The sequence below is a fragment of the Pararge aegeria genome, chromosome 16 (assembly GCF_905163445.1).
Source record: "Pararge aegeria chromosome 16, ilParAegt1.1, whole genome shotgun sequence".
Classification (NCBI taxonomy): Eukaryota; Metazoa; Arthropoda; class Insecta; order Lepidoptera; family Nymphalidae; genus Pararge; species Pararge aegeria.
In genome coordinates, this window is record NC_053195.1 from 5,963,361 (window position 1) to 6,107,539 (window position 144,179).

At 34.4% G+C, this 144,179-nt stretch overlaps 1 protein-coding gene across 1 annotated transcript; it reads left to right on the forward strand.

The window, feature by feature from the left end:
• Positions 1–38,298: 38,298 nt before the first annotated feature.
• LOC120630619 (collagen alpha-1(XXVIII) chain-like) lies at positions 38,299–78,162 on the forward strand. The gene is made up of 22 exons (XM_039899884.1): positions 38,299–38,499; positions 47,546–47,594; positions 47,720–47,748; positions 48,932–49,069; positions 49,753–49,947; positions 52,586–52,741; positions 55,850–55,967; positions 57,914–57,997; positions 59,837–59,889; positions 61,379–61,585; positions 64,071–64,214; positions 65,814–65,903; positions 66,003–66,237; positions 67,660–67,728; positions 68,725–68,822; positions 69,693–69,785; positions 71,340–71,465; positions 72,184–72,314; positions 73,884–74,063; positions 75,178–75,315; positions 76,892–76,984; positions 77,994–78,162. Exons 1-22 carry the CDS (start codon positions 38,311–38,313, stop codon positions 78,160–78,162), a joined length of 2,784 nt encoding a protein of 927 aa, XP_039755818.1. The 5' UTR covers positions 38,299–38,310.
• Positions 78,163–144,179: the final 66,017 nt, after the last annotated feature.

The window sequence follows — 144,179 nt, forward strand, 5'->3', positions numbered from 1 at the left end:
TTACTTTATATTACTACTAATTGTTTGAATAATACCATTTAAGAATCTATTGAACTAAGTGTGTGTGACCTTGTCTTTTGAGGACTTGTATTCAATATTCATAATTAATTTATTTCATGTAGTGCTACTATACTTTAAACTTTGGAAATGTTGAGTCTGTTTTTTCGTTCTGACTGGATTTCATGTTTAGAAGGCAAAATATACGTAGAAGAAACTTTCCAAGTAACTAAGACTAACTTATGGAAGTCACTGACTCTTTGACTCACTTTTTTACCGCACGGCTAGATTTAGTCGATTAGCTCTCAAGAGATATAAGTCTACTACTAATATAGCAGGCCCCCGAAACTAAATCATTACGTTCAACTACTTATTAAACTTGTGCCTTAAATAATATAACAAGTATTTTATTTACAGACATGTATATGACAAAAGATGTACTTTAAAATGAAGTATAAGCCTAAGAAGTTAAGCTGAATTGATTGACATGCGCTATCTTAGTACCTGCGAATCCAGTGCGAGAAGTCATGTTGCTCGAGTCATAATAAGATTAAAGATTCTTCCGAAAAGACTATAGTCTCTTCCACCACTACGTGAAAAACACCTCATTTTGAAAGTCGGAAGCATTGTGAAAGGCAGGTGCGAAGTTGGATTTCTTGAGCGAATTCGAATTTCAAATTTAGTATTAAAATTCACCGCGTCTTAGCTGTAGTGTACGATAGTATTTCGAAACTTGGGTCCAGAAATGGAACGCTAAAGCGTAATATGCTGTATTAAAATCTTTTCACTTTTTATAGTCGTAAAAAGTAAAACTTAAAAGATGTATACGTATATATAATATGTTTACGTATTGTACATTAAAAAAAAAAACCGAATAGAGAACCTCCTACTTTTTTGTAAGTAGTTGAATAGCCAGATTATAATAGAGAAATTATTGCAAAATAATGTTAATGTTTAAACAAATTTAAAATATAACATTATTTCGTTATTATAAAATCAGGAGTCCAAAGTCATTAATAAAGTATTTCCCTGGACGTTACAATTAGCTGTATCGGTTTTCAAAATCAAATCTAAAAAAAATAACAAGTGTTGACAGAGATAATGTTATGGTCGATTGGGTGTGCAGGTTATTAGTAAATCGTTTTTTTTGTAAAAAAAACTTTTTTTTTTCCTCATAAATTAATGTATACTTTGTAATAGCGGATATACGAAATTTCAACCGCCTTAAATAAAAGTATCTTTGTTACTTATAAGTATATTTTAATGATTGGTGAAGATTTGTTGGAGGGATTTCGGATATATAGAGGGAACTCTTCAAATATTATAAGCACACCTATAGATAGCAATTTAATTATTTTTAAAGGAACTCGTGCATTTTCTTTTGAAATGCACCATATGGTCAGGTGGAACTAATGGCGAAGACATTACATCCATTCTCATCATCATCACCACCGGAACTATACAATAATTAGTATGTGGGATTGCTTTTAGATTTTAGTATATGGCTGGTAAGGAGTTTATGCTCGTCACAATAAAAAAACTGATGGTGAAGTGCTGGGCATCCTCGGGAAAAGCAATATCTTTGGGTGCAGTTGACATTTGGGTTAAAAATTAAAAAAAAAATGGACAAAAAAAACAGACTGTTAAACAACTAAAAAGCAAGAAATAAATATTTTCAACACAAGTAAAATGTAGAACATTACACGGTAATTGTTTGTTACTATAAAAAAGGAGACCGTTTACAAAGTTTTAACTATATTTAGTAATTTTAAATTTTACCTGGCACCGACTTAAAAATGTTGTAGGAAATATCCATTACTTGCTTATTTTGCAGTTGCAGTTGTTCTAACAAAGTCGGTTTTTTTTTGGCAAAAACTTTTTTGCTCTCTCAACTTACACAGTTATATAGCGTAACTAATTAAATAACCTACTAATTCACTACTGACTAGATGGATATCGTTTACCGGTATTTTTCTCGGAGTAACGATTAAGTCGACCTAACAATGTAGGCTTTTCGTTTGCAATAAGGGTCGAAATGGAAAAACAGGGAGATTATCTCAACAAATCCGGTGCTGCAATCCATTTATCTGTAATACCTACTCTTGTAATACATACTTTGAGGCTTGTATAAGATCAACTGCTATTGCATTTAATTGTAGTTACTCTTGAAAACGCAGTGAGCGTTGTGGACTTATAGACCGGAGATCTCGCGTTCTATCCCCGACACGAAGCTACGCTTTGTCCACGTTTATTATGTTTTTTTAAAAGTAAAAGTCAGTTTTCCTGCCATAAAAATCAGCCTATCTCTCTCTGTCCTTTCAATTAACTCTATACCAAAAATCAAGTTGATTGGTTGCTTCGTTAAGGCGTTAAGGAAGGACAAACAAACACACTTTCGATAAAAATAATAATTCTTTATATGGTAACTATAACACTATTATATAACAGAATAATTAAAAACAGTAGTAATCAAAAAACTGACATTAGATATTAATATTAAATAAACAAAATAATTTCAAATTTGAATTTGAATTTATAATATTAGTAAGAAATATATTAATTCTACTCAATATTTTGCAATACAAGTTTCCACTTGTACACAGACTTCGGCCGTCTGGAATTTCTGTTTTCCCGCATTTTAATTGGACTGTAATTCTATAATGAAATGACACAATAACGTAAAAGCTCCGTAATATATCGTGTTTTCACTTTAGTCATGCAAACCGTTAATGTAAATAATGCACGTATATTGCTTACTTATTAAATTAACATTTTTTTTTGAAGCGATAACTTCCTTAGGCGAATAGAGAACTTTATGGGTGAACAGAAATCATAGTCAACATAGTTATATGTATACTATGTATACATGTACATAGATTTAGTTTTCACTTCTATCGGCAGTCTCCAAACACTGTTTCACATGAAAACACAAATAACACAAATGCTTTCAAATCCTTTTATTATAAATTATCATTTATTTTATTTCATGCCCCGGAAAATGTAGGTGCATAAAAGTAGGTATCCAGTCCGTGAAATTTTGGAGTACCTTTCATGTTACTTTCAAATACGTCTATAAATATCTTCAAACGCCATAAATATAAAGTGGCGTAATATCGTTTAACGCGAACGGTTATATCGACAGGAAATACGTTCATACTTCTCATACGTTCAATTTCCTTTGACAAATTAGACGAAGACTTGTGCGGTTTGACCTAGAATCAGTTTTTTATAGTAATTTTTAAAGTCAAGCAAATGGCTCCATCGCCTATTCACAGAGCAACACTTACAGGGCATGCAGAGCACGTCCTGCAACAGGCTGCCTCAGGCGTAGATGTTAATTCTTATGTGCCTGTAACTACACCGGCTATCACGCCTTTCAGACCAGAACACAGCATTGCAACAATGCTGCTTAGCGGCAGAAATAAGGATGGCGATAGTACTTCCCCGGACGAGCACAGGACGGTCACAAAAATCTCTACTACTATTAAAATACATAAATAAATAAATTACGACAATACACACATCGCCATCTAGCCCCAAAATAAGCGTAGGTAAGTGACTCAGGTTAACTTATCGGCATGAAATGTTTATGCACAAATTGACGTTGAAACCGAACTGCCAAACGTAGTGCCAAGCTTACTTGTACCTCAATCCTTACTATTATTATAAATGTGAATGTGTTTGTCCATCTTTTACTCTCTTACTAAACATCGAATCAACTTAGTTTATGGCATAGAGCTAGATGAAATGATGTAGAGAAACACAGGCTACTCTATAGCCCGGGAAAACAAATATATATTTTGATATCAAAGAATAATTCACACAATAAGTAGATTCTGAAAATATGTAATTTAATTTTTTTAGTTCTACCAACACTCATCTATGATATTTTGTATGTAGCCTTTAAAAATACTCATAATTACTAGCGAGAAATTATGATGTACTGATAGACCAACTTGGTTTTTATAACACTGTAATAGAAATACTAGCGACTTCGTTCACGTGGGTTGAGGTGTTTATTCCCGCGGGAACTCTCTTGTTCCCCGGGATAAAAGGTAGCCTGTATTATTTTCCATGTCCAAGGCTACATGCATGCCAAATGTCATCCAAATTCGTTCAGACGTTTCAACATCCACACTTTCACATTTGTAATACTAGAAGGATAATAGGATTATCATGTTAACTTAAAATGTATATTTTTCTTTAGATAAAATAATAATATATAAAGTATGTTTTTAATAATATTGCTTATTTTAAATATAAAAAAAACTTTTTAACCGTTAATTTGTTCATATTTGCCTCAGTTTTATAACACTGTAATAGAAATATTATCATGTAAATTGAAAAAATATATTTTTCTTTAAATAAAATACTGATATACAAAAATATATATAATATATTTATTTTATATATTTTCTTTTTTGAATATAAAATTTATTATTTTATATAACCTCAGAACCTACAAACACTAATTGTACTTTTCAGCACGAATTCTATGATTTGTTAAAACTACAGTTACAGCTACAATACACTATAATTCCAGTGCTTCAAATTATTAAACACCCTTCCAGTCTCATTTTACATTTTTATTTCATCTACGAAGCACTTAATGTACCTAATCATTTCTAATATGCCTTGCTGAGATCTGGAACGGTCTGAAATCCGGCTTTTATATTCCCCACTCCCTATTATTTGTTCCTTTAAATCCAAAGTGATTAGATGTCTTCATTACAGATTAGGTAAGATTGTAATATTTTCCTAGATATATCTTCAAAGCTACCAATACGATTATTGCCATAGCGGAAAATGTGTAATCTAAACAAAATTAAAATATTTTGATTTTCATCTAATTAAAGCGACTTGAGAAATATGGTCACGTCGAACCAATATTTTATTTCATACAAGTATCAGGTTTGATTTTCACTAGGTAATAACTCCATAAGTGTTATAGTTTAACACCGACCCATTAACTATACTATTATAATGTTTTTTTTTTTTTTTTTTTATTAACGATAGGCCAGCGTTTGACGACAATCATGCCCGTTAGGAAGCAATGATGAGGTCTAGGTTGGAGCACGCTTGCCTAGAAAAAGCCTATTCACTCTAGCCTTGAAGGTACTTAAATTATACGTGGCAGGAAACACAGTTACCGGGAGGGCGTTCCACATCTTAGCGGCACGTATCAGAAACGTGGATAAAAAACGTTTCGTGCGTGTTGATGGGATATCAACCACATATATCAATAACATATATCCTGAGCACACTCACCGAAGTATATCCGGTAAAAAACCGATAAACAGGCAACATTGCGTCGGTGCTGGAGACTATGTAGTTTCGCCTGCGTTAACGAATTGTCGCCTATAATTCTCCTGGCGCGACGATCCACCGAATCCAAAGCTTCAAGTTGGTACTTGGCAGAGCCACCCCACAGGTGACTACAGTACTCCATGTCAATATTATCCACTGCTATGTTTCTGCGTGGAAGACGGATTAACTAACAAATCATCGTCATCATCATCATGTCAACCGATAGTCATCCACTGCTGGACATAGGACTTTTAGGGAGTTCCAAATTCCACCGTTTTATGCCGCTTGGATCCAGCGGCTTCCTGCGACGCGCTTAATGCCATCTTCTGTCCACCTCGTTTGGGGTCGACCAACGCTGCGCTTACCATTGCGGGACCCTAACGTCCATCGTTTCTCCGAACTATGTACCCCGCCCATTGCCACTTCAGCTTCGCGACACGTTGAGCCATGTCGGTAACCCTGGCTACGAATCTCCAAATTTCTAATTTGATGACGTAGAGATACTCCGGGCAATAGCTCTATCCATCGCTCGCTGAGTGACCCTGAGCCTTCTTATGAGGCCGATATACCATAATAACAAATACACGTATGCATTTCTAATGATCGCATTTATTCGTTAGAGTAGACACCAAAAATTGTAGTAGTAGAGCTGTTTGTGACAGAGCTCATTACCACTATGTTTATTTCTGCCGCTAAGCAGCATTGTTGCAATGCTGTATTCTGGTATGAAGGGCGTGAATTTTTATATATAATTTGTATCCTACGACAACGCACACATCGCCATCTAGCCCCAAAGTAAGCGTACTTTTGTTTTGGATACTGAGATGACTGATGAATACTCATAATATACATATAAACGCCCAGACACTGAAAAACATTCATGCTCATCACACAAACATTTTCCAGTTGTAGGAATCGAACCCACGGCCTTGGACTCAGAAAGCAGGGTCGCTGCAAACCGCGCCAATCGGCCGTCGTGAATTTCAGGTACATGAGGCTTCAAACCTTTAGGATAATAGTTGCAGAATGAATGCCCTGCGAAGTGTTGTTTGTTTATAGGACATGGTTTTCCACTTACCATAATTTGGGCCATCTACTTGATCCGTCAAATATTACATATAGATATATATATATGTCAAATATTACATATAGATATATATATATATATATATATATATATATATATATATATAAATATATATATATATATATATATATATTTGACGGCCAATTAGCGCAGTTTGCAGAGATCCTGCTTTCCGAGTCCAAGGCCGTGGGTTCGATTCCAACAACTGGAAAATGTTCGTGTGATGACTATGTATGTTTTTCAGTGTTTGGGTGTTTATATGTATAGTCTAAGTATTTATGTATATTATTCATAAAAATATTCATCAGTCATCTTAGTACCCATAACACAAGCTACGCTTACTTTGGGGCTAGATGGCGATGTGTGTACTGTCGTAATATATTTATTATTTATTATTATTATGATTATATATATATTAAAAAATATAGATATAGATATATTTATATACATAAGAATATGTAACGGGTAACTTCTCGTGTTTTAGCTAGGTTCAGTATTAAATACCTAGATTTACTAGCTCGTTAATTACATCAGACCCGTCGCATGTTACTTGCTTGCTACATGGCTGTCACGCAATGGATTATAAACTGTTTCAGCCCGCATCTTCCTAATTAACCTTCATTGAGTTTAGTGAGGGAAAATGTATTTTTTATTTTTTTATTCCGCTACGCTTGTAAGTGATGATACAGTCGAAGATGGTAACGGGCTAACCAGCAGGGCTAGCACAGTCGGGGGATAAAAAGTATATCTTATATTATTACTTATATTATTTTTACTAGCTTGCCAGTGCTCTCGGAGTTAATAAAGCTGTAAGAGTAGATAGATTTTTATCCTTTCCCCGAGGAGAAAATTGTCTCCTGTCCATGCTAGTCGTTCTGTTAGTTATAGGCAGCTATATTTAGCCTATACAACTAACGGAAAGCTAAATTGCTTAGCGGCACGTCTTTGTCGGTAACTAGCCACGGCAGAAGCCTCCCGCCAGACCAGACCCGATATCGTTAATAAGTTAAAATGACGTCATCGTCACCATTTGCCCATGACTTACTATAAAGCGAGGATTTAGGGATTAGACCTTTCAAGGTGCTCCAATGCTACAAATTCAGCTCTGAAAATTGACAATGTCTAGTACACATTTAATAGGTAGGTTACACCGTACACCTTATATTATTATAACATTACTTAATACTCGGGTATTAGGTGGGTCCAAGTAGTACGTATAATTCTTGACTTAATACTTTATCATCTTAATACTTAATCATTTTCGAGTGGACCTAAGAATCGAACTAACTATTATGATACTATTTGTTAGTCGATCGAAAATCATCTTTGGACGTCAGTATGGTCCTCAGAAGAGAGCCAGTGTACAGCCTTAGCCCGCACTCGCATTGAAGCAGGCGCTAACACTCTCGTCTCTAAAATGATTGCCGGCCGATTGGCGCAGTGGGCAGCGACCTTGCTTTCACGTCCAAGGCCGTGGGTTTGATTCCCACAACTGAACAAATTATCATCGTACCCATAACACAAGCTACGCTTACTTGGGACTAGATGGCGATGTGTGTACTGTCGTATATTTTTTTATTTATTTATTATCATTCTCTCCTACAAGACAAGAGGTGCAAAAGTGGGATAGATATTGAACTGATGCTGGTAGCAATCTACTGATTCGTTAAAAGGACAGTACCTACCTACTTCTGAATATATTTTTTTTTATCGGCAAATGTCCGAAACAATTATTGTTTACTACACTATAAAACTAATTGACCACAGTTATTTGGTCTGAATTCAGGTAATTGGTAATTAAGTACCTCATGCTTTAACCGTGTAATTCTAGATAATGTTCTCATCAGCGTGTGAAGTTTACTGTAGCGGTCGCCACATTACAGAACTAGATGGCGCCACAAAAATCCTGTATCGCGCTAGCCGAAGTGTTCACGAAGAATGCCTATATATACAACTTCCAAAAATGAATTTTCGGACCTCGGTCCCCGAGCACAATCACCCGCTCGGAGGAAGATCTTCCTATTGTTACGGTCGAGCGTATCACCATAGCTCCCTTACATTACCAACCGCACTTGGCCAACTTGGTAGTTTACGGTCTTAGCCCCTTCTCTCTTTGAGACCTGTGACCTGTTTTGGACTGGTAATCAAATAGCCACTACCACGTAACGAGCCAAAATAATTAATCACAAAGTAGCTTTTCTCTGCGGTTAACAAGACTCCTGCAGGAAAGAAGCGGCCCAGGACCGTGGATTTTGGAACTCCCTACAAAAGATAGATAGATAAAGTCTTTATTGCACAAATTAAAAGCGAAAACAAGAAATAACAAAACAATAAAAAATATACATATAAAATGCGCAATGGTGGTCTTATCGCTTTAAGCGATCTCCTCCAGACAACCCTTTATGGTAGAGTATTAGGTTAGGGAAAACAGGATAATGCAACCAGTGGTACAATTAAGTTAAATGCATATAATTATAATATATAAATACATAGAAATATATATAAACATATATATATTTCTATGTATTTATATATTATAATATATAAATATATAAACATACAAAAGAATATACATACACTACAAGAAAGACTTATTTCCAGCAGTGGACTTCAATCGGTTGAATGTCATGATGACTAATTAAAACATTGAGCTTTATGTACCGAGGCACAAATTCCTAGGCCCAGGTTAGTTATCTACACATTGCCAGCCCACTAAAGGGTCAGATTTTATTTTGCCGGTAAAGCAAGCTGTAAGTCATTGCTTAAAACGTACATAACTTCTATAGTTGAAACTGGGGATCAAACATGGTTCCGAAAGTAAGGTCAATATCCTAACCACTAGGCTATTACAATGAGACCAACATAGTTTACCTGCCTCCATTATCTAATAGTCTCTTGTGATTTTATATCAAAATTCTTCCATATTCTAAGTTCTCAGTAACACAAATACTGTAGCCGGTAGCTTCACAATTTACATAAACTAACGTGTTGTACATTTTATGAAGCCGTGTTTAACAAAAAGCCTTGTCAAAGTTGCATTGTCAACAGCTCCATTCGACGTACAACGTCGCTTGCTTACCTTGCCCGTTCCAGGGCATGTTATTATGCACTATGCAGATGAAATTTCAGGATGGAAAACGCTATGGATTAGCGAGAATGAATGCACGTGGCAACAATAAAAGTTTAACGAAAATTTCCATCTCGTTTCATGGTTTTAGCATGCGAGAATTGAGAAAAAAATAATAAAGAACACGTTACCAGTTAGGCTAGACCTCATCAGTCTAGTGGCCATATTTGACTACTGATCATGACAATTGTTATGCGGTAATAGCCTAGTGACGAGGGCTTTGGCTTTACTACCAAGAGGCCAAGTTCGAATCCCAGCACACACCTCTAAATTTCTCAATTAAAATATCACTTGCTTCAACGGTGAAGGAAAACATCGTGAGGAAATCTGCATGCCTGAAAGTTCTCGATGTTATCCAAGTCATGTGGAATCCACCAATCCACACTGGGCCAGCGTGGTGGACTACGGCCTAAACCCTTTTTGCCTAAGGTAATCCGTGTAATGTAGTGGGCCGGTAATGGGTTGACATGATGGATTATTTTGTAAAAAGCCTTTAAGTGTTATTATTTGTGCAATAGGCGATGTTTAATAGTATTTATTTACTTTTATCTAAGTATTTATTATATAGTATATTATTATTTTTCGTGCTTTTGTGTATACTAATTTATGTATTAGGTTATATTGTGTATATTATTCATTTTATATTTTGTACCACCTGCAGTTTGTTCTCCTCTTTTTTTCATAATTCTAGAGTTGCCTGGCAGAGATCGCTACTAAGCGATAGCCACCGAGGCCGACGGTGGCGAGGCGAGGCCACCTTTTGTATTCTGCTTGTATTTTTATGTTTCTTTTTTTCTTGTATAATTCTTCATGTGGTATACAAATCAAGAGTAATAATAATAATAACTATAATAATAATTATCACTGACAGGTATATTACAGCTAATAGACCTGATATAGTGCTAGTCGATCGATCAGTGCGCCGTGCAATAATTGTTGACATAACTATTCCACATGACGATAATCTGGTGAAAGCTGAAAAGGAAAAAAGTATCTAAATACTTGGACCTTGCTCACGAGATTACCGCCATGTGGAATGTTGAGTCGACCGTTGTTGTTCCGATCGTCGTTTCAGTCAATGGTCTTCTCGCGAAAAGCTTCGACCAACATCTCAAGAAGCTTTGGCTTGGTTGTTGGATCAAGGGCCGGATACAGAAGGCAGTAGTCCTTAAAACGGCGCGTATTGTGAGGAGGTTTCTCACTCTAGAGCCCTGACCACCGGTTGTTTGGGCATTCAAAAGCCCCGCAAGCGGAGGGTGGAAGTTTTTTTTTTTTTATAAATTTTGATTAGTGTTTTTTAATTTATTCTTAAGCATTGTTAATAATTTAAAAAAAAAAGAAAAATAATAAATGATAGAAAAAAAATAATAATGAAGTCAGTACCACCCAGATTTTTAGAAATATGCGCTATCAACCTACGAGTATATGTGTTCCGGATAGCACGTTCTTAGCCCTGATTGTTAATAATACCACTAATAATAATTGTTCCAAATCTTATAATTTTACGATATTATAACCGCAGCACACGTTTAATTTTACTTACCTATTTCGCTATTTATATCTGCTTGTATTTCCTAATATAATAATACCCATGCTTAACCTTAAAATCTAAACTATTTCACTTATGTTAGATTTCGCAGCGGGAAACGGGAAAAAAAAATTCTTTACGAAAAAAAGGCGCGGGTAATTTACTGTGTTTAAAAATATACCTTATCTTCCAACCCTACATAATTAAGGTCTGCAATTCAGTGAATAAACACGTCTACTGTAATATCTAATGTCTAAACTAATTTCTGCCTGCGGACGTCCACTGCTGAACATAGGTCTTTCCCAAGAAACGGTCACACTCGATCCTCAGTCTACCTCATCTAACCACATCCGTCAGCATTTTTATGTCTTCCGTCCATAACGCTGGAGTGGGTCCCACTCTACGCGTGCTTGCTTGCGGTCTCCACCCTAAAACGTATTTAGATAGGTTACTCATATAAGATTCATGTCAAAGCTTAAAGTATTTGTACCTACTTTAATACACTGTACTTTTACATTCTGAGTATACATTGAACAATTAAAATTCACGCCTAAGATAATACGATACAAAATTAATTATACCAAATCCGACCCTTGTTAGAACAGTGTGTATTCTTATCAGCATTTTATGAAAAAGGTTCACACATTTTCCACAAACCAACCATCTATCATCATATATATATATGTGTGTGTGTTTTGTTTAAGTATGTTTTTATATAATATATGAAATTTGCTTATATAATGTTGTGATATTTGTATTATATATAAATAAATACTTAAATATTTAGTGTTTAATGAAAAAAAACTAGTTTACACGATGTAAGCAATTAGACGACCTATTATATTAATTATTAATATTTATTATATATTTTATGAATGCAACTTTAGTTCTCCATACACTTAGTAGTTGTCCCGTAAGAGAGTAAGAGTAGGAGATCACTATCAGTGATAAGACCGTAATTACACGCTAAGGTAGTGATAAAAAAAATTACAATTATTAATAGCGGATGATCACGAACGACATCGACAGCGCAGAATGTCTTGTGAGATTAGAAGTCCTGAGTTTATGTTAATACCAGTATTTATTTTGATAACAGTTAACTTATTAATAAAAATTTACAATGTTAATATCGTACGCAATTTAAATATATTTATGGTTTACTATTCTGCTTATATTGTATTCCACATAAAAGGTAGATATAAGCTGTTTAGACAAGCCATCTCACTTTATCTTTTTTTAACTCAGCACACTGTATATTTTGGTCAATTTATACAATCCTTATCCTTATCCTTATCCTTACATACTTAATACTTAATGTTATAAATGTCAATGTAAGTTTGTTTGTTACGCTTTCACGCAAAAACTACTTTACCGATCCTCATGAAACTTTGTACACATATTCTTAGAAGTGTTAGAAGTAATATTACATACTTTTTATCCCGACATTAAGCTCGGTTCCTTTGGGAGATGGGGAGAGGGGATGAGTGTTTGACGATTTTACACCATAACTCCGACTAATTATAACCGATTTAAATTATTATTTTGGTACTATAGAAATTATAATATGTGTTTAATTTTGCCCAAGCTGTGGTTGGAGATAGAGGAAACAACTCCTAAGTGGACAGCAGCAAACCCCTCATTTAAGGCTTAGCGATACTGAATACTTAAATTTTTTTTAGTTTGACAACTAAATTTAATGCCACATCAAAAAACAAAATCAAACCCAGACGAAGTCGCGGGCAACATCTAGTATATTTATAAATTATAGCCTATGTAGAAGCTATACTATTAATTAATTTTATCAAAACCTATTCAGTAATTTCTGCGTGAAAGGTAACAAACGTCCATACATCATCATCATCATATCAACCTATTACCGGCACGGATCTTCTCCCACCATGAGAAGGGTTTAGGCCGTAGTCCAAGGTCCACGGCGGCCCAGTGCCAATTGATGGATTTCACGCCTATGAGAACATTATGGAGAACTCTCAGGCATTCAGGCATGCATGTTTCCCCACGATGTATTTCCTCACCGTGAAGCAAGTGGTATTTTAATTGCCTAAAAAACACAGAACTTAGAAAATATACAAGAAAGTGAAGACGAATTCCTAACCAATGGGCTACCATATACATCCAAACATAATCAGAATTTTTTGCATTTTAATAAAATGAGTATTAAAAATACGTATAGTATTTTTAATACTCATTTTATTAAAGGATAAAGGATAATTTTCGCGTAAATAAAAGTGTATGTAGAGCTGGAATGTGTAAGCTTAATATAAACTGAATAGACAGAATTGGTTTTAACGAATGCCCAAATTCACATGCGAATTGAGATCAACCCTCAAAGCATAATAGGGAGTATTCAGCGAATAAAATCTTTTATATTCCTTCCACGGAACTGAATCATGATTCACTTTATAAACTAGTTTGCCCTTTGTTGAATATTTGTATGAAACTTTAATTTATGAGCTTTTATTTAAATTTAGAGCATTTTAAATTTTGGAATCGGTATGCTAGTTAGCTTATTCAATGTCACAACACGGGTAGGTGTGCGCCTCATATATGCACTGCCTAAAATATTTTTTATTCAACTCCTGTATGACTCCTATACGAGTTACATCAAAATTTCAACCCTGGAGATAAGAGTTTTTAACAACATAAAGGCAACTGCATAAAGGTAGAGCTTTATAAAACCAATAGTCTATAAACAGATTCAAGGATCTGGGTTTTCAGTGGATCGGAATTTTGAACAAAGTGGACAGGCCCGGAGACCGGCCTTTCCGGTCGTCTATACACTCTTTTGTCCGGTCTATGTGTCTTAGACAAATGATGTAAATGCATTTCGTTAAATCCCTAGAGTACCTATTTGGTACATTCTAACAGAATACTTTAAATAATTTCGAGAGAGTGTGTACGTATATTTTTTATTTATTTCCGAGTGTTCCCCATATTTGGCTAAACCCAATACACCAAGCTTGGTTATATTTCTCACAGACTTAGGTCGCACCTTGGAGGACAAACAATACGCACGGACAAAGGATTTTCAGGATTTTCATCCCGGTAAATACCGGTGTGCACGATATTTTAAATAAGCCAAATAAACGTGACTACACCCGCGTTTCTTTTGGCCTTTCACAGGCATTAGCTACTTCATAATGAAATACAAAACTTTCCAACAAAAAATGGGCTAAATTTTAGCTAAAAATAAAGCTTCCATTTTTCATATAACCACTTAATTCGTGTTAAATGGTCGTAAGTTGTTCTTAACCACTCTTTCAGACAGTGTCGCGTGCGTGTTAAACGCTTATTAAGTTAGTTCCCTAAGCCGTTAAATATTAGAAAATTGTACTCAGTATTTAACATTTTTATTTATTACAGTCAATGATAACGCTTTCTTGAAAACATTCATTACTCAAGTTTAAAAAATGTCATAATATCGTAATTTTATGTTCAAAACACTGCCATGACATATAATTGATCTACAAAGTTTATTTTTTAATTTCATGTTCGTAGAAAACAAGGGTTTATTATTATGTTCTTAGATTTAGACACGATTAGCTTTTCTGTTTGTTTCCAGTTGGTATATAATTTTTTGTAAGTATATTTGACTATATCTACATATGTACCATTGGGCAAACAATGTAACCCACCCTCCCCCCATAATCCCATTTTTACTATATTTTCTTATAGTGTAATTTATATTGAAATAGAATAAAAATCAAGTGTGATATAATAAATAAAAACAAACAAAATAAAAACATGTTAAATTACACTAAGAAGTAACAAATATATTGTTTGCATTATAAGACAGGTATTCTTACGAAATGGTATATTATACGTTATTGTTTACAAAGATACTGAAAAAAACGATTAAATCTCTACTTTTAGTATTTATGTTGTGTGGTTTTTATTAGTAATTAGCAATCACACCCAATGAAATATAAATTTCCATTTACGTCCAATGCGGCATTTTCGATAAATTAACATTTTAAAAATAAAACAATTTTACTGCAGTTGATGTGTTTTTCGTAGAGCTGAAAACATATCAACTGCACTTTTAAGAATGGTTATTGAATAAGTACTGATTGGATGATAAATCATTCTTTCATTGAGGCAGTGTATGCTTCGTATAACTTTTTAATACCTGAGTACGATTTGGAGTTGTATCGTGGATGTATAAAATTAAACAATAATTGAGTATTTCATTTGTTTTTGCAAATGAAGGTTTATAACTTCATTTGCAAAAACAGGTCGAAGTTTACTGCGTCGATTCACACAGATAAATAAATTTCAGTGAGGATTGTTTTGGTCACCAGTAGGCATCCAGCTGGCAATAAATTTACTCCACTATCGGATCCGCTGTATATCAGCTACCCTACGCGAAACGTCACACAACGTGGATTTTCGATAAGCCAATATAAATGACATCAATGGTTAATGTGAATATTGATCATTTAAAACTATTAAAAGTTGCACACCTGCGTTGAAACGTCGTGGATGATAAAAGTCCTTAAACATATCTTATGACAAAGAGGGATTTTGCGAAGCCCTTAGACAAAAGATGATGCAGTAAACGTAAAAGTTACACTTACGTTAAAAAAAACTATAAGCCTAATTTTCGATACACATTATATAAATGAGCATTACCGTAGTACTTTCCTAATTTCTACTTTCTTACCAAAGTTATAAATGTGAAAATTGCTTTGTGAAAGGTCATTATAACTAAACCATTTTCGTATTTAAAATATCTTCTCCCTTCCCTTGCTTTTTTTCCATTAATTGGGATAGTAACTATCGTGTGTTTTATTCGTAGCCTTTTAGTTTCTTACAAAACTTAACGAAAACACATTCTGTAATTTCACACAAAAAACTACGTGGCGTTGCAGCCTCTCGTGGATGGCAAGTCCGTCATTCTTACGGCAAGACACTGGAGTGCTTCCAGTTGCATATCACAAATGTTTTTATGTAAAACGACGCAACGACACCGCTTTATTGTCGCATTGCTTTGGCAATAAGCGAAAATTGCGTCAACTTCAGTGATTTTTTTGGTGATATAACTTAAAACTAATGTGACACATCTTACATGCTCAATGCTTTGCTTAAATTTAAGCATCCACAATATTTCATGTATTATAAATAACAATCCACAGACAATATGGAAACCGCATCAAATTTTCCGTCAAATCAAAAACCAACTGATTGAGGCGTGCCTCACCCCGTGTGCGTTCAGTCACGAAAGCCACTTCAATGGGCTGGGAGTGTTTGACATTACCACACCGTGCCACGCCTTGTTGCACTCGCTTTGAATTTGGTTTAAATAGGAGACTGCGTTACAGGGAAACCACACGAGGCCTAGTTGGTGCGTTGCGCTGCCTAAGCAGTAGGTAACGCTATTCGTTCTAAGCGCGATGTCTCGTTAGTGCGTTGTGTTGCGTTGTTGCAACGGATCATTGTATGCAACACCAACTTCTTGCAGCGTTGCGTTTAGAAACCAAACCTCACTATAAAACCTAGTACGAACAATGCTAACAATTATTGAGTCTAATGTACTCGACTAAAACGACAGTTTCGGAGTTATTTTTAGTGTAAAATGTATTGAGTTCAATCTGGCTGCGAGCCAATTAATTCGTGTTTCAATTTATGTATTTTTGACAATTTACTTTTGTATATTCTATTAAACGTATCACTATAATGTCGTGGTAAATAGTGGCATAAGTTACATAGATTTAAGTTAGTTTTATATAGTAACAATGGTTGGGATTGTGTATACATTCTATCACATACTTATGTGAAATACATAAGCTAACCACCCCACATTTGTTTTATGGGTGGCACCGTGAAATACCACATTTGACTGCATCGTTACTCACAACTAATAGTTATATAAAAAAAATACTCGTTGGGCAGCCAAAACAATTAAGTATATGTATTTTATGTTTGGCGTGTTACCGTTGATGACTTATTGCTATGAAACGTGGTCGCTAATTATGGGTCTCATTAGAAGGCTCATCTCATGAGACCTTAATATTATTAACCGTTATACTCCATCGGTATATTAACTTCCTTTCGAAGTAGTCTTGTACAGACGTAAATTCCCTTTATTCTGCAGAGAAACTAAACATTTTTTTTATGTTTCTAATCGGTGCTCATGAATTGGTTCCTTCATATTCTTCTTGCTATTATTAATTCGTATTCATTAGTTCTCACAGAGCGCCACTGTCGCGATGTGTAGATATATTTTGTAAAATAAACACACCAATACGTTGGAACCGAGGTATAAATTTGTTGTTATACCATAATTTACTTCTTCATTTTGTTCATATTTCAATTTAACATGTCTCATAAATGTTGGCGGAAAATATTATTTCTTCACTTTTATTCTATTTTGATGATGATGTGTGAGTGAGAGTCATTAATATGAAACTTTGCTTTCAAATAAATTTGGAACTAAATGACTTACAAACTTGAAATTTTTGATTTTAAGTATGTGATTATAGCTTACTTACTATATGACGAAAATTTGTGCGTTCAGGTCTTCGCGGGTTCTAGCAAAGGATGGTACGGCAGTGTTTCTTTCTTTACTTGAAAGAACAGTGTGTTGATTTCTTTACTTTCGTACTTCATGATTATTCGAATTCAAACATATTTACACGATGCGAGCACGAAAAAATCTATTACTTGTCAGAAGTTCTTGAGTACTTGGGAGGAGCAAGTGAGCTTTTGCTCTAATGTATTTAATACGGTTATTTATCCAATTGCACTACTAGTGTGACTGCAGTCATGTGCTGGTAAATGTATAAAGAACAGGAGCTCTCACCATGTAACAAAGCCTTTAGGTTGATATTATTATAATATGTAAGTAATTCAGAAGTGCTTAATATTTTTATTCAAAGGATATTCAATTAGAGTCACGTTATGACAGTATTTTGAACAAGGTTAATTTGATTAATTTCTCAAAAAATCCGAAGCTGACGTCTTCTTTAATCTTTTATTAAACTTATTTTGCGGTGGTGGAACTTTTTCAAGTGGATCATATTTTGCTAGCGTATTATTCAGATTTATTCTGTACTCATTTTCTCTGTATATCTTACTGCCCTTTATTTACTGCGGAGTTTGTTTGTTTGGAATAACTTGTAGTATAATCGACTTTTATAGCAAGGTAAAGGTTTTATAGAAAGGTAGAAGACCTTAATATTTTGAAAATCTGCAGAAGTGGGATCGACGAAATATCTTTTTTCCTTTTGTTATTCCATCCTTTTAAAACCATGTACAAAAAAATAGTATCTCGGCCCTGATCACGAATAATTGTTTGAAGGTTAATAGATTTTTATTTTTTAGTAGTTTAGAGTAGCCTTCGTCAAAAATTTCATATGAATCTAATTAAAAAGAAAATGTCAATAAAACTTCAGTTAGTGCAATCCATCGTTCTATACTAATATTCATATTATTGAATGCGAAAAACCCTCGAAACCATTATTGCGGGATTAAAAGAGCTTTAGTTACATTTCAACAGGTTAATCGATCCTGACGAAATTTGAAATAGTGATAATTTAAAATAAGGGACATATTGCAGGCTGGTATAAATTTATAGACCATGAAAACAAACGGTTTACAGAGATATGCCTATAGTTAAGTGCAACAGATCTCTTCTTCGTCGTTTACTTCATTACTGAAGGTCATGTCCGGATTAAAGTTCCTTCGTAGCGATTTTTACTACAGCCTTCCATCCTGTTCTATCCTCGGCCTTTTTGATAGCTTCTGTGATAGGGAGGCCTTTGAGCTACTTTACCTGGTCAGACCAGCGACGAGGTGATCGGGCACGTGGTCTTTTACCCTCCACCTTACCTACAAGTTTTAACTTATTCATATTACTTGTAGAACAATGTGGAGAGCCTGGTGTTAACACGTAGCTGCTCGAGGATTCTCTTAGCGGTCCATGGTATACGTAGCATCCTTCTCCAACAGCACATTTCCAAGGCATCTTTTGTCTTCCTTTCGGCCGCTCGAACTGTCCATGCCTCAGAACCTCAGAGTGCAACAGATAGTTGTGTAATAAAAAGCCATCACAGTCAGCTTAGCACTTTTTTAAATCCTACTATAAAATTTAATAAGATTTAAAAAATTCGACACGTGTTCAAGGATTTTGTCAGAATCAGATGACTAATTGGTCATCCGACAACGATGACGGGCTGTTTCATCAACGCAAATAAACCAAAGCTCAATTTTGATCGAAATGTGTTTGAAATTTTCAGCTTAAAAATTTTTTAGCGACCCTCGTCGCAACGGGTTTATCCTGTCCATTCGACGGTTAGGAATTACTATCTCTAACGATGTCTGTCTACTAATCCGGGATCCAAACAGATATACACTGAAATGAAAATAAAAAAAACGACGCAACAATCACCATCCAACAGCTTTTAGCACGAAGTGATATAAATAAATATATGGTCTAATAAACGTTTGGTCTGGTGGTTTGTTTGGAATTAGTATCTTTAACGGTTTCCGCTCACTTTGAAGTCAAACCTACCTTTATTTACAATATAAATATTCATATTATAAGGATTGATAATGTGAAATAGATTATTTGATAGATGCATGCGTTACTTCGCGGAATTCCACGATATGCAATGATAAACTTGATTTGCTATAATCAGCGATAACCAGAAAATCTTTACGAAGCAATTTATAGCTTTTAGAATTTTTTTTTGTTTTTGAAGTTTTATTGGATTTATTTGAGTAATAATACATATAGATGGAAATAATAATTACAAACTAAAATTAATATTTATAATAAATATAAGCCGTCTAACTGTTCACTTATGGGCATGTTACCCAAAATGCTGGCGCTATTGCCCCTTTGTATAGCTAGACTTAGCCGTTGGGCTAAATAAGCGCCAGCTCTTGGGTCACCAGACGTAAGGACCAATTTTTGTGACACTATGTTAATAAAATTTTTCGTGTCCGAAGACCATGGCCCTAGAGTCTCAAACGCAAGCGCCGCAAAAACGTAGTCATTACAAATAACGGAGTATTTACGGCGCTTAAGCATTTGAGCAGATTCGGCAGCTGCTGTCGCTTTTTGGAACGTACTCGGCAAATGAGAAGCCAACGTGTCAACGCAGGTCGCATCCCACACCAGCGCACCCCATCGACCACGGTACTATAGTCATACCGTCTGGTCTCTTGCCATCATCCCTGAACAAACCGGGAGGTTCCAATTGTGTAGGAATAGACGCAGAGGCCAGAGCGCGACGGACTATATCATTGATTGATAGCGCCGTTACGATACAAACCGCCAGCACTTGGATTACAACTGAGCCCATGGTAACCCAATTGATCCACACGAATGCCACAAGGGCAGTAATGAGGCTCGCATACCTTAATTCCCAAGCGTAAACATACGGCCACACGAAGCGATGTCCAGTCGAGTATCGTCCCAAACTTCAATTCTTCATGTGAATTATATCATCCAAAATGTATTCTCTACCCACATTTCATTTCAACAATGGAGCATACTCAGCAATTATTATTAATTGTTAAGTCAACGTCTCCTGACTATGCTCAGATTTAGGAGCGCAACGTTATGATATAAAATCGGTAGAGCTAATATTATATATAACCATATAAAAAACAATGGGCGTCCAGTGACTGCCGGATACAGTTCTATTCTGGCTAGCTCAAAATTCGACGGTCTGATGCCGCTTGCGTCCAGCGCGACTCCCCGACTCGTTAGCTCACCTGTCAACGTCACCTGGTTGCGAGAAAACCAAGGCTACGTTGATAGGTGCGAGGTCCCCATTTCAGAACCTTTAGATCCTTAAGTATGACGTCTATCACCAGGATTATATTATGATTATATTGTGGTATAATAAAAAACAAGAAAACGTTTGCGTCTCGCGACGTCCGAAGGAAGTGATAACGTAGTAAACTGATCTAAGTTGAACGTTTTAAAATAAAAATGGTTTAACTTGAGAAAAACTGAGGTTTTATGTATATTAATATGATAATGAAAGGAAAGGTAATAAAAAAAACTTTTATTAACATATTTTCGCTACCCTATACCGAAATGGATGACAGGTAAACTGGCGCCGTAACGCGATACGTAAAGAAGCGGTTTACGGTTAAAAGTTATCGCTTCAAAAAAGCGACGTTACAGTATGATTTTATTCAATGGCTATTCACGCTTTTTCATGCTGTTATAATGGATATTTTGTTGCATTGTAGTTTTTTCAATAATCGGCTTGGAAATTTTCATCCTAAAATAGTTCTAGGAACCCTTATCGTAGGGCTTACCATGTCACGCGTTCGTGGACTAGGAATTAGGGTATCTAGCGGAGTGTCTTCATTTATCTGGGATCCGAATAGATATAAACTGGGATAAAAATAAGAAAATGTACCTTATTTAATAATAATAATAATAACGTTTCATTCAGATAGAAATCCATAGCTACAACAATAACAATTATCTTACTTACTATATTATAAATTAAAATTAGCCAAACCTTTAAATTAAAAATAATTTGGTATCTCCTAAGGTAAGTACCCTCTTGTGCAATTGGTGTGGGAGTGTGTACCAACCATAAAGCGATTAAATGCGTGCCATTTTCAAATGATATAAATTAAAAAGCCGCGTGCTGGGGGATATTCAACTCGGTCCCCCGAAAAGGAGGCCGAAATCCTAACCACTGGGCTATAACCGTTTATAAATTTATGCAAAGTTATGTAAAAAAAACAGTTATGTCTCAATTCAAGTTTATTAAAAAGCTAAAAGTCTGAAATTTAATATCTTGCAACTATGTTTCCAATAACGAATTAAAAAAATCCGAGAGCTCTTCAAAACGTTTTAAGCAACTTTAGCGCTCTGATTGTTAATGTCGATCTGTTTTTTTCTTAAAACAACGAGTTAAGCACTGCATTGTTTTAGTGAGTATAAAAATCTTGCCGGCGAACGCTGCAATTAAGTGTTGATTCAGAAGGAAGATATATTTTTAATTCCCGACTATCCAGCAAAAGTTCAATTTCATCAAACAAATATAAATTTTGTTTATTGTTCCAATTTTGAAAGCGGTCGTAATATATAGAACTAACACCAAAGACCGCGGTCTGTTTTAACCTCCTCTTTCAATTTATTCTTGGCTATGAATGATTCCAAATATTTTATTTGTGTGAAATCCCACTTCTTTCTTTCCAGCCTGTACTGGCCCTAGTCATTTAATTTGCATTAAGCAACAAGGCTTTTATAAAACACAAATAAACTAAAAAAAGATTAGGTGCTCACATTTGAAAAATCCTATAGAAATTCCCCAACGATACATTTGTGTTTACTTTCAGGCATGCAGGTTTCCTCACGATGTTTTCTTTCACAGTTAAAGCATGTGATATTTAATTTCTAAAATTAAAAACGCACATAACTCAGAAATGATCGGACTAGGTCCCCTATAAGGCGTTCCGAAGCCTTACACATTCGGTGCTTACATTTCAGCATACTTCCTATATATATTACTAAAAAACAAAAACGATCGGAAAAATAAGTAAACCTAAGCAGCAATTATTTGTCTTTTCCCCATAGTGGCGGTACACGAAGCGTTCAGACCTAGAGAGTCTGTTGTAAAGGCTAATGCGATTTGCGCAGCGATACATTCCCATGATAGACCTCTTTGAACTGTTTGTTCACGCTTCGGTAGTTACAAAATCCGTACATCATATATAGTCATGCATATTTCATAAGTTATTTTTTTAAGTAATTAAAATATAATTTGCTTCAACGGTGAAGGAAACCTGTATGCTTGAGAGTTCTCTATAATGTCCTATTCCGGGTTGATGTAGAGTTGTCGCCGAGTAAATGCAATAGAGTAAGATAAATATGTTCGCGCGCCTAGTTCAAATGGACCGCTAGAGGGACGTTGCGGGGCGCGGGGACCGAAAACTGGTGTGCGCCGGCGCCCCTACTACGGGGTTCTCAGATAGACTCGAGCGAGCGACCCAACGCAACGACACGGCCAACGCCATATTTAATACTTATTTTTGTAAAGGCAAAAATAAACGACTTTCGTTGACTGTTTGGTTGCGTATTATTCAAATTCTATGTTTGGTAACAAACAAAATACATGGTACAACTTGGTGACCTGATCGCTACATAGGTTAGATCTCTTCCAGGTTTGAAATGGTGGGAAAAGGCTGTTGGTTTGTCTTTTTTTTATGCAGTAACAGAAAAACGGATCGATGTAGATAAAGACCCTTTAACCCTAAAAAAGCATGGTTCCTTTGGGATAGATCAAGTAGGTAGCCCAAATTTTTCGTCTCTTTATTGCTCTGACCATAACCTGATTTTAAAAAACGTACGGCCAAGAAAACGAATCTGGGTGTCCAAAAACTAAAAGTTATACGTTATTGGATAAAAAATATTAATTTATTATACTAATATGTGTGTTGTGTAAATTTAACACTTTTCAAACATAATATTAGTGTCTTCCGTATAAATATCAAGTTTTTATGGTTTTAAAATTGAAATACAGATGTAATAAATAAGAACTGAGGAAAGAAGCTTCAAAGGTTATTTAAAAAAAACAACGAATTCAAATCTTTGATCATTTATTTATACCATAATCCTCCAACTGGGTGGTATGGAACCGCGAAAGCTACGAGTATTTTATGTTCCGGGGAAAAGTGGGTAAATTGGCGTAAAAACAAGGAAACTCGCTGACGAGCCTTCTGGCAATATTTCGGTACCACTCTAGAATCATAAAACCTGTGTTTCCCTTCGTATTCCGCCTATACACATACAAATCACTTTGAAAATAAGACATATCCAACAAAGTGAAAACTGAACTTAATTAGAATGTTAAGATACAAATAAAGAAGACCATTTATTGGCTTTAACCAATCCAGTGATGTCCCAATTCTGAAAGTTCATACCAACTGTAGAGTGAAGGTACCTATAGGTATAAAGTCCTGGCGCGTACAATACACAAGTTAATGGGATTCGTCCAGTAGCGTCTAGCTATCAAGCTCACAATAGACTCATGCGATAAAGAGTACTAAAACTCTATAGTCCATATTCCTTTATCAGTGTATCCATGTTTATTTCATGCATTGCACTGCTGCAAAGCAATGATGTTTCAAAACAATAGCAATTAAATAAGACATATTACACAGTAGTAATAAAACTTAACTTAAATTCAAAATTAAAGATTTATAAAATATAATTTTGTCATTTGCTGCCTTTCACCAATCCAATTTCATCTCAATTACGATAGCTATTATAGCTCACAGAATCTTACAGGATTTGATTTTGTTCGTACGGACAATACTCAATGGGATTTAATAGAATTTGTTCAGCAGCGTCCAGATATCAGCTCCCAATAACTTTATCCAATACCCACTATTAAATCGCTTATATTCCGCTTTCATTATTATCGTATAGAACTTTACTTTTTAAATGCATTAATGAAGATACAAACGACAAGTAATAAGGTAATAATACTATTTAATAAGAAAACAAGAGATAACTTACGAAATTAAAGATAAGCTTTAAATATAATGTTTACTATTATTTTAACGAGACCAAAATACAGATGAACCTATGCCATTTATCGACTCTCACCGATCCAATTTTGTCCCAATTACGAAATTTCGTACTACTCGTATCTGTATAGATAGCGCTCTGAGTCTAGCACGGACAATATACAAGTTAATGGGATTTGTACAGCCACGTCCAGATATCAGCTCCCAATAGACTCATTCGATCCCGACTACCAAAACGCTATATCAATATTCCACTATCAGTATTTTCGTTTGTACATTTCCAAGACTTGTACAGTTTAAATGCATCAGGTAGGTAATATCATTCAAAAATTACTAGCATACGTCTTGACGCATGCTCGTATGCTAAACTATGATATATTTAATAGTTCTAAAAATGAAAGGTCAAAATACTAAGTCGCCTCAACGGTGGTTTGTTGTTCGGCTGCGTATCACGAAGTCTTGGATTCAATTTCCAGATCGCACTCAGAATTTTTACTGGGTTAAGGATTTTCGCAGCCGCAGGTAATCGGCGGTGTCCAACCCTGTGCCTAAGAGTTAATACGTCTCGTCTGGGTTGTGATCACTTGAATAATATAGTTAAAGTCCGCCAGCCAGCACTGAAAAAGTCTGGTGGGTCTATGCTTTGGAACCCTCTCTTCTATGAGAGATGAGGTATGTGCTCTGCAGTGAGACTTTAACAGGATGCATGAGAAGGATTCCTCCTCTATCCAGCTAGCACGCTAATACAATCTATCGCTTAAGGATTCCTCGCCCACTAACTTCCTAGAATTGTAAACCACGTTTCAGAAATTGCTTTCAGATTATTATCATGTCTATATCTCTGGATATACAGAAACATTTCTTTTTCAAATCTGGACGATTGCAAAGTGACAGATAGATAATTGGAAACGAAGACAGCTTTTGTCAGCTTTTGCAATCGACAATCATCCGTGTATATTTTGGTATTTAATATGTATTGATTACATTTCAGCCAAGATAGCCTGGTGTTTAAGGCTTCAGCTTTCCTTTTGGGCACAGAAACTTTTGAAATCTCTATTTTTTTCTTGGAAAATAATGCCTAAACCGTATCCGTAGGTAAATATCAAATAATTAAACTGATTTCTACATATAGATAGATAAACTGTAATTAGCTCGATTGCACTTGAAATTTCAAGCGAAATCGATTCCGATTTTTGTTAACTGCAGCTGATTCCCCTTTATTCCACCTAAACTACTTTTCGTTAAATTCAGTTTTGCCCTTATCGACAGCGAGCGAAAACTTAATACTTTTCGTATGTGGTAAGAATACCTACTATAAATTTTGTTTTTAATGCATAGCAATATCAAACTTTAAATTCACTTTTAATTTTTTTTTTTGCCGCTACTTGTAGTAATGATACACTGGCTTTCTTTCTGACCGATTTCGACCAATCAATCGGTGGTCAATCTCCAAATAGATTGTCCGATTACGCGCCCAACTATTGTGTGCGCAAAAACAGGTGCACTTTCTTTTACAGTCACTCTACAAAATAGCCAATGTAAATACTCAGTTGTATCTAAAATTTAAACAAGTACTGAAAATTTTCTTTAACTAACTACTAGTTAATTATCAGGTAACTTTGTATTTTTTTTTATCGAGAAAGTTTTTGTGTATCGTTAAGTCTGGAATATGGTTGAAAATTTATTTTTTACATACCTAGATTATTAAAAATTTAATCTGTGGTATGGCAGCTCAATTTTTTTTTGTGTAGTAATAGTAGTAGAGCTTTTTGTGACGGAGCTCTTCGTAAGTAGCATCGTTGCAATGCTGTGTTTTGGTATGAAGGGCGTGGTTGTTAGTGTAATTTTAGGCACATGAGGCTTAAAAACTACGCCTCGAATTTATGGACAGCATGTTGCAAGACGTGCACCTTGCATGCCCTATGAAGTGTAATAATGTATTAATGTAACCTGGATAGCAGCTTCATTTTTGTGCCTTTTGGAGTAGAGACTTTGGGACCGTGGGGTCTGGAGGCAAGGCCCTTTTCAAAGAATTATCGAAAAGGGTTATCGAGTCTACCGGTGATCCTAGAGCGGGCAGTTACCTTGGCGAACGAATTAGTTTGGCCATACAAAAGGGCAATGCTGCCAGCATCTTAGGAACTGTGCCTCGCTGCGGTGGTTTCGAGGACGTTTTAGATTTTATTTAGTTTTAAATAGTTTATTTTAGGTTATATTTATAAAACAATTATTTTTAAAAGTTATCAATAAATTTAAAGTATCATAAAGTATCAAGTATATTAGTGTAAAGCATGTTCATATATAAAATACAATAGAAATTCTCTATTTATTTTATTAGTTTTTTATTAATTAAAAAAAAAATCTCTTTCTTTTTTCAAAACTCAGTTAATATTAAAAGTTATAAATTATGTTAACATTAACAGTTTAAGACCCGTAAGAAAAAAAAGGAGCATACACGGCCAAAGCATACTAATTAAACAGCTTCAGAAAAGACGTCAGAATTACATCAACGTTGTACCTACTTATTCAAGAACATTCATTCAGTACACAGCCTTTAATAAAGACAATACAAGATAATAGGATTTACCCAAACGTAACTTAGTTAGAGCTCCCAAGAGCCTCTTTTCATTAATTTGTTCAAGTCCTAATAAATACGAAAACGCTACATCACTACCTCCACTAATAAAGTTGCCTACTTAAAAAGCGCCTTATCACTGAACTCGCATTTAATAATGTTGCCAGCTTCAAGAATTTAGATAATTTTGCGCTATGCCCAGTATGGTTTAATTAATAAATGAATATACTACGATAATAAACACATCGCCAAACAAATAAATAAAATTAAATGTGTAAATAGGTACTTAACAAGAACATCTTTGTAGAAAAAAAATCTTACAGTTCTACGCTTTTTTGAAGGTTTAATCTTTGAGAAAAAGCAAACAAATCACCCTGAGCAAAGTACAGATTGTACTTCAAAGACGATGGTCGAATGGTGTAGTTGATTCAAAGTAAAATAAATACAGTTTTGACGATAAATAGCGCTGGCAGACTGGTACAATGAAAACCAAGATATATTACAACTCGATTTTTGTTCAAAGACGACGATTTCACAATGCGCCATTTTGTACACAGAGCTGCAAAATTAAATGACAAATTGCAATATTTTGTTCCTTTTGAATCAATATAGAAGAGCTGGCAACTCTTAAAAAATCTTAATAAATACCACTGTACTAATTATTCGTAAAATAGCCGTAAGATACGTGTCAAGGTCATCTGCAATTTGGCTATATTCTCATTTTCATTGAAACACGCTAGCCGAGAAGAGCCCGCTCGCATTGGAACAGCGCAGTGGCTCAATGCTTTAAGTCCCCCTCTTTTTTGACAAAGTCAGCCTGTGTCCAACTGTAGGACTTTATGGCGATAATGATGACGATAAACCTGGAAGACGCATGGCAATATTTTAAGGTACCAAAAATCAGATTTCGCGTGGTATCACGTGGCACTTATTTGTCATTCCTTCCCGCCCTAACTAAGCATCTAATCAACTTGATTATTGGTGTAGAGCTAGAAAGAAAAAGGCTACTGTTAGTCCTGGAAAAAACATCAAACTCTCATACTCCTGTATTGCATTCGTATTTTACATCAAATATAGTCCTTTCTTCAAGTCCTACCAAACCACCAAACAACCTATTCACCACGGGTAACACCGCAGGGCACAGCTAGAAAATGATAAATATAATAAAACAATGAAAAAATTAAAAATCCTTTCATTCTAAAATCTCTTCAAATAGTTATAAATGTTATTTGTAAGTTAATACACAATTATATCCTAAAATATATTTGATGTTTGTTTGGTTAGTGAGTTAGTCATGATATTTTTATTATCCCAAGAAATATGATCCCCTCATCGGGTTAAGGCCTCCCTTTAACCTCATCAGGCCACGCCTTGCTTGGTTGCCGACATACCTTTTAAAATCTGGTCTTTTACATCGTGTGGTTTGTATTGTCCACCTCTTTATGTACCTATATATAATAAATGAGATTATATTCCCAAAATTAGCAATCCAACCGTACTTCCAAATAACGACAAATAGCACTTACTGCTAAGCCAGGAAGGTTCTCTATTATGTACTTATCACGAGGTCGGTGTACTTTTATACTTTTAATACGTTAGCCCCTGTTGTTACTCTTTTCAAAAAAAGCTGCGTCAGCATTCTACTAATAATGTTGTGCGGTTTAAAAAGTGTCTGTTCATCTTCAGCAGTTAGTGGTTTGTGGGCAAACATTGTGTGGATAACAACGTCCACGGTTAAACTTTTATTACTAAGTACCGGGAAAAAACCGTTTCTAAACCAACAACTTTTGTGAGAAAGGGACCAAAAACGACCCCACTATTTTCCCACAATATTCTACCTGTAGTCGCTATAGGGAAGCGAGTCAAAAAATCTTTCTTAGACATATACGTATTTTTTGTTTAGTATTTATGTATGACTAGATGTGCCCTGCGGCTTCGCCCGCAAAGTCTACACCTACCTCAATAAATCAGATACCAAACATTATTTACATGATTAAAGATTTCAAATACTGGACGATTGTTCCAAGAAAAACAAGAACAGATATATTATTCGCCTACAACTCAGTCGTTTGTTAAAATAACATGTTGAAATACCTATAGTAGTATTTACCAATAGGGTACATACTACTATAGGTTTGTATATTACGCACTGCCAGTACTATTGAAAAAATTTTACGTTTGCTATTTGATGTAAATGTAGACCACGTAGGCACATCTAATAGATAGATTAATTAAGAATGTTCAGTAGTTTTATTTATTTATTTATTAGCTTTTCAAGGGAAACAAAACGTACTATTACACATAAAAGTAATGCCTTATTTTTGTATCACATAAACCAATGAAGTTTCCACAACTTGGTTATACATATAATACGATAACATTAACCACAATTGCTTAGGAATAAGTACCTAGCAAGCAATTATAATACAAAAAAAGAGAAAAAAAAATTAAATTAAAACAAAAACTTTAACGCTTACAATACTTTTTTTGCCATACTAAATTTCCTAAAAGTGCCAATTTTAGAATAACTTGTGACAGAGCTCGTTCTGGCCAATACTACCGTACTTATTTCTGTGTTTCGGTCTGAAGGACGTGGTTGCAATTGTAATTACAGACACATGAAGCTTTACACCTACGTTTCCACTTGATGATCACAGGGCGGTACTTCGGGCTAATAAGACGTGTTACTGGCAAGCCCTGCAAAATCACCCTATTATACACAATACTATACTCATATATATTTTGGCAAAATTCACGCACAAGTTGCGAATAGGTAATCACAATAAACCTTTGCGTTTGGCCTCGACCCAGCCAAATTACAAGTATAATAACGGGGCTAGCGTTTTTAATACTTTTTAAAGTTTGTTATTCATCGCTAGTTAGTGAGCGAGTGATTCCGAACACTCCAAACAAAAAAGTATGTAAGTATAATTTCTTAGACAACCGATTGGCGCAGTGGGCAGCGACCCAGCTCTCTGTTTCCAAGGCTGCGACTCCCACAACTGGGAAATTTTTATGTGACGAATATGATTCATTTTCAGTGTCTGGGTGTGTATCTGTATAGTAGTATGTATATCTATTTATACATAAAATATTCACAAGTCATCTTAGTAACCATAACACAAGCTACGCTTTCTTTGGGGCTATATGGCGATGTGTGTAAGGTTGTAGTTTATTTATTTACTTATTTAGTTTACTTAGGTAGCCAAATAAATTGACAGCTCTAACTTATTTTAATGACTTGAAATCGCATTTACTTGTGCTGAGTGGCTTATGAACATATATGTTACTATCCTAAAAAGATAATTCACTCACACGTGAGTGAATAATATTTTTACAATATCTTTAATCGATACTTTGACCATAATCTTTTTGCCATTACCAAAGTGATTCGTGACCCCATTTGATCTTATATGTTTTATTTACTTGATAAGAATTTGTATATGAGAGATATTATGATTCTTTCTTCATTCTGTAGGTGACCGTTTTGGTATATATAACAGAGTAGCTTCTAAGTGACTCTGCAACTATTAAATACTTTTTCATTTAATAGCTTCAGTTAATTCTCTAAAAGTACTAATCTCAAGAAAATCCGGTACCGTTTCCAAGAAACCACCAGCATTTGTTCGAAATTTGATCAAAATTTATTTAAAAAGCGAACATAGGTAATAAACAAACATTCAGTACTTTCACATTTATGTTTACGCAATGCATCTAATTGGCGGGACACATAGTTCGGAGAAACGATGGACGTTGAGGTTCCAAGGTGTTGCAGTGGCAACTCCTCACCGGTGAACGCAGCGTTGGTTGACCCCCGACCAGGTGGACAGATGACATCAAGTGAGTCGCGGGGAGCCGCTGGATTAAAGCGACCCAGAATCATGGAGTTTGCAATGCCCTACAAAAGACCTATGTGGTAAATGATTGACGTAATCGGTTGATTTGATGGTGATGATGATGAATGCATGTAAGTTTAATGTTAGTAGCGTCCCTCTACGTTCTATAAAATTATATTCTGTACGTAGTTTTCTTCGGTAAATTATCATTCGTTTAGCTTTTCATAGTAGTATCTGGGTTATTGAGTGCCCGCATTGAATACATGTCGTGTGCTGTCCCCTACTCCTCCCCTTCCGACCCATACTTATTTGTGGCGTAGAAACACGTATTATGCTGTTTGTGAACCTGCTAAGCCTTCATAAAGTACTAAGTATATGAGAATTTAATACTTTAAGCACTAGTGGGTTAGAAAAGGTTGAAATCCTAGGATATACGACTTTGGCTTCCCTTTCGGTAGTACAGAGAAGAAGAAGAAGAAACACTTTATTGGACGTATAACATAAGGAGTATACAGTACAAAATGTTGACATGCAAAGGCGGCCTTATTGCTGCAAGCAATATCTTAAAGGCAACCTTTGTAGATAGGACTTATAGCAAGGGGGATTGATTCCCGGTATGCAACTTTTAAGCAATTAAATATTATTGATTTAACGGTGAAGGAAAACATCGTGAGGACACCTGCATGCTTGAGAATCGCAATAATGTTCTCAAAAAACGTGTGAAGTTCACCGATCCGCACTTGGCCAGTACGGTGGACTACGGCCTAATTAAGTAATCGCCCTGCCGGTCTCCTTCTGCAATGAGAAGGGGTCTCATTACAAAAGGAGACCGGCAGGGTGATTACGTATCTCGCGACAGGCTTACAACAGGCATAAATCTTGCAATCACTGCTGTCAAACGTCACTTTTGTATATTTATATTGTATGGAAAAGTGACAGCAGTGATTGCAAGATTTACGCCTGTCGCAAACCTGTCGCGACCGGCCGTGCCCTGAAGTGGCCTACTAATGTGTCAATGTTATGATGATGGCATTGCGGATTTGCGTTTTAAGCAATAATTCTGCATGCCTGAGAGTTCTACGTAGTGTCTATATACTCTTTACTTTTCCAGCGAAGTGGCTTACATCCTTCTCGTTCAGAGAGGAGACGGGAACCTTGTGCAGGCTGGTAATGGGTTGATAATGTAAATATATACTAGCTGACCCGTGCAACTTCGTCTGCAGAAAATCGGTTATTACCGGAAAACACAAATAAAATGACAAATTTCTAAAAATGAATCCTAGCTAGATCGATTAATCGCCCCCGAAACCCCCTGTATACTAAATTTCATGAAAATCGTTGGAGCCGATTCCGAGATTCCGATTATATATATATAAGAATTGCTCGTTTGAAGATATAAGATAACAAAATTTCTCAGCTTATACTACGAGAATAATATTTTCCTCATTTAATTTGATAGCTAACCGTGTCCTTTGTCCTCGCAGACCTTTTAAAACTGCCAAAGTTTTCATGTAAGCAAATAAAATATTAAAAGTATAATCTCAAACCAATTAATAATTTAGAAAAACGCATGGAACTTCTAGACCTGCAGTTTGTTTATAAGATTTTAAACGCTAAAATTGACTGTCCACAATTACTATCCAGTTTTAGATTTAGGGTACCTGTTAATTATCCCCGTAAACCTATAACTCCACTCTGTCCCCCGTTGCGTAGAACTGTTCTTGGTGCCAATTCACCTGTTCCAAGATTATGTAAGACCCTAAACCACATTAGCACTGAAGTTGATATTTACTCTGACTCGTTGTATAAGTTCAGAGATAAGATATTTTTATCATGGACCAATTGACCCTTATTTGCTGTTATCTTGATTTATTTTTTAGTGTGTGAGATATGTTGTTATTACGAGTATATTCTCATTCACGATACCTTTTGTTTTCATGTTATGGTGTTATTGTATATTTTCATATGCTGTTTTAACTTTTAAGAAAACATTACACTTAAATAGAATAGTTAAAATTTTAAAAACGGTTGTATTAGTATAAGTGTTTGTAAGTAAACCTAATAAATCAAATAATAAACAAATACCTTTGCACAAAATAGTAACTCATCATATACAATACCTACTGGTAAATAAAGTTTTCAAGATTAATTTATTAGGTCTGTTAATCGCAGAACAAATTAATGAAAATTTATCTATTTTTATTAACCAATATACTGCTAAAATCGGCATGTTTGAAGATGCTAATCTCAAGAACTACAGAAACCATTTTAGTTAACATTTTGAATATCATGAGGGTTCATGATACACAGAAAGAATAAAACTTCATAATATTAAATTGTAAAATTTGCTCTACCACAGAACACTTATACAACAGAGCGTGATGTAGTTTTCCACTTAGCTGCTGAGTCGAAAGCTAAAAGTACCCTGTGCAGTACTTACAAGCACTTATTCGTATTCAGACTGCATATAATTCACAGTGGACGTGTGGTACTAAGTTCCATACTTAGTGAATAGGTCATACTCAGCTTAACTATATTGCAAGTATAACAAAAATAATAAAATATAAGGGTTTGCATTTTATTGCGTTTAAGATCGGTCTGTTTTTCTGAATTCTTAAGTCTTATGGAACTATTTATCTACACTAATAAAAAAACTAATAAAAACAAACAACCAAATGCAGTTTTAAAAGTTTGTTTAAAACTGTTTTTGGTTGTTTGTTTGGAAAATCCTTATTACATTTGATAGACTGAGTACATAGGAGTCGAGCAACGAGTGGGTGATGCACGCGGTAGATCGTGGAATTAAATTTGTATGGCACAATTTTAGAATACTACTTCTTACTTAGTTTGTAATTAAAGGTTATATTTTAAATTGCTATTATTGTAATAGTTGAGAATATAACTGTTTTACATATTACGTGAAAGATTTTTTAAATCATAATTTTTATTTAGATGAGTATGATGATTATATTACAGGATGCAATGAAGATAATAATTAATGTTCACGATGAAGGACGAGGATTGAATTTGAAATCCGGGCATCCAAGTTTACATGTAATCTTTCAATCTCAAACAAGTCGAATATTTTTTAGGCATTACATGAAAAATGTAATTTTAAATAACATAATTTGATTTTAATCAGAATCGAATAAAACTTAGTATGTATTTTCTGAAGTCGTCTGTAAAAACTGGCAGCCGTGACGTTTTTTATTGGGAGCTTCAGAAAAAGTTGAGCATTCCATTTGATAGACAGTTTGCACGATCGAATCTTACTCAGCTGATCGGTCGACTCGATAGGAAACTAAATTATTGGCGCAGTGTTGACCGGAAAGACCCTCTTCCGAAATTCTCGTAATATATTCTCACCCGCATGGTATGAGTTGGCTATAGGGGTTATGGCAATTTTCTTATTCGTTAGCTTTTTGAATAAACTGTTGGCTGGAAAAAAAATATTTCAATTGTTCTACAGAATTAATATTATTATATTAAAACCTCGGGCGCATTTATCCTCAGTTATATAGAAATATCTATAACACACATATTTCAACTTTCCAAAACGAGCCCTAGTCAAAAAATTAATTTACAAACAGCTTAGGCAGTTAATATGTTTGTTGTCACCATATCTATTCTTTTTATTATCATACTAGCTGTTGCCCGCGACTTCGTCTGCGTTTGATTTTGTTTGGGCAAAAATAAACACATATTATAACCTCATAGGTTGACATTTATAATATTAGTAGGGATTACATAGATCAGAGCTAAATTAGAATTCGGAATTTGTTACCATTTAAGATTAATCTACTCGTTACAAGTTTATGTTTGCAACGTTTTTGCATAGATTAACTTGCTAAATGCTACGCATGCTGTATTTAGCCCATATTCAATTCGCAATTGAAAAAGGGTATCGATTGTACTGTTTTTTACGAGTACACTTTGAACTTTTCACGAAATTTTCAGGCTTTCAGGCTACATGTAGTTTTAAACCCGATATTCTATTGAATGTTTGACACCACTAAGCTCGCCTCTCTAACATGCGAAAAGTGTTTGCGAAAATAGTGAACTATTTTAACAGAAAATTCTGGAAATGTAAACGTTGGTGTCCCGGATGAAAGACAGCTTTCTGATCCGAGACTTTCAATTTATAAAAACTATTTTTGTGAAACTTTCCATAGTATGCTACTTTTCGCAAAGCTCGAAATATACCTCAATAGATCGATAAACTTTTTTCACACAATATGTATTTATAAATATGAGCGGTCACAAAAGTATTTGCTCATATAAAGGTTACCTTGCCTGTAAGAGATTGCTTGCAGCAATAAGGCCGCCTTTGAATGTCTACATTGTGTACTGTATACTCCTTACTGTTTCTTTTCCTGTATGTTATACGTGCAATAAAGTGTTTCTTCTTCTTCTTCTTCTTCTTTTTGTGCCTTAGTTCTCATAGAAAAGCCGATTTGTATGCCAGTATGCTTGATTCCATTGGCGTGAATCACGCCTATGGAATTAAGCGAGTAGAAATAATCTACATTACGAGTAATAAAAACTTAAGGTTAGGCTATTTATATCTCGTACAATACCTACCCTAAATGGTTTATTAAATTTGTGCTCCACATTTTCTCCATTTTATATTATCTGCATTCCCTGTGCATACACTGTATGCACGCCACTGGGCGTTATCATTATGCCTTAAATATTTAATTTTAACCTGCAATTTAGAATGGGAAAGTTTTCCCAAGTTTTCCCTCAATAATAAAAATGGAAATTTAACCTTGCTAAGTTTGTTGTTTGCTCTTAGACCAGGGTGCGTTTGGAACCCTCGTAGCTTTAGTTTTAAGTGTATCCAATAAAGTTTTAAAATATCTGTAATATACAGAATTGAACCCGTTCAGTTCATACTTATACTACAGTTGTAGTATAAGTATGAATAGTGAATATTTTAAATAAATAAACAAATAATTATACATATACTAACTAATACAAACTCAAGATTGCCATTCAGCCTCGGAATAAGCGTAGCTGGTGTTTTGGGTACTACGATGACTGATGATTATTTTTTAGAATAATATACATAAAAACTTATTAAATACAGAAAAACCCTCAGACATCGAAAAATATTTATGTTCATCACACTAACATTTGTGCAGGTGTGGGAATCGAACCCACAGCCTTGGACTCAGTCATTAGTCTCTGCCCGCACCACGCAATCGAGGAGTCGTTTCTGAGTATCGAAATATTTTAAATCGGAGCGAAAGGGATCTTATTCTTTTATTATAATGCTTTGATTTTCCAACAATTCAGCTTGCCTTCAGCTTGGACTTTTATCAAAAAGCTTGTATGATAGAAATCAAAATAATGATTTGAAACTCTAAAAAGATTTATATAAGACCCAATTTCCTTTGAAAGTATATAATTAAATAAGCGAATATTGCGAGCGAGAAAATCTTGTACTAAGGCTATAGACTGTCTCAGTCGCGACGGAAGTAATATAAATGTCTACACGTTACGTTGTCACGCCTAATTATGAACTTTAAGCTCGTAGTAATAGGGTTCTTTGGAACGGTAATTAAAGTATTTGTACTGTAAGTATCATATTTTGATCTTCAACCCTCTTCTTAAGAACGGTGTAAGACTCGAAACAGTGATTTTGAATACAGGTAATAAATACCCCAGTTCATACCAGCCACCTATATACCAGGCAATCCATGTTTTACTAGAACCTTAAGATATTACACCCGAAATATGCCCCATGGCGAAGCGTCGAAATAATCTAAAAATGTCTTAGCGTTATAGTTTACCTTTTTTGTTTCTCTAGACGCTACATTCGTTTACTTTAGGTATTATATACAAGTAGGTAAAACGGCGTATAGTATTATTCGACGGCTATTTGGTAGATAATTCGTTGCCCAATAGTGTTTAGCTATATATTTACCTAGCCTAATTTTAGTTTTATACTAAAATCCCTAACTTAGATACCTACGTAAGGAATAAAAATTACTAACATGTACTATCAAATAAACACTTGTGCACGGACACCTGTCTGAATTAAATTAATATTTATTTATTTTATTTATTACTAGCTCTTGCTCGCGACTTCGTCTGCGTTTGATTTTGTTTTTTAGCTTAAAAGTTTAAGTAAGCTTAGCCTTAAATGAGGGGCTTGCTGCTGTCCGCTGAGGAGATCTGTCCTCTATCTCCAACCACAATTTGGGCAAAGTTAAACACATATTATAACCTCTATAGTACAAAAATAATTATTTAAATCGGTTATAATTTGTCGGATATGGTGTAAAATTGTCAAACACTCATCCCCTCTCCCAAAGGAACCGAGCTTAATGTCGGGATAAAAAGTATACTTTATTACTTCCAACACTTCCAAGAATATGTGTACAAAGTTTCATGAAGATCGGATAAGTAGTTTTTGCGTGAAAGCGTAACAAACAAACTTACATTCACAATTATAATATTAGTAGGGATTAAAAGCAGATGTATAAGACCGGGTGGATCGGATTTTTTAGGACGAAATTTCATAGGTTCAAATTTTGAAGCAGAATCTAAGAAAATAATATCGCTTTGATATTTAATGAAAGATTACCTACTAGCTTTGCAAATTATATGATAATGATATATAGGTGTACATAAGACAGGCCTAGACCAGAAAAATAGGCTTAGATAAATATGCGATAGGACAGACAAGGATTAATAAAATCAGAAGCGATACTGTTGATCTTGTGGGGAAGATCCCTACAAAATGATGAGGGTTCAGGTTTCTATTTACTTGTAAATTTTAGCCAAGTAAAACTTTATTTACAATTAAAATAAAATTTACAAAAAAAATAACTACCAATTTCACTATTCTACACTTAAATAACGTAAATAATATATTTGCAGGTCAACTGACGCCATGAACTTAAGAAATCCATATTTTCATCCGGACTTTAAAGGTCTTTATATCGATAGTAAAATGAAAAAAAGTGAAACATAAAATGTAGAAGACAATATTTAAACGAATTGAGTAAGTTTGATTTGTAAAATTTATGAACTAGGTTTCGTAAGAAAAGGACAAATTAAAAAAAAAAATTACAGTGTTATGTGTTAACATGTGTTGTAACCTACGGGTCAAAGAAAGAACGGCTACACGTAGTAGTGTTCAGTGTTAAACGTCGCATTAGAATGAGTGCCACATGTTTGATGCTATTAGACAAAACAGTCTGCCGCGAACTGCCGTTTGCTGGTACTGGCCCTTAAACCACTTAGGTCTTTATTCGCAACCCTACGGATAGAATGGTGTCAGTGATAATGTGCAAAAAGAGATAAGTGCTTGACAAAATGGCTATGGTGATATCTTCGACGACAAAAGCGGCGATTGGCGGGCTCCTCGCCCTGATGATACTTGGAGCAGTTCTGGTGGTCGGAGCGGCCTTCGGCTGGTTTGACCCTAAGAGGGAGGATGAAGATACTCCGGCAAAAATCAGCGCTAGGCTTCAAGGGAGGACCTCATTCGTGACTCATAGAGCTGTAAGTAGATTTATTTTTACTTACCCATTATATTATTCGTTAATTATAGTTAGTTCAAAAAGGCAATGAATAAGGAAATGCGAATGGGGAATGGAAAAGGGGTACTAAAGTGAAATAAAAGATATATAAATAAAAATTTCGCAGTGACAACCATAATATAGCTGTGTTTGGATTGAAGGTCAAGTAATAATAAATAATAAATAAATATACTACGACAATACACACATCGCCATCTAGCTCCAAAGTATGCGTAGCTTGTGTTATGGGTATTGAGATGACTGATGAATTATTTTTATGAATAATATACATAATACTTATAAAATACAGATAAACACCCAGACACTGGAAAACATTCAGGTTCATCACACAAACATTTTCCAGTTGTGGGAATCGAAACCACGGCCCTGGGCTCAGAAAGCAGGGTCGCTGCCCACTGCGCCAATCGGCCTTCTGAAATAAGGTTTCGGATTAATAAAGAGGCAGGAAAAAGGTAATATTGCCGTATGTAAATTGTATGATATTTATATTAACGGACGCTATTTTTACCAAAAGAAATGATTTATTTTACGTCCACGGAAATAAAAACTTTTACGCTGAAATTAAGTATTAGCTGGTATAATTAAACAGCTCACCGTTATAGCGTTGTTATTTTAATGAAACCAGTGTTGTTAAATTTAAAAATAAACACAACACACTTTATTACGCATAAAATATGAACCCCTGTTCTAATTACTTTAGTAGTTTTACAACCGCCTTGGTAGCATTTTATATTTCTCTTTCTGAAACAATGTGATATAAGATATATCTTTTTAAATTTATAAATAACTCTAACTAAATGAATGAATAAACTTAAACCCCTTTATTGTATAAAACAGATAACAACTAATTACATGCAAAAACATAAGTTCAAATATATTTGAATGTTGCCTTATCGCTGAATATAAATCTGGTGAAAGCAGATCTGAATATAGTTCTTAACCTTTACTCCCCTGTCTTCCCACGCGTCGAATCGACTATGGAAATATTACGCAAAACGGATAGCAGCGTCCCCTGTGCTACTGCCATCTACTGCGATCCGCAACCCGTCGGCCAAACTGGTTGGTTACTGGCACAACCGTGAAAAAAGCAGATAGCTGCAAGCTATATATTATTTTTATAGCAATAAAACAAAAAAAACAAAATGTTAAATCACAATACAACATCCGTTTCAATACAACAAGTATAGCTCCTTGTATATATATCTTATAAGGTTGATTGCAAACACGTGCCGGCTGCAGTGCAGGCAATAATCCATCTACAATCAATTTCTGCAACGACTCCCAATAAGAAAGGCCTTTGCCATGCTATTTGACGCGTTCTTTTATTTATTTCTTTACCATTAGCTCCCCCATTACTTGACTTCCTTCTCAATGTTTAATAACATTTAATATCCAGTAAGATCTAAGCATTCGATACTTCATTGGTGTCTTGGAAGATGCAGCCTAATTAGACAGCGTTTGTGCTAGGGCTAGCATGAGTTAATTTAGTTTAAAATATTTTTTGTTTAAACAAAGAATTAATAAATATCACTCATATACATGGTCCCACCACCTATGCTATTTTAACTTACTTGTTTATAACTTGAATAAGTCCCATTACAATTCTTGAAGTCGATTTTAATTATCATCAATAATATTAAAAACTAGTGATAACAACATCGTCCGAGTACAAATTCGTAATATTCGTATAAATATTTCTTTTTGTTGTTTGTTGTTTAGAAAAAGCTAATTATATGACAATCCGGTGTTTTTGAATAAAATAGGTGCCTCCATACAATTGCTAATTCTTGTTTCACCCCTTATCCCCCAAAGATTTAGATAGATAGATAGATAAAATCTTTATTGCACACAATTTATAATAAAATAGATAATAGATTATAGATTATAGATTTAATAGAAATTTCCTTTTGTAGATCCCAAAATTTCGAAGATTTTTAAAGAAACCTACTTTTCAAATTTAACTTTCTCGACCCCTTTCAAGAGTAAAAAGAGCCGAAGGTTTTGGTGTAGAGTATTGAAGAAATTATAAATTACACCGTACAGATTTTTCTGCTTTTCGCGGAGTAAGTATAGCAAATTAAGCTTAATGTTCATAATATATTATGGGATTCCGCAAAGTAACGCCTGCGTCTATACAATACTTAAAATTTTATTTATTTGTAAACATTATGACTCTTTTGCACTACAATAAGATTTGTAGGTGTGATGGCAGACGTTAGAAACTATTAAAATTTGATAAATAGTGTTTAACTTCAGTAATATTTTTTTTTTACATAGGACTTGGTATAGTAAATTTCTAAGGAATGTGTTTTATGAGGCAAATAAAATAACATTATTTAAAAATATGATATATAACAACTACCTAAAATATAAAAATGTAACACAGCGCTAAAATTTTAATATAGAATGAAAATTGTAATATGACGCGTAGTGGTATACCGCGACTTCAAAGTGCGCTTACCATAAATCAACAATTTTAATTTTTTACCTTAGGGCAGTTTACTTCGAAAAGTGCAGTAAAAATATTGTGCCAGTTTTAACTTTTTGAATTTATTTTCCATAACCTTTGTACATTCATTTTAATGAAACTTTTTAATGTCTTCTACTCCTACATTATTATGTGCATCGTTTATCCTATGTTTTTTTTAAAGGAACGTCGAAATGCCTTATATTATGCCTTGTCAATCAATAAAAAATACTTTATTGCACACAAGAAATAAATAAAAGAGAACAAAGGTACGAGTCATTTAAATTTGTCTAACAAAGGCGGCCTTATCACTTATAGTGCATTCTTCCAGGCAACCATTATGAGGAATTGGCTCACATATGAATATAAAATAAACTAATACATAAACTGTACGGTAAAATACTAAAAGTATATGTTATAAGTAATAATAATTAAAAACTAAAACTCTTTTTTGGTTTTAATGCTTAATATATTTATATCATGAAATGAAAAATGTAGGCTTAATTTATTAGAATTCTATGACGATATTATTATTATTTATTGGTACCAAAGCAAGCCACCATATAAAACATACCAACCATCACTCGGCCTTATTGATTAGCATGTTGGAGGACTTGGACTTCGATTCTCAAGCCAGTCCAAAAAATCTAGGTTTTTCAGTTAAGGACTTTTCAGTCATTTTTACAAATTCACTAAAGAGCTTACCTACACTTGAAGGAAATATAAAATTGAAGTCAAGTTGAAATACCAAATATATCAAAAGTGCATCGAAAATTTTCGGAACTGGCATAACTTGTACCCGCATGATTTAATTATAGCTTATTTAGTTTTATAGTTTACAGTATTAAAATCATTTTAATGCATTTATGACACTAATCAGATTAGGGCTGTTGCAAATAGCTTTGTTAGAAAATGAATTGATGTGGTCTTGCCCGGAGTTCACTCGGCTCTCTCTCTTATTTCTATATAAAGCAGTATGCATCGGTCTTCTGTCCCCCAGACGTTGTCCGTTCCCAAGCAAAATAGGAGCTTTACGTGTTAATAACGTCTGGAATGACACCCGTACGACGTGTCATAATCGCATACTTATTTGTTTTAAAATTCATAATCTTAAGAGCAAAACCACCCATTACAATCTTTATGGTCCACGAGAATAGTCTGGAATATATTACTTTAGTATTAAACCGCCATTGTATAACAATGTTTAAAAAAAATCTTACCTTGTAACTAAAATTGTGTGAAATAAAGTATGTCTTTTTATATAATATATCGAGTTGACTGCGCGTAAAAATGTTCAAACATAAACTTAATGTCGCATGTAATAAAGTTTACATTTGAATATTTTAATTAGAATCGAGTCAGTGTTAAGTCGATGTATTGTTACACCAGAAATGTGTTGCCACATTAAAAAACATATATAAGTGTAGCCAGCTATTACCGATTGTTTGTACTACAAAATCACAGGTATGAATATTTCATCACTAAGTGTCGGTTTGACAAATGGATCCGAAAAAACTTTCGTGACCGAAATCGTTAGGCTATAATCGTGTAACAACAAAAAATGTCAAGTTTGGGCGATTTTTTTTAAAAACACATTAAAATTCTAGAGCGTTACCAACCGATGATTATATATTATTGTTTAGTTCTTTGACATTATCCGTCTTAAAGATATTACATATTGTAATAGTAAATTTTCACTTTAATAATATACAGAATCTAAATCAATGGAAATTTAAGTAATTAGTAAAAATTATGAAAATTAAGCTTAAAACCACTATGTAAAAATTAACTAGAAACTACTATGTTTTGATATGATTTTAACATTTCTACCTCGTTGGTTTAGTTAGTAGTTTCTAATTATACACACAATATTTGTTTATGACATAATGCAACTTACATTGATCCTCAAATAAAAAAAAAGTGATACAAAACAAAATGATGTGTAAAATGTGACTGTAAATTTACAACAATGGTAGTGGAGAAAAACTGTATGGACATCTCTCACTGGAATGGTTTACAGTCAGCTTGTTTGTTCCAGTTTTATTTAGGCAACAATGCCCTTCTAATATTGGGCTTCTGCATATTGGCCTGACAGAGAGCAGAGACAACTTGTAATTTAAATAAGTGCTGCTAGTAAACTGTAGGAAATACTTCAATTTACATCAGCTGACAATTATTATAATATTCAATTAATGTTCCTCTCCATTGTACAGGAGTATGTTTACCTATAAAATACTGCAGTATGGCCAGTTTAATAACCACTGAATCTTTCAAAATCTAAGTCTATGTAGAGTTATAACAGTGCATGATGCCAGTGATGACTTTTAGCTTGGAATTTGCCGCTAATTATGGGCCTGTTAGAAAAGCACATTCGCAAAGTGTGCGAAGGAGAGAGTTATTTTAGAAGTATCTTAATAAAATCTAAGGAAACAAGGCAATAAGTAGAAGAATAGCATAAATTTATTGGCGATACAAAAAGCATAATATTATAACCAACATGTATTTACTTCTCTAGCCTGCATTGGCTCATTATGATAACGAATATTATGATCAATTTCCTCGATTTCAATATTATACCAAAATTCGAACCAATATATTTTAGAAAATACGAACGAGCGTAATATAAATTCAATATTACAACAGATGTCCCGAGGTTGGCGCTGGAGCAAATATTAGTTGTTTTGAAGGAACACATGTTTTGTAAACATAAACACAGCTTGCCCTTACAAAATACGATCTGAATATCTAATGAAACGCGCTGAAAAATGATCCAACCGTCTTTGCTGATTTACATAAAAATGTAAATGGGCATAAATATTTCATTCACAAACAATCTTGGCGCTGCGTTCACTATTTCACTTACATATATGGGTTGTGAGAAAAGCATCGTGACATAAGGGGTTGTATTATAAAAGCCACAATATCCTGCTTAATTGACAGATAGTCAAGGTTTCACGGCGATATTAAAATTTAACGCGGCGATAACCCTGAATATAAATCTCCTTTGACATTATAATCCCGAATGCAAATGTTATATTATGTTTGATAAATAATAATACTTTTTTTACAAATCTATACCTCATCATCATCATCATCATCATCTCAACCAATTGACGTCCACTGCTGGACATAGGTCTTTTGTAGGGAGTTCCACAATGCACGGTCCTGGGCCGCTTGCCTCCAACGGCACCCAGCTACTCGCCTGATGTCATCTGTCCACCTCGTTTGGGGCCGACCTACGCTGCGTTTACCGGTGCGGGGTCGCCATTCCAGCACCTTAAGACCCCAACGTCCATCGGTTCTCCGAGAATCTATACCTAATGTATTTTAATCTATGTTATTTGTAACTCGATATTTTTTTTAACCTTTAAAGCCGTTTGATAACTCTCAACGACTCTTTTGGGCCGGTTTGGTCATCGGTCCTTTAACGTATTCAACAACTAATGGTCTATGCTCTAAATGCCTGTATGAGATATGAGGCTTTTATGCATAAGTGTGACGTTGATAGGCTAATGATGAACTTGATGATGTAAATGACTGAACTATACCAAATCTTTAGATCTATAGATATTAGATAAAGTCGGTTTTGTAAAATAACACGGGAAAATTCATTAAATAGCTACTTTTATAACTGCGCAAATATAAATAATAGTCCATTTGACTTGTGGCGTCATGCGATAATCTTTTGCGGATGAACCTGAGGTTTGATAAATTTATAACTTTATAAAAACAAAAACAAAAGAGAGCGGTAATAGCGCACTGGGTAGGACCTCGACTTCACTTTCGGGGAGAGAGCGAGTTCGCTACAACGGTGAGTAAAACTGCTTGCCTGAGAGTTCTACATAATATTCTCAAAGGTGTGCGGAGTCCACCAATCCGCACCGGGCCAGCGTTGTCCCCTCCTCATTGTGGGAGGAGACCCGTGCTCTGTAGTGGGCCAGTAAAGGGTTGATGTGAGGAAACACAAGAGAACGAAAAAACTTCCAGATAAACATTTGTGTCTATATTATTGCACAAGGAAGTACCTTCATTTTCATATTAAAAACGTGATTCTGGTGCTAGCGTTATTTGAATGTTTTTATGGACTACGCAAATGATGCCGTTTGGTCATCTTTGGTAACCCATATTGAACGATAGATTTGTGGCCCTCACAATTAAGGCCTTCACTCATTAATCGACTGGTTCAACTTCAACTATCAATTCATTGTCGACTCGTGAAGGTGACTGCACTGACTGACGACAAAGTTAAGTCAACCAGTCTATAATTCGACTATCACTCCTACCACATCAGCCCTTGGTCAACCGGCTTGACCAAGGGCTGATGTGGTCTGAAGGGCTGTGTGTCGACAATTTGACAACGCGTTGGCAAGGAGTGGTAAGCGAGCAAGGTTAGAAGCTCAGGTTTGAAGTACTCAACGAGTGGGCAAATAGTCATCTACTCGTCACCAATTTATGTTAACCGCTTTTATAACAAATTTATTGATGCCAAGAGGCATAAAGCTAACTTTTGCATGCTCTAATTTGAATGGAGGTGGTGACGACTCGGCGTCGAGTCCGCTGGCGAAGGGCTTATATCAACACTACACCGATCTTTTATAGCATTGAAATATAAGCTTCATATAACGGAACATAAAGTGTTAGTTGAAGTTTATTACGCAAGGCCGAATAATCAATCACGTTAAAAGTTGTAACGACGTCAACCGGGAGATGGGGCGAGCGCAAAAGATTGCCATGAAAAGAGTCCCAAGGGTCGACGACATCAGGTGTGCCTCCAGCCAGAATTATATCGAAAATGCCCTAGTATTTATATCAAAATAACCACTAAATAATTTCATGAACATTGGGTGTGTATCAAATATAATTTTAATTATTTATTGGAAAGTATTAATTACTTAGATAAGCAATTTAAGCACATACGTTTAATGTTAACCAATACAGTAAAATATCTGGCACATATCAAGTTATTAACTTCTTGGTTAAATTTCCTTTTGTTTCTGTTATTACACAATCTCTTTTGTGTAAAATAATTGGAAAGTTTTCATTCCGTAAAGTAAATTAATAATGTAAAACAAATCTAGACCTACTTATCTATGTCCGTGAAACGAATTGTACATTTTATATTCACTATGGTTTAGCACGACAACACATCATTAGGTCAGTGTCCACGGTAATTCGATGATGGCCGAGACACGATTACTATTTATTATTTAATACCGTACTGCTAATGTTCTATTGATGATCTAGGCCTTTATAAAGTTTATAGGAAGTTTAGATTAAACACTTGTCTATTCGGTGTGTTGTATATAAAGTACATACTGAAAGTATGTAATTTGTCTATACATAAAGAAACAATTAAAAATCCAAATTATTATTGCCAAGGAATATCATGTTCTCTATGAATATTGAATAGTACCCAGTTAGACTGATAAGTAATAACGCCTACCCGAACAAAATAGCATCCTGTAATGAACTACTATGAGCGACCACTATTATTGAAGTGGCTAAGTACCTTTGGCCTCTTCAAAAATAGGAGGTTCAGTAGTTTTATTGTCTAGATAATTATCATCTATACTAATTTATTTAAATATTGTTACCAAATATGACAGAAATCACGGTGCTCGAATTATAGCCAACAAAAATACAACAAAATCGCTGTGCAGTTTACTAGGCTACACAAAATTGCAAATTTATTCAATGGCAGTTGTATATCATTTTATAACAAATTACCAAATGAAATCTTTGAGTCTCTCAATAAGTTCAAAGTTTATATAAAACGTACGCTTACAGAAACATCCTATTATAATATTAAGGATTACTTAAACGATAAAAAGCTTGGGTGTGACTTGCTCTAGCTTCATAGCTTAATATAAATTTACTGGAAGATGGTGATAACAAAAAAAATATTACCCGGCTAAGTTTGTTGTGGGCTCTTCTTAGACCAGGGCGCGTTTGGAACCCTCGTAGCTTTAGATTTAAGTTGGCGAACGAAGTTATCACCATCCCCTTACAATTATGTAAACAAATATGTATGAACGCTTCATAAGTGCCTGTGATAGGCCTATATGAATAAAGAAATTTTGAATTTGAATTTTGAATTTGACAAATGTGATAGCCTAGTAGTTAGAACTTTCGCTTCACTTCCGGGAGGCCGAGTTTGAATACGCACCTCTTATTTAAAGTTAGTGTGGAAAGATAGTGAGGAAGCCTGCGTGCCTGAGAGTTCTCCATAATGTTCTCAAAGGCGTAGCAAGTCAACCAATCCACACTGGGTCAGCATAGTGGACCCTTTTAATTGCCTTAACCCTTTTAATTGTATGAGGAGACCCGTGACCTGTAGTGGTTGGAAATTTTTTCTGGATTTCATTTCTTGCTGGAATCTTTCAGTCAAGACCTCGATATCAGATTTCGCTGCAGTTGAGAATTTTCCCTCGGACCAAAATTGTTGCGGTAATTTATTGAACAAAAATTGCCAGGGAGAGTTGTCGTCCGAAAAGGGGTGCTATTGTTCATTTATCGTTAAACTTGTTTTCCTCTTTTGCAGGTAAATCCGGATGAAAGCAGGCTTCCAGTTGTATCTCATTCTTCGCCATGTAAGTACATTTAAACGCCAAGATAGTCTTAAATTTTTACAAACGTGTAGACCATTTAATAATATTATCTTTAGATATTTTGCACACTGTCTACAGTATACAATCCGAATTCAATTATTTTACAGATACACTCAAAGGAGAAAAGGATGATGCAGTAAGTAATATGATTTTTACATTGTTTGATTAAAAAGTCACACAATAACGCAAATAAATAGATATTTTTATTTCATATAACTATAAACTCATTTGACGTTAATAACCACAACACAGTAAAGCTAGATAAATAATTAAATTACGAGATACAAAGCGCATAATATCCGGTACGTTATAATGAATAATATCATTAATTCATTCCCTTTAGTCGGTTCGATGACGAAACAACGAGACGAGATGAAAAAACTTGGAGATATATTTTCAAAACACTCAATTATAAAAAATAACCTCTTAAACTAAAACAACCTCTTAAACTTCTCTTACAATGGGATGGATTAAAAATGTGCAGATACTTTCACTCTTATTGGAATAGATATTAAGTGGAATATCTTCAAATCCCAAATAATTTATTGCATCCAAATCAATGCGAAATATTCAATTAAACGCTTGTATTTTTAAAAATTTACAAGATCTTGATACTTTAAATGAAATTATGGTTTATGAAGCATAAGGGAAAGTTAAGTTGCAATTCGGGCAAAGATCGGTATTATTTGAAAAGTAAAACACTTTAACAAGCTATGTATACTTAGGCTCATCAAGGGGATCATACTACTCATATAATTATACATACGTACTTATATATTATGTATAAGTCTCATACGAATTTATACTAATTAGATAGAAAAATAATTAGTTCTATTCTATTAATTATTTCGATCGATCGCTGGAAAATCAGTTATTTGTATTTGTAGATGTTTATTACTGTTAATAAACAACTGAAATATTGCAGATTTTTACGTTAATACAAAGAACAGGTTTAATAACAGCAAATTATTAAAAAAATACTATTGCTGAATAGGGTTAATAGAAGCAAGATAATTATTGTTGTGTTTGATAGCGACACTCACAATCTTTACTAAAATAGGCTTTCGGTAGAGATTTTCTCACCAGCAAAGTAATATCTCCAGCAAATTCACCTTTTTCGCCTGACTATGATGCGACATAAACCAACAGTGGTATGCGTTTAATACCATAGTCAGGTTTCCCCACGTCCCTCACGGGCAACAAAGTGAAGAGCAAACTTTCAGAAAATAAAAAAATCGAAGCACTAGTCTACCAGTGCAGTATTGCTGTCTTGAAGGATCAAAGCCCCTCATTAATGCATTTTCATTTGTTTTGGATAGGCAGCGCTGTCCAGTAAATGTCAGTGCAGTGCGAATGATTTCTTACAAATGCTGGAAGTTATGCCGGAACTCACAGGGCCTCCTGGACCCGAAGGCCCAACTGGTGCTGATGGAACTACTGGTGCACCCGGAAAAACGGTGAGTCAAAAACGATGTTTATTGAAAAGCATTTTTAGTCTACACCTCACGTATTTCTACTTTAATTAAAAACATAAGAGGTAATTATTAAACTAAAAATGTTCAAAGGAACATGGCAGATGCCGATCAAAAATCCGAAATAGAACTTTCGGCTGCCTTATATTATAGGCTCGTATAATAATATTATTTCATATCAAAAGAGTTCTCTGTAGAATTTGAATGTATGTAATGTTTTATTAATTTCTAGAGTCAGAGCTTTAAGATCTCTACCATTCCCCTATTTTACTAGTATGTTTTATTATTAGTGAGTGTTATCACACTCCCTTATTTCATTAAATTCGAAAAAGTTAATGTGAACTCCGAAAGTTTATTTATTATAGTTATTCTTGACTCTATTTTCTAAAATTATTTTTTTAGAATATTTTGGTTTATTCTTTAGTTATTAAGAAAATTACGAAAATGTTTTTTCTGTTGTCGCATAAATCTTAAGGATCATGTATTCGTGTTTGTATTGCAAATAAATTATGTCTTCTACATTGTTCCCCATACACTCTTGTATAGCAGGCATTTTGGTCTCCAACACAGAATACGAATGCGTTTCCGTCTGCTGTCTAAAGGATTCTTGAGCGAGGAAATTGACAAATCCTTTGTCTACTGGATCATTAATACCTTTTTTATAACAGGGACAAATAGGAGATCCAGGTGCAACAGGCCCTCAAGGCCATAAAGGTGATCAAGGGGAGAGAGGTGAAACTGGCAGTCCAGGAGCTGAAGGTCAACCGGGCCCTAAAGGAGAACCAGGTGTTGATGGTATTCCTGGTCTGCAGGGACATCCTGGACCTATGGGACCACCTGGACCAGCTTCGACAGCTTTAATAGTATGAAATTCAACTTTAATAACAAAAATAAAAATATATACTAGGTACATCAAACTACGACTAAGTTAAGAAAAGTCACTGGAACTTTGTGGTAGAGCAGTTGCTAAACGGAACTAGACAAGTCTAGAACTACTGTGCATTTTGTGAATGTTTAGGTTCTGTGAAATGGCTGCTTCGTGCTAGTTGGATAGATATTTAAGCAAATAGCTTGTGAGCTAGGTCAAGTAAAGCAAGCACTCGACAGTATACACATGGTTTATTTACACGCACCATTTCAAGCACGTTTACTAACCGTAATACATTTCTACCCCGTAAATATAGACACTGGAATTAATATGATGTAATGGTTACCCGTAAACATAGCCTGACCCCCTTAGCAACCCCGTCTCCTTTACAGCCGAATGTAAGTAAATATAAAAAAGCAATAAACGAAAGAGCCTTGGCTCGCTTTGCGACATTTAAGTGTATTAAAAGTAATTTATTCTCTTTTATATTAGCGTTAACTTTATACCGAACTTGTTATAGTGTTATTTGATTAACGACGTTTCTTTTGTGCTTTATAATTCTATGTAATAGGTGGTCTTAAATTCACAACCGTTAAAATAGTACTGAAAATACCTGAAGTACCTGATTAATAAAAAAAAAATATATTGATTTTTTTATAATAAATAAATACTAGGACTATAGGAGGAGTATCATTTATACGAAATTTTAGATATCATGGGTCATGCAGCCAAGTCCCTTGGGCAGTTAGTCAAATAAGTTAAAAGTTTTGTCGTATGCGGACCAAGTATGTTATAAGTTTAATATTTCTTTTGAAAAAATATGTTGCCCTCTATATTTTTGGAATGTCAAAAAAACCAAAAAAATAACGTTCTAAGGTTAGTTAAGGAGCAAATAGTATGAATACTTTGAATACTTACTTATAAAAAATATAACAGTAAAATAGTTATTTATTTTCCAGGATATTTATTGTTTCCTATTAAATTAATATGTGATCGTTAATACACTACAGATAAAATTACAGAAAATAATGAGAGTGTGAGATAAAACTCAATTAGGAATAATAAAATATAACAGACACGTATGAATAAGATTTTAATAAAATCCCTAGAGTTATTATTTGCCATTGGGATATATTTGGGATTATTTAACAAACACTCACAGTCTGTGACAGAAAATAATCATGGATGCTTTTAGTTTGCCGCGGCACGCCTATTACCACACGCTACCTAAAAGCTCTTTACATTGCTATTTCAATTTGGGTAACATTTTGAATTCACTGTCGCAATATGGTTGATGTGAATCCGATCGTGGCAATTGACTAGTGAAAATCAATACTTCTACATCTATACTAATACATTTATTATTTATCGAGTAAAATTTTAGTTTAAATAGATTTTTTTTGTTATGTAGCAGGACGTGAGGAAGGTAAAAATATACTCAAAACATTTAGGAGCCTTTAGTTAGCGAGTAATATTTTTTTAATTTGAAACGTATTCTTAGGAACAAAAAGAAATTCTGGAAAGTTTTAGGCTATATTTTTAAAAATTGAGCGAGAATTCGTCACATAGTGACAAATGAAAAATCCAGTGGATTTCATTGAAATGTTTAATAGAATTATTTTTTAGTTTTACTCGTACTTTACTAAGGGCTAAAGTATATTTAATTAATTCGGAGGAATAAAAAACGAATTTCCGCTCCATATTAACGATTCTCTTAGACTTTACGAGATTAAATTGAATTCATTCCATTCGCCCAATTGACATCATCTGTATTGGAATAAATGGAGGGTGCTTTAATTTTTTTCCGTAAGGAAATACGGCTTCGAGCTGAGGGCGGCTACACATCTTTTTAAATAATCACACTCCACTGTAGACATTTGTATTGCTAAATAATATATTCTTGTTGTGTAACAAAATGGCCCACTAATATAAACACGCTGTTTCTTATATTTTTCGCTATAAAGCATGAAAGTAAACTGTTTTTTTGCTGACAAAAAATAATATAAGTTAACTAAAGCAGGCTAACTTATACATTCAAAATTCATGTAGGCTTATCACAGACTTTAATAGGGAAGGTGAAGTTTATTTATTTCTACTTTACTTATTTAAGTAAGCCTACAAAATAGGCACTTTTGATAAGTCACATTTTATAACATTGGAGTGAATTGATAAATAAAACGGAAAACGTACAGCTAAAGGGTACAAAACTCACCCTGGCCTAAAAAACGGTCACAACAACCCTTTTTTAATTATATAAAAACAATAATAATAAGCTTTATTTAAATCCATTCAAAGTGATTACAGATCATTAAAACTAACAATAATGAGAATCTATAAAAATTATTATGATTAGAGATAAAATTGTTTCATGTATTATAATTGTAAATTGTTATTCTTGTACGGACCCCCTTCGGGTAAAAGCCTCATCCAAGGCATCCCACTGGTCTCTATTCGTGGCTAGCCATCTCCAACCCGCTATCGCTACTATTTCATCTACTCATCTCCCACATGGCCGGACTCTCGCTCTATTACCTCTTGGTCCGGACCAAGTGACTGATCTTATTGTCTATCTATCATCGTTACTTTTTTTAATGATATCGTCACTAAAAATCTAATCAAAAATTCTGTCATAGGAATCGGCGGGATTATACGGGACGGAAAGTGTGATTCAGGGGCCTCCAGGCGAAAGGGGCCCTATGGGCCTCCCAGGGCCCCACGGAGAGAGAGGCCACCAAGGGAATAAAGGTGAAAGAGGCTTACATGGGGGCAAAGGAGATAAAGGTGACCGGGTAAGTTACAAATTTATTCATTTCCATAATACTTTCTTCATTTTGACCTTTCCCTGGCACTTTTTAAGCGTACATATTTGTTAACATTATTCGTAGGTTATGGTGATATATACGATAACTTAAAACTTAAGATAGAAGCGTTATAAACGCACCCTACCTTAAGATGTTTCTTTAAAAAAAATGTCGATTAATATAATCGGACTTTAACTTATGAGGCCAGTTATCGAAAGAAATGCTGACTTCTCTGAGCTAACTAAGCTTTTTTTTTTTTTACTACAATACACACATCGGCATCTAGACCCAAATTAAGCATAGCTTGTGTTATGGGTACTACGATAACTGATGAATAATATACTTATAATATATAGATAAACACCCAGACACTGAAAAACATCCATGTTCATCACACAAACATTGTCCAGTTGTGGGAATCGAACCCACAGCCTTGGCTCAGAAAGCAGGGTCGCTGCCCACTGCGCCAATCGGCCGTCAAAATAGGCACTTTTGATAAGCTTACATTAAGGTATCGTTTTATTATAGTAATAATTTACGAGCCTAGCAGATGGCCCACCTGATGATCAGAGGAACATGGCCTAAAACGTGCCTCATGTGCCTTTAATTACACCGGCCACCTTTCTTCATTGCAATGCAGTGTTCCAAATACGGCATACAGAACGAAACACCACATTGCAAGAATGCTGCAGTACAAGAGTTTTGTCTCAAACTCTACTCTACCATAGCACCTCTGTATGTTTTGAAAAAAAAAAAAATGTAGATTCCATCCAAAAATCTCTCACGATACTCTAATAGTAATATAAATCATAAGTAAGAATAACTTTTTGTAAGTAAACATTCGGGACCTGTTTCGTATAATTAGTCTTGGTATATCTAAATTATAAGATAGAGAAAAGTTCCTTGTTATTAAAATATCTTCAAAGCCTCGGAGGTTGCTCGTTGTAAGTATTTAAATATTTAAACAATAATAATAAACGCTTAGTATTCTTCTTTATTTAAAACTGTCTTTGAATGCTAATTACTATTGTCGAGTTAACATGATGAATGTTAAACCAGTCACTGGCTATTTATTTATTACTAGCTGTTGCCCGCGACTTCGTCTGCGTTTTAATTTGTTATTTTATGTGGCATTAAATTTAGTTGTAGCATTAAATAGTAAAAAAAATTAAGGTATTCAGTATCGCTAAGCCTTCAATGAGGGGATTACTGCTGTCCGCTGAGGAGTTCTGTCCTCTATCTCCAACCACAGTTGGGCCTATTAAAAACATATTATAACCTCTATAGTACAAAAATAATTATTTAAATCGGTTATAATTATGTCGGAGTTATGGTGTAAAATCGTCAAATACTTTCATTCCCTCTCCCAAAGGAACCTAGCTTAATGTCGGGGTATAAAGTATCCTATATTACTTCTAACACTTTCAAAAATACGTGTACAAAGTTTCATGAGGATTGGTTAAGCAGTTTGCGCGTGAAAGCGTAACAAACAAACTTACATTGACATTTATAATATTATAGTATAGTGGGGATAGGGATAGGGATAGGGTTAGGGATTATTTACTCACTACAACAACGAGGTTGTTAATACAAAAATTATCATCGTCATCATTATCTACCCACTTCAGTGTATGGGTCTCTTCTCAAAATGAGAAGGGTGTAGACCGTAGTCCACCACGCTGGCCAAGGGCAGGTTGATAGAGTTTTCTCGCGTTTGAAAACATTATGAACAACTTTCAGGCATGGAGATTTCTTTAAAGCAAGTGATATATCATTGTTTAAAATGCACGTAACTCCGAAAAGCTAGAGATTAGAACTCAAATTCCTTTTATGAGAGCCTAAAGTATTGACACTAGGCAACAAGCAAACATGAAACGCAAAATAAAAGTTTAAGAAATGACATAAGTTAAATATTTTTAAATCAATGAAAACTTTGCATTTCAAAAACAAATTTTCAACTTTTCAACGGAAATAACTAAGTGCTTGAGGTAACGTATCAGTATTATCTATAATGAATTAATCTACTCTCAGGCGTGGAGGTTTTCTAACGATGTTTTCAGTCACCTTTACAGCAAATGATGTATCATTGTTTAAAATGCACGTAACTCCGAAAAGCTACAAATTTGAACTCAGTTTCTCCTTATGAGAGGCTGAAGTATTGATACTAGGCTACAAGTAAATATGGAACGCAAAATAAAAGTTACAGAAATGATAGTAATAAAATATTTTAAAATCAATGAAAATTTGCAGTTCAAAGACTAATTTTCAACTTTTCAATAGAAGTAGCTACGTACTTGAAGTAACGTATAAGTATCATCACATTTTTGTTTCAATGCTAGGTCATTATAAAAATCCAGTACCAGCTTTTACCGAGCCACTTATAAAGGCCTCTCTCATTAGGAAAAGGGCACCGAGCCTCCAAACTATGCCGTCCCACTTCTGTTATAGGTTTTGTTACAATGTTTCTTTTAGCTGCAGAGCGTATTATGACTTAGATACATATTCTGAAAGGCTGTTATTTAAACCTAGCATAGGTCGTGACTGCATGAGCATAGTTTTCATAGTTTTTCAGTTTTTTTATACAGATATATCGGCTATAAGACGGCATCTTTTTTTCTTTGTAATCGATAAACTCTGAACTACTGAACCGTTTATTCCTCAACCAGACCAGAGTTCTTAGTCTGGAATACGCCAGAAAATTGGCGTATTCCACCATAACGTGCTCTCTGAGGTAAGGGGTATCGGAGAGCACGTTATTTTGTTGAAGTTCTGCACAGAAATATAATAATAATCGTTAATGTCCACTAACCCACATTAAAGAAGCGTGGTGGTTCTATGCTGTGGAACCGTGCGTCCTATTAGAGAGGAGGTAATATGTAAATATTTATGTATCAAGTACAAAACAAACCATTCATGAACGCAGCTATTGCTCACTTTCATTTTCAATTTACATTCACGTGAGTGTGAAATGAAAAAGTGACACTCAGTCCGCAATGGATTTTTTAGGTAGTCACAATGTTTGGCGGTACAGAAGTTAAAATAATATCGAAGCCTCAAAATTTGATTTTCCGTTCTTAACTATAATTATCTTATTAGGGGTACATCGGAATGCGAGGACCGCATGGTGCGAAGGGGGATCGTGGGCAACCCGGAAAAGATGGATTCCCTGGCCTACCCGGTGCGCATGGACGTCCCGCTGAAAAAGGCGAAAAAGGTACTTTTTTATATAAGGGGCAAAAAGAGATCACTACTAAATGTACTTGTACTTCGGATTTTGAGTTTCTATTTTTCTATTTCTCTAACTTGTAGTTGTGTGCAAATAAATAATTTATGTATACAAATAATTTATATACTACGACAACGCACACATCGCGTTCTAGCCCCAAAGTAAGCTTAGCTTGTGTTATGGGTACTGAGATGACTGATGAATATTTTTATGAATAATATACATAAATATTTATAAAATAAATATCACCCAGACACTGAAAAACATTCATGCTCATCACACAAACATTTTCCAGTTGTGGGAATCGAACCCACGGCCTTGGACTCAGAATGCAGTATTGCTGCAAACTGCGCAAATCAGCCGTCCAAATAAGTAAATAACTGAGCAAGTGGATTACTAGTTAAGTTACCACTGCGGTCAATGGATATCTGCAGAACCAGTGGAGCCAGCAATTCGTTGCTGCCAATAAATTATATCAAGAAACCCTTGAAGTTACGCCATGTCCATCGGTTGGTCACTCTGTCCGTTTGCAGCTTAGCTCAGATCTTTTAGTTCTCTCCCAATTTTTAACTATATAACTGTAGCATTAGTATGTTTACTATATGCAATGTATATATTGATCAAATTTGCCTATTGCACTATCCCACTTCGTGTAACATGTTTCTTCACCCAAAGGTTGTCTGGAGGAGATCGCTTCAAGCGATAAGGCGACAAGGCATTTGCGCATTTATTTTGTATTATCATTTGTTTTGTTAACCTAGCTTTCTATTTGTATGTGACATAAAGACTTTCTATTATATTATATTCTTAATAGTAACAAGTTTGCAGTGACAAAGCGTTACAATATTACAAAGTAAATTGGAGATCTCATGTCGAGCATCGATCAATCCAAGACCTTCTAAGGTTCTGAGTATTCTAAAATGAAGTTCAAATAACATCTAAAATTTTGAAGTAGCTCAACGAAAAATATTCGTTACATTTTATAGTCGATCTCTCTGGCGCAACGGTGAGAGCTATGATTGACGTAGGAAGTCCGGGGTTCGATTCCCGGCAGGGGCAAATTCGGAATTTATAATTTCTGAATTACCTCTGGTCTGGTCTTGGTCGTGGCTAGTTACCACCCTACCGACAAAAACGTGCCGCTAAGCGATTAACCAATTAGGGGTATGACTACCATACTCCATAACTGGTAAGCCCGCTACCATCTTAGACTGCATCATCACTTACAGGTGAGATTGTAGTCAAGGGGTAACTTGTAATAGAAAAAAAAACTGTATTGTGTGTCCTTCAGTAAATCTTAGTTTGAAACGAAATCGAAACTGTTCCTGCTATGATCGCTACAGCCTACACCCTGTTTTGCTACGCTGCTATGTGACTATTATAGTATCATTTTTTTTCTCTATCATTTAGTCTTTTTCATTTTTTTTTAATTTTTAACAATGCTTAAAAATAAAATAAAAAACACTATTAAAAATTTATAAAAAAAATAATATCATTATCATTATTGTACCTATTATTAACATCATCATCATCATCATCATCATCATAATATTTGTTATCACAACGCTAAGTTTAGTACTCTCAAATCCCATTGATCTTTAGGACCAATGCAAAGGAGACCTCTTTGCTTTGTCCTTTATACATGGGACATTTTAACATTGGTAACAAGCTAAGTCTAGAAATCTACCTTAAAATTTTATTCATCGCTGTGCACCTTTATTTATTTGCCGAGAGCCGGGGCTTTATAGGGACGTTACAGAAAATTCGTTTATCCGGTGCCTTTTACCGAATTCCGAAACGAATTTTCTTTGGCGTTTTAAATTTCATTGCATTTGAAATTTATTGCTCACTTCCTTGAACTTTTTAATAGGTGCCTATTAAATGAATGTAATTGACTGTTAAGAATACTAATAATATTGTTGATTTGTCTACAGGTGCAAGAGGGCTTCCTGGTCTCCCTGCACCATCAGAGGGGGCAATCACAAATAACTCAGTATTAAGTTATATCACACAATCAGGTAGTAAACCTTAATAATAACTTATAATTCCGTTTACTAAACCCAAAAAAAAAACAGATAATCATTTTCAAATAATCCATATGCAGCGTTCATATTTATAGCTTTTCATTTAAATATTTTTAAATGCATACATTTATAAACTTGCATAAATTTTTATTTATTAAACTTTTTGTCATTGTGAGGTATTTTTTTTTACATTACCGTTCATTCATTCGTTCTATAACAAAAACGTATTTACATTTAACATTTTAAATACTGCATCATGGTAGTTCACATCTTCATATTTAAATTTTTTTAATTCTCTTATTAAAGTACCTATGATTTTATTAAATCTTTGTGTGTTTTGAATTTTAGGGTTAGGGTTTAATTATTGGGAATTAATTGGGGATAATCTATGGGTTTAAGTCTGGAGCCGGGCTTTCCAAGTATCCGTCATTTTTTTTTTAAAACACACTTGCCCTTACATTAAATCAATTTAATAACTGAAATCTATACAAATTAAAACATAATATGAGACAAAATCTTTCAAAGCATCAGGTTTCCGTTATATAATCTTTATGTTTTATGTGGTGTCTTTTGTAGGTTACATACTATAAAATAATACTGCAAAAAATTTAAACTTAAATTAAATCTACTGAAATATTGTTATTAAACAACTATTTATCAAAATCTAGATTAACCACTTTGTAAGACAAACTAAATTAATAGAGTTTTAAAGGGGTTTTCACCAGCACTAAAAAAAAAATTTAAATCTTATATTTTGAAAACCTGGTATCGTTTTCTAATCGATTTTAAATTGCCTACCTAAATAGATCTATCATCTAATAAACAAATTTCTGTTCGCAAAGCAGCCTAAAGTAGTAGTCGTTGGGATAACCAAAATGGCAAGACATACATGAGCGACTGTAGAACTTAAATTCATTAATATATTCCGTACACTGACTGATCATAACCCATTTATAGCAAACTTCAACATTCCCGAGCAATTATTCATTTAATATATATTCATATGCATCAAACTTTAACCGCAGCCTCTTACGTACCACAAGAACTCATAACTTACCCAGTACACATATTGCCATTTTGCCCCATTCACTCTAATATTACATTGTTTTATGACTTCCATCAAAACAGAATTGTATGAATTTTGGTCGTTGTCAAGGTCGAATTTAGGCCTTTATTGCGAATCAAATTCAAACACAATATATTAAAAAAAAGTTCTATTCTATTTTACAATTCTTCAATCTCACGAAGATCGTTTAGCCTCGGTTGTAATAGAGCAATACAAATACCAATATAAATTATTACATGTTACTGTAAAACATTAGATTTTGAGTTTACTCACTCTAACAATAAGAGCATGCGTATGATATAGATAATTATGCGAGTAAACGAAATTTGCTAAAAGATTTTCGTGAAATCGATCTCCATTGCAAGATGTTTTGAACCTGCCGAAATTATGAATGGGACAAATTGTGATACCCAATTACTTAAAATGCTATTGCCTTATAATCGTTTTAATATGCGGCAAAAACATTTGTCCGAAAATTAAACAACATTTTGTTTTAGAACATGATAATAAAGAAAGAAAAAGGTGTTGAGATTTAAATCAAACGCCTAAATTTAAATTTTTTTGAAGAAGTAGAAGTAGGTAATAAATATTTTTGGCAAGAATGTTGTAGGAGAATGTTTTATTTCGGAGCATTAATCAAATGAGTTCTATAACTTCTTTACCATTAAAATGCATACGATAAAATAAGACTTGGTTTATTTAATTCCGTAGTGCTAAGATAATTATTTTTTAATTTTCTAAGTTTGTACCATGAATAATATTTTCAGAGCTACGTGAAGTCGCAAAGCTAAAAGGGGATAGAGGAGAAAGAGGTGAAAAGGTAATTGCCTAACTGAGACGTAAATAAGAAAGCCGATGTCAGGGATATACAAAACTTAAGATGCAAAGAAAAATAAAGATAGCAAATTTTTTTTGTTCTTAAATAGTATTTTATGAATATTCATGTCGATTTTGATTTTCAAAATCTTATTGAGCATAAAACCGGTCTTAATCTATACATTGGCTTATTGTAAATAAATATGTAATTTCTTGTTTTGCTTTTAGTCCATAAAAATTTGATTTCTTTTTATTTATTTTGTAAAAACACTTTAATTCGAAATGGAAAAAAAACAAAGAGTCTTGTTTCTTAAGGGATTAAAGATATAGCACTATGTCCATAGGAATGTTCATCCGTACGAACAAATTTTCAGAATTCCCTGATTGTGCAAAATAAAATAAATTATTTTAGTTATATAAACATTAGCCTTTTTGATATTTTACTGCTGGTCACTGGCCTCCTCTTTCATAGGACAAGGAGTATAAGAGTACCACCACATTGCTCTAAAGGAGGTTGGTGGGCTTAGGTACTCTATTATAGATTACTAACCATCCCAAGAACCCACCTGTTCATTGAGACAAAAAGAAAAAATAAAGTTCAAAAGTTATAGACCCAACCACTGACCTCTATTATATAGTAATAGAGGTCAGAGGTAAGTGCACCCAACCAATTAGCCAAGTTGACATAATTTTATTAACGTACTTAAAAACTTGAAACTTGTCTCTTTGGTTTTCTTTTTATATCAGTGGTCACTGCGGCCACATTTTCCCCCCACAAGTTTCTTTTCCGCTTAATTCCCGGGCGGTTTAGATGAGATGGAAACAAAACAGTAATTTTCATACATAATAATGAGCTTAACTCAGGCGAGCGACTTATTATCTTAATTTCAATTTCAGTGTTATAATATTATTAGGTAACTAGGTTTATTTTGTTAAAAGATGAATTTAATATCGTTTTTTTTCTAAATTATCATCTCACTGAATTACCTTAAATTAAATGATAACTTTCCATTTTTTTAAACTAACAACCACCAATATTTTGAATTATTTCTAACACTTATTTACCCATTGGAAATTCTTTTCTTTTCATTGTAAAAATATGTGAAGGAAAAGTAAACGTACTACGCTTGTGAGTATATTTTTCTTACCAACGCAGTTTTTAGTTTAAACGTTTTTGGTAATAATTATTATTAGTTTACAATCATTGGTGGTGATTTTAGTTATTATAGGTACAGATGTTTGATAGAGACTTTTCTTTTGGTGTATTAACCATGTTGCGTATAAGTAATATTTGATGAAACAACTCCCACACGCGCTAGATTATAACATGTACATATCGATGGTCCTTTACAAAAACTAATATCGGTCTGTCCAACGTTGTTGCGAGTTTTTGGGCCAACCTTTCTCAAGTTCAAGGTCAAGTATTTTACAACTGTCGCTAAAGATATAGCTATAACAGTAATATTTATTAAAAGAAAACCTCTTTCAACCAGGGTGAAAAAGGCAGTAGAGGTATGGAAGGTCCACAAGGTTTTCCCGGTAATGATGGCAAGCCTGGTGAAAGGGGTGTCATAGGACCAACAGGGTTACCTGGAACGCAAGGAGTATCTGGAATAATTGGTTCTAAGGGTGACAAAGGCGATGCCGGACCGCCAGGACCGGTAGCGATATCTCGGGACGAAGCATTAATACTGACGAAGGTACATTTTATACTGATTTTTAGCGTTTTTTTAAGTGATTTTGTTTAAATAAGATGTATTTTACAGTGATTTGCCTTCCCTAAGGTAACGTGACATTAATAACTGGAATAAATAACTTAAGCTATCTCGTGCTTAACCAAAGAACATGTGTAGAATTATAAAATAAATAAAAGCTAAATATCTTTGAAATAAAGAAAAAGGTTTTTTTTTGTATAAAATACAACCTCTTCTGTGACAAACGAACTGAAAAGCAAAGACGTTGATTTTTTGCAGAGCTTATGAAATTAAATTAAAATGTAGGTAAGCTGGCTCGTATAAGATTTTATTCCGAATCAATGGATACGGAAAACGTGTAAGAAAAATCAAGAAGCAATTTGTGATGATATTGATTTTTAAAGCTTAAAAGTCTAATAGATAAAGCGATTCAGTATTCTTTAATTTTTCTTACAGTTGCCAACCAGTGGGTAACCTTTACACAAATTTTGGTGACGAGTACCACCAGAGCTATGAGTTTAAAATGTAGATGACTAAAAGATTTTTGATTTTACCTAAAACGCTTCAATGGTCGTATTCCGTTTTTAGTTTTAAGTAAATTATGACTACTATTTTTTGTTAAAGTTCAATAGTTCAAACTATCTTAAAAAAATTATAATTAACGTTATTCTAACAATTGATGTTTAGGTCGATACACCGTAAGAGTGGAATTCCTGCTGGAGGGCGATGGTCAGTGAAATTAGCCTAACTTTAGCAGTCAATACTTTTAATTGGTATTCTTTTAAGAGATTACTCCCGCCGCAGCTCAAATGGTTCCATTTTCGTGTCTTGTCTTGTGGCATGCTTTTTAGAGATCTCCAGAACTCCGAAAATATGGTAATGTTAACCATGACCATCAGCTCTGTTATGACCTAATATAGCCTGCTCTCTCATAAAGGGGAGGGAACAGGGGATATGAGGGATCTCTTATATCTGGGTTAAGAGCATACACTCTTCACGCTGCTGTAATGTGGGTTGATGAATTTTTACGATTATAATCATATGTTAGACATAATGCTTACTAGGACTGAATGCTTTACTTGCTCTCCAAAAAACGGGGGTGAGCACAGTGGCGTGCATACAGGGTATGCAGATGACATAAAATGGGGAGAATCTCCTGTAAGAGACATAATAACTTAAGGGTAGGCTTTTTATAACTCTTGCTATGCTTACCGTTATGTTTATTGTAACTCGTATTAGAGATGATTTTTATTTTATATCATCTACCCGCTTAGGGCATACCCTGTTATTATATATTTTCGGTAAGGTTCTGGGTATTTTTACAGGTAAAGTAAAGAAATCCAATAGGTACCTTACACTTAAAAATCGAACTTAGGACCTCCTGAACACTAATTTAAAGGCTTAAGTTACTTCATAAAATAAAAATTAAGCACGAACTTAGTACAATTTTTTTTATTTCCAAAGAAAGCCGCTGAACCGATAATTATGATATAGGACGCCTAAATCGAATGTTTTTTTTAGTATAAATTCATCTCAGGATTTTCTTTATGTGCCACCGAAAGAGAAATTCTAAGATATTCCTACTCAAACAATCCCGAACTAGGTAATAGAATCAATTTATTCTCCCGTTGTTTTTTTCGTATTGACGTAAGTGCGTCTGTCACCATGATGCAGAACTATGAACAATGATAATATTCATTGTTCTTACATTTAGGGTTCCTAGTGACACACGCAGGCTCAGTCATAGTGATAGTCAAGCAGGAGCTAGTTGTAAGTATTACTCGTAGCCAAATGTATAAGATAACTTAAGCTTAACTTCTTATGTTTGCTCTTTTGGTAAACTACAGCAAGCTGCTTCAACGGCAATGAAAACCCCAAGCGATTTAACGGTAGAAACGATATTGCGAAGCATATTAACCAATTAGAGTTAGCCGAGTTCATTACATCATACGATTATTGGCAGTTATCATACGATCACTCCAAAATATATTATTGACGTTTTGATCGCAGGATTTTTAAATAATAATCCACACAATCTCTCAACCCGCTGCCGGTCCACTAAAGAGCACGGGTCCTCTTCCACAACAAGATAGGTTTAGAGGAAAGGAAGGACATTTGTAATCTTCTGAAACTGAGATAACCCCTTAATCATATTCTTACATCAAAGCGCAAACGTCTGCCGTTCATTAAGAACGTTCAGATGCTTGAGTGAGTGAGATAATGAACGTGTTAAAGTTGTCGGATATAACAGGTATTTGTGAATTTTGGGCATGCAATAAGTGTTTGGGTCCACCTGAAGTTTCTACGCCTTTTGGAACTGTCTAGTACCGGATAAAGGCGCCTTTTGAGTAGGTTAGTTTTTTACACAAACTAAAAACATACCAAAATTTTACAAATAAAATTAAAATTCTTATTTTCCATAGAGTGTTTTCAGGCCATTGCGCTAAATATAATTATTAATACTATTGACACCGACTGTTTTTTTATAAAGGGAGACCAAGGTGATACTGGACCAAAGGGTAAACGTGGACATCCTGGAGCGCCGGGTCCCAGAGGACCACCAGGTCTGCCAGGCCCGCCAGGAGCTCCAGGCATAAATGGACCGTCTGGGGATATTGGGTTACCAGGTTGGACGGTAAGTAACATTTAATTTTTAAAACGACGGCGTCTTATAATCTCGACTCGTCAGTGTGTGTGTGTGCCTGTCTGTGGTATCGGAGCGGCCGAATGGATTTGGTCGGGAGGGTTTTAGCTATGTTTGACGAAAATCGGTCCAAGATGGCCACCGCCACAAAGTGGCGAATTACATTTTATTTTCCACAAATCCCTCAATTTTGGTATCAAATGAAAGGGCGTGACTAGTTAAATTACGTGATATTTAAAGTCGGGGATTTCTATATTTAAAATTTGTATATTATGTAAGTGAGACCTCCCTATACTATGAGCGGTCGAGTAGGTACCACTGTTTGTTTATTACTGTGCGGAACTCACCGCAGTTTCCATACAGTAATGCGTTAGTTATAGTTAGTTGGTTAGTAACAGTTGGTTAAATAAAACGTACGTTAGTTAGGAGTGAGTTTGTTACACAAACCTATTATACAAACGCTAGCCGCAACAGTGCAAAGCGTGGTGCAGCACTAGATATAGAGATAGATGACTATTTGTTTGTTTTTTTCAGACGGCCGACTGGCGCAGTGGGCAGCGAATCTGCTTTCTGAGCCGTGGCCGTGGGTTCGATTCCCACAACTGGAAAATGTTTGTGTGATGAACATGAATGTTTTTCAGTGTCTGGGTGTTTATCTGTATATTATAAGTAATTATGTGTATTATATTTATAGAAATATTCATCAGTCATCTTAGTACCCATAACACAAGCTACGCTTACTTTGGGGCTATGTGGCGATGTGTGTAATGTCGTAGTATATTTTTTTTTTTTTTTTTTTATAGTAACAATTGACGGAACAAGCAGATGGCCAACCTGATATACAATAATATGATAATTCGTGAAATCAACATTATCATCATATGATCAAACCATTGCCAACCCACTTCAGGCCACGCTGGCCCAATGCGGATTAGTGGACCTCACACGCCTTTGAGAACAATACGGAAAACTCTCAGGCATGCAAGTTTACTCATGATGTTTTCCTTTATCGTTGAAACAAGTGATGTTTTTATTATTTAAAACGCAGATTAATTAAAATTAGGAGCCGCAAGCTGGGATTTAAACTCGGCTTCTCGAAGGTGAAGCTGAAGTCTTAACCAATGGGCCACATGAAAATTCGTGTGTCATATGTAAGCTTTTTTTTCGGTTTCGGGTAATAAGTTCATAGGTAGTTCATATCTTTAATTTTTTAAGTGAAAATGAAAAAATAATAATAATAAAAACCGTATTTTATAGCTTAGTACGAGAAACAGAAAATTCTAAGGGAAATTAATTAAATATAAATAAATAAAAATATGCTACAACAATAAACACATCGCCATCTAGCCTCAAAGTAAGCGTAGCTTGTGTTACTTAATTGATACACAATAATATAAAATATAAAATATGTATAAAATATAGATAAACGCCCAGTCACTGAAACACATTAATGTTCATAACACAAACATTTTCCACTTGTGGGAATCGAACCCACGGCCTTGGACTCAGAAAGCAGGATCGCTGCCCACTGCGCCAATCGTCTATCAATTATCCGTAAACTCATGTGTTAACTTCGTTCGTCTTTAATAGGGTCCACCGGGCGCAGCGGGTCAATCCGGGTCACCTGGACCAAAAGGAGAAAAGGGAGACTCCGGCCTTCCGCTAATGACCTTAGAAAAGGTAACCGGTTAATCTTACTAACGATGCATTGATCGAATGAAAGTTGACTTACAAATACAAATGGATGAAAATTTACGTTAATCATAAATTTCGCTTAAGGTAAAAGGCGAAAAAGGGGATCGAGGGAACGACGGGGTGCCGGGTCCGCCCGGCCCGCCGGGGAAGGACGGTGCCACGGGGCCGTCAGGTCCGGCAGGTCGGCCCGCTCCCAGGTTGCAATATATTCCAATTCCGGGTCCGCCAGGTCGCCCGGGAATTCCATGCCAGTCTGTTCATGATTCAAATGACAAATCTACTGAGAGCCCTAAGATTAATAGACTTGGCTCGAGCACAGGTACAACTTAAAAATATATATAATTTTTGGCCACGCCCAAACTCTTCCCATCGTTCTCTTTCGATATCTCTGTATAATATAATTTCGTGCAATTATGAAACGGCTTATCTATTATTTTTCCCTAGACTGAGTATTATTATTCAGAAATATTACTAATATTTCTGAATAATAATTCTTTATTTTGTTAACTTTGACCCAATTATGATTTCTGCATATATATTCGATATTAATTTTAAATATACAAAATATGTAGTTTCATATAAAGCTTGTTAATAGGAGAGTCGTATCTAGATGGAATCGATTAATGCTTTCAGAACTGTTACTGCTTACCCACGGTATTTTCATCAAGGATTCTTGCTTAGCTATTCGTTTCCTTCTGATCGCAAACAAATCTTTTATATGAGCCCTCGCCAACATTTTAAATGCACTGCAATATCGCGGTAAACACGACAGCATTTTGAAATCATCATTATAGTGAACTCGTAGGGCGTTTAGTGATGCCTGCGTATAGCTGGTGCACAGGGATCCCGTTCACAAATGCTTTAAACAAACTAACTTTTGCTTCCTGGCTACAACAGAGATACCTGTAGACTAACAAACTTATTACAGCGCACTGCCAAAGCCCTACGCTCTCGTTCTATGGAATCCTTAGGGTCATCGGTAACAATATGTCCTAGTTATTTAAAATGCTCAACATATTAAAGCGGGCGACCATTCAATATGATTTACTTTACTTGAAACTCACGACTACTTTTATTATGTATGACTGCATTTTGTGCCTGTAAAGCTGACAATGAAGATTCTTATTTTAAATCACATAATGCACCGCGATTCTACATTTCAATGCCGAAGACAATCAATATTCAAATAAAATCATTTTATCAACTCCCATGCTTTAAATCATCCATAAAAGATTCTGAAAAAGCTAGCTTATTGCCAACATTAGAAAATGCAATGTCGTAACGGATCATCCAAACGGATGATATAATGTCGTACTGAATTTCATAATAACACTCCTTTATTTTTTTTAATCCCCTCTGCGCAAAGGGTATCGTACAGACAGCCAATTTTTTACCGCTTAATGCTGGTAATGGTATGTTTATAAATTTCAAAATAAGAACATGCGCGCCGTAAAAAAAGTAGGTTATCGTACATCGAGATCGGGACCTTACAACATTAAAAAAACTTATTCCTGTGAATTTTAATAATTGCACTATCCAAAATGCGTAATTACTACTACAAATAATTGTTTTCATTAATACTTATATATTTATTTGTTTATACATAGTATATCATCTAGAGATTAGAGATTCATTTAGAGGATTTATATTATGAGTAGATAAAGCCTTGTATGCTGATAATTAGGTATTAAATAACTATTATTTTATACATCTAGCTTATTTAACATCTCTTTTCCAACAGCCGCACCTCAGGATCCGCAAAATTTTTGGAGTAACATAAATCTAATACAGTACAATCCAGAACAGTTTGGTAAGTAAGAACAAAGTTTTCAAAACTAAACTGTATACCGTATTACAGCAGATTGCAACCGTCCTCAGTTGTTAGTTTGTTAGTTTAATAAGTTTGAACAAAACAATTACCATAATTTATTTAGTTTTGTTATTGTTATACGCTAAAGTTTTGAAAATAAAGTAGGGACCTATAGACAACAAAAAAAGAATACTGTATTTTCGTGTTATTAAGATATGTTGTAAAAATAAGCCTTATACCTACGCTACTATTTGTCTGTGTGGTAAGACAAAATATTTAATTTACGTATGGAACGTATTTAAGATATTAATATGTTTACACACAAATTTATTAATGGGGGATTCCCACACATTGTACCAAAAAATCTCCGATACACTCCTATTAGGTATACAAAACGACATAAAATTAAAAATTCATTTAATTCAAGTAGGCCAATTTATAAGCGCCTTTGAAACGTCAAGTCAGTCTGTTTGTGACTCTACCACCTATTTCCCTATCATCCCATTATTATAACGAATAAGGGTTCATTTCCGGAAAGATGATAAAGGAAGGTAACTCTATTACTTTAATTGTATAGGTGAAAATAGATTGTTGGCTTTTCGTTATAACATAATCAGTCAATTACGTTACTGTTTCGAAGGTAAGTTTTAGTATACATAGAAATATCTCATCTATCAGCCATTCCCTATTCTAAGCATCAAGCATGGCAAGAGTCATAAATATTACAAAATTAATAGTTAGTTTCATTTGCTTGCCTTTTAGAACCTAAGGCCGTAGCTACTCCATGACTTTTGTCCTTTTTGTTACTAATATAAAATGGCACTGGTTTGAACTGGCTTGTAGGAATAGTTTTGTTATGAACAATTTTAAACCAATGTATATATTTTGGTGGTTTCAATAAAGAACAAAAACACAACAACAGACAACCTTAAAATTTGACACTCTTGTATAGATATACTAGATTTCCTCTGTTTCTAAAGTAATTTAATAATACAGCATCCCAGGAGCCGCCAAATTTCATCGATTCCGAAGAAGAAGATGGCAACACTATCGTCGGAACAATCATATTCAAGACAACGCATTCATTAATACGGGTAAGTTTATAACATAATTGCTTAGAATTTATGATTGTCTGTTAGATTAAAAAGTTTTAAAGTCCAATCTTTTTTTAAAGATTTCTTAACTAGTTAAAAAATATTGATATTGAGTTTAATACCCAGAACTCAAGAAAGCGACACTTAATAGGAAGTCTTTTCGATTACTTTAAATCTATTTGAATAGTTCTATTATTTTCTATGGGTAACATTGTGAAAAGGACGTGCTGTCGGGTAGGCACGTTAGGCTATTATCACTATCAATTAATAGTCAGCAAATAAAAAGCCCGCCAGCTCGTAAGCAGCGTGGTGCTCTAAAACCTCCTTTCCTATGAAAGAGTACTACTGAGTATGAAGACAGTCTGAGTGCTCAAAGTGGGACGTTAATGTGGGACTTAGTATAATATTTCTTTCTAACCGCCTGGGTTAGAAAGAAATATTATAGATAATAGATGCAAAGCAATCACGTTTGTGTACTCAGTTTCCACCAGTGGCGTGCATAAAGGGTTGTACAGGGTATGCAAATTATATTAATTGAAAAAAGTCTCCAGTACGAGTTCAACAAAACTTAAGGATAGGCATTGTAAGAGTTCTAAAAAGCCTACCCCTAAGTATTTATAGCTGGTACTGGAGATTTTCTTCATTTTATATAATGGCATAATATGGCACGCATTATGTTATGAAAGGCATTGGGACTTCTACCACGTACGCAACGTTTACGCGCTGTAAATGTCGGATCTATAAGCACACTGGACTGACTCGTGGTTTGCCATATTGCTGCCCCTTCGGCTTTCCACGTCGATGTGGACATTGCACATCGACTTCGTTTGTATGAATTACTAATTCAATTATTCTATTATTTCTGTTCAGCTGGGAGTAGACTTCCCACGTGGTACATTAGCATTCGTCGTAGCAGAGCAGGCCTTGTTAATCAAAGTGAAGACTGGCTGGCAGTATGTTGTAGTAAGTAAAACAAACACAAGCAAGCATATCAAAGTTATGGGCTGGGATTGACATGTACAATATAAAATCAGATCTCTCAATTATAGATCAGACGTCGATTAAACGACAATATTTGCAAAACTCGCACAGTATTTAATATGAAGCTATTAAAGAATACTTTTGAATTTAGAAATAGGCTTTTAAAGAATACTCAATACAAATTCCTCGAAGTTTATCTTGCATTAAGAGTAAAGAAATTACGCGGAATAACTTTTTTACCTTCTTTCAAAAACTAAAAAAATATTTTTGAAACGCATTTTAAATAAACTACATAATTTTTTTTAGATTTGTAATATATATTTTTTAGATTTCCTTTAAGATTTCTGGAAAACTGAATAAGCTTTGTGCGGGCCTTACAGCGATAATAAGCATATCGATTCAAATTGTTGTCCTGACAAACCAATTAATTTTATATCTAATTTAATGAAACTGATATTTACGCTCGTATACGTTCCAAATACCAGTGACTTTATTTAAAAATCAACGTTCAATTGCGACCGTGTGGTTTATCATTTCAGCCAGCATTGTTTCATAATGTATATGATATCCCCACGAAAGTTACACATCGGTTTCATAAATGTAATTAATACACAGTTGTGGACGGATAATAATTGGTATACTGTTTTATAATAGCACCAGCATTAATTAAAAATGGATACGCTGATGAAAATAATTTTCATAATTAAACAACCGTTTACTTTTTCATCGTTAACTTTTCCCGCAAGGTTTTTTCTCCTTTATTACGCGGCTTTCGGAAAATTCATCTCAAGGATCGGGGGATGTCATGAAAAGAAAATCTTAAATTTAAAATTTCGCTTTTGCCTCGGAGGATACGTATCAACGAAAATGTGATAGCAATGACTCGACTTTAGCTTGTCAGGAAAATATTGCTTATCTTTTCGAGATTTTTCCTTTAGCGCGGAGACAGCTTGGTGCTCAAAGAAACTGATTTTTAAAATATTATTTTTTATTCAAACCTAATCTCACCTGTTTCTGGGGGATTTCTTTTTAATGTAATTAGGATTGTTATCAGATTAATGCCACGTATTTATAAGTAATCTTTTTGTATGTTGGTGTAATGTTGGCCATATTATGATGATAAGAGAGAAAAAATGAAAATTCCCGATCTTAGCATTCTCACTGTACAAAAACGACGTGTTTTGAGGATTGAAATATATATTTGCTATTATATACAATAATACAAAATTCTTGGATCAGCAATGTACCTACATGGGTAAGAAAGCAAACTAGATACTTAGGAAATAATATTATATTTGGTGTGTCCAATACTTTTAACGGTAAATATTTATGTCGACTAACTATTTATGTAGTTCTACTAGTTCGACCTACCTTAATGGTCTCTTTATGCCAATACGTAATAGCTTTTAAGGCAATTTATGGAAATTTAATTATTGGTACGCAGAGAAATAAAATGTATTATTTGCATATAATTGATTTTACCTTATAAATTAACATATACACACATAAGCTATTATGTTTGTAATGTTTCAACAGGTTGGATCATTTTTGAAGCTACCACTAGAAGAAGTTGCTGCAGGTGGTCCAACTATGCCACCATCGCATAATATGATAGAAACATTAAGTACGATCAGTCCAAGCGAAGGAAAGCCGGAGCCTGTTGTAAGTATTCTAGATCTGATCAAATCAGACTGAATTTCTAGATATTTACTTTCTAATAAGTGAGAGGCCAGGCAAGCAATAATTTATCATCGACCATGAATAATTGAGCTAGTTTAAATTATTTATTAGTGTCTTTTGCCATTCTAAGAGACTTAATTTTGTGTTTTATTACCCGGGTATATCCTCTCAGGCGGCGTTGTACTGTCGGACTCTTTCATTCAGACCTAAAAGGTCTGAGTGCCTACCAGTGTACTACCTACGATACTATAAATAACGATACATTTTTGTTTAATTGTGCATCTAACATTATATTGTATATATTTTATAAGCGCAATCAAAATTGATGCGTCGTAGATTTTGTCCTCAAGACGTCGCGTCGGGCAGGTTTAGTGTTAACAATGCTGCTTTATATTTTGGCATATTACTGGCCCACTACAGAAGGGGAAGGGGTTAAGGCCGTAGCCCACCACGCTGGCCTAGTGTGGATTGGTGGACTCCACACACCTTTGAGAACATTATCGAGAACTCTCAGCCAGCACGACGTTTTCCTTCACCGTTGAAGTAAATGATATTAAAAAACGCACATAACTTAGAAAAGTTAGAGGTGCGTGCTGGGATTCGAACTCGGCCCCCCGAAAGTGAAGTCGACCTCCCATGACCGCTTTTATCAATATTTGTAAAAGGTGTTTTTTTCATTTAATTTATTGTGAATGAATAGCTGCGCCTGGCGACACTAAATTCAGCCGTCAATGGAGATCTTTATGGATTGGAAGCTGCACACTTAGCGTGTCATAGACAAGCAACAAGATTGCACCTTGGCACAAATTTTGAAGCGTTCATATCTACCAGGTATGATACATTTGCGAGTTTTTAAGGTTTTTTTTATTTAACTGCCATAAAGTTAAGGCCGTTTATGTGTTATTTGTAGCCTATGTTAGTAAATAATATAATATTAAAACAAACAGAACAATTTTTTTAAAATAAATTTTAGCTTTTGTGAGGCATTTAATATAGGTGTAGAACTACTGATATTTTAAAGTTGTGTATTCTTGTAAAATAAATCGGGTGAAGTTTTAAAAAGATTTTTTTTTAAATTCACTTGATATAAGTACTCACTTGAAAAGAATAAAATAAAATACAGCGGAAAGATTTTTTGTTTGTTTGTGTGTAGTGGTTTGTGTGTTTACCAAAAAAAAATCTGCGATGTAATTTATCTTACTACGAGTATCATAGAAAAATTGCAATAGCAGCTTTTGTGTACAAAATGTTTTATTAGGTTGCCGGTAGAAACATAAGTTGGTTATATTAGTATCGCAGTTATAATTCCTTTTCCAGTAAATGGTTTTATCATAAATGGTATTTTTAAAGCAGTTTAATACTTATTAATTAATTCCAAACAGATAGTCAAGTAAGACGTTTATTTAGTTATCTGTTGTAAAATAAATATGTCAAGTAAATATTGGAAACTTCCAATGTTTTATAGGTTCTTATCTTAAATAAGACATTTTTACGCTTTTATTTAAACACATTCATATTGTCTTTTTAAATAGTTACTACAAAAATAGGTTACCTTATCGTAGTTAAGATCTTTCTGTTTACTTACATGTTTTGACGACTTTTCATGCTATGTAGTATTATTATTGATAGCATCCGAAAATCCTTACTCATTTACAAATTATTTTGATAGAAAAATTAGGACTTCTGTTATAGATCTCATTACAAAATGAAAATAATACAATTCCACTTGAAAAAAATATTAAATATGCATTGTCTTACGAAACTGAGCTTTCTGCACTTCTTTTACGAATTTAACAATGTCATATCTGTCGTGAACAGTTGTTTCTTCCCGTATTTATGCATCGTGTAGACTGTATGCAATACGAACGTTTTAAGGAGGAGTATCTGCATTTTTGAGTGAAGCAACCCACCCTCGTGTCCACGAGTTCTAAGACCATATGTGAATTATTTATCCCATTTTATGCAAAGAGGGTAGGTACTTTAAAAACCATGAATTTTCATTGACTCGCTATGTGTAATTTTATGGTTTTTTACGCTTATGTTGCCATATTACTATATATAAAAAATATTATATATATTAAATATTCTTAAAACATTGTCATTTTTATATTGTTTACGTATTAGTTTACCTTACATCAATTCAATTTAATTGTTGTTTATGGCTTTAAGTGCAGTGAGTTCACTAGTAACATATTCACTCAATGCGCCAATAATTAGGCCAACATGTCTCATAAAAGATAAACTTATAAGGACATTTTCAGCGTCTTAGCACATGCAATATTTTTGTATTAGCTATCAGCTGTTTCGTTTTTTATGTCAATGAGGACGATATTAAAAAAAACCCTCTTAGTCTATGACAGCTATTAAACATTTTGAATTTATACAAACTTTTTTATGCAGGGAGTTTAACTTAGATAACTATTTGAAACGGGATTATCGGGATCTTGCCATCGTAAACATGCGGGGTGAGCTCCTATTCAACTCTTGGAATGAAATGTTCGACGGTTCGGGAGCTGAACTTAAGTACGACACTGAATTGTACAGCTTTAATGGAAAGGACGTGATGATGGATGCAGAATGGTAAGCATTAGCATAATAATTTAAAAACTTAACTACTAATTAAACTACTATAGAGACTAGCTTTTGCCCGCGGCTTCGCTCACTTTAAGTTCAATTTTTGATTTGGTAAATTTTTAAAAAAATGTCTTGCTGCTAAAAGAATAATATGAACGTAAATTAATTAAAAATCAGAAACTTTCATACAAATTTTCATCCCCTATGTAAAATTTGTGAAACACGTATTTCTTTTTTTTTTATCGAAATTTCATGGAAAATTTGATGAATCAAAGTTTCATGGATGTAACTTGAAAGATAAATTGATAAATTAAACTTTCATCCCCTTCTTAGGGATGGAATTTTCAAAAATCGTTTCTTAGCGGATGCCTACGTTGTAATAACTATCTGTATGCAAAATTTCAGCCCGATCCGTCCAGTGTTTAGAGCTGTGCGTTGATAGATCAGTCAGTCAGTCAGTCAGTCAGTCACCTATGCCTTTTATATATATTTAGATGACAAATTGCCATCATTGATCATGTTTCAGAAAAGTAACTAAATTAAGGGACTGGCTACATCTTGGTCGCATAATGATTTGTCCGAGGCACAACTTTCTAACTCCGGACCGGTTTTGTTTTTAACTAATTTCGTTTTTGGGCCTGTGCCGGGAATTGAAAAACTGATAGTAAGCATTACAGCCGTGATCGTGAAATGGATTAGCATGGTGGTTTTATACTCTAAATCTCTATTTTTTATGAGATAGGGGGCTTGAGTTCAGCTGCCTCAGCTTATTTGTACCAAAATTGTGAATAATGATAAAGATGAGGCTGTTGTTAAAATAGGTGCTACTTTTACCTCAATAGTAATTATCCCTAGCCTATTAAAGTCCCACTTCTGGACACAGGCCACGTCTCTTATAGAAAAAACAGTCTTCGAACATAACCCAACACGGGGACCAAGTGCGGGTTTGGCAGTAATAAAATATTATACAAAAAGCGTGTATTCATGTATGCATGTATTCTCACCAATCCGCACTGGAACAGCGTGGTGGACTACGGCCTCAACCCTTCTCACTGTGGGAGAGCCGAGCCCTGTAGTGGAGCGGTTATTGATGATGCATGTATTTATCATGTTTTCTAAGGCCTACAAAAGCGATATGGCACGGATACGGTCCTGCTGAGGCGTTGGGATTGAACTGCGCTTCGTGGCACAACGGCAGACCTAACAGCTTCGGCCTCGCCTCTACACTGACCACCAATAAGCTGCTTGATGTAGAGACGTAAGTTTCGTTTTCTGATTGTGTGCAACCATCTCTAGAAGGCGCAGTCTTTAAGTATAGGTAGGGTGGTAGAATCTAGCCCAGTGGGTAGGACTTTGACTTCACTTTCGGGAGGGCGAGTTTGGATCCCAGCACTCACCTCTTAGTTATGTGCGTTTTTAGCAATTAAAATATCACATGATTCAACGGTAAAGGAAAACATCGTGAGGAAACCTGCATGCCTGAGAGTTCTCCATAATGTTGTCAAAGTTGTGTGGAGTCCACCAATCCGCACTGGGCCAGTGTGGTGGACTGCCTTAACCCCATTTCATTGCGAGTTGGGACCCGTGCCCTATAGTGAGCCGATAATTTGATATTATGATGATTAAGGTAATAGAAACTAGCAGCTGTTAAAGCTCTGTTAGACAAAAATACATAAAGACAGATCTGATCAGAAACCGAATCCATGACAGCCCATTAAAAAAAAATCTCCCCTGTGAATATTCTTTTCTGTGATATCATTTATTTTCTTTGCGATAGCCTATAGATTTATAAACTAGCATAATAGCGTGCGTCCATTTAAGATATTTAACCTTACCTTCTGGTTAGATCGCAGTCAAAGTAAGAAGACTTACTAAGGCAGCAACAGTATTATAATGCTCATAAACATCATCGGGATGGCTTACGCAATAATAATGTTCAAAATCGTATATGCAAAGAGAAATATAACCTCTGTCGTGTCTTTTTTGCTGAATACCAGTATAAATATTTATTTAATTGAGATTATTGAATTGAACCACTTGCCAAGTTTCGCTAAAGTTCCTTAAAAAATTATTCCAGAGTTTTAACTTCGATAGCAAATGGAACAGTGCCGTACTCATCTTTGAAAAGTTCATCAGCAAATCAGAGATCAGCCCATTAGCTTTATGACGTAGCCTTATATAACGTAATATGTCCACTGACCGACAATTAATTTGGGTCATCTGATAATTTTGATATTATATTTTTCATCCACAAATCTTCAGTTCCAATTTTTGTTTCATATTTTATGTTGTCCCGAGCTAGAGTTCTGTAATCGGTATAACAACACAGATTCCTGAAACTGGTAGGATTTGGACTCTAATTGCCACGTGTATAGTACAAATTCGCCCCCACGACACCCGCAAAACATGGTACTTTAAAAATTAGAAACGTTTAATTGATAAATATAAAGTACATCTTTATATTTGTGCCAGCCTTGAAAAAAAATATGTGTTGCCTTACGTTTTCACATAAATATGTATTAAATACCGACACATTTTTAAAAATTGTTTATTTTATTTAATAAGATACCAGCGTGTTATAGATAAAAAGGATTCAACTAATGTATCGGCAACTAATGTCTGAGATTAATTAATGGCATGTCTCAAAGGTGTTTAATAAATTATTTTGAATAGTGAATATACGCTGCCTTTTAGTTGGTTATAGCACAATTGCGAAATTAGGAAATCTTTGCAATATTAATTGAAATTGTCGTTTCTTTTTATCCATTTTCTGATATTTTTTTTGTAGTAGGTATTTCTTTCGTATCTTACTGTAAATACTTCATTTTACTCAGGTATCCATGCAGTACGCGACTGATCGTGTTGTGCTTGGAACGTAAACCAGAAGTTTCTATTAAAATAAGCAAGCCACCTCCAAGGAGAATAAGGTAAGCAAGAAAACATTAATGTATGAACTACACGGTTCCATCTTTCTTTATGTTGGTACACATGCGTCAATACGTTTTTTTTTTAAATAACGAAATCTTCAACTCATAGTGTCAGAGCCTGTTTTACTAGTTCGTAGTAAGCAATCAAGTGGTCTTACGACTGTAGTTTCATTTGATTTGTGCTTTTAATTTATAATAATACTGGTGGACCCCAGCGCCATCTGTCGGGCTGATTGAATCTAAACCATCCAGGGTGCCCAAACGCATACCAAAAAATTCATTCGAATCGGTGCAGCCGTTTAAGAGGAGTTCAGTGACGTACACACGCACACAATAAATATATATATAATAAAGATATTTTTAATTATTATTATTATTATTATACTAATTATTATTTATATGTATATTTATTAATTATGCCTTTATAAAAATAGTTGTAGAGAGTAATAATCACTGTTGTGGGTGTTACTTTTTATAGCATTATATTGATAATTTCTACATCTGTTTTTAAATTCAAATTCAAAATTCAAAATTCAAAATTCAAAAAAAATTCAAATTTGAATTTGATAATTTCTACATCTGTTTTTGCTACTTTAGTATAGTATTGTTGACTTTGCTATGCGTTCCTGCACTGAAAACAGTGGCATGTAAACGGTGTTATCAAGGGCTATATAGCATGAAGAAACAAATTGCAGCAATCCTCCTTTAATTTTATAATAATATGATACCGAGTTTGCTAAAATTTCTGTGAACCCTATCAGAAAGTATATTCATAACATTTTTGACAAACTTAGTCTCAGAAACCTGGTCCAAATAATATTATTAGTAGAGTATTAAAAGGAATGAAATGTGAGATAATATAAAATTAAACATATATTTTTTTTTCGCATTTTTTAAAAGTCAATTGAATCACCACTGATATAATCCATCTAACGTTTATTACATCACTAATATTTCACCCACTTACATGAGACCCCTTCATAGATTTCATTTATGTTTTCTTCGGCAGAAAACCTGTATCCGAAGATGACCTTGAAATCAATAAAACTTCTGAACTTGAAAAAACTTTGAATAGAACTATTAGATTAGAAATAAATCCTGAGTTCGAAATAACGGAAGAAGAGTTCCTGGAATACAACGAAGATCTAAACATAACGACACCTACAGACATTGTATAGACGTTTAATTCATAATTATTTTTACGTAACCCTTAAGTACTGCTATTGGTATTATTGACATAAATATTAAACCAATATTGTCTTTCAGGCACGATCCTAGTATCAAATTGACAAATTGATTCCAATGCCCATTTATCGAATAAAAAGATGGCCGTTGTCACTAATAAATTATTAAAACAAACATACTTTATTGACGTTATACGTAGTTAGACATATTTTTATTGAATTAATGAACTCATTTCAAATTCATGATGAAAATGGCTACTAGCTACTTAGAGTTGTTGTAAATATATATTAATTACAATATAATTTAATTACAATATGCTATTATACAGGACAATTAAATAATATATATTATTTGATAAGTCGAATATGAAGTGGTGATAGCCAAGTGGTTAAGATTTTATAGCGTTTTAGGGAACCCAAATTCGATTTCAGGCACCCAACTATAACAAATTTTTCGGAGTAATGTGCATTTTAATACATGCTTTTACGGTGAAGAAAACTTTGTAAGGAAACCCGTATCACCACCTGATGCTGGAATACTAAGGAATCCTGAAAAATGTTTTCAAAGGCACTTGGCCAGCTTGGTTGACTACGGCCTAAACCCTTCTTATTTTGAGAGTAGTATCAGGAATTGCATTTTTGCATTGTAGTGAGCCATTAATCGATTGATAAAGATGATGCAACTAAATTAAATTTGTTTGTACGACCTTCACGAACTTACGTCCTGTAGTTAAGTCCTGCTTTTATATAAGAAGTTTTTAATTCCAAAAAGCAAGAAAATATGACGGCTCAGGGAAAAAATAATAAGATGAAAATTGCTTCTTTATACGCACGAAAACTGATAAAATATGTATCACTTTTTTCTGTATATGCAGAAGCATGTTTTATACATCAAACAGATACGAATACAGATAAAATTAATAACAAAGTATTAATATAATAGGATCGTTTATTATTCACTAAAGGAGTATCATTAATATAAAAGAAAATATCTGATTAGTCTAACAATGTTAAATAATATTGTAATATGACTACTTACCTAAAACCACCAAGATTAAATTACAAAAAAAAGCATACATTAGTTTTGTGATCTTTCCAAAGCAATATTAAAGCAATACTACTTATTTGGGTTGTAATTACTGAATGGTATGTAAGATATAAACGCAAGACTTAGCGTGCAAAAATCGTGCTAAACCGTCAATTTGATACCATTTACCATTTAAAATTCCCCGCGGTTAATTTAGAGTGCTATCAAATCAGAAATATGGAAGAGTCAGAGGTACTGATAAAGCTTAACTAGTTTAAAAGCTAAAGTAGCAATGGACTGTGGACGTACAACGGAGAACCGATGGTCACTTTAGAATGGAGACCTTAATCTGGAATTAACTTTTTTATGCAGGGTTCGTAGATGGACAAGCAATGTCAACAGAGTTGCAGGGAGCAGTTATATAAAAGTTGCGATAGAACGTGTAATTTGAAATTAACCCGAATGGCCTGTTTTACAGCGTCAATCAATTAATAAGATGATTATAATAATTACTCCACAATATCAAACCAGAGTCCATTACGAATAATTCTTAAGTTATATTAAAGGATTGTAGGCGATATTTGGACCCTAAATAAATTTATGAATAACGTTTTTCGGATACAGAAGAAGAAATTCTTCAGCACGTAAACAGTAAATTCTTAGCCATCACTGATAGGTATTCTTCTGAATCATTAGTTGTTATTCTCAATTTATTCCAATTAGGTCACATTATTTATAAATACAACAGATAATTTTCATTTAAATAAATAAGTTTTAACTTCATGTTTTTCAGTACCTATCAATGCACATCGAAATTAATTATAATTTATAATTGAGGTTTCGCCGGCAGCATAACAGTGGTTTAACCACAAAAATAGCAGTAAATAAATTGGACATTTTATGTCCATGAGACGAATAGTACTTTAAATACAAAACTTTAATGGAACCAACCACATTATGAGCAATTTGCTTCAGTTCAAAGCTCTTTCTCTCATACACTTACATTTTATTTTACAAAATTCCATGACCTGACCTCACTCTTAAATTCTTCAATTGTGAAATTACTATACAGATCTAAAACGCTAAAATAAATTTCTGCTTAAAGTTCTGAACTCCTAGTATATTTGAAGATTTAGAGCATACTCAGAAGAATTTACTGGCATTAAAATAGTTGCTTCTAAAACAACTAAATATTTTTTACGGAAATTTAATCGATGGGGCAAAAGACCAATACATTGATCACGCCAGTGTCTTCACTGTTTGCAGTTAAACTTTATATGCAAAATCCAGTCAATGGACTGTGCTTTAAAGCCTTTGAACTTAATGTTCCTTTCTGTGAGCCATATCGGGTTGTCTGAAAGCAAGTTACCGCAGACAGTAGAAGAAGAATGTATCACTTTTCTTCTATACAAACATCCTTTTAAATAATAAATCACTTGAGGTTAGTTTTCGTCACAGACTTAATTACTACGTGTAGTTGGTACATAAAACAAATATGACTGTCCGTCTAATACCCATGGTAGTACTTAAAGGTAAGAAATAAGCAAAATGTGAAGACTGTAAATAAATAATTTATATGTAGGTAATATAGTTTCTAAAACAAAATCTGGTGGAGCATGACGACAATATAAAATCCTTTGTTTATAGTAACGGTTTCCCACCACTTACTGTACTCGTACCTTAAGTAAATCGAACGACGTTTGTTAAAACAAAAACCATTAAATACTTGGTGATTGATGAAGAACGGTTATTTTAAAGCAATGAAACTTCAAAAGCGAGAATTTTTTGTAGTTAGTGACCACAGTGGTTATAAGATGACATTATACCCACCTTAAAAAAGGTTTTTCGAACCTGTGATATAACCGGACTATTTTGAGCTATTGCCTAAAATATTCGTGCAACATCGATTAGTTCCAGTACCGAAACGTCGACACATGTCCTGCATTTTCGCACCTTATCCTTATCCTATTATTGGCCCAGTATGCCCAAATAAAAAAAAATTCGAAGCCTTTTGTCAGCTGTGTGAGTGCATAAGTTAACTTATAGATGCTGAATCAATTTCGCGTTGTACCAACAATAGTAAAATAGTAAAGTGCCTTAATATGAATCACAAAAGTTTTAAATCTTATGCCGTAAATCAGAATAACATATAAGTAAAGGGGTTCCAAGCAACGCATATTAAGTTGGACCCTTCAACTTTGTTTAAACATATGGCTTAGAACAAGGGATACAACTTACCTACCCGTAATTTTATCTCTAAGGAGGTGAAGTTATGTGGACTACACATGCAGGGAATTTGTAGATTTATGCTAGAAGCATACATTTTAAACATTCCGTAAAAAAGTTACAAAAACAAATTAGTTTAAAATAAATTGCTGGATTGTAACCGTGATCGTTATTTATCAGCTTTCCTTACGCTTAAAACCAGATCAGATATTAAAGCAATGGTAAAAACAATATCACCTGCGTTGCTATGGCGGTGATAATTTATCTCGTTTTCCGTAAACGTTCTACAAGCGTTGTTAAAACCTTAGTTAGGTCCTTGGGTTTGTATATTTGGGCCCATGGTTATTAGAAATGAAAAATTTAATTAATATAGGCAACGAAAGATGCCTTAAGAATTGGTGCTTAATGTATTTCAAAGGCTAAGGCTGGCAATACAAAGAAGCAATAGTTTGCTACCACGCCCATGTCTGTCTCAATTTGAACGGCGCTAAGTTTGTTGTAGTTTAGAAGAAGTTTTAATTTTTGTAATGTTTGACATAATAATATTATGTTTTCATCTTTTTAATGAATGCATGTCGTCATAGACGTTCATTGACTTATCAAGAAGATGAAAATACTAAACTTGTTCACTGAATAACTTGCGTGGCTTTAATTGATTCTGGATCATAGTATACAGTATATATTCATATAAAATGTTAGTTATGCAGTAAAACCAGCACTATGTGGGACTACCGACCACAATATCATCTTTTTTTTATTGGTGCGCAGTTTCCGGTTAAGGTACTCGTTGACCAAAACCCATACATTATAATCCGGTATTTGTATTCGTATTTAATGGTGCACGGTCATTGTAACTGCCAAAATATATTTCCGTAAATCGGTGGTTGGAAACCGTGTTTTATTGATCGTATCAGCCATTTTGAAATTATAGTCGTTTTGTAAATAGTTGGCTTTAAAAAATTTTATAAAATTATAATAATATATTGTGTAAATTTTAAAAAAAGCAACAGCCCTGTATAGATAGTGAAATGTAACAGGTACGTGGATGTAAATATATTTCTGTTAAATTTAATATTTCATAGTATAAGAAACTACTGCCATTTTCAGTAGTTCATTTGTTTTTATTATATTTAAGATTCAATATGAATAACTCTGTTTATTTTGAATTTATAAATCCGTTTATATATTCAAGTTGTGAGTTTTTAGATTGGTTTGCTTTTTTATAAAAAAAGTTGTTTTATACTTACTAGTGAACCATATCACTGCAGACCGTCGGATATAAGTTAAGTAAAATCTGTCAAAATCTAAAGATGCTTCGAGTTTTAGGACATCTGATTTTCTCTAATTTCATTGCTGGGAGACCAATAAATGGACGCCACCCTTCTTAATAAAAACATCTGAAATCTAAATTAAAAAGCGCTGGTAAAACTAAAAATAGTTTAAGAGCTATCTACTTTGATATGAGACTTGTTTGACATTGTGTCATGTATTTGATACATGTGTTAATTTCCACACTCGGCTTCCCAGGCTAAATAAAAACTAGCAATTTAAAATATATAGATAATATTTATGTACAATTTCTATAGAATAATTATTGTACAGGTATTTATAAAGTTTTGTAACTAGGACGAATCGTTTTCTTAGCTGCTAAGGCTTAAAACTCACAATCTGAATATAGCCTTGTAGGCTATTTGTAAGATAATTTTAGTATCATTTCAATATAATTTCTTCTATATAATTGTTAAAGGTTCGTGCACACATTGACTGGTCACACAATGATACGATAGTTATGAAAATTAAGCTTCATTTTCTATACTCCGCGAAATGCCAATGAATAATTGTAAAGATTGTAAAGTCAACATCTCCTGAACAGCTTCGGGTGTCGGAGCGATACGTACGTAGAGTGCACATTGCCGAAGATCTGTTTGGTGGGGAGTATAAGGTTTGAATAGATTACAAATTGCATCGTACAGATTCATCTGATTTTCACGGAGTATAGCAAATTAAGCTTAATTTTCATAATATATCATGTAATTCGGAAGAGTAACGCCTGTTTCTATCCGATAAAATAGTTTCACATAAAAATTCGTCTGCAATTGCTTTCACATGCTTAAAGTCACACAGAGACATAACGTGTAAATAGAAAATTAGTAGCCATTCCTGGGACTTTTTCACCGTGTACGGTTCATTAACTATCCTTGTACCCCTACAAATATTACGAATGATGTTGTGTGAAAGGACAAACTAAAAATCCCTTTCGCATTTATAATATGTTTAATATTAGGGAGGGACACTCTGACTTCCTTATAAGTTTAACGATACATCGTCATTCGCAAGCACCTCTGCCGCTGTGTTAATGTGTTGTGCCGTATGTGCTTAACACACATGTGTTGACAACTTTAAACTATAACCGAGCCACTGCAATTTTATGCCATGTCTGTAATAAGCTTTAAACATTTCAGGTTATTTATTGTTAGTAAAAAACTGTATTAAGCACAGTACAAGGCTTTTCGAGTCTAAAGTACGGTTGCTTTAGTAACCCTAAAATATTCAAATTCAAACTCGGGCGGGTTTTGCAATATTATATTGCCGCCTGTCCAAGTTTTAATGTAGGCCAGGAAAATTACTTAAAACGAGACTTAAAGTTTACACCCTTTTATTATTTTTCTGAACGTTCCTCATCAAATTAGTATTAAAAACGCAGGCCTAAAGATTTGTAGAGTTACCATAATGCGTAATATACACTATTTTAATATGATAGTGATAACTGCAATTGTTACCACAATACTAAAACAAACTTCCAAATTTATTTTATTATAATAAGTAACTCATAATAAACGAGGTATAATTTCTACAAAGACGTCTAAATGCAAGTATTTCACTAATGATTATATGTATTTTCCTGGGCTACATGTACTGTATGCCATAATTATATTATGAACTGCGGCATAAAACTATCAGTTGAATATTAGAATACCAGAGATATTATTGCGTAATATAACGTATAGAAGGTCTATACGACTAGAGGTAATTCTGGTTAAATAATAATTGCTCACAAGAATTACCTTTTGCAAAACAATATTATATATCGTTTAGACGATGCATACCATTCAGTGCTTTAACATTATTGTATGCAACAACAGACACTGTGAAACAACATTTAACAACTTGTTTTATCGTGGTTAGAGCAAATGGAGCCTCCATTTGAGATTACCCACAAAAAACTCGATTTGTCAGAAACCTAATCAAAATGGTTCATTTAAAAAAAAGTTTTATGTATAATTTTGTGTTAGATATATAAATTTTTTATGTATTACTGTCATAAGGTTTAAAGCATCCAAATACAGTGACTTGGTTGACTAGAGATGAACCCTTCAATTATATTAAACCTATTATGAGTGTATTGTGAACTCGAAACATGTTATAATGACTGAATGTATATTTTAAAGAATACCTACTAGAAGATACCTTACATCATCTCCAGAATTTTGTCCCTATTTGCAGTATAATAAAATAAAATTCCTATCCAGACGTCTCAGCTGATAACAGCGGATACCAATTTTTTGTTTCTCTACGGAGTGCTCGCCTGCGTAATAATTTAGAAGGGGTGTTTGCTACCTTCATGTGCTGCATTCTTTACAATGTCTCTTCTAGTATGGTATTAAAATCTAATTCAATGTTTGAGTTAGATCTTATGCGCCAGATTACTCAACTGTGTATGCCTAGTATTGTATTGATTTGTCATTTTAATTGAAATATTAAGTTATGAAATTATATTGTACTTAATAAGTACGTTTGTTTTTTGAATAAAATGGTTTTTTAATGTGTTGTATTTTCATTTAATATTTATGAGCCTTTCAAGGGGTTGGCAGAATGCTTAGAAATCGTAAGTCGTTAACGAGACATAGTGTAATGGATTCTCAGGTAGCCCACTATGAAATTTCTTGAAAGTATTCGCAGAAATAGACTTTTGATGATTCACTGTAAACACTTCACTGTAACACAAAGTACAACGGAAAGTAGTGTGAGGTTGGATTGTGATAATCCTACAATATTCTATTCTTCTAATATTATCAACGCTAATGGATGTTTGTTACATAAAAAAAGCTTCTGAATGGATTGTGATAGAATTGTACATTTACCGTAGTAGCAGTAAATCATAGTTTTTGACTTATTTAGAGGACATAAATAAGTCATAAACTATGATTTCCTAATATGTTTTGTAAATTAGCCAAACTATAACAAATAATGTCAAGTAAGACGGATAAAAATTAGCTAAATTAGGTAGTTTAGCGTTTGACGAAGATAATGTATGCAGTGGCGTTCCTAGGGTTTTGAAGATGGGCAAGCCCTAAAAAAATATATTAAAGTGTGTCCGACGTACGACTTTCAGACACATTAACGGACTTCTCTGTTGCTAACATCGGGAGTTACATCGATAATAACCGAAACAAATGATGTCAAATTAATTTTAAATCGACGCGAGACTTAATTACATCACCTACGGAATGAATAATATCATTTTGAATTTTATTAGATAAATAACTCGGCTCGGATTTGCCGCTTAGTTGATTTTGCATATGTTTTTCTAAAATAAGATCCTATTTTGAAAGTAACAATACAAGTAATAAAGAAATTTCAATAAAGAAAGAAATTTCCTTTTTTTAATGAACTATTTGACTCGTCATGACCTCTAAAAGGTAGTTCTTGCTATGCCAAATGACAAACAATATCAAACAATCTTTGAAAATCACTACGATTATGGTCAACACGCGAATTATGATTGGAAATTTCAATTGATAATTGGTGGGATAAAGAAGGTTCTATGCGCTGTTTGCCGAAAATAAAAAAATTAATAACAGTACTCAAATGTTTATGTGTAAATCTGGTGTCTTTTTATAGCACCTGAAAAGTTATTTAAATCTTTGTAACCAGCCGCGTTCCAAACGTTCTTTTCATTACAAAAAAATATGCAATACCGACAATATAATTTACTAGAATGGGAGCATCAAACAACCCAACGAGTATTGTTTAACGATCTATTAAATTGCCTCTAACTAGTTTTAAAAAGTTTCGGTGATGTTATTAGCTGTTTTTTTTCCAAAAAAGTTAAATAATTTACCTTTTGTTCACCAATTATAGTTTGCACACACCTGAGCCCGCCACAAGAAACAATTTCCACACAATTTGAACTAATTGTTAATAAAATTTACTTTAATTAATTAATAATGGAAAAAAAAACAATGAAATGCACTTTTTCGAACTCAAGCAAACACTAATAAACTTCAAACTATGAATCACAACACTCTATCGGAGAAGTGTGAAGTTGTTCAAATTTGACAACCTGACGAACTTCAACCCGTAATGTTGCTTTTTATGTCCATATAAATTATTATATAATTTAGATTGTCTCTGCTAAAAACACTAACATTTCTATAGGTGAAAGCAGTAAAAAATAAGCCCCATGCAAGCCAACGAGAGTGAGTGAGACAAAGCTAGAGGTCTTCGTGCGCGATCTTGATATTTTGTCATTCCATCGCCGCCACTCGGAAGTTTGCTGCGTTCGGGAATTTGTGTACCACTGCGTTCAGAAATCGCGCATTGTAATACACTATTGAGTCAAAGTTCATACTTTTTTATTTCCTCATTACTATCAAGTATGAATTATTATAGGAGATTTATTGAAACGCAAGCCGGGCTTTTCGGCTTGTATGGTAGTACCGCCACTGAATGTATGGTGGGAAGACTTCTCTTAAACATGTTAAAAAAAGGTCTCCGCTGCATATTTTTTGGGAAACTTTCCTCTTTCATTTATACAGATGATCTACAGCTAAAACATTTCATAATAATAACTTTATTCAGCTTCCACACATAAGTAAACTAATGAAAACTAATTACTAATAACATTAAAACGAATTATACACTATATATTAATTATACACAACTAAATGCCTTATCGAAAGGTGCTTCAGCTGAAAAGGCTGCTACCTCAGCATCATGCTGCAATATTTAATAACTGCAGCGCTGATTTTCAGGTATAGCCTTGATTAGCGTCACGGGTTTGCTGGGAAAAGTTTAAGTGGAAAAATAAAGTTAAATAATACATATAAAATTATCAAACGATACACTAGAACCACATCACGAAAGAAACACTTCTTAATCTCATGGGAAATTATCATCATCATATCGTCATCGTCATCATCGACAGACTAACTACCAACGGTAGGGTTTGTTCATAATCACGATAACAGTAGTATCACAGAGGTCGCTGCCGATTCTCTGTTATATTGCCTTAGTTACCTCGTACGACAACGACACCACACGGCAAAGTCCGCCGGTATTACAAGATAATCATTGTATATTTTATTTTCACTTTGATATAAATAGAAGTAGCGGTGATATCCAAGTAGATATAACGTCGACTTCACTTTCGGGGGGCCGAATTCCAATACCAGCACGCACCTCTACTTTTCTAAGTTAGGTGCGTTTTAAGCAATTAAAATACCACTTGCTTCAACGGTGAAGGAAAACATCGTGAAACCTTCATGCCTGAGAGTTCTACATAATGATCTCAAAGGTGTGTGGAGTCCATTAATCCGAACTGGACTAGCGTGGTGGACAACGACCTTAACCCCTTCTCATTGTAGGAGGAAACCCGTGCCTTGTAGCCGGTAATGGGTTGGGATGTTGATGATATATAGAAGAGCTGGGCTTTACGTAGCTCTTCTATATATATCACAGTGAAAAGCTCTGCTTTAAAGAGAGTCTTCTTTTTTTTATTTCACCTACGTTTAACTAAAGGTACAGTAAAAAGATAAAATCGAACTGTAATTTCTCAACGTCAAACGTAGTATAATATTTATTGTTCGCCAACAACTTGTCAACTCATAGTCAATAAATAATAATGCATAATTTCATGAATATATATCTAGGGCCTGGCCTTTTTTTTTTTTATTTATATCTAGGGCCTAGGGGCATATAATTCTGGAAGGTTGGTTACTTTAAGATCTTTTACATGAGCATAGAAAAGGTTATATCGAAATCTATATCTTAGAAGGTTAAAATATAGAGGTTGTGTATTAAAGACACATATACTCGTAAAAGCTTCCTTTCTGAACACAGGTTAACGCTACGAGGGTGAAATTCTTATCTCACGGGAAATCAGAACTTGTACGCAGAAGAAGTCGCGTTTTAACGTAACCATTAGTAATAAATAATGCATTAGATGAGGTGCATTATATAGTCGTAATCTGATCGCACTGACTTTACCTATTTATATAAGTTCTAGCACAGAGCTAGTCCAGGTGAGCACTACTGCCAAGCAGCATGTAAAATACATAAAAACCGAAACACCGTGGCCTGAGTTGAAACTATTGGATAGAAGCAGGCGTTACTTTGCGGGAATCTATAATATATTATGAAAATTAAGCTTAATTTGCTATACTCCGCGAACAGCGTTAAACTTGTTGAGTTGTGAGTATAATTTCATCAAGAAACACCTTTTAGTGTTTTATCAACAAGTTTCACTACAAGGTTAACTTAGAGCCTTTTAGAAACTTTACAATTTCATTAATTAAATAGTGAAACAAATTTGTGATCTTTTAGTGTAAAGCCTTTAAGTGTAAAGATCGTTCTCAGTGATAAGGTCGTCTTTTGCTTATGTTAGTATTAAGTCTTCTATTGTATCTTTTTAATTTTCACGCGCAATAAAGGGGTTTACATAATTAAATTTTTTCTTTATATCAAATGAAAATTATTTAGTTAATCTGTTTTGCTTCATACATAATAAAACTAGGTCGAAATTTCGAACAACTAACATGGCTTCTGGGTCAAGACTTATGAATAATTAAAGCGAAACTTAGGTTGATATCACATATGTAAAAGTTTGCCTTTTACTGACGCTTAATTAAAAAAAATCTATTAATTAAAATAATATTTGATTCACGGCCAAAGTTCATGACATACTGACCGTGGGTATTTTGATATAAATACATACATTTACCATACACTTACATGAGCCTTAAATAATATAACGATCCCTCCAAATGTCTTAGTTGTCATTAAAAAAAGTTTAAACGTCGCAATATTGAGTAGCAGGAAGAAAAACACGAGGGAATCGGAATTAAAATGAACGATGAATATTTGTAATAACAAGGCTGTCAAGTAACGAAATCCGATCACAATAAATATACTTTAATGATGTAATGTTGATAAGACGTGGAATTACTTGCATAATTTCCTTTGAATGATTTTCCCTCGTATCTTTAGCTTTTGACATCGAATTTGTGTTGCGTGAACTTACGAAGACTTTTCCACAAAAGACGTGGGATGTTTATGATACTACAATTAAATAATACAGGCATGTTCAATGTACTAATTGGCAGTGTGCTGACGGTTGATCATAATACAGGTGTCACCTAAGGGAAAATGACGAAGAAAGGGCAGCAGTGTCCTCTGTGCTACTACTACAATCTACTGCGGTCACCATCTCGTCTGCTCAGCGTGGAATTATGGGCAAACCCTACCATTGTGAGAGGCTTTTAGTTCAGCAGTGGACTGTAATAGGCTATTAATGCATTAATAGTAATAATGTAATTTTAAGGGTTCTACACCAAAATGTTAAAATGGTACACCGTCCGTCCGTCCTAACCTGTGCTCATAACCGATAACTTCAAAAACTCTTTAAGGTATGAAATTTGGTACCTAAAAGTGGTCTAACATTAAAAAAAAACATTGGATAACTAGAGGAAGTGGCGCGCTACGAAAGGGTTACATTCTGGAAATACAAAAAAAATACAGTTAAATGCTATTCCACTACAAGTTAACCCTTGGCTACAATCACACCTGGTAAGTAATGATGCGCGTTAGTATCGGGGTAACATGTCTGGGCTATGTCAAGGTATACTAAGTCATCAGACAGTCGTGGATGATTACTATTTCTTGGAAATGCTAGCCGTTCCATCCAGTTACCAATTGGGGTTACTACTTTCGCAACAAAAGTATAACACCCGTAGGACTTTACAAATCGCACATCTCTGTTAAGTTTCTTACTTCTCACATAAATTATCTTATCTTATTTTTTTGGTGGGTAGGCACAAAATAAACAAGTCATAAGTTTTCTGCTCTGATTTTAATTATTGATATAAATTAAAATAAGTGATTATTGTTTACAAATAATGTACCTTTAAATAGCCTAATCCTGCCAGCTTACATACAATTATTTGCACAGAATTATTCTACAGCTTACTCAGTATCCCAACTTAACCTCACTTTTCACTGACTCATTGTATATTTACAACTCTAACAATGGAGTCTCTAAAACAAAGCTTGGATGAGATTAAGGATCACTTCAATGCCAGAATGGCAGAGTTCCAGAGGGATCTAAAGGGTGCTGTCCCGGCCACAAGCCCTACTTCTAATGTTAACTCGCAGTTTGGAGCCTTTCGGTCATTTGTCTTGACTGCCTTGGAAAATCTTCAGCTGCAGATGGAGCTCTTGGCAAGGCAGCAGGATGAGCTGGAAATGCGTTCTAGAAAGAAGATTCTTCTGGTGCACGGTGTCGCGGAGGCTGACAAGGAAGATCCTGGAACTTCTGTGTGTAATATTTTATCTGGGCACCTCAAATTACCCCATCTGACCCCAGAATCTCTGAGCCGTTGTCATCGCTTGGGACGTGCTGGTGGTGATAAACCCCGTGCTGTGCTCTTGAAATTTAAAGATTGGGCACTCAGGAACACAGTTTGGTCTGCCAAGACCAACTTGAAGGGCTCTGGGGTAACAGTTTCGGAGTTCCTAATTAAAAGCCGTCACAACATCTTCCTGGCGGCTCGACAGCGATTTGGCGTGGCGAAGTGCTGGACTAGGGATGGCATTATCATGGTGCTCGCCCCTGACGGTAAGCGGCATCGCATCGTATCCATGTCTGAGCTGAACGCTATCCCAACCTCCGTTCAGGGTGTTTCTGTGTCGGCCAGTGCTGCTACTTCTGCACATCAAACAGCTCCGAAGGATTCCAAGGTGGCTAACCCGAGGATTAAACGAGTAGTCCGCAAATAGGGCTTCTTAAGCATTTTATTTTTTATTTTTTCTCTCTCTCCAGTGTGCTGTTTGACCGAGAATGTATAATTTTACGATAACTATTTTTCATTTCACTGCAGATTTATGCTTTAAAATTGTTCAATTCAATTCAATTCTTGTTTATGGCTTTTGTCTGCGCCAACTGGGCACAAGGTATTTCGCCAATGTCTTGTAGATGAAGAAGGCACGAAGGAGATTGATCGGTGAAACTAATGAAAAGTTAATTTTGAATTTGTACCAAGAAATAGTTGTTATTAGCTAGTTAGCTCTTTAACCTAAGGACACAGACAACACATGCATATATATCTTACACGGATATTTTTTGTACATTATACTTTAATTTTATTACTTACTATATATTTACATAAAAATCTACAATAAGGACTGAAAACAAACATTAAAAAACATTTAACACTCAAAGGACGGGGGACTTTGGGAGGAAGAATGGTGGGATTATGAAGGTTAACTCATGTTTCTTGGGACGTAAACTTTTACAGTTCCACTGTAGCAGGGTTATTGGGCCCATTTTGGAGTAGTTTAAAAAGTTGGCTTAAGTTTTTGGCAACGTTGGGCGGTAAGGGAATTTCACTACATGGAGCGACAATACTAAGTAGAAATTCGGAGATAAACTCAAGCATTTTACCTTGGGAGGGAGGGTTCTCAACATTGTTGTTGAGAGCGCATCCATTAGGAAGGGATGAGGAGTAATCACCGACAATAGTCTGAACAGCTTTTTTATCGTAGCCCTTTGCTAGAGGAGCTCGGGGACGAGGAGAGCGGAAAACTGTTTGCCGGTAGGAGGTTTTGGAGGAAGTTACATTAGTAGGAGTAAACATTTCTTTTGTTATCTCAGCATAGGACCTGCGGACAGGAGGAAACTGAGATGATGCTTCAATGTAAGATTTATTATTCTGAGACATGACCATTTTAATAGATTGCTGCCTGGAGAATTCTGGGCAGTCTTTATCAGTAGCAAAATGACTACCAGAGCAGTGTAAACATGTAGATAATTCCTTGATGACCAAACATGAGTCACCTGTATGGGGCTGAGCACATCTGTAGCATCTGGGCTTAGATCTGCAGATTGTTTTAATGTGGCCAAAACGGCAGCAGTTCTGGCACTGTATTGTTGGAAGTTTATATGTTTCAACTGGCAGTGAGGTGTGGTATGAATATACCTTAGCAGGAAGCATTTGCCCCCTGAAGGTTAGGACAACAGATTGGGTAGGCACCCAAGTGATGACACCCTCTGTGACAGATTTTCTGTTCAGTCGCCTTGATTTCAGAACCTCACCACAGCCAGGCGGGAGCTCTAGCGAATCAACAAGCTCGTCCATCGACCAGTCCACGGGAACTCCTTTCACCAGCCCCATTCTGGTTATGTTGTATGTGGGAATTATAGCTCTATATTTGCATAACTTCAAAACTGGACTAACCAGAAAGTTGTTGGCAGCTTGGGCAGAAGTAAACTCTACAGTAATTTTGTTGCGGCCTATATTTTTGACGCCGTCGTGGATAATTGAACCAATTTTGTGTTTGTGCAAGAATTGACCGAAATTTATAGCCCGTAATGACGCTCCAGAGGATGGGTCCTCCACTTCCCGTGAGACTTGGACGATAAAAGGCCCATTATCATCGTCAGAGTATGACTTGGCGCCTTCGGTGAAGGAAGGATGTATGTAAAGGCTTTGAACGGATGGGTTTACCTGAGTAGGATCAGTTATAGTTTTTTTGGCCGCATATACGTTGGTATCCTCTCCTTGTCGTTTGCGAGACGAGGCTGATGCCCCCGGGTCGGGCGGCTCAGGAGGTGTATCTAGATCCATTTTACTGGAAACACTATAACTACAGACACATAATAAATATTTAACCAACACCAAATACGGTTAGATTTATACGAATATCACCAATAACAACTATTTCTGCTGCTGTGTAAATTCACATAAAACACCGAAATTACACCGGAATCTCACTAACACGTGTGCACAAATTGACAGGCCAAGTTACAGTTCAATATAAACAACACCAAATCCTTTTCAAGACGAGTTTACAGTAAAATCAAAGAAAAATTTGAGAAAACCGCGTCCGCCATGTACGAAGTTTCCCGCCGACCCTAAAAGAGTAGTGTTTCGTTGCAAACTAATAATTATTTGGGTACTACAAACATACACAATTCACATTGATTGACAGATTTTTTAAAATTGTTATTGTGAATTTTGTTTTGTTGACAACTGATTGACACCGACAGGCGTTTTATTTTATTTATTTTTTTCTTTATTCTTTCTCTTAGGGAACGGCAAAGGTATATCACCATACAGCCGGGTCTTCAGTGTTTGTTTTATATACAACTCGGATTATGGAATTTGACATTAGACAGTTCGTTCGGAAACTCTATAGATCTTTTATTACTAGAGCACAGTCTATTGAGGCCTACAGCACTCTGGTCAGAAAATATTTTATATCCGTTAGTTTTATTGAGTTACTATTGTTTTGTTCTTTTTTTTTTTTGTTACTTTCTGTGTAATTGTTTTTTTTCTGTTGTTTTCCATTATTTATTTTACAGCTGGCGGATTGGGAAAATTAGTTCGTATATAGTTTTAAAAGACACGTTGTCGTTGTTATTATAATATACATATATATATTTTTTTAATATATATATATATATATTTTTTTTTTTTTATTATTAAATTTTAATTTATTTTATTAGGTTTATATTTATTATATTAATACTTATTATTTTATTATGTCGTCTGATAGTCTTAATAGTGATCTTTTTCTGTCTATGTCTTCTAGTTCCAATAGTTTCCACAGTACATCTTTCCTTCCTCTTAATGTCTCCCTTGATTCTTATTTCTCAGATTGTCTGAAAACATTTAATGTTGTTCACATTAATGCACAAAGCATCCCGGCTCATTTTCCTGATATGCTTGCGTCTTTTGAATCCCGTAATTTGCATGCTATCTTGGTGTCTGAATCTTGGCTTAAAACTTCTTTACCTTCATCAGCCTTCTCTTTACCAGGTTTTCGACTAATTCGGAATGACCGTGTTGGCAGGGGAGGGGGTGGAGTTGCGATCTACTTGCGATCCTATATTCCTTTCTCTGTTGTTAGTTCGTCTTCTCAACCCCCTCTTCCTGATGCGGCTGAGCACTTACTGGTGGAAGTTCTCCTATCTCATACTAAAATCCTTCTTGGTGTATTCTATTGCCCTCCATCTATTTCCAATTACTTTCACTCTTTTGAAACCCTGTTAGAAAAAGTAATCCCCTCGTACAGCCATTCAATTATTATGGGAGACTTTAATACATGCTTACTTAAAGATGATTATCGTTCCAGGAATCTTCTGGCTACGATAGAATCCTGTAGTCTTTCGCTACTCCCCCTTGCTGCTACACATTATTCTCCCGGCTGTACTCCCTCTCTTCTTGACTTAATTATAGTTTCTTCTCCAGATTTCGTCAATAAGCATGGTCAATGTCCTGCTGATGCATTTTCCTATCACGATTTGATTTATCTCTCCTATAATATACGTCCTCCTAAATCGAAAGCGAGAATTCTTCTGCGGCGTAACTTTGGAGGGATTGATAAGAGTCTTCTATGTGATGATGCCAGACATTTAGATTGGGCGGCTATCATGAATGTGGATTCCGTTGATCGCAAGGTCGAAATATTCAACACGCTGATTACACAGCTCTATGATAAGCATGCTCCGGTAAGACCAATTAAATTTAAGCACTTGCCAGCTCCGTGGTTATCAGAGGAGATTAAAATTCTAATGCATAAGAAGAACACGGCAAAATTTAATTATAAAATTAATGATTCCGATGCTAACCGTATAAAGTATCATAGGGCACGAAATCGCTGTAATACATTGTGTAGAGATGCCCAACGTCGCCACATCCATAAGTCAGTCGAGAACGGTGATACCGCTAAGACTTGGAAATTTCTTGAGTCACTTGGAGTTGGTAAATCATCCCCTAAGACTTCTATCAACATTGATATTGAACTCCTTAATAAACATTTCTCTACTTCTGATACAATTGATAGTGTCAATAAGGAGCGTACTCTTAGTATTCTTTCTTCGTCATCAACTCCAGACTTTTTATCTTTTACCTTCAAGACTTTCACTGAATGTGATGTTAAGAAGAGCATATTGTCCATCGCCTCGAATGCAGTCGGTACTGATAGCGTCAGCCGTAATATGATCGTTCCCATTCTTGATGTTGTTTCCCCTTTTCTTACCCATATTCTAAACTATTCCATCTTGACTAGCAAATTTCCTGAAGCTTGGAAGAATGCACAAGTCACCCCTCTGCCTAAAAAGGCCAATCCTGTTTCTTTCTCTGATTTCCGTCCCATTTCTATTTTACCGTTCCTTTCTAAAGTTCTTGAGAAGCTAGTTTACGAACAATTCCATCTTTTCCTTAATAAAAACTTACTTCTCAGTCCCTTGCAATCCGGCTTTCGTGCTGGTCATAGTACAGTTACAGCGCTAGTAAAAGTAACTGATGATATTCGGTGGGCGATGGATAATAAGGAACTCACAGTACTGATACTGCTAGACTTCAGTAATGCCTTTAACTCAGTTGATTATGATATCTTGTTGAGTATCCTGCGCTCCATTAACATATCTCCATCGGTGATAGATTGGTTTCGGAGTTACCTGTTTGGTCGTCGGCAACGCATTCGGATTGAGGAGACCTCTTCATCCTGGTGTGATGTTGCGGCCGGGGTACCTCAGGGCGGCGTGTTATCTCCCTTACTCTTTGCTATTTTTATTAATTCAATTTCCAAACGTATCTCTTCTCTCTATCACATGTATGCAGATGATATCCAAATCTATCGCCATTCAACCCTTGATAACCTTGGTTCTACTGTTGCTGCTATTAACACCGATCTTAATGAAATTTTTGAGTGGAGCAGGCAGTATGGACTTAAGGTTAATCCAGCAAAATCTCAGGCTATTATTATTGGAAGCCCTGGTATGCGGTCAAGGGTTGATTGGGGAAATCTACCTAGTGTTGATTTTAATGGTGTCATAATTCCGTTTTGTGCCTCTGTAAAGGACCTTGGCTTGCATCTTGATAAAGAGTTATCGTGGTCTGTGCAAGTCAGGGATTTGAGTAGAAGGACTTTTGGCACTTTTAGGTCGCTGTGCCGTCTGCGATCCATTCTTCCAATCCCGACTAAAGTTATGTTAGCACATTCTCTTTTTCTCTCTATTCTCGACTATGCGGACGCAAGCTATCTTAATTTGTCCGAGGACTATCTTAACAAACTTGAGCGTCTTCAAAATCTAGCTATTCGGTTCATATTTGGATTACGCAAATATGACCATGTATCTGAATTTCGTCAGAAGCTTAAGTGGCTCCCTATCCGCCGTCGCCGGGATCTTCATGTACTTTCACTTCTGTACTGTGTGTTATTTTATCCTAAGACTCCTTCTTATCTTAAGGAGAAGTTTAAATTTCTTGGAGTGCAGTCGGAACTTAGATCGAGTCGTGCGCTGACTTTGAGCATGCCGTTCCACAAAACGAAGTTTTATAAGCATTCGTTCACTGTCAAAGCTACTGAATTGTGGAATGCACTCCCATTGATCATAAGACAGTCGAAGTCATTGGGCATATTTAAAAATGCTGTTAAGGCTCATTATCTCGCTCAGTAAAGACGACTATTATTATTTATTATTATTTATTTATCTACTCAAACTCATATTTAAGTATTTATGGTATATTAGGATATGTATTAGTATATTTATTTTTTTTATATTTATCAATAGTATTTTTAATTTTTTTTTTTATTTGTGTAGTCTGGTTTATGTATTAGTATGTAGATATTTGTATGTATGTACTAAATAGTGTACCCCACCTATTTGTTTTCTTTTTAGTTTTCCTAATCCTAAGGTTGCCTGGCAGAGATCGCTACTTAGCGATAAGGCCGCCTTTTGTATCCTGCTTCATTCTTCATGTGTTTGTTCTTTTTTTGTCTTGTTTCTTTGCTTGAGTGGTGTACAAATAAAGAGTATAAATAAAAAATAAATAAAAAAATCTTATGGAACATAGATGAAATTTATTCTGACGGCATAGTCCACGGCTACGATTGGTAGGTAAGGTGTATAGTCAACCATAAAATTTGATGGTTCAGTTAGTTTGTTACCTACCCTTTTACGCGCGGGTTACTTCAGGTGCGCCCAGCGCCATGTGGCCCACACATTCCCGCGTACCCGCCTAACATAGTTATAACCTGGGGTCGAGCTAATAACATAACGTAACGAGGGTCAAACTGCCCGTCACTGAGTTTATTTTCCTCTCGCTTAGTTACATATAACAATGACTCTTCCAAATTAGTATTGGAGATTTAGGCTGGATTTCTTTCCATTAACTAATTCAAAGACAAAAAAATATATTTTATATACTACGATAAAACATACATGGAAATCTAGCGCCAAAGTAAGCATAGCTTGCGTTATGAGTACTAATAAAATTGATATATTTTTTTAATGAATAATGTACATTAATACTTATAATATACAGATAAACACCCAGACACTAAAAACATTAATATTCATCACACAAACATTTCCCAGTTTTAGGAGTTGAACCTACAGCCTACTCAGAACCTACTCACAGATCATGGTAGCTGCCTACTTTGCTAATCGGCGGTCAATAAAAAAATTCCAAAAATATAAATAAAATTCTATTTTACTACAAGTTGCATGCAGTCTAAAATGTTACTAATATGTAAAGGGTAAAAATTATGCCTATTCAGGGGATAAAGGTGAAGAAAAATATAGTTAGAAACTTGCATGCCTGAGAGTTCTCGATAATGTTCTAAAAGGTATGTGGAGTCCACAAATCCCTCCAAATCCAATGACCACTGAGCCAGTGAACCTACAGCCTTATCCTCTTCTAAGTGTGGGAGGAGACCTGTGCCCTGAAATGGGCTGGTAATGCGTCGATATGATGAAGGGAAACGGGTTTTACGTGGCATCGTATTTGAACGCTTAACGACTCGTCGGTAAGTATGCCAGTAGCAGCGGCGTGCGTGTGCGTGTGTGCATACCCTGTGCATACAGGGTATGCACAGGGTACGCACTAAGCAAGGTTATATAAAATGAAAAAATGTCCAGTACGAGTTATAAAAAACTTTGGATGAGCATTGAAAGAGTTACAAAAAGTCTACCCTGACGTTTTTAAAACTCTTACTGAAGACTTTCTTCATTTTATATCATCTGCATACCCTGTGTATACTTACTATGCACGCCACTGACCGGTAGGTTGATAACTAGCCTCGGCAAAAAACCACCAGGGTAGACCAAAAAGATACTGCTGACACGACTGCACCAAATTGAATAAATCTTATTCTTTTGAGTTCATTATTGTCAGGGCAAGGAATGCGTAAAAAATCTAACAAAACTTAAAAAAAAAACTTACAATGAAAGTGTAACTGGACGAGTCCTGTACATCAAATATTGAAAAAATTGTCAGGAGAAGGTTAAATACCGAAAAGGAACAAAAAACACAGATTAATATTGTATTTTTGTATGCATCTCTGTCTCTCTATCCGCGCAGCATGCGTAAACTAATGGATTTTAGAGCAATTTAGTAGACTTATAGCTACTACTCCGTAGTAAATAATACAAGCTTTTGAATTATACATATTGATAGATTCACAAATTTACAAAGATTCCTATTATCGATTATTTCTAAATACAGGATACTGTTTCACCATGTTGATTGCTGACCAAATAATGATTAATGCTAAGTACCTGCTATTATTATGTTCGAAATATCATTAGCGACCAAATGCATCGGCGAATCGAATGGAAATCGTATTTCCCCTTTTATAATGACGTGTTAGGTATTGAACGCCTAAATACGAATATTATTTATATGTTTTCTGCGTTTTTTTTTTCAAATTCCGTGTACGTGTACTCTCCGTCCGGTGAAGTCTGTACCTAAAATCAAAGTGATTAGTTGTTTATTTAGGGCGTAAAGTAAAGATTACCAAATAAACAAACACACTTTCGAATATATAGTATGGGATAGGATTCTAAAGGTAATTTTAGGCCCACGGTTTACGTTATGTGTAGAAACTCGTTCAATAACATGATTCTATACAAATATTACTAAAATATCCTTAATTTTTTTTTAAATGTTTTTATCAAACTCAATTTGACTCCAGACTTCCGGTTGGAAGTCGAAACTTACCTTGTTTGCGTGGTAAGAATTTCCATAGCAAACATTCGCTTCCCTTTGAATATTCAAAAAGCCTATTCAAATAAAGAGAATTCCAAGTTTGAGTAATTAGTTGCCGCTTTTTACGTGGGCCAAGGTTTTTGTTATTCAACAAATACCTACGAATTCATGCCTTGGGGAGCTTTATAAACAAACAGCAGTGAATTGGATACGAATACCTTTTTATTTTAGTTCAATAAACTTTAAAGTAGTTAAATACCATGCAGAGCTTTAAAAAAAAAAACATTTTATACCAGTCAGGCTCCCGATTTCTGTACATTAAAAGGTGACGGGGAGGCGTGAATAACGGAGAATATTACAGAAAACGGACAGCAGCGTTCCTCTGTTTTACTACTACCATCTACTGCGGTCACCAACCCGTCAGATTCTTCCAGCGTGATGATTATTGGCTCTCCCGTTAGGAGAGGCCACTTATATGATGATATGATGTATTAATTAATTTGACCCTAACCCCACAAACCAACGAACTGCAAAAATTGTATAGAGCACTATTATTATTATCAACTATCATTTATTCTTTTTAATTTTTTAAATTCTTAACAATGCTTAAAAATATAATAAAAAACACTATTAAAAATTTATAAAAAAAAAAACATCCACCCTCCGCTTGCGGGGCTTTTGAATGCCCAAGCAACCGGCGGTTTATTATTATTTGTTGACTAGCATTCTTAGGTTTTTAATTACGTTTAATTGTAGAGTAAAACCTGTTTTGAAATTTTAAATGACTGGTATAGCATCTTTTGAAATGTGAAAGCCACATTTTGTCTTGTCAAAGAAAAGGAAAAAATAATAAGTCGAAAAAATTTTAAAAAAGTGTGTGTTGTAATAATTTCGTTTTAAGTAATAAAGATTAGAATTTCGGACATAATAAATAGTGAAGTTATTTTCCATTACGAAGCTATCGTAGTTAAACATTATTATTATTATTATAACTCTTTATTTGTACACCACATTAAGAATTATACAAGAAAAAAAGAAACATATAAATAGAAGTAGAATACAAAAGGCGGCCTTATCGCTTAGTAGCGATCTCTGCCAGGCAACCTTAGAATTAGGAAACTATTGATGATTTCCTAAAAAGTGATTTCTAAAATGTACTTTTTTTTAATCATTTAACTGTTCACCGTGGTTTTTCGACGTAAACAACTTACGTATTTCAAATAAAAAAATAAATATACATACAAATAAATCAGTGTAGAATGAACATGAATGACACAATGACTATAAAATCTAAGGATTTCTTACAATTTTCATGGGATCCTCTCATCAGATCCTGATTTTAGGATACTGGAACCACTTCGTGTTATAGCGTTACTAACAATAAAATATTATTCGAAATCGTTCCACTTGACGGAGAAATGTGTGAACGAATCTAAAACACCACACATAGCAAAGATGAATGCTGCATTTTCATTGTAAACATAATATAAGCTTTAATATATACTATATTTACTATTATATTATAATACAAGCTAATGCTTATGTTATATTTATTTTTGTGATTCTACTGTGGTTTAGATGGTAATAGCATGATCAACGCATCCGCTCATAATTTAATAACGATTTTTTTTTTAATTCCACTAACAGTTAGCCTAATACAACTTGGTGTAAGTGTTGACAGTCTAAGATGGTAGCGGGCTGACTTGTTTCGGTGTTATATTAATACTCATACCCTTAACCGGTTTATATTTGGAGTCTTACGGGAATGCTTAATAGCTTGATTGTGATTTATACAATAATTAAATATGGTATACACAATAGAGTGATGTTACACTTTCATAGCACTCCCCGCTAAGCGTGGACGTCACCTGGAGTGGAGTGACTGATCTGTGTTTTTTTTGAAAACCTAAATCCCAATAAGTGAATATCACTTTGACGAAATTGTAAATCCCTAAAGTAAAACCGGGACCTCCCACTTAAAAGGCCACAGCGCGCATCCTTGCTCACATTTACATTTTATTTGTCGTTTAAAGTATGAGTCTATAACTACAGCCTAAAGGCAGCCTTAGGTTTGGTTAGACAGAAAAATATTACTTCATTAATTTCATAAAAGTAGAACGAGTGTATGTTATGATAAAAATTCTAATCTATCTTGTCTTGCATGTTATTCAAAACGCTTTATATTTAGTCTGTTAAAAACATGTCCAGGAATAGAACTGGCACATTTGAAGCCCATGTTCATGCTAGCGAGTGGCACGTAGCTTTTCAAAACTATTCCGTCCGCTACCCCGAACATTGAAATGAAATCAAATAGCCCGTTCAACCGACGCAGTGTAAATTGCAAACAGACTGACTGTACCTACGTATTGACTGTGGTACTCGCACGTTCAGGCTTTATGAAATTACGTCATACTAACTTTCCTGTCGGGTCAATTGCTTTTCATATTTATTAGACGGCCGATTGACGCAGTAGGAAACTTTGGACTTGGAAAGCAGACTGCTTTCCGAGTCTATTCCGTCATATCCGTTCCGAGGCGCTCATCGAATGGCCTTTTTCCAAAAATAAAATTTTCTTTTTTCAGGCTGCTAAAATGTCAACCCCTGTGAAATCTTTACATATTATGAAACAAAGTCTCCCGCCGCGTCTGTCTGTCTGGACGCAAAAACGGAAAAACTACCGAACGGATTTTCATGGGGTTTTCACTTATGAACAGGAGAATCATGCGGAATGTTTTAGTGTACATTTTATTAGGGTTTTCAGTGAATTAACTGCAATCATCGTCATGATGTTTGTTAAAAATAATGTGAATAAGTATACGTTTAAAGAAATAATTATTATTTACAAAATAGTCCGCTAAGCTATATTTCTAACTTTTAAGGTTAAGTCGCAATTACCGCTTTTTGTTATAATTTGTCAACCAAAACACGGGCACAATCGATAGATGGTCATATCCCTATCATGATATTAATCCTAATCCGAATAAATAATTATATAATTAATTATTTACCTGCAAACCAGTTTTTAAATTATTCAAATTGCGTCGTTTAGAAGTTACGACAGGTATAGAAATGTTTAAAGCAAGAAAAATGCCGCGGGCATTGTGTCCGCGTTTAATAAAAATTTGGAAATAAAACTGGACCCGGTAGGTGGCGCTGTAATGAGTTCTAGGTTTTTTTAAGATGTTAAAACCGGGAATAACCGATTTGGTGCAGACGTAATTGTTCGGGTCAGCTAGTATTAACTAAATGTAGACTGGCACTGAACGCGACGCTTGTAAAATTAAAAGGGATTCGAAATAAATTATGGGTGTATCAGTGGCACCAGTACACGGAAGAACCTAGCTACTTGAACGGTCGATACTTTTACAATTTTAAAATGAACAATGTATTTTCAATTTTATCTGTTTAGGTATATATATATATATATATATATATATATATATATCTGACCATTTTATCCTAATATAGAGACACTATAAAATGGAATTTAAAACGTTTTTAAGGATATGAAAGTTATTAACTGATTTCCAAAAAGGAAGAGTTTCTTAAATATATGCCTGATATTGATAAATACCCGTATCTTTTATATTTTACAACTATTAAAACACGTAATTATTTTTAACTTGATACAAGAAAGTTTGTTGAAGTTGAATTGATCTCTTTGTTTGATTGTCCTATTTAATGTATAAGTTAAAGAGTTTATAATATTTATAATTATTTTTGCAGACTTTATTAGACGTTTCAACTATATTATCAAATACATTGTGATCTAAAATGGTTTTCAAAATATATAATAATTAAATTATAATAATATTTTTTTTTTTTAAATCTTAAATAATTCTACGTTTACGCGATAGAGACATTTATGTTGCATAAAGGTTGGATAAGGGTTGGGGGCTTAACCCTCCCTAAGCTATACAGATCTCTGTTTAATTTTTTAAAGGCTTTTTGTTGCTCTGTCATGTGAATGTTACTGGCACAATTTAGTGTGACGCATATTTTTACTTATGTCAACAGCAGCGGATTCAATTTAAGTTTCTGAATTGAAAAAGCAAAAGTAGCTCTTGACATAATATTATATGTTTATATACTATATAACTAATGTAATGGTTTCCTTCGGGAATTCCGGGGATTCCGTCCGGGTCTCCGGGATAAAATTATTTATTTTTATTTATTTAGAATACTTTATTGCACAAACTTAGAAACAATACAAGAAACACACAAGAAAAGAATTAGAATTACAGACAACCCTTCGTAAAAGTAATAATAGAAAACATGAAAGAGGGACAGTGCAAGCAATGAAATATACACAGGCGAGAAAAAAAAATTAACTAACTGCTTTAACAAAGAAATCAACAAATAGAGACTGCTATTGTATTTATAATATACAATTTGTTGCCTACGACACCTTTCGCGTGGAATTTTTTATGTTATTCTCTGACCTCGAACTACCACTAGGTTAAAAAGATGTAGATCTCTTGTTCTTTGAATAATCTATCCTAAACCTTTTTACAGGCTAAAAAGTAGCCTATGTGTTATACCAGACCGTAACTGTGCTAAATTACATGCAGATCCTTTCAGCCTTTCTTGTGTGACAAACCCCCATTCAAATTTTTGATTTTTAACATTAGTATAGATAAGTATAAATACAAGAACGACTTATGATCAGGTATTGACTTGTGATCAGGATTGAAATGAAATATATTTTTGAACGCAGGTTGAAGAAGAGGGAGCTCTGAACAGGATGGTTTTTTGAAAATTGTAGTGAATATAAAATTGCGTTGCCAAAGACTTCCATAGCTATAAAGCATACTTGTAGGTATCAGGAATCTCTATAAATAAAAAGCAAGGTGACTGACTGACTGACTGACTCTCTAATCTATCAACGCACAGCTTTAACCACTTGACGGATCGGGCTGAAATTTTGCATACAGATAGTTATTACAATGTAGGCATTCACTAAGAAAGGGTTTTTGAAAATTCCAACCCTAAGAGGATTAAATGGGGGATGAAAGTTTGTTTATCCTTCATTTATCAATTTATTTTTCAAGTTAATTCCATGAAATGAGTTATAACGAAGCTGAAGTGGTAATGGGCAGGGCACATAGCTTGGAGAACCGATGGACGTTGGGGTCTAAAGGTGCTGGAATGGCGACCCCGCACCGGTAAACGCAGCGTAGGTCGGCCACCAACGAGGTGGACAGACTACATCAGGCGAGTCGCTGGGAGCCGCTGGAGTCAAGCGGCCCAGGACCGTGTATTGCGGAACTCCCTACAAAAGACCTCTGTCCAGCAGTGGACGTCAATTGGTTGAGATGATGATGATGATTATGAATAAAAAAAAATATTTATTGCAAACACAGCTTTATAAAAGTTTAGCTTATTTTGATTTATCATTTAACAACAATATTACTTGACAATCAAAGGAATTTTAATTAATAATAATAATAATTAAAAATTATAATAAATAGCCAATAAATAATTAAATTAATATACAACGGCAATACACACATCGCCACCTAGCCCCAAAGTAAGCTAAGCTTGTGTTAGGGGTACTAAGATGGCTGATAAATATATTTATGATAAATATACATAAATACTTATAATATACATATAAACACCCAGACACTGAAAAACATTCATCTTCATCACACAAACATTTTCCAGTTGAGGGAATCGAACCCACGGCCTTAGACCCAGAAAGAGTCGCTGCCCACTGCGCCAATCCGTCAATTTCTTAGAGATAAGCGCGAGATACGACCATCATCAATAGCCTGCAACAATCCACTGCTGGACTAAAGGCCTCTTCCAACGAGCAGGCGAGTTGGAGATCGCAGTACATGGTAGTAGTAGCACAGATTAGGACTCTGCTGCTCGTCTCCCATTATATTCCTATAGTCGCCATATATCCCGCTCTTCGCTAGAACGGGTTTCGTTTCTGACCTGCCGTCACCACACGGCTTGAGAGAGAGAGAGAGATAAGTAAAAAACAATAATAATCTATAAAGATTTCGACATCGCCTTTTTTTTGTTATTTAGATTAGAAGATATCTCTTATGAAGATAAGCTTTCCTTTGTACATGACATGTATCATATGTTTACATTCACAATTTATGGTACATAAATAATAAATAAAATAGATTTTGACACACCACAAATATAATAATGCTCTAAAGTCAAAGTCAAATATTTCTTTATTCAAATAGACACATAGATGGCACTTTTGATGGGTATATTACAAGTGAAATATGACAATGAAGTGTGTTGATAGCGATAACTAAATTCGTCAACTTAAAACTAAAGCTACGAGGGTTCGAAAAAGTGTAGGTACATGATATTCTTATAATTGTACTAGATGTGCCCTGCGGCTTCGCCTGCGGGACGCAACGTTCTGCTACATTAACTACACCTACCTCAATAAATCAAATACTAAACGTGAAGTTTTTTCAATTGTAGTGATAGTGCCAACTTTACAAACTTATGATATTAAGTACAGATAGTATTTCAACATATTTAAACAAAAGACTAAATCGTGGGCGAATATTAATCATCATGCTGGTCTGACGCGTCGGTGATCTATTATGGTAGTAGTAGCACAGAGGTTGCTGCCCATCCATGTGAAGATCAGGGATGGTGACAACTGTATTCTGATCTGCAGTCACCACGCGACACACAACAACAGAAGATTAGGTCTAATGCACAATTGCATATAATCTATAAATCAATCAAAAATATATATATAAATCACTCTCGTGGCTCTATCCTCAAAAAACTCTCTCTTCTAGAACATTGAAGACCACTGCCTGCTTTTTTTAAATCATGCTGGCACAGGGCCTTAGTATATAATAATAAAGTATACTTTAAATGCAGTCAACGTATACAGTACACTTCAAAGGTAGCTCGTGTCTAAGAACATCAAGCAATGTCTGTAAAATATAGCTCGAGTCGTAGAAGCTAGTGAGTTTGCTTTGAAAACAGAGTGTAAGGTACTCAACGCTTCATTCATTATTTACATTCAATTACGGGTAAGTATCTTCTGATAATATATAAATTGCTCTATCAGCGAAGGAACAATATTGGCAGGAAACACGAATGCCTGACAGTTCTCCATAATGTTCTCAAAGGCGTGTGAAGTCCACCAATCCGCACTGCGCCAGCGTGGTGCAGTACGGCCTAAACTCTCCATCATCATGGGACAGACAGACTACCATGCCCTGTAGTCAGTCGGTAATGGATTGAAATGGTGATGATAAATCAAAGTAAAAAAACTTATTCTTAGTTGACAAACTAAATTTCATACAATTCAGCAACGTAGGAGCAATGATAATCTACTAGCTCTTTATCCGTATTTTTTTTTGCTCCAAAATCCTTTTTTTTATACCGGTTTAAAATAAATCTTCTTTCTTTTTGGACGCAAAATTTCACAAAGATGAATTGATGAACGGTAAAGCCATACCATAAGTTACACACTCTATTTTTTTTTAATCTCGCGGGAAACTTTGCCCAGTAGTTTTTGAGGTCTAAATATTATCCAACGCTACCACTTATATATGTGTGCTAAAATTATCAAGATCAATTCAACTGTTGAACCGAACATATTTTTCATAAAGTTAAATATTCTCTGAGATTATTGCCATACGTGTAACAGGTTTACCCTCTACCATCTTAAGCTGCATTATCACTTACCATGAGTTGAGATTGCAGTCAAGAGCTAACTTGTAATGCAAAAAAAAAATATTAATACTTATAGATTGTGATGATGCAATCTAAGATGGTAACTGGGCTAACTTGGTAGGGGTATGTGGGGTGGGGTCATTTACATTAAACCCTTACCCCTAATCATATTAGGGGTAAGGGTTTAACATAAATAACAATACTGCTACTGCTGGATGGCATACTGCTGATGGATTTAGCAGTATGCCTAAATGTCACGTAGTCGGTAGGGTGGTAACTAGACACGACAAAAGGCTCCCGCTCGACCAGATCAGAAAAAAATTAGAAATTATAAATTCACAAATTTTCCCTGCCGGGGATTAAACCCGGCACCTCCCACTTAAATCAAAAGTACTCACCGCTGCAGGAGATCATTTGAAATAAAAAAAAACCCTTAAGTATATAGTTTCATGTGAAACCTTCTCTTACTCGCTCCATAGCCTAGGTACATGTTTTATGATAAGTTAATTTGTTCTTAGTTGTAAAACTCAAACAACTAATTACAGCTCTATATAACGTAAAACATTGTTCATACTAAGTATTCTTGGAAATTTTGCTAAGACACCGTCTGTAAACGATTTAGCTTCAAACATGAAAGCTAATGAGTGTGCTATGAAAACAGCCTGCCGTGTTATTTTGTACAGCGCTGTGTCCGTCGTTGAACTCACCGATGAACGTTCATCGTTGGATAGTGCATTAACTTTTATTGTTTACCATAAATAAGAATATATAGAGCAAGTAAGATAGAGAGTACAGTTTGGATTTATTTACTTAACGTATGGCAATGTTCTGACATTTTAAAAGTGCTGTCGGTTGAAGTTTTGTAAAACACTGCAATTACTATTGTGCTGTTACTTTTATTAATTTGGGGGATTGTATTGCTGAGTTTGCTGGCGTCTTCTCGGTTGAATATACTTTGCTAACTGATAGTAGATTCACTACAAATAGACAGACTTGACGCTTTAAAAGTTTTTATAAAGTGGGCATACTTTTAATGAATTAATTTGGATTTTGAATTTTAAAACTACTGAAAACTAACTACGAAACCCAATGATAAAGTCAGATATTTTTTTAATCAATAGACAGCTACTATTTATTTATTTATTATTTGACGCTTTCGTAAAAAATATTTGTTAATTACATTCTAAAAAACTATTTTAAAATTTTCTTCAATTAAACTACAAAGTACTATAATTTTCTAAAATTATTGAATTTTCTGAAATTTTGTTAATATTTTTGGTCTACCATGCCTCTTTCGAGCAGCGTGGTGGGTCTTACTTATAAAAGAAAAAGCCTGTACTTAGCCGTGGGACATTAATATCCTGATAGTTATAATGATAACAGGCGTCCAATAGTGCAAATTACAAACCATCGAACTGAAGATTGCTAGTTTGAATTACAACCAAATTGGTAACCCCAAGTTTCTAGTACTACCTTTATTTGCTGTATTAACGATTTAATCAACGTTGTACAGAATAACACCTTTGTACACGATACCAGTCAAAGTGGCTCATAATTTTCATTGCTTCAATTTCGTGTAACCGTGGCAATATAATTTGGATTTAAAATTGAGTCATTTTGTTTATTATAGCCCACGAACAATATCAAAGCTGTTTTAGTACATTGCCTTTTGGAACAACATAAAACAGCGATCTAGAATACGTAGTTTTTCTTTAGTGAAATAAGATATGGGACACGGTTTTTCCTAATTCCTTGTTCCATAAGTTTAGTAATATTGCTTTAAAAGTCTAGCTGCTTTCCGCAACCTGACTGTGTTATTCAGCATTAATACAGAGACAAAATGCAGCTATGTGTTAACTCAAACTTTAAGCTACCATAGCGTCCATATATCAGCCTAATTGGTTCAGCCGCTACAATGGAGTGAGGTTCAGTGAGGAGAATTTTTTAATGTTTGTTACTTTTAAAACTTCTATATTTATAATAAATATAAATATACTACTACAATGCACACATCGCCAACTAGCTCCAAAGTAAGCGTTGCTTGTGTTATGGGTACTAAGACAGGTGATGAATATTTTATGAATTTAATATTATAAATAACAGATAAACACCCAACACTGAAAAAAATTCATGTTCATCACACAAACATTTTGTCATCATCACACAAACGCCCAGAAACTGACAAACATTCATTTTCGGCGCACAAACATTTTCCGGTTGGTGGCCTTGGGACTCAGAAAGCAAGGTCGCAGCCCACTGCGCCAATCGGCCGTCAATAATGTTAGTGGGAAGGAGTGAATTGTGATTTAATTTTTACCTTCGTGTTATGCTACAAACATGAATTTGATATAAACGGTTGAATTTTGACGGCTGTGTGCGCCGAAAATTAATGTTTGTCAGTTTCTGGGCGTTTATTTTATTAAATTATTCGTATTAATGTATATAATTAATAAAAACATTACTCTGTCTATTATTTATTTTGTATTAAGTTTATTCTTTCTATATCACTTAACAATTATTCATTGTAAAATCAACATCTCCTGTTGTGTGCTGTGTCCAAAGATCTGCCGAAGATCTGTTTGGTGTGTAGTATAATGATTAAAGAAATTAATAATTACACCATACAGATACTCCTGCTTTTCGCAGACTATAGCAAATTAAGCTTAATTTTCATAATGTATACTATCTGTCTAGTATTTTGTAGTGAGTTTACTACCAGTTCCCATGGCAGATTCTACGGGAAAAGAAGCGGGCAAGTAACTCTTAAGTGGCTATTTTCGAACATCATTTCATCGATCAATAATTCATTCTGATGATTAATGTAGAGTGTGTACTATGTTGGTTCCGAATTTAAACGTTGCCGGTCGAACGAGCTATTTGATTTGATTTCAACGTTCAGAGAGTGCTTTGGCTTTGAAAAGGTACGTGCAAGACGTAAGAACGAAACTTGGCTTTGAAAATGCCCGTATTTATTAAACTGGGCATACGATATTTGCAATAATGCAAGAGACGTTTTTTAAATAATTCATTAGGTATATTTACTCAATGTTTATGTAGGATGAAGTAAATATATATGTCAGTATTTATTCCCACTTTTAATATTGAAAATTACTGTTTTGTATAAAACGCGTATGCAATATTTCTATCAAAACTAATAATAAATGAGTGAAGGAATACACTTTTACTGTACCTAACAAAGAGTACAGTAAACAAAAGAAACAGTTACAAAACAGCAACCTTATCGCTACGAACTCGTCAAGGCAATCAAAGAAGTTAAAGACACAGTTACATAAAATAGTTATGTAATGCTTATATATATATATATATATATATATATATATAAGCATTACATAACTACTATATATATATATATATATATATAGAAATACCGATAAATATAATAAACTTCACTTCAATAAAAAGTGTGAAGTGTAATTACAAATTTATGAGAAATAATCAGTTAATTGCAACCGTATATTACACCAGCGTCAAGTGATGCGTAGTAATTAAACATTATTTAGCAACTAAAATTAGATTATAGCTCAGTATCCTATCAAATCAGATATCACTATGATAGACTTTGGCTCAAGACGTCATTGTGACAAAATCTATCAAGCTAAATATAAATACGAGCAGATGCTGATAAAATCTGATTTAACCTTACCTACTTTCTACAAATATTTGTAATGGACACCGTTCTTTATATAAAATCATCAAAACAGTAAACGATTCTGTTGAAACAGAAGTTCTCAAAATACACATTATTGCAAAGTTGCATTATCAACAATGTGCATACACGTAAACAAAGCTGAAGCTAACTCTACTTTCTACTGACATCATTTATGCAGAACTTTGTTCCTCGGTTATTCAGTTGCATCGTAACAGCTGAATGAATTTAGGAATTTAGCAAAGAGATAACTTATGTTTTAACCACACACACTTATAACTATACCTTGCGACTACTTTTATTAACAGTTTTGGATAAAACTAAAATTTCTCAGTACCAGCCCAGAGTTAGGAAATTTACGGTAGCGTAGTTTTAAGTTTACGATTGTAGTTATCGCCATCACTCACTCACTGCTATGTACACATTTTGTATATACTAACTTGTTATAATATTCACAAAAGCCCACCAATCAGCTTTGGAGCAGCTGGTGAATATAAACTCTAAAACCATCTCTTCTATCAGAGGTCTGTGCCAAGCAATGTGGTTTGATCTGCTTTCATTATCATTTATCACATATTATCTGGAATCTATATGCCCCTGTGAAAGGTGCAGAATTTCCTTGTAGGGTTAAGTGTACGCTTCTCTAACATGATTCTGAAGATAATTCTGGAACTATCATTATCTTTCACACTTATCTTTAACAGCATCTTCAACTTCTTAGTGCTCTGCATCTGAGCATAGAACTCCTCTACCAGAGATAGGAATTTTCAGCTAATACATTCTACGCCACTCTTTGTGTGTTGTGGGCTTTAATGATTTTAGTTTCATGTATTACACATTAAGATATACCAACCAGATAAGGTAAAGAAAGATATAGTTAAGAGGTTGACATATTCTTGAAGCATGTCTGTGAACAGCACTACTTTTTTGACGGCCGACTTGCGCAGTGAGCAGCGACCCTGCTTTCTAGTCTAAGGCCGTGAGTTCGATTCCCACAGCTGGAAAATGCTTGTGCGATGAACATGAATGTTTTTCAGTGTCTGTGTGTCTATCTGTATATTTTAAGTATTTAAGTATTATATTCATCAAAATTTTCATCAGCTATCTTAGTAACCATAACACAAGCTACGCTTACGCTTGGGGATATATGGTGATGTGTGTATTGTCGTAGTATATTTATTTATTTATTGACTTTGCCTATTCAATGCTAACTAAGTACGCAATGTGAGCTTTGATAACCCATTGGGTCGTACTTCGACTTTACTTCAAGAGCGCCGATTTCGAATCCCAGCACGCAGCTATAACTTTTCTAAGTTATGTGCGTTTTCAGCTATTAAAATATAACTTGCTACAACGGTGAAGGAAAATATCGTGAGAAAACCTGCATGCCTGAGAGTTCTCCATAATGTTCTCAAAAGCATGTGAAGTACATCAACCCGCGTGGCCTTAACCCCTTCATTACTACTTATTCCTCAACACTCTTAAGCCTGTAATGGGGTTTATATAATGAAGTGTGCAATACCTAGAGTAAAACCTAATACTTCATTTGTGGCCGCTCTCGGGAGTCAACCTCCGTTGTCGATTACATTATATTGAAATGGAGTTTATTATTAAAGACAACGTATACAATATGTGAAAATACAATCGTGGATTTATTTCGAAAAGCGACGCACATAGTCGTTATTAAAATTCCACTTCGTTTTTTTCCGTAGGTAATGAATAATATTTAAAAAAAACAATGTGGATTGGCTTCCTTCTACAGTTAAAAGTTATTAATGCGAAATATCCACTTAATCAACAAGATAGCAATTAATTGTATAGAAATAAGCGATACTATGACAAAATACATGCTACATAATAGACTAGCTTGTTTTGTCATAATTCGTCCACATTTGTTTTTGTTTCTAAAGATACCCGTAAGAACAGTTTATTTGCAATTTGCATTTGTAGCAAATACGTCGATTGCGCTTAGTACGCAATGTTAATTGGAGTCAATAAATGGATAGGACCCACTTTTGTTTGAAGTAGAATTTGATACTGTAAGTCGGTTTCATTTTTATCACTAACAATAGTAACCGTTGAATTAAGAGAGAAGATACGTTATGTGTAAAAAGCATTCAATTAAGATGTAGTTCTACAGATAATATTAACTAGGGTGAAGTTTTTAAAAATAACTTTTGCAATAATAAAGTAATTGCTCTTAAAATAACTGTTTTGTTTAGGTGTAGCCCTTAATTTTTTCAACTCGTAACTTCTAAATTAAATGTTCTATTAGAATTAATTAAAAAGTAATTATAGATTAAGATAACGTGTTAAAAAGCTATAGTAGGGATAGTATTAATAGTGATGATGATACTATTTGTTTGAATAAGAATTAAAGCACTGTATTGAAGAGAATGGGTAAGGTTCCAGAGGTACTCATAACAATTAAAAGAAGAAACTTAGAATATTTCGGTCATGTGATGCGGAACACCAAAAAGTATGAACTTTTTCAACATATCATACAAGGTAAAGTGACAGGCAGAAGGAGGCCTGACCGTAGAAGAATTTCATGGCTCAAAAACCTACGACAATGGTTTGGAAAGAATACCAAATGATTATTTAGAGCGGCGGTCCGAAATAGAGATTGACAACCTTCGTAAGGACACGGTACTCTAAGAAGTCTCGATCTATCTACAAAATGGGTCCGAGAGAGTAATTGAGAGATAAATTTAAAGATTTTAAAATAATGACAGTGTATAGTGAGTACATATTTGAAAATTTAATGTACGTTCATAAAAACATTTCTAAATTTAGGAAAAAATGTGACTGCAATAATTTAAACATTAGAAGTAAGAATAAACTTACAGGCAATATACTTGGTTACATAAAATTCATAATTCGTTTAAAGGAAATTGCATACAATTCTACAATAAACTACCAATTGACATCTTCGAGATGTCTCTTAAAAAGTTCAAAGTTTGTATTAAACGTAAGCTTATAGAAAAGTCCTATTATAGTATAAAGGACTACGTTAACGATAAAAAAGCTTGGGTGTTAATTATTGCTCTAACCAGGTTGCTCTTCTAATAATTTAAAATGACATTGTGAGATGGTGATAACAAAAAAAACACCCGGCTAAGTTTGTTTTGGGCTTCTTCTTAGACCAGGACGCGTTTGGAACCCTCGTAGCTTTAGTTTTAAGTTTACGAATGTGGTTATCGCCATCATCTCACTACCGTGTGGTTCTTATGTACGCATCATAAGTGCCACCTGTGGGCCTACTTGAATAAAGATATTTTTGATATTGACATTGACTTTGAAGAAGAAGAAGAATTGAAGTTTGCGATACGTGTAACCCACGTTTTTTCTACCGGCGATAATAAAACTTTTAAACACTGAAGCTGTTATTGTGACTTAATTATGCTAGTAAAATATATTTCCTCGCGGATTTATAATTGTAGGTAGTGATGAGTAATTAATGAGTAAAATAATGACTTGTAAAAATGTTTAAAAGCCCCAGCTTTCAATATCGTGGACCTTATACTACTAGTCAAGGTTTTTGTTTGATACCTATATTGAGAAAGTTGTCTACATCAAAGCTAAGAACTCTCCCGACAAAGTCACCTTAAAGTCAAGTCAGAAACCCGGTCGCTGTTGCGTCTGGGTCTAAAAATAACGGGACCTAACCTTAAAAATAAAGCAAGTCTTGGTAACCATAATCACCTACCATAGTGTTAGATATTACTACAAGCGATGCAACGATTAACAGGACGGTATAATATATTTGAGTGCTATTGAAGATATGAAACTTGGAGTTCCTTCGCTCGTTCCGCTGAGGAACTTTTCTTTAATCGCCAATTTACTAAAACAGTGCAGCTGCCCACAGTCTACGAACTGACACGTCAAAAACCAGACAGTTATATATTACACAGTTCTATAGAGAAAATACGAAATCACGTAAGAGTCATAAATATTATAAAACTCCTAGGGAATAGCTCTCCTCTACCGTGGTTTCTACTTTCTAATAAGTGAAGTGAGTCAAAATTTATATACCTTGTAGACGATAGTATGTTTAGGAAGCTTATTGCCATAATCATTACTTCAACTAATTAAGGCCCACAGCTGCACATTGGTCTTTTGTAGCGAATTCCAATATCCACGGTCCTGAGCCGTCTGCTTTCAACGGCTCCGCTGCGAGTCGCCATTCCCGCACCTTGAATCGAAGTTGCGCCACATGAGACAACAAACCAGAAGTTTTGATACGTATACAAAATACACTTAGCACAGATGTCACGAAAATTCAGATCGAAAGTTCTCACTGAATATATGAAAATAACTGAATATTTCCAAATAAATATGCGTAGTTGAGGCATAATTCCTAGGCATAGATTATCTAATAATTCATAGTAGTCGATTCTCGTCTCCAAAACCTCAACATTTATATATTCGCTCTTAAGTATTGCAACCTCAGATGATTTAAACATCTTTATATTCGTTTACATGTTTTATTCAAAATCTTATTTATATATTATTATAATTATTTGTTTTATATTTAAAGTATCTCTCAAATCTCACTCTTTTATTCATTTAAATATTGGATGAAGTTAAACATCAATTGTTTTTTTTAGGTCATTGTTGCGTTTTCTGAAAGCCTTGCGTAGCAAATATTTCACAAATTCATTTATTATAGTCTAGGTATGCGTCGCGTGACTGGTTAGGTATTTACCTAGTACCTTTTATTGTTTATTTTTATAGTCCCGATCCAAATTCGTGCTCAAGTAAATGTCGAGCAAATCCCCTGAGGGACGTTAATTAAGTTCTTAGCTTCACCGTCTCTCAGACCCATAATGAGTTTCGGTATATACTGGAATTTAACTGCCCTAGCACATTTTACGAGGTGTATGTATATTATTAAAATTGTTACCTAAAAATTGGTACGAAATCATTTGTATTGCTAGATTAGAAAATGTGATGTTTATTTCTCTTGTAAACACGTCATGGTTTGATATAATTTGCTAATTATTTTTTTGTTACTTTTCATTGCCTAGTAAAATAGTAGAATTAACGCTTCCATTTGTTGTTAACTTAACAACTGCATAAATAAAGCAATTTCTTTGCATTCCCGGAAACCAATTGTACATATACAAAAATATATTTGTACATATTTTTAAATATACATAAACGTGTTAATAAATTATACTAACAATCCTATTGTATAAGTTATTTTTTATTGTTATGCTGTTTCATTATCATTGTTTTACAATATTTTCAAAATTTATTCATTTAATTTTTAAGATGGCGATTTTGATGTTCTTGTACAGTGTACTATACTTCGTCAGGTGTATATTTTGTCTGATAACGAAGACTTTCTGAACAATCTAGGGATAATACGTTTGTAACTCCCAATACATTACTTAATGGATTTTCTGTGTCGAGTTGATGGCCTGACGTTACGGGACATTTTTTAATCACAATGAGTAATTACGAAATTCTGAAAGCGCGTAACTTCAGTTAAAATACTTTTGCGGCATGAGATATTTTTTAAATTTGTTTTACGCAAACGTGAGTCCATTAATGTAATAGTAGTTGAAAGATTGATTACATTTCCGGTCGGTGGTTCTTAAAATAAAAAATTTCGATTTTGTAGATGTATCTTATATCCATCAATTTCATGTATAATTCTCAATACAAACGTGATGTGGTAATAAATAGGTTAGTCGAGATTTTAAGAGTAAGTGGTGTAAAGTATTAACTGTATTTTTTAACTTCACTTTTTATAGTATGTATTCGTTCATCAGCTTTTTTATTCATTTATACTGTAAATTAAATTAAGTTAAAAATGTAGCTTTTACCTAAATGCATTTAAAATGTATATGCATACCTACTATGAAAAAAAAAATTTTTTTTTAAATTAATTTCTGTTTGACAGTTTGTTCCAGCTAGTCTCCAAAACGGCAGGCCCAATTTTGAAGGGACTTTCATAGGCTTCAAATGATTATTTTAGATCTTTTTGGTAGAAGGCTAAATGGGGTATCATTTATAAAAGGGGTTCATTTGTAGATTCTAAAATTATTTTTTACTTTTTTACCAGTCGCATGTGCATTGCAGTGCAGTGCATTGAGTTAAAATAAATATTTTAGAAAACTCACGAGTCCTCATGTCACTAAAAAAGAGACTTTAAAAGAGATTAGGTGCTAATCGGTACACGTAAGCACTTAAAGCCAGGATAAAAGGATGACAGAAAAACAACGTCAAGGCCAACAATTTTTATAACGATTATGAGACAAGAGAATGATATGTAAGTACCAGGATGAAAGAAGAACAACAGAGGTCTCTCAAAAATACCTGAATTGAGAAAACAATTTGGAAGGAAGCGTATTCGTCGTTGTTTTCATACTTGAAACATGTACTTTTGGATTTCAGACTGAACACGGCGGCAATATATGAACTTAACTTGCACTGTGTAAACTGCACAGTCGAGCAGTTCTGAGTAATGGTTCATTTTCTCAAGCGAATGCTGAGTAGGTATGAGCAATTTTAATGACTTGCAGCTTGCGCTATGTAAAATAGGTTTTAGTGAGGGGAAATGGTAACATCATTCATAGCCGCGTCCCCGAGCTCTTCAAACTTAGGAATTAAGAGAAATAAACGTCATTTGTTCTTCATCTTTACTTCCTTCCTTTTTTCATGCTGGTTTTGTTTTCCGATTCAATAGCGCATATTTTTGGCCGTCCCGATAATTTATGTAAGAAAAATTAGGCTCTTAAAACCAATAACATCGAAGGTTTTTCAATCGAATATGATAAGTGGCACTGCGCCACTTATCATAGTACCTACGATTGGCAGCGACCCGGCTGGAAAATGTTGTGTGTTAAATATGTATGTTTTCCAGTGTTTATATATATTATAAGTATTTATGTATATTATTCATAAAAATATTCGTCAGTCATCTTAGTACCCATAACACAAGCTACGCGATACCCAGCTACTACCCATAGCATAAGTTTATTTATTTGTTTATGATGTTTGAAGCATTGCTTGACCACTGAGGTACAATTGCAACAGTACATTTTAGGCGCGACAGATGTTGCTCAGAATATTAACCTCATTTTTAATCTAAATTCAAACTTCACTGATTTTTTTCAATCTTGCGTGACTAGCGGCAGTTGATTTCCAATTCGTGACCACTCTGACAGGTGTGTTTACAGAATGCGCTTCCAACAAACAGTATAAGTGAGATTGTGTACATGTTCCCACCAAAAACCAATATTATGATTCAATTATCGCCCTTGTGGCTAATGAATTAAAACCTATTTTGTGGTTTATAAAAATACCTATGATAGTAGACGCTTAGCATTTGATTTCCTGTAACTTATCTTTGTTTTAAGATTTATTACCAGATTAATAGAACTTACATTGTATCTTGATATTTTATAAGAGTAACTTATTTTATTAGCCTTGGATTTTTCAATTATTTTTATTTATTATTTACCTGTCTAAATTTTACAACTTATTTTAATATGATATTTTAAGCAATTAAAATATCACTTGCTTCAACCTGCATGCCTGAGAGTTCTCCATAATGTTCTCAAAAGCACTCGCACCGACCAGCGTTGATTTTACTATGATATGATCATAAATTCCTACAAATTTAACCGACGGTGCCGTCGAATATCATCGCAATAGCCAATGCCAATAGCCTATGACAGCCCCCTGCTGGACTAAAGGCCTCTCCCCGAAGGCTTGCCAGCGCTGAGCAGACGAGTTGGTGATCGCTGTAGATGGTAAGTAGTAGTAGCATAGAGGAGAGATTGTTCTCTGTTAGACGCATCGTAAGACTCCCGCGGGTGGAGGGTGGTGGCGGCCGTTACCACACGGCGTGTATTATCTAGCAATAGTGGTGCCCGTGCCAGGGTATTCCTGAATACCCTGGCACTAAATAACAGGGTCATTCTACGTTGGGTTCCAGGCCACAAGGGGATCATCGGTAACGAAAAGGCCGATGAACTTGCAAAAACAGGAGCTTTGGAGAAGCAAATTGGCCACCCAAAAGCCAAAAGCCTGACGCAACTCACCCTACAAACCTATTGTAACTACCCAGTGGCGTGCATAGAGGGTATGCACAGGGTATGCAGATGATATAAAATGAAGAAAATCTCCAGTACGACTTATAGAAAACTTAAGGATTGGCATTGTAAGAGTTATAAAAAGCCTACCTTTAAGTATTTATAACTCTTACTGGAGATTTTCTTCATTTTATATCATCTGCATACCCTGTACATACCCTCTATGCACGCCACTGTAACTACCACACACTCATTCGCTGGAGACAACTCCCAGGAATGAACCATTCTCGAGTGTTATTAAGACAATTCAACAAAAGGGCCGCTTCCGCGGCATAAGCACTCAACAGAAAAAACCTATGCATCCTAGTGCGAGCGCTTACGGGGCACTCTGGGCTTAACAGGCACATGTTCACCCTAAAGCTGCAGGACACAGATCTATGTAGACTCTGTAAGGAGGCTGCGGAGACACCGCTGCATTTGATCTGTTCCTGCTCCGCGTTAATGCATAAACGCAGCACTCTTTTGGGGAAGCACATAATGCAACCAGAGGATGCTAAATTTCTTCATGCAAGGAAAGTGCTGCTTTTCCTGAAGGCGACCAATGCTTGCTGGGAGATCTAGACAGTGGCGTCACAATAGATCGTAGCCGGTCGACGTGACACCAGGGATCAGGCGAACCTGAGCCGCAAGCAGAAGAAGAAGAATAATAGTGGTGCCCTGCACCTCCTTACTACATTACCTATAAAACACTTGTTAAACATAAATGACTCGGAACAATGAAACAAATAAATTCTTAACTACAGAATACATACAGAATTCAGAGTTTCATCCGAATTTTGTGATAGTATATTTATTTTCAACGGACTGCTTACAATTTCGTTTAATCCACTAATCGCATCATTTTATGCGATATACATTTTATTGTTTGTGTTTAAATTGACCCTGTAGCGCTGCCATCAAATTCTGATCTACCAGGCCTACTATCCTAAAAGATTTTGATCGTAGCTGTTGCGGTCTCCACAATACCGAACTAGATGGTGCCACTAAATTCCTGCACCGCGCTAGCGTGTTTACAGAATTTGACTAAGTATATATACAAATTCGGTCCGGTCTGAGCACGGTTACCCGCTCGGAGGAAGATCTTCCTATTGTTAAAGTCGAGCGTATCACCATAGCTCAGTTTTCGCGCAGTGGAACTCGAAAAGGTTTTTGTGATGAACATGGATGGTATTCAGTGTCTGAGAGATTATCTGTATATTATAAATATTCATTATTCATAAAAATATTCATCGGCTCAGTACCCTAGCAAAAACCTAGCTACGCTTAGTAGTATTTTCATAGTTTTTCTAGTATTTTCTTTTACGCCGTTGGTTGCCTGGAAACTATATAGCGATAAGGCCGCCAATTTGTACCTTCTTCCTTAACGCTCTATTATATTTGAGGTTTGTGAATTTTATGTGCATTGTGTACAATAAAAGTGCATTCATTCATTCATTCATTCATTCACTAGCTACGCTTACTTTGGGGCTAGATGGGGAGGTGTGTATGTATGACTGTGTCAATATAATCACTATATCAATTTTAGCTGAGTGTATTAATTTCGGTTTCAGCAGAATGAGAGCCGTTAAACTCCATATAGCTTAGTCGTAAAGCGCACGGGCCATAGAGTCGCAGGCTCCAATTCTCTCGGTTGCTAAATTTTTATATGCTTTTTAAAGTTTATTAATTTGATATTTCCTCCAAGTGTAGATAGATAGAAAATTTTATTGCAACAACCACAAAGAAACGATACAAAGAAAAACAAAGCCAAAGTACACAGTGATAGGGTGCAAAGGCGGCCTTATCACTTAAAGTGTAGGTGAAAATACTATAATAAAAAATATTGAAATGACGCAATTGTAAAGTGTATCAATGGAAAAAGCTATTTTTAACACCCGTATCAAGGTTATTCAAACACAGTTTACTCTTTGTATAGGAAATTGGTTGTTATTATACTAAACTGCATACACAGTGCACGATAGCGAAGTTAAATTGCACTTCAACAATATCCTGATAGGGTAATGGCCCATAAATAAATTCCAATAGGTTATAGTGTCTATGGAATTAGAGTTACTAAAAGTGAATGAGACCAAATGTAGGAAGAAACTCAAGGTTATTATCATATAATCCTCGTCAGCTAAACAAAGCATATGTAAATTGCAATATATAACTTCTTCAATCTTTAAATGTCATATTATCCAAAAAAATTCAAAAACGCTCTTACATATATGTGGTTACAGACGATTATTTTCTCAAAAAAGATTACAATTTCACTCAATGAGAATATTCACAACTTTTTTTATGTAGGTAATATCAAAACTACAAACAACGGCATGTACGAAACAATCAGAAATTATATAAAAAAACTTGAGGGTTAACATAAATACTTCATACATAGCCTTTAACAAAGGTTTTAAGTTTTTTCTTAAAAATATTGAAATTTTGTTAACTTAATATCGTTAGGTAACACACACACACACACACACACACCACAAAATACATACACTCTTACACACACACTCGAAATCAAGTTTAACGTGTTGCATGTATCCCTTTTTTTTTGTATCTTATTTTATTTTAATTAATATTTTTGAATGTATTTAGATTTTTTAATAAATATCAAGTGAACAGTGGTAAATTTTAAGTTTTGGAGGTGGGCGTGATCACTGTTACGCAGTTTCATACTTTTACAGTGATCATCGTTTCATTCATTAGTGGTTAAGATATGTTATTGTTCACAAAATAAAAAAAAAAATTTAAAAAAAAAATAAAAAAAAATTGTATTAATAGATAATTAATTTATTATACATTACATCTATCAAATAAAGATCGCTTTTTAATAACATACAATTTTATCTTATATCTAATGTACTACTATCTACTCCATAATATTAATCTCGATTTTGTCTATATAAACCATTACAAATATAAAAAATCTGATTAGAACCTATCATCTTGATTTTAGCCATAGAGTTAGTTGAAAAGACAGAGATTAACATACTTTCTATCCCAGGGAAATAAACAATTCCCACATGATTTGTAAAACACCGTTATAAATGCAGATGAAGATCGCGGGCAATAACTAGTTAACTAATAATTTAAAATCTTAGTTCCTTGTGATTTTTTTCTGACTTATCGATAAAATATACAAATATAATAATATTCAAGAAAACACATCTAGGCTACTTTATGTCAGCTGACATGAGTCTACGATTTACCTGTACAATTCCCACCCGATGTAAAATTCAGTTAAATAAAAAAAAATGCATTATTAAAGTATTCAAAAAATTAAAAAATATATATATGAGTGTTTACTAAATAACTACGCTACACTGCATATATATGAATAAAAATGAAATATAATAGCTTACTTAAAAAAAGCCTTCGTATAAATTAATGAATGCCCTTGGCATAACTTCAATATTTCTAACAAAATTCAGGGCAACAAAACAAAATTACATCTTTTGATGAAATTATTCATGCTGCCAAGACGGGAGATCTCCTAAAATAATAGATGGCCTTTTGTGCTACCCACAGTTACCTCAAGTATCTTCGAAGTGCGGGCCATTGGAATTTCTGGAATTAATAAGCCCATTGCCTCTTACTCGGGGTTTACCACTAGAGCAGTACGAATAACTTTATCTCAACGAATATTCAGCTGAAATATAAGGCAGTCAAAGCGTAGCTTGTAAATAATCTCTATCCTATACACAACGTGTAAATGAAAACCGAAATATTACTTCACATGCTTAGAGGTACTACTGTCTCTAAGACATATCTGTGAAACCGAAACGCTTATAGATTTTGTATAAACCACTGCCATAGTATTTACTGAAAGAAATCAGATACAGCCCTAACATACCATGCAAAATTAAAACCAAGTGACTCATGTCACTTTATAAGGTGCGGAGGTACTATGTGCGTGTCGGTCTTTTATATTCAATAAAGATATGGAATACGCTTTATAAAATTATATGGAAATCGATTTCAGCGACAAAAAGAGTCGATCAAAATTCAAATTCAAAATTCAAAAATTCAAATTCAAAATTCATTTATTTTAAGTAAGCCTAATATAAGCACTTTTGAAACGTCAAGTCTGTCTGTTTGTAGTGATTCTACCACCGGTTCGGAAGGCAGATTCCACCGAGAAGAAGCCGGCAAGAAACTCAGCAGTTGCTCTTCCTTCCTTACTTGATTCCATCCTTGATCAATAGAAATATATAAATTTAAAATTAAAAACACCCCCGACTTTCAATATAGTCTACATTAAGTTTTTTGTGGGCTTCTGCTTAGACCAGGGAGCATTTGGAACTTCGGTAGCTTTAATTTTAAGTTTAAGAATGTAGTTTTCGCCACTCACTACTATGTACACATTTTGTATGTAATAAACGCATCAAAAGTGCCATCTACGTTATTTATTTTGAATTTGAATATAGAATTATTTAATCCTTTATTTTTCTATATAATGTTAAGATCAATTTGGTATTTTAACTTAATTGATTGATTTTAGCTTTTCTTCTAGCATTCTTGAAACGCACACAGGCATCGCGAGAAAACTGAACTGCTAAACTGAACCACCTGACAGAGCTGACAACTGTGTTGTTTTAGTATATATAGCCAGGTATTTAGTATACAAAAGCAAGGTAGGTTTGCGAACTTCCCTGGTGCTACCTGTAACACTCGAAGTTCGGAAACCTACCTTGTTTATTTCCGGTGGATCATGGAAAGTTACTTCTGAATTAGGTATTCCATTTTACAACTGGCGCTCTCGATATTTACGACAAAGTTGAGTAAAAGTTAAAATTAAAACGGCGTTGGAGTTGCCAACCGTTTGATCGATACTGAATTCTCCCAATTAGTGCAAAACTCTAATACCGAACGGGGGCTTCTTTAAGTGTTGAATATTTGAGAGTCGGTATCCGAATTAAAAGTTCTGAAGTTGGATAATTTTACCAAGAAACGTAAACTCGTCAAGCGTTACTCTTGCCCAGGTAATGTGTTACAATCAAATAATATCTTCGAAACTTACATTTTCAGTATATTGTAATTAATGTGATACAATTAAAGTTTACTTTATTGGAAATAAAAATCTATTCTTATAATATAAATTAAAAGCAGATTTTAATTGTAAATTATTCTCTAACGCCGGAAGAAGGAACCCCTACAGTAATGAATAGATAACAGATGTGTAAAAGAAAAATAAGAAAGACAACGGGCCGCATTTATCATCAGGGGTATACAACAATGCTTTTTGCGGGATTTCCTTCAAGATCCGAGAGATTAATGAAGGTAGCAATAACGGAAACCATCTGATAAATAACAAAATAACGCAGGCTTGCTAACAACTCAGATTAATAAAGAATACGAGAACAATGATCGACTTCTGTACAGGTACGCGAAATACTTACTATTCCTGCAAATATGATACTGAGCCCGTTTATTTTGATTTTATCCATGATTAAAACTAATATGTTTATGTTTTTTTTTTAAATTAAATACACGCATCGCAATCTAGCCACAAAGTACGCATAGCGTGATGTAGGTGAACAAAGTGAAAGAAGTGTGTGAAGACCTTGTAATCTGTAATTTAACACGCCAACAATCTAGACCAGCAGGACAGCTATGAAAATGAGCACTATTAGATACTTTAAAAGTTGTTACCTACCGAAATAATAGGTGTGATATTATTTTAAAGTCTACAAGAGCACATAGGGCATTTCAGGGTAAAAACATTTAATAAACAATAGCCATGTAAACTAAAAGTTACCAACTTCGGTAAAATGATAATTGCGACTAAACGTTTCTGAAGCGATGTTTTTAAAGGCGCGGTATAATATTCTGACGAATTCTGAAAGTAGCAGCAAATTCGCTTTTTATTTGTGTACTTTTGATTTATTTATTTTAAAGCGTACTCTGTAAGTGTTGTCTGTAAGGAGCAAATCTACGATACAGGTAATAAGAACACAGCAATTCTATACGACAAAATAAAAAGTAATTTTTTTATCGTCATATCTTCTGTTTAATATTTGTATGTTGTTCTAAGGATTATTATGGTCAAGAAAGCTTTTTATTATTATGTGCGCAATATTCAAAATAATTTAAGTTTTATGATAGCCGTGTTAAAAAAATTATAAAATGTTGTAAACTAAAAATAAAATAAATATATTACGACAATATTATACACAATCAAGTTAGCGTTGCTTGTGTTCTGGGTACTCAGATTAATGATGAATATTCATGAACAATATACTTAGATACATATTAGTAACTGAGCGGTGATAGCCTAGTGGTTAAGACTTCGGGTAAACTTTCGGAGCCCCAAGTTCGAATCCCAGCACGCACCTCTCAAATATCACTTGCACGGTGAAGGAAAACATCGTGAGGAAACCTGCATGCCTAAAAATTCTCCATAACGTTCTCAAACGCGTGCGGAAACCACCAATCCACCAGCGTAGTAGACTATGGTCCAATCCTTTCTAATTGAGAGGTTTGTTGTTGATGATAATTATAATATACTGATAAACACACAGATGCTGAAAAGCATTCATGTTCATCACACAAACATTTTCCAGCTGTGGGAATAGAACCTTGCCAGTCTTGAACGTAGAGTACCTGCCTGTTGCGCCAATCGAATGTATTATAGTAAAAGGCTGGCAGTCGAATGTACAGTATTATTCTAGAGGTTATTCTTTTGATGTTTTGTAAAGTAAGTCACGTAGAATTCTCAAGTGATCATATAGTAACAGTCAACAAAGCTTCAGTTTTCCCTAGTTTTTCAGGTACCCGATGGATCTGCTCCGAATGCATTAGCTCATGCATTTTTCACGTTCTCGACGTCGAGTAATGGAAATTTCAGAATCTCGTATATAACATTGTTTACGTCACTATTGTTTGTTACGTACCTCGAGTGATGTAAAGGAAGCATCAGCGTGGATTTTTCCAGAAAGGAACGGCTACCATCCTAGTATATTTAAGTAGAAGCAGTTGCCCGCGTTTATGCGTTGTTCTTCTGCGTTATGGTTTATGGTACGAATCCCGTGGGAACAATTCGTTTTCCTGAGAAAAAAAGTAGCCTATTTTACTCTCCGTCCTTTCAACTAACTATATGCCAAAATCTAGTTGCCTTGTGGCTTAGTCAGGACGTAAAGAACAAACAGACACCCATTCGCTTTTATAATATTGGTACTGATTAGCATCGACGAGTAAGAATTATTTTAATTTAGCTTTATCTTTCAAAATATTATATTAAAAGTTACAGAGATGAGATAAATTTATGTTCCGAGGCTACCTAAACAAGATAAGGTTTATTTATTTTTTACTTTTAAAAGAAGCTATTTTTACTATTTTTTTTTTACGTTGCGATCTACTACTTGTTGCACGTTTTCACAACGTTTACAAATAGTTTCAAAATAAAATACGTCATAAAGCATCATTGCATATTTTGTTGGACTAAAATAAATGGATATCTAGTTTGCTGCTATTTCGTAACAATATTTAGTCTAATACATGTTGACTTAGCTATAAAAACCTACTGACTCATTGCGAGGCTTTTTAAGTGAGTTCACACGCAATGCCACCAAGATCGATGTCCGTAGAAAAGAACTTGCATTTCTCGACAAAACCATTTTACGAAAATAGCTTAATGTATGTGCTGACGCAACTGCGGTCGTTTAAAAGGGAATAAAAAAGATGTGATATATTAAAGGGACTTTTTAATGGGAAACTAGGACGTAGGAAAATTTTGCATGTTTTTTTATTTTTTTAAGTCATTTCGTTCGCGTAGAATTGTTGATGTGTATGCGTGTTATTCTCTGACCGCTGAACTACCGCTTTGCAAGATAACATATTATATCATTTTCTGTGAACTGTGTTTTTGACGACCTCGCTGGCGCAGCGGTGAGCAATGTGTCGTGAAGTAGAAGGTCCCGGTTTTTATCTCTGGTTTTGGCTATCGATACCACCCTATCGACAAAGACGTGCTGCTAAGCGATTTAGCGTTCCGCGGATACCGATTGAGGGTATGGGTATATAACTGCCATACCACTAACAGGTTAGCTTGTTACCATCTTACTCTGCATCAACACTGACCAGTTTGTGAGGTTGCAGTAAAGGGCTTACTTGTATTGGAATAAAAAAAAGAACAACAATAACAAATCCATCCCACGAAAACCGTGTATTTTTCCGGGACTAAACGTAGACTTAGTCATATTCCATCCATACCTGTTAAGTCGCTCAAGCGTGGTGGGGTAACATACTCCCATCTAAACTTTCTTATAACTAATATGATTACAACTTGTAAACGAATTACGACCTACTGTTGCAGGTGCATCAGTATATTTCATAAGGAATCACCCTGAAAAATAGGAAATTAAATTTTCCATAGATTCTAATTCAAAACATTCTAAGTGTTTAGTTCAGACAAACTTAATGAAGATAAAAAACCGACACGCGCACCGTACGCTACGCAAAGCTAACTAATAAAGTGTCAGGAAGCACTTGATTTTAATTTACCATGCAATGTTACTACTGTTAGGTCACTCAAATACTATTAGCGGTTTCACAGATAAGTCTCAGAGACAGTCAATAATGCCTCTAAAGCCTATGAAGTAATATATCCTTTTTCATTTACACGTTATAGATGAATAAACTTTAAAATGAATTCCGGTAATTAAATTATTAAGTTTTAATTTAGCTGTGAACACTCGATGTCTTTTCTAATTAAACGTACCTACACTTTTCAAAAACTCACCTACCGTTCCTATATGTAGGAAGCATTTTCCTTCTTTTTATTTAAGTTATTTTTTTTTTTAATTTTAGCTAATTGTCTCGGCGACTTTATTTGTTCTTCTATCTAAGCTGTAAGTTTTCGCTACCAATAAAAAATAAATAAATTATATTAGAGTCAAATATTGCATTCCACATCATAAGGATCCTTGCCTCCATAATTCTCCATAAATTTCTTAGTGGCGGCTACCAATCCGCACTTTGTCAGTGTGTCAACCGCGCTTGTACGCCCAAACCACTTTTATTTCTTGACCTAAAGTGGGACAATATCGGGTTGATGACGATGATTATTAGTCTATTTTATTAACTAGTTTGAGAAGCAACTATATTTGGTTCACTGCGAATCCAAACTTTTGGTATCTAGTATTTGATTTTGATTAGTGGCGACATTAGCAATCGCGTGTAATCAAATTTATATCGCCGTTCATACAAAAGTAATAGTGAAAAAAAAGTAAAAATCATTTTTAAGTTATATGCATTTTAAGCAATAAAAATAGCACTTGTTTTAACGGTGAAGGAAAACATTGTGAACCTACATGCCTGAGAGTTCTCCATATTGTTGTCAAAGGTGTGTAGAGTCCACCGATCTGCACTGGGCTTGGTTGCTGGACTATGGCCTTAACTTCTTCTCATTGTGGGAGGTGACCCATGCCCAGTAGTCGACCCGTGATGGGTCGATATGATGATGATTAATAAAGAAGATAGAAGATTATATTGAGATAAAATATTAAGACAATTTAAGTTATGTACTATCGGAGGGAAGTATAAAACTAATCAACTCTCTAAGATAGTATTAGCAATAATGATAAAATGTATATAAAACTACAGTACACGTAACATGAAATTGTGTGCAAAAAAAATGTCGTCACGTGCGGAAAACCCTCAGGGTAAACTGCAATACGAGCAAAATTGCGGAAGAAAATAAAATCGTAGTCAGCATCTTACATAATGTCCCTAGACGGGTCCAATATACGAGCAGGTATCGCACTAAATTGAAGTTCTAAATCGAATACCCATTAGATTATATTTCGAGAAGTCATAAAATATATTTCTTGCAGGTTTTCAATTACTCTTAAACAAAGGTAAAAAAAGTACAGTTTCAATATATCGTAATTCATGTAATTTTACAAAAAACTGTTGGTAGACTCAAAAAATACACTATTTTGTATCAGTACACAGGTCGGTACTTCTATTTGAACTCGGAAAATGTTAAGTTAACTCGTACATTGTACACATAACTCTTTTTTATTTCGATGTTAGCGCATGACTGCATTTTCATCAGATAAAACTCGTTAGTAACAGAGTTTTCTATGGAATTGCCTTATCTTTTGAGTTTTGTATTTATTTGGTGTGTATACTAACCACATGCTGAACTAAATTAAACACCATCTGAACTAATTTCTAAATTATAAATACCCAAATTGACCAGATCCTTGACTTGACTTGACCTCAAACTACAAAGTAACAATTTTTGTGTAGTTTAATTTTCTTTTATGTTATTTTATTTAGTATCAAAGATTAAAACTAACATGAAAAAGGACAGGACGTCAACAAGGACAGTTTATCTCAACAGAGATTTCTTCCAGGAGCCCTCGAATGTGAGAAAAATTGAACGGGCAAATGTAAGTGTAAGTACTTAATTATATAACTGATTAATTAAATTAATTAATTATATAACTTATTTATTAAATTAATTAATTATATAACTGATTAATTAAATAAATTAATTATATAACTGATTAATTAAATAAATAAAACTTGCCGTTTCGTTAATTTTATATTTTTCTTAAGAAAATTAACTAAAACATTTCGCTTTTACATTATTTCATCGCTGTTACCGTTGGCACATTACCCGGATTTTGTATAAACCCATAAAGTGATATTAGTACACAATTCAATACTGTGAAATCTGTTTCGAACTTGTATTTAACTCGCCGAATATTAAGCTGCCTCTAAAACAGATTCTCGACATAACTCGTTCTGAAAATTGGCCGCACGTCGGGAAAGCCCTTAGGGGAAATTGCAACGCGAGGAAGGATCTACAGGAAAATAAAATCCTAGCAAGCGCCTTATATAATATCCCCAGACGGGCCCAAAATACGGACAGGTATCGCACTAAATTGAAGTTCTAAATAAAATACTCTTTAGAATGCGGTATGAAACGAAGTTACCCTATAAATTGAGTTGCCAGTGTTGAATTCCGCTCGAAGAAAAATCTAGTTTCTATTACATTTTGCATTCACCTTCGGGGAAATATATGATTTGCATGCTTAAACAGACACGATGTTACGAGATGAAATATTGAGTCACTATATATAAGAACTGATTTAATATTAAATGAGTGCGAAATCAATTTTATCATAAGTAGGGTTAGCGAGTAAGTGAGTAGTTTTTGCTTTTTGTTATTAATACTGACTTACTGACTCGCTAATCTGCTGACTAAGGTAAAAAAGTAGTTACATATTTTTTTTTTAAATACTGCAGTATTTTCTAATGTAATAAGTTACTATTTTACACTAAATTGGTTTTACATATTGTGATGGCTGAGGTTAATTTAATAAAATAAATAACTTTTGACAAGAACCAAATTATTTACTACCGTGATAATAAAATTTACGTGTATTTCATTAAAACTAAATGATAGATACAAAGAACAAACTGTACACTCACGTAAAATCTAAATGAGGATTCCACAGAACATAGAAAAAACTGGAAAATCTAATTAAATTTAAGACTTGGTCGACATTGCTTCAAATAAAGAAATTATGTTTCAATTAATTAATGAAAAATTCTGATCTCTTATTTGCAGAAGACGAGCGACGATTTAATTTCCACATCACTTTGTTAAATTATAAACGTTTGTTAAACGTAGAATATGATGTACGAGTTTTAATAAATCTACATCATTTCTCTGTACTATTTTGTTAATTAAGGAGATGGATTTTCAAAAAAAACTTTCTTATGTATGAACCTTAGAACTAATATACCTCTTAAAAGTTAAGTTAAAAGGTTTTTTAGTTCCAATGGTTTCGTGATTTAGTTCAGAGTCAGTCGGTTGGCGATATATGGCTTTATATTCTCATACACATATTTATAATAGCCTCTCAATTTTCTTTTACTATGCTTTTTGAAAAACAATAATTAAATCTACATTTAGATGAATAAAGTAAATTAGTTTTATGGCTCTACACAAGACCTGCCTATTATAAGTGATCATTTCTGTTGTTCTTCTCGGATATTTGAAAGAATAACTACAGTAGGACAACATGATATTATTATCTGTATGGCGTTATGTTTATTTAATAACGTACTACATTTTGTTTCAAATTCCATTATAGTATCGATGAGAAATGAGGGTCGCCTTGACATTATTGCCCTCTAAACCGGGGGATCCTATGTCGACCTCCTGAAACAAATTTTATTGCCGAAATATTGTTTCGTAGATCCCCTACATATTACATTGAGAACAAGCTGACCTACCCAGGCTTTCAATATCTTAAGGTTTAAGACTATTTGCTGTACATTATATGTGTGATTTAAAATTCTATGTTTTTTATAGTAATCATTGACAGAATAACCAGACGCTATTAAATGCTAAGATTTAAAACAATGAATAATAGGTAGGTACTTACTAAAAAAATATCAATTACTCTTTAAAAATAGTCACTACGAAGTTATTTAAAATTTGTATAATTATACATTAATAAAGTGTATAAAACATTCATGCAGTGAGTAATTATATACATTTAAAAAAAAGGATAAGCAGATTTCTAAATAGTGGCATGGCATGGCAGACTTTTACTCTTAAAATTCTTAAACTCCCGTCAGTCAGGCAACTGAAACGTGGTAACTACTAACTACGACGTTATTTCAAATTTCAATAATTATACATTATAATAATGTGTATAAAACATTAATGCAGTAAGTACTTATATACATTTCAAAAACGGAAAAGCAGATTTCTAAATAGTGGCATGGCATAGCGCACTTTGACTCTTAAAATTCTTAAATTCCCAGTCCCTCAGTCGACTGAAACGTGAAAAATGCATGAGCTAATGCACTTTGAGCTGCTTCGGTTCAGATACACGGGCGGTGAACCTTAAAAACCGTTGAGGTTAAAATTCTTTCTAGAGAATCTTTTCTCTAAGAAATTTAAACCTTATTCAAAAGTACCCTCTTTAACAAGATTTTATTCTTGTTTTGTTTTTTTTACAGTCACGTTTTCTGTTTTTAGGCTATTGTAATCTTCATAATATTAGAATTTAATTTACTTCGATTTGGTTTATCTATTATCTTATGAGGGAGATATAGTGACTGTAGATTTTTTTTCTTAGAGGAAATGTCTAAATTGAGTTTTGATGTCAGTAAAAGTCTTATAAGCACAAAATTACTTACCCTTATGACCTTTCTGTCCCATTTATTACCATATCTAAAAAGGATCGTGTCCTACAAGCTGTGTTAGATACAAAGATGACTCAATGAATCCTAACAGTATTCGGCCACAGCGACTGTTTCAGTTTCTTTTTTTCATTTATATTTAAACAGTTACAATTCCATTACATGAAATTGTAAAGGAATTGTAACTGTTTAAATAGATTACATAATTATTATTATAATTTAAAAAAGAAATGTCAATCTAATGTGTACATTTAAAATGGCACCATATTAGAGCGCTGTAAACAGATCGAGGGGGGGACTTATTATTATCATTATTGAATATTTTCATTGAGTAAGTCGTCAAATTTACAATATGCTTTGACATATTCTGCGACTTTATAACAAATTTTTGGGCATCTCTCAGGCTGGTGCTGTAGATTTTTTCAAAATGTTTCCTCACTAATTTACGTGTTTCTTGTATGCAACGCAGAGTCAATATTTTAGCGATGATGAGGCGCACAGCTTTCGGTGATTTTAATATTTTATAATTCCGGTTAAGAGTATCGTTGGCGAGTTCGCAGTTGACTCGTATAACCTGATTTAGTGCTACATGTGCGGTTTTATTTATTACATATCAACACACGGGCAATAAAGTTAAACGATACGGCTGCTGGTAGTTAGGCCTTTAGCTCATCGCGTTTTGCTGCGAATTAAACTCGTCGTCGCAACTCAAATTTCGACACCTTCGTGAATAAATGTCGCCTATGTGAGCGATCTTCTATGAATTTCTACCATCTAGCCGGAACAATATAATATTGTTTAATATGGTAAAGCTTGCAGTTTTGAATACAAGATGCGCTTTGCAACTTTTTCGTCAGACATTCGACGAAATATGAGAACATTAATTAGACATTATATTAGTCTTCTAATCCGCACTGGGTCAGCGTGGTGGACTATGGCCTTAATCACTTCTCATTGTTGGAGGAGACCCGTGCTCAGTGGCGTGCACAGGGTCTTCGGCCAGGGTATGCATAACGCAGATATATAGCATAAAATAGAAATATTCCCCTCCAATACGAGCTATATAAAACAATTTGGGTATGCAGTGCTTTTGTGCATGTATGAAGTGCACGCCACTGCCCGTGCTCTGTAGTGGGCCGGTAATGTGTTGATATGATGATATTATGAAAAATGGTTACCAAAAAGTTATGTATATATTATGTACTCCTAAGTTCCCCGACGTGCTACGAAAGAGTTGTTAAAGGAGAAGCCGATGTTGTTATAATAAATCATCTTACACGTGCCCGTGATTGATCGTTTTTACCGCGTACTAAATTAACTTTCGTTTGGTAATATAACAAAAAAATCGTTACGAGTACAGCTTTGTATTAGCATGTGAAGCTATTACGTTAAATAAACTACCTTTTTTATAGCTTCGGAAATAAACTAGTCAGCTTTCTGAGGCAATCCTTAGCAAAATTGATGAAGGATATAAGGCTATATTGTTTATGTAAAAAACTTTTTTTTAATAATATAATTGACGGACCAAGCGGATGGCTTTATAATAATAATAATAGTAACCACCATCGGCCAGCTTGGGGCAACAGGAGCTACGGGCTCCCGCGAGTGCTCCCGTTACCGGTGGTGTAGTGCGTCGCATGAGATGGTCTCAATCCATAAAAGAAAAATAAATAAATAACAACATACAATATCGAATTAAAAATTAAAATTACAGTATAAATTGATTAAAATGGCATGTCATAAATATAAAATTGAAAAGACAAAATTAGAAAAAAATAAAAAAATTACAATGAATAATGATAATTATTAAATAAAAAAAAATTATAACTATATTTATTCTTCTTCTTAGTCGTTAAAGTCTTGACAGGCTGGTCGTGGTCGTCATTTGGGTGTTGTGGCTCGCTTTACAATCCTTCGCCACTCTTCTCTAACGATTGCCTTTCTTGCGCATTCATGTAGAGGAGCCTCGATTGTGGCCTTCACTTGGTCTGTCCATCTCATTGGTGGACGGACCAATCTCATCACTATATTTATGGGTAGTGGGAAACCATAGCCTTTCAACAGACCAACATTTCGCATTGGAACACGTCCCGCAACGTGCCGTTCAGTATCCATTAACCCAAGGCGCAGGTGTTAAACCTCATAAGACTGTAATTACACCGCAATCATGACCTTCAGCACGGCATTGCAGCAATGTTGCTCGATGGCAAAAATAAAGATGAGCTGTCACAGTTATTAACTACACTACTACTATATATAGTTACTAGCTGTTGCCCGAGACTTCGCCTGCGTTTGATTTTGTTTTTTGATGTGGCATTCAATTTAGTTGTAGTTCTAAAAAAACTTAAAGTATTCAGTATCGCCAAGCCTAAAATGAGGGGTTTGCTGCCGTCCACTGAGGAGTTCTATCCTCTATCTCCAACCACATTCATCAGATGTACACAGTTTGAGCAAAATTAAACACATATTGTAACCTCTATATTACGAAAATAATTATTTAAATCGGTTTATGTTGTCGGAGTTATGGTGTAAAATCGGCAAACACTTGCAAAGGAACCGAGCTTAATGTCGGGATAAAAAGTATTGTATGTTACTTCTAACACTTCCAAAAATATGTGTACAAAGTTTCATGAGGATCGGTTAAGTAGTTTTTGCGTGAAAGCGTAACAAACAAACTTCCATTGACATTTATAATATTATTTAGGGATAGGGATAGGGATGGGGTTCTGTTTGACGATCGACAAGTTAATTAAATTTTCAAAAACAAAAAAAAATAAAAATTCATTTATTTCAAGTAGGCCTAATATAAGCACTTTTGAAACGTCAAGTCTGTCTGTTTGTAGTGACTCTACCAATATTCAAAGAACTATTTAGGTGTTGCATAATTTAAAACGCGCGTCATTATCATCGTTCTTAGTCCCACTGTTGGTCAGTTGAGCCTTATTAGCATCCCACTGCTGGGTGAAATCCCCTCTCTTAAGAGATCACACGATGATAGCATGCTTTACGCTGCTCTTATGCTGGTTGAAGGTCGTTTTTTTTATTCATCTACAAGTTAGCCCTCAACTGCTATCTCTGGTGGCAATTGATGATGCAGTCAAGCATGGTAACGTAGTAGGGCGGTAACTAGCCACAGCTAAAGCCTCCTACCAGACTTGAGAAATTGCACCTACCATTTGAATCCACAACGCTCACCGCTGGTGTCATATGGTACGTTTTCGAGTGTAACATCTTGGAACTTTTCATATACGCTTTTAGTTTCTTCATGTAACAAAATACAAAATTATATGAATAATAGATCGATAAAGAAATTCTTTATTGCACAAAATTCAATTATAAAAGATAAGAACAACAATAGAAGCAAAAATTATATTATTATAGGTCACTTAAAATGTTTGTGCTGCCCGCAAATTATTGAACCGTTAGTTTTCCTATAATTTCATCTTAATGTGTAAGATTAAAATAATTTTAATTGAATTTATGCCGATAAAGTATTATAGCAAAATTTTGTAATACTCTTAGTTTTACAAAACATTCCATAGTTGATTTTTGCAAAGCGAAACTTCAAAAGCATATTAAAAATAGCAAATTGCTAAATAACACGCTCGTTTAAAACTTTCCGGACACCTAAATAGTTCATGTTCAGAGAAGTTTTTACGTTAAAAAGAGGTCTTCCGATGAAATTAAAAGTTTAACTAATTATGAGTTTTAATATTGGTTTTAATTAAAAGCAGGCTGTAAAGCAATTATAGTACACTTCTAAAAGTGTACCTTTAGGCTCCAAGTTTCTTCAAAGATGTTTGTTTCATTATAAACCAGCTGTTGCCCGCGGCTTTGTTTGGTTTTTTATGAATCCTGGGGTAACCGTTCATTATCTCGGGATAATAAGTAGCTTATGTGTTAGTCCAGCATATAATCTATTGTCATTCTAAAATTTAATCAAATTGGTTCAGTAGTTTTTGCGTAAAAGGGTAACAAACATTCATCCTTCTTCTGTGTGGGCCTATCTTCTTTGAGAAAGAAGGTCTATACTAAACTGTAAGGGCAAGCGGCACGATGTCAACGGCAGTGACAACAGCGGCAACTATCGTGGACCTGTCTCTACAGGAGCCAGTTGCACAATGGTTACTGAAAAAACTGCAAGTGTCACTATAGGTCGATGGCTGCCGCCAGTGCGTTAACGGCTGCATTTGCCTCTGCCGTTGGCAATTTGCCGCTCTTATTAAGCGCTGAGATATTAGAAGGCATGAAGATAACAAAGGAAACTCACTCTAAGAATATGTGCCAATAAATAGGGTCTGAAATTAATTTAAATAATTTACTAGTGTTATCTTTATATACATATTTCTTGTGTGCGTGTGTATGTCACTGAACTCCTCCTATACGGCTGGACCGATTTGAATGAATTTTTTAGTATACGTTTGGGTAGCTCCCTGGATGGTTTAGATTCACAAATCAGCCAGATAGATGGCGCTGGGGACCCCTAGTTTTGTATATTATGGAGAACTCACTAATACATAATATGTAGATATTGCATAGAAGCAGGCGTTAATTTGCGAAACTCTATGATTTACAATGGAAATAAAGCCTAATTTGCTATACTCCACGACAAGCAAGAGAATCGGTTCTGTGTAATTTATAATTTTTCCAATCCTTATACTCCACACCAAACAGACTTTCGGCAATGTACATTCTACGTACTTTTCGCTCGGACACTAAAACATCCTCAGGAGGTGTTTACTTTACAATGAATAATTGTAAAGAACTTAACAATTAATCATACAGATTCTCCTGCTTTTCGCGGAGTATAGCAAATTAAGTTTAATTGTATATCCCGACGATATCCGCTATTTGTTTGCGGAAATTTTCCCAAAATCCTTACCCAAGTTAAAGGCTTATTAATTTACCCAAATTCCATTTGCCCCATAGTTTGATGTCTTGAGGTAAAGGTTTATTATTTCAGAGGGCCTCTTGTCTTAGTAAAGTGAATAATTTCGTCGTGAGATATAACGTTATGTTTCTATATGACATAGAAATATTAATACTGTTTTGTCGTAGATATCTTGTTAGTCTAGTGTTTAGCATTTTTTGACTAAGGATCACGAAGTCCAGGCTTTAATTCCGGGATGGGGATTCGTTTTTAAGCTTTGGCTTTTACAAGGGTTTTGAGTGCAGGTTTGTCCATAGTAACATATAATCAATGAGGTATGCTGTTTTAGTAACTGACAGAGAGTAAATGAACTGCAAAACTTCGGCGCCTAGTGACAAACGTTAAGAATTTTTTTATTACCGTTTTCATAGGACGACCTAATTTTTGTATGTTTTTTAGGCTGATTTTAGATTAACTAAGTGTTTGTTTGTATCCTATTTAATTGGATTTAAATAACATCCAACTAAAAATCGAGTTTAGAGACTACTATGTTGAATTGTAAAATAAAACCAACAATATACTGATTAATGATGCTTTCATTTTATTTACATTGCAGCTGAAATCTCTCGTCTATTGTTGGTTTAATAGGAGTTTCTTTCTGCTTTATTTTCTTCTCAGCACGGTAAATCCGCTTAGTCGAAGGCTTTAAACAGCTTTAACTAGCTTATTATAAAGATTTTCTTATATTATTGTTTGAACGAATATAATTCTAAAATAACAGGTGTATATATTTAATATTCTAGAATTCATATTATTTATATCAAATTTTTGTTTATATATTTATTGATTTATACACATTATTTGTACACCACAAAAAGAAAAAAACAATAGTCACAACAAGAGAAAACTTAAAAAGTAGAATACAAAAGGCGGCCTTATCGCTTAGTAGCGATCTCTTCCAGGCAACCTTAGGCACCCTTTCCTAATGGAAAACCAAGAGAAACTGATTGGGGGTGTATTATTATTATGTTTATTGGGAATGCATTCCACAGTTCGATAGCTTGAACAATAAAGGAATGCTTATAAAACTTTGTTTTATAAGAGGGCATTCTCAATTCGTTATAATTCTTTTATATGTCTTTTTTGGTCAGGTAATAAATCTATGATATATTATGAAAATTAAGCTTAATTTACTGTACTCCGCTAAAAGCAAGAGAATCTGTATGGTGTTTTTTATAATTTGTTTCATACTTAATCTCCACACCAAACAGATCTTCGGCAATGTACGAAACGAAACTTGCGTAAAGAGTTTCGTGGAACATCTTCAGGAGATGTTGTCTTTTCAATGAAATATTAATTCGTAGTTTTCTAACTACGAACTAATATTCTCCTGTTTTTCGCGGAGTATAGCAAATTAAGCTTAACTTTCATAGTGGAAGAACAAATTTGGATGACAGTACTATCGAAATGACGTCAAAACGATTGGTTGATTGTCAAATTGACACATGACGACGCTAGACAGAATAACTTGGCGAAATATGGTTAAGAAAGCCGACCTCTTCCTCGAGTAACATGGGGCGCGGTGTGGTGACGGCAGATCACTATACAGTTACCACCAACCTCCGTTCTGCGGGTGTCGTACAAAATTCTCGAATGGGTCACACCCATGTATAGAAGTAATTTTGATGGCCTTACAATCCATCCAACTTCTCAGTGCCCAATAATCTTCTCTCTCATACGAGAGGAAATGCACAAATGAACTTACCCGGGTGGTTTATTTTAGTGATTATAACCGAGGCCGATATGACGGCTTAACGTGCTTTTCGAAACTTGAAACTCTTTGTTGAAATAATACATTTTCCAGCTTAAAATTACCGTTTTACATGTGTATTCGGAAGTTTCATGTTCGGAAGCATTATGGAGTCAGCTTATAAATTGGATGCAGACATGAATAATACAGTATTCTGTAGACTGGAGTGTTTTTGACTTTAGACGGGAACTTCTTAAGATAGGAGAAGACTGAACTGAATTAAATTAATATTGGTAGCTAATATATGGACGCCCTATTGGCGCAGAGGTTAGTGACTCTGATTTTTGAGTCCAAGACAGTGGGTTCGATCTCCACAACTGGATTTGTGTTTTTTTTTTATGTGATGAACACGAATGTTTTTCTGTGTCTATCTAAATTATAAGTTTTTATGTATATTATACATAGAAACAACATAACACAAGATACGCTTACACTAGGGCTACATTGGCACGCGTGTTATCTTAAATCTTTGTGTAATGATTTGATGATATGATGATGCTAAATGCTTGTAAAGGCATAATAGCATTCGATGTCCGGATTTGAATCCTACATACTCTGTATACCATTTATTCTATTCCGCTATCAAGGGTCACTGTAAAAGATCTGTATGAGATTCTCCTTGACCACATTTTGTCCTTCTTATAATTTAACATATTATGATACTACATAAATAAAATATGTTTTTGTATGCCAGCTAACGCTTGTCTTTAAGTTCAAGTAGTGGTTAGTTACCATGTAGTTTATCTACACCTCATACAAACATTCACACAAAAATATATATCAACATTCACGAACTTACATTTACGATCGTACCTACCGGTGTAATGCAACCATAGTCCATACCGATCTCGCAGTTGAAACGCACAAACTCCCGACTGGGTTTATGACATCATCGTTCGCATGTAGGTAGTTGGTACACTAACCGCCTGCCGGCAGTTTGCTATTGGATTCGTGCATCAGTCGTGTCGCTCAATGTAAAACGAATGTTATTGTTAAAGATTAAAACTAACATTTTTGTGGTTAATCAACATTCCTTAAATATAGTTCTTCAACCGTCCTGTCGCGACCACGATCCATGCAACTGGGTCAAAATATCAACAAATCCAAAAATATTATCGTGGTATGTACCCATTGCCAGTGGCGTGCATAGCCCTTGGACCCAGGGTATGCACAAGGTGTTCAGCACAAACATAAAGTAAAATTAAAATTTTGATTTTATATAGGTAAGTCGGTTTATAATCAAATTACTTTACGAAAGTTATATTTTTGATTGATTTAATACTATCGTCTATCTACTGCTAATTGAATAAAAGTACATACCCTTATTTACGTCACAAAATTATGACACACCATTCGGCAGCATTTTCTAAACACACTGATGACGATAATATTTTTCCAACATATCATGTTTTTAGCGTCTTTATGAAAACTATCACAATATCCTTTATCATTCCACACTTTACGTATATTGGACAATAAAACAAAAGGAAAGCAAAATAATCGATTGGTATGTACAAAGCCGCTTAGCCAAGAAAAGTTTTCGTAATATTTATTATTAAACATACGTGTTACTTTATCACCTTTTTTTGGGATATTTGTAACATTGGTACACTCCTTCCTTTGCGAATGATTTCTAATTTTACGATAGGTATAGGGATAGAAATTAAAGTTTTCTCTAAGTACTTTTTCCAGGCACACTGAACCCAAACAAAGACTGCACGAATATGCTTTCATTATAAAATGAATGAATAAACTATAAATTAACCTTAACACATTAAACTATCACTACTCAAACTTTTACTAAAGGTTAAAGTTACTGAATTTATGCACTTGAACCGTTTATTTATCACCAACGCCATACAGCATTGTTCGAAGGTAAACAATAATGGCGATTGAATATGCTAATGATAATATTGCAATCGAAATTAGTCAAAATAGTCTTTAATTTTTTGTAAGCATGGGTACGAACGCTATTTTATTTTGATATGTAAACAATAAATAGAAACCAAATTTATTGTTAACTCTCTCACTTTCCAATGATTCCTGGAAAACCTAAATTATTCATTTTTCAAAATTTAGACAGCGTTTGGTTTCATAGATTATTTTCAAAACGAAAGACTAATTCGATAATATTAGTTTCTTAATTTTCTTAAAAGACACTTAAAGGTATTTACATTTGTGAATAATGTTTTTAATTCTAAAAAAATAATAATGACCGTTAACAACAATAACAAACCAAGCAAATCATTTTATTCATAAAAAAATCAAACACGTAATTGATTATCCACTTCCGTAAGCAGTGCTTATAGACACCCATGCTTAAAGAATTTATGAAGGAAACTGTTCTTGTGTTAACCGATGCTAATCTTGTAAGTACAAGCGCACGATTATAACATTACACGACACACACTACTAACTTGCACACACACATCTAGCAGAACGATTCTTTTTTTGGGCGTGCTTATTTTATTTGATATTTCTATGCAACAGTAGAGGGCGTCATATGTTGAGTGATTCTTATTTACCCTGCAATCGATAACATGAGATTTAAATAATAATAAAGGTATTTTTACGATAAAAAATTTAAAAAACGAAGTAGTAGATTTTATTTTGTACGCTATGCGCCCCGCACGCGCTGGTTGCGCTGTCGCCTGTCTAGCGACAATTGACCTAGAAGTTTGGCCGCTCATTACTAGATGGCGCTTTCATATATTTTTTACTTAGTGTTTTTTTAATTACAAAACTTTTCTAACAAAATTGTAAATCTCGTAGTAAATTGATTCTGAACTACAAGTGTGTCTTACATTTAATTCAAACCAAAAACTGATCGGAAGACTCGCAAACGCATTGCCCCTTAAATTGATAAATGTTTTATTTCCCTAATGTTAGGTTCCTAAGATCCTTTATTTGGTTTCAGAAATTCCAGTAGATTATTTTGACACAGAAGTAGTGAAATATCTACAAGCCACAGGCCTAGAAGCGCAAGCGCGTATGATTGATTCTATAGTTTCCCGTAGAATATAACATATTCTTTACAATTTTCAGCCACTTGACAGAATAATAATAATGGTTTAAATGTTTTATTGTACGGCAAAATATAGAATCAATTAAAACCATTTGTAAACTATAAATCTTCATAAAATATCAATTGGTGAATACAATTTTGTGTGAATATTAAACTGTATTGTTTCAGTGCGTGTGATTAAATGGCTCGCCGTGAATAATTGCGGTGTAACTCTGCAGTGCATACGTGAAATTAATGTGAAAATTATTAAATCGTATTTTTACTGACTTCCATAGAGGTGGAAAAATTTTTTTCGCCTCATTTCGGTGGCTATTTTTATTATTATAGCCTTGTGTGTGAATGCGAATGATTAATTAATTCAGTGTAGTTTAATTGCAATTAATAAAAAACGAAAACTGCAAGACTGTATATCTATATATATCCATGTAAAATTAACATGGATGGTGATATATCTATATCTATAGATATTATGTACATTTTATTCCACCAGGGGCGCCTGTGCATCACTTTCCTAGTACAGCTGTTTTAATTTTTTTTTTATTTTTTTTATTTTGCACGACTCATGTGTTTTTTTTCGTTATTTATTGACAAATAATTGGATAGCTATTTTATTATTGAGTCGTGCACTTTTGGATTTTCCAATTTTTTTTGAAGTTATACTTGTTTTGGCGCGTTAGGGAATAACGATGAGAGTAAATTTTCACGATGCGCGCGCACACCGTCACAAAAAACCGACACCCTGAAGTTAGCTATAGTCAACAAAGTAAAAGTAAAGACATCTACGTATATTTGCGTGAGAACTGACAACTGCATTCACGATATGTATTTATTTGTGATATTTTAATAAACTTTATTATAATTTAATAATTATAATGCGTTATTATTAAACTTTCAATGAAGTAAATACCTTTATTCTATTGTTAGTGACGCTTTTTTTTTTACAAACGTAGAATAAGGTATAAAAGATTAAATTTTTTAAAAGTTTTTTATCTTGTAACGCCAAAGAAGTATTACTTCTTTCTACGCGCGTACATAAGTACACACACCTTTTTTTTATATGTCAACTGCTGAGAGGTAGACTTTGCTTTCTTTTAACCATTTTGGGTTAGAACTCTAATATAGCAGACTATATTACGACGTATACTTTGTACTCCTCTTTTTAAGGGTATAAAATCATACCCTTAAAGAGAGGAGTACAAAGTATACGCTCGAGATTTATTACTTATGCCACTTCATACAAAACTTTTCGATCCGCAACCATACCGCAATATTTGGCATGCAAAACTTATCTCAAGTTTTGTTAGCAGACTGGCTTTACTGTCCAAAAATATGATAAGACATTCCGGCTTATATATAAAGAGGGTGAATAGATGCCAAATGGCTTTATGTAATGATTGGGTTAACAAATAAAACTGACTTGTTTAATGAACAGATTGCGGATATATTACAGGCAGGCGTAAAATTACTTTGTTTTATTCTATGTAAAGATGTCACGACTTGGTGATAATTATCGAGTCCGACGCAGGTGGCCCTATTATTATCGAGATTATTAACGTGGTATTGGGAACCGAGAACGATTATATGAATGTATATTATCGGCGGAAACGCGTGGCTGAATTAGTGGATGTCATAGGGTAAACATTGCATCTAAATCTCGTTTAGAAATCGTTAACGAGCGCAGTGTGCTAAGGCATCGCCCTAATTGAAAGACTAATGATTTAAGAGATTGTCTATAGAAAAAAAAAACGTTTCACGAACTTTTAGATAATAACTATTGGCGAATGGTTGATAGATACCTAAGAATCTCCTTAGATTAGGCGTTACTAATTTAGGTATTGCCTTGTCCCGTCACAAGTTAAAAAGGGCATTCGTTCCCAAAGAAATATTCAGTAAAATATAGTTCTCGCTTTTGCCATAAAAACTTATTCTTTCTTTCTTTTCTTTAATAGGTACAATATTAAAAATTAAATACTGTATTCAAAGTGTTAAGTATATGCAAAATAACGTAACTGACGATTTATTTTATTATGCATACCTTATATATCTGATACGCTTCTTGAATGGTAAATAATGGGCAGATTTGAACCTGCATGCCTCCAGCAAACGTGGTCTGAGTGTTTTTCAACTAAGCCACGGTTTCCATACAACCAACGCCGTCATTTTTATAA

What these genes read in the sequence shown, in the direction of transcription:
- LOC120630619 (XM_039899884.1), top strand. Translation starts at nt 38,311, where the DNA reads ATGGCTATGGTGATATCTTCGACGACAAAAGCGGCGATTGGCGGGCTC. An exon ending in AAGGAGAAAAGGATGATGCA is followed by an intron (nt 47,749 to 48,931) that starts GTAAGTAATATG and finishes TGTTTTGGATAG; the next exon opens with GCAGCGCTGTCCAGTAAATG. An exon ending in CGCTAATGACCTTAGAAAAG is followed by an intron (nt 65,904 to 66,002) that starts GTAACCGGTTAA and finishes ATTTCGCTTAAG; the next exon opens with GTAAAAGGCGAAAAAGGGGA.